The sequence below is a fragment of the Vitis vinifera genome, chromosome 17 (assembly GCF_030704535.1).
Source record: "Vitis vinifera cultivar Pinot Noir 40024 chromosome 17, ASM3070453v1".
NCBI classification, from domain to species: Eukaryota; Viridiplantae; Streptophyta; class Magnoliopsida; order Vitales; family Vitaceae; genus Vitis; species Vitis vinifera.
In genome coordinates, this window is record NC_081821.1 from 10,938,306 (window position 1) to 11,082,484 (window position 144,179).

General features: G+C 34.3%; 13 protein-coding genes across 16 annotated transcripts; 3 read left to right on the top strand and 10 right to left on the bottom strand.

Moving 5' to 3' along the window:
- Positions 1-22,863: 22,863 nt before the first annotated feature.
- LOC104882387 (homeobox-leucine zipper protein ANTHOCYANINLESS 2-like) lies at positions 22,864-23,304 on the bottom strand. Its single transcript, XM_010665535.1, has one exon. It carries the CDS (start codon positions 23,302-23,304, stop codon positions 22,864-22,866), a length of 441 nt encoding a protein of 146 aa, XP_010663837.1.
- A 2,341-nt stretch (positions 23,305-25,645) lies between these two features.
- On the top strand, positions 25,646-30,629 carry LOC100262049 (tryptophan aminotransferase-related protein 2). The gene is made up of 6 exons (XM_002281372.4): positions 25,646-26,090; positions 26,817-27,105; positions 28,254-28,557; positions 29,385-29,665; positions 29,790-30,094; positions 30,195-30,629. Exons 1-6 carry the CDS (start codon positions 26,066-26,068, stop codon positions 30,410-30,412), a joined length of 1,422 nt encoding a protein of 473 aa, XP_002281408.1. The 5' UTR covers positions 25,646-26,065; the 3' UTR covers positions 30,413-30,629.
- A 3,783-nt stretch (positions 30,630-34,412) lies between these two features.
- Positions 34,413-35,228, bottom strand: LOC100256947 (oleosin 18.2 kDa-like). The gene has a single exon (XM_002281345.4). It carries the CDS (start codon positions 35,055-35,057, stop codon positions 34,629-34,631), a length of 429 nt encoding a protein of 142 aa, XP_002281381.1. The 5' UTR covers positions 35,058-35,228; the 3' UTR covers positions 34,413-34,628.
- Positions 35,229-44,425: 9,197 nt separating this feature from the next.
- LOC100267218 (protein LATERAL ORGAN BOUNDARIES) lies at positions 44,426-46,861 on the bottom strand. Of its 2 annotated transcripts, none has more exons than XM_059734185.1 (2): positions 46,625-46,861; positions 44,426-45,454 (listed from the first exon to the last, which is right to left on the bottom strand). In XM_059734185.1, exon 2 carries the CDS (start codon positions 45,447-45,449, stop codon positions 44,916-44,918), a length of 534 nt encoding a protein of 177 aa, XP_059590168.1. In that variant the 5' UTR covers positions 45,450-45,454; positions 46,625-46,861; the 3' UTR covers positions 44,426-44,915. The 2 variants fall into 2 exon arrangements, with proteins under 2 accessions (XP_059590168.1, XP_010663111.1); XM_010664809.3 differs by having other exon boundaries at positions 44,426-45,459.
- A 5,256-nt stretch (positions 46,862-52,117) lies between these two features.
- LOC100854468 (protein POOR HOMOLOGOUS SYNAPSIS 1) lies at positions 52,118-60,819 on the bottom strand. Of its 2 annotated transcripts, XM_003634204.4 has the most exons (8): positions 60,342-60,819; positions 55,537-55,653; positions 54,520-54,585; positions 54,293-54,378; positions 53,964-54,109; positions 53,117-53,154; positions 52,837-52,864; positions 52,118-52,434 (listed from the first exon to the last, which is right to left on the bottom strand). In XM_003634204.4, exons 1-8 carry the CDS (start codon positions 60,606-60,608, stop codon positions 52,376-52,378), a joined length of 807 nt encoding a protein of 268 aa, XP_003634252.1. In that variant the 5' UTR covers positions 60,609-60,819; the 3' UTR covers positions 52,118-52,375. The 2 variants fall into 2 exon arrangements, with proteins under 2 accessions (XP_003634252.1, XP_019081879.1); XM_019226334.2 differs by lacking the exon at positions 52,837-52,864 and having other exon boundaries at positions 60,342-60,689.
- Positions 60,820-66,698: 5,879 nt separating this feature from the next.
- On the top strand, positions 66,699-69,120 carry LOC100248480 (probable disease resistance protein At1g58602). Its single transcript, XM_002278099.4, has one exon. It carries the CDS (start codon positions 66,942-66,944, stop codon positions 68,901-68,903), a length of 1,962 nt encoding a protein of 653 aa, XP_002278135.1. The 5' UTR covers positions 66,699-66,941; the 3' UTR covers positions 68,904-69,120.
- On the bottom strand, positions 68,706-71,550 carry LOC100253585 (putative pentatricopeptide repeat-containing protein At1g64310). The gene is made up of 2 exons (XM_002278080.4): positions 69,578-71,550; positions 68,706-68,793 (listed from the first exon to the last, which is right to left on the bottom strand). Exon 1 carries the CDS (start codon positions 71,362-71,364, stop codon positions 69,682-69,684), a length of 1,683 nt encoding a protein of 560 aa, XP_002278116.1. The 5' UTR covers positions 71,365-71,550; the 3' UTR covers positions 68,706-68,793; positions 69,578-69,681.
- Positions 71,551-72,857: 1,307 nt separating this feature from the next.
- On the bottom strand, positions 72,858-73,790 carry LOC100852763 (uncharacterized). Its single transcript, XM_003634196.4, has 2 exons — positions 73,415-73,790; positions 72,858-73,287 (listed from the first exon to the last, which is right to left on the bottom strand). Exons 1-2 carry the CDS (start codon positions 73,557-73,559, stop codon positions 73,073-73,075), a joined length of 360 nt encoding a protein of 119 aa, XP_003634244.1. The 5' UTR covers positions 73,560-73,790; the 3' UTR covers positions 72,858-73,072.
- Positions 73,791-78,472: 4,682 nt separating this feature from the next.
- On the bottom strand, positions 78,473-80,251 carry LOC100263889 (uncharacterized). The gene has a single exon (XM_002278047.4). The coding sequence runs from the start codon at positions 79,794-79,796 to the stop codon at positions 78,792-78,794; it is 1,005 nt and encodes a 334-aa protein (XP_002278083.1). The 5' UTR covers positions 79,797-80,251; the 3' UTR covers positions 78,473-78,791.
- A 204-nt stretch (positions 80,252-80,455) lies between these two features.
- LOC100244903 (histone deacetylase 6) lies at positions 80,456-96,561 on the bottom strand. The gene is made up of 6 exons (XM_010664806.3): positions 95,874-96,561; positions 91,294-91,734; positions 90,985-91,127; positions 87,752-87,842; positions 87,485-87,624; positions 80,456-80,781 (listed from the first exon to the last, which is right to left on the bottom strand). Exons 1-6 carry the CDS (start codon positions 96,411-96,413, stop codon positions 80,742-80,744), a joined length of 1,395 nt encoding a protein of 464 aa, XP_010663108.1. The 5' UTR covers positions 96,414-96,561; the 3' UTR covers positions 80,456-80,741.
- An 18,973-nt stretch (positions 96,562-115,534) lies between these two features.
- On the top strand, positions 115,535-117,505 carry LOC100241618 (MYB-like transcription factor ODO1). Of its 2 annotated transcripts, none has more exons than XM_002278027.5 (3): positions 115,535-116,089; positions 116,171-116,300; positions 116,393-117,505. In XM_002278027.5, the coding sequence occupies exons 1-3, from the start codon at positions 115,957-115,959 to the stop codon at positions 117,231-117,233; spliced, it is 1,104 nt and encodes a 367-aa protein (XP_002278063.1). In that variant the 5' UTR covers positions 115,535-115,956; the 3' UTR covers positions 117,234-117,505. The 2 variants fall into 2 exon arrangements, with proteins under 2 accessions (XP_002278063.1, XP_010663107.1); XM_010664805.2 differs by having other exon boundaries at positions 115,983-116,089; positions 116,179-116,300.
- Positions 117,506-128,292: 10,787 nt separating this feature from the next.
- On the bottom strand, positions 128,293-131,345 carry LOC100262114 (ARM REPEAT PROTEIN INTERACTING WITH ABF2). Its single transcript, XM_010664803.3, has one exon. The coding sequence runs from the start codon at positions 130,434-130,436 to the stop codon at positions 128,583-128,585; it is 1,854 nt and encodes a 617-aa protein (XP_010663105.1). The 5' UTR covers positions 130,437-131,345; the 3' UTR covers positions 128,293-128,582.
- A 314-nt stretch (positions 131,346-131,659) lies between these two features.
- On the bottom strand, positions 131,660-141,487 carry LOC100267280 (amine oxidase [copper-containing] zeta, peroxisomal). The gene is made up of 12 exons (XM_002277925.4): positions 140,820-141,487; positions 139,694-139,803; positions 139,279-139,584; positions 138,049-138,161; positions 137,612-137,942; positions 137,300-137,515; positions 136,948-137,184; positions 136,317-136,502; positions 134,631-134,771; positions 133,011-133,279; positions 132,602-132,683; positions 131,660-132,025 (listed from the first exon to the last, which is right to left on the bottom strand). Exons 1-12 carry the CDS (start codon positions 141,067-141,069, stop codon positions 131,891-131,893), a joined length of 2,376 nt encoding a protein of 791 aa, XP_002277961.1. The 5' UTR covers positions 141,070-141,487; the 3' UTR covers positions 131,660-131,890.
- Between the last annotated feature and the right edge of the window lie 2,692 nt (positions 141,488-144,179).

The window sequence follows — 144,179 nt, forward strand, 5'->3', positions numbered from 1 at the left end:
GTTTTCTCTAGTCCTATACAACGGACATGTGTCCTAATGGTGCCAAAACTAAAATTTTAATAAGTTTTCATCAAACGAGTTAGAAAGTGTTAGCCCAAGGGTTCTCCTAATCAAAATTTAATGATAACAAACCATGGTTAAGTTACTAATTAGTTTGAATTGTAAAGAATCTCATGTATTAATTTGGAAATTCATCAAATGACCTAATGGATACAAGATCAAGACTTTTGGAAGACCTTTAATCATAGGAAACAAATGTAAGATGAATGCATGGATGCACTTAGGTTTTACATATTATTTTATGCATATTTGGAAAACTCGGTTTATTATTTAAAGTTACAATTTCATTAAAACCCGAGTTTTATCAAATATACCTTAGGCAAAATGTTTCAAAATTGGCATATTAAATTACCTAAAGACCTTGCCTAAGTGTTATAAAAGAAAAGAACATAAAGAATACGTTTTCGGGGCTAAAATGTTGAACCTGTTGAGGCACTAGGCCAATCGGCTCAACCGGCCAGGGTACTGGTCGACCGGTTCCCTTTGCCTGGTCGAGGAGTGCAAAAACACTCTCTTTTTTCCAATAGCCTTTCCTTCCCGATCGAGGTATCCTCCTTCTCGATCAACCTCTGGTTGAGGTCCAATCAAAATTTGGTCGAAGCAACGGTAACTTGCCAAAGCATTAAATGCTTCAACGACTAGTGAACCGATCGACCCCCAACTCGACCAGTTGAGGCTGCTTTTTGATTTTCTTGGCTCCCGAGGTTAGAAACCTATAAATAGAGAGCTCCACTTCATTTATGATATAGAGAACACCTGCATTTATTTGTCTACCCACTTGTTCTTGCCTTCAAAGCTCTCATTTCTTTCTTGGTGCATTAAATCTTCACTTGCATATCATTTAGCGCACTTTTGTGATTCATCCTAGCCTTTGATTTGTATTTGAGCTATCATTGAACTAGATTGAGATAAGTTCATTCTTATTAATTGAGTGTTAAAACCTTTAAGTGAGTGAATATTGAAGAGATTGTGTAAGAGCCCATTAGAGCCGGAATCCAAGTGTAAAAGAGATTAGAAGCTTGGTTGAAGCTTCAAGCTAGTGGAACCCTCACTCGGTTAGAAGATCGAGGAGAGTGGGCATAAGCAAGGAAGTGTCGAACCATTATAAAATATGAGTTTGATTTCTCTAACTCTATCTTTATTTACTTGTTTCTATTGTGCTTAAATTTGTTGTGTTTAAAAAGATTTTTTTAAAAACCCAATTCACCCCTCCTCTTGGGTGTTTTTCTCATTTAAGGTTAGCCTTTATTTTCTTATAAAGAAATTCTCTTCTAGCTCGTTTAAGGCTCATATGAATCCAATTAAGAGAATTGAGAGGCATTGTGGACCCCACAACTATCTAGTGACGAACCCCTTGTCTATCTAGGTGTTAACTAATGCAAAGAGGGCATTTGAGCAAATGAGTAACACCTAAATTCATTGCATAAGCAATAAATGTTCTAAGTTGTTATACAAAAAATAAACCCCAGCAATAAATGATCACAAATGACCGACTTTAAGATGAGAAATAGTTACCCACACGACTAATTATTAACAATTAAAACATTAAAAGAGCATATAAAACATTGCCAATTTCAATTGTATAAAAAACCACTAGACATTGGAATCAGGTATAAAAAGAGTTCTTTAAGAAGTTATTATTCGTCTTTTTCAAAAACTAACTTAGGTTTCGAAGGGACGTGCTTGAAAAAACCATCTAGACACATCTTGTTACAATAACATTCATTGTTCACTTGGAGAAAGTTAGCTGGAGAAAAACATTGTTGGTCGTGTACCAACACATTATATTCCATATTTTTATTTTGTTATTTTTAAATTCTTTATATAATAACATAATGTATAAATATTTTACAAAGTATTATGAAAAAATTCCTACATTCAAATATAGTAAAATAAAAAAATAGAAAATTTACTTGGTGTTAGGAGATAGTTTCATATTGTTACAAAATGTACACGAGTCATATGTTAATTGGTTTTCTTTTGTTATTATTAGAAAAATTGTTAAAGAAATTTTTTAGATAGGTTTACCATATGCATTACTCAGTAACAACAAACTTAAAACATAGGAAAAAAAATAAAAACATAAAAGTTTTTTCTTTCTTTATTTACTTTCTTTACTATCTTTTTCTTTGGTTACTTTCTTCACATAGTATCAAAACTTTCATCCATGGCTGATTCCCTCATGTCTACTTCTTCATTCTCATCCTAATTTGTTTATATTTCCTTTAATCTTTCAATTTTTGTGAAACTTTATCAGAATAACTTTTTGATTTGGTGTCAAGAAGTTGAAGCTACAATAAAGGGTTATAAGTTCTCGAAGTTTATCAATGGAACTGATACTACTCCTTCAAAATTTGTTTCTTCCATGGATGAGGTGAGTAGTAAAATCAATTAAGATTTCTTTGACTTGGAATAACGTGACCAATTATTAGTTTCTTAGTTTCTCTTGTCGAAGATTAAAGGGCTTTTAACAAGAATGGTCTTTTCAGGTTTAGGAAAAATTGGAGGTTTTCTTTGTTGCTCAAACTCGTTCTAAGATTGATTAATTCAAGACACAACTCAAGAGCTCTCAGAAAGGTTCATCATCCATGAATGATTAACTCTTATGAATCAAAAGCATTGTTGATAGCTTGTTATCAGTTGGCTATTCTGTCTCTACTTCAGACCATATTGAGCAATTTTTGAGGGTTTGCCCTCAGAATATGACTCTTTGATTACTTCTATTATCACATGCACAAACTCATATATTGTTGATGAGATAGAGTTTGTTCTTTTGGCTTAGAAAAGACGCATTGAGAAGGTTACAAAAGCTTTAGATTCTAATTTGAGTGCTAACTTAGAAAATGTTTGTTAATTCTTCTAGAAATGGATTTTATACTTTTATTCAAGGCAATTTTTGTGGCTTCACTAATTTTCTTGATAGATGAGGTTTTGGTAGTCGTGGATTTAATAATTTTGGACAAACTTAGAATTGTAACAAAGGTTGTGGAGGCTTCAATAGTGACAAGAATTATTGGACTTTCAATAAACCCTAATGTCAATTGTGTAGTCGTATTAGTCATTTGGTGCCAACATTGTTATTATAGATTCGATCTATCATTTCAAGACCTATCTTCAATTTTAGAATGGATTTCCTTTTGCTTAAAGTTTATCGTGAGTGGTTGTCATGGCTACTACTACTCCTAAGTTTGCCTATGACTTTAGCTAGTACTTAGATTCTGGAGCTACAAATCATGTCACACTAGACATTCATAATCTGATGAATAATACTGAATTTGTTAGGAAAGATAAGATCATGATGGGTAATGGAACAGGTTTGAACATTAAACATATTGGAAAATCATTTTTTCAGTCTTAATTTACTTCAAAATTGTTCTCTTTAACTCATTTCTTCACATTCATTTTATTACCAAAAATTTGCTTAGTGTTTCTAAATTTGCCGAAGATAATGCTGTGTATTTTGAGTTCTTTTCTAACGTTTGTTATATCAAATATCATACTTCCAAGGAAATTCTCATGGCAAAGAGAGTTAAGAATGAACTTCATGTATTTGATGACTTTGCACTTCTACTTTTATCAAAGCCATTGTTAGTTTCATCTTCTACAGTCTTTTATGAATCCTCCACCTCTTCATTTCAGAATCATGTTTCTAGTTTCTTTTAATGTAATCTTGAATCTTGTACTACAACTAAGGATTCTCATGTTTGTTTGAAGACTTTGGATCTATGGTATCAAAAACTTAGACATTTGTCCCTTAAAATTGTAAAGTTTGTTTTGTCTACTTGCAATATTTTTGTTCCTAATAAAATACAATTTTCCTTTTACTCTGTTTCTTGTTATGACAAAATTCACAAACTTCACTTTTCTTCTTATGGCACCATGTACACTCAACCCCTACAATTTCACTCTAATATAGGGGGTTCCTCTTCGATTCAGTCCTTTAGTGGTTATCATTACTATATTCTCTTTGTTAATGCTTACTAAAGATTTTCTTAGATTTATTTGCTTAAAGATAAATCATATGCATTTCAAGGCTTTCTTAATTTCAAAACTCAAGTTGAATTACAACTTAGTCTTCAAATCAAGGCCATACAAACATATTGGGGTGGAGAGTATCAAACTTTCATAAATTTTTTAACTTCAAATGGCATTATTCATATATATTCTTATCCTTATACTCATGAGCAAAATGGCTTTGTTGAAACGAGACATAGAACCATTATAGAACATGGTCTCACCTTGTTAGTATCTACTTCAATGCCAATGAAATATTGGGATGAAACATTTAGAGTTTCTATTTACTTCAATAATATATTACCAACTTCTGTTTTTCATCATAAAACTCCTCTAGAAGTTTTATTCAAAACTTTATCATATTACTTTTTCTTAAAAATATTTGGTTGCTTTTGTTTTCCTTAGATTCGTTCATATAACAAAAACAAACTTCAATTTCGGCCTACTGAATGCACTTTTCCAGGTTATAGCATCAATCATAAAGGATACAAATGTCTTAATTATAATGACAAAATTATTATTTCTCGAGAAGTCATTTTTAATGAGTCTTCATTTTTTTTTGCTCATAAAATTCAATCATCCTCATTTTGTTTTATTTTGCCTTCTCCTTATGTTCCTTTTGTTGCTTTGCCAATAATTCATTCATTTGGTAATTTTACTCATCCAAAAATTGTCTAATTTGTTACTAATGTTCATTGTGTTTCAGCACCTACTACCTCTCCTCTTGCTACTAATACTTATGATAGTGTTGTTAGTCATAGATCTCTTTCATAGGAGCAAATACAAAAAGATTTAGCTTTTATTCCGGTGCAACCTTGTGATAATACTTATCCTATGGTTACTCGATCTAAAGTTGGAATTTTTAAACCAAAGGTTTTTGCTGCCACCTATGAACCTACTTGTGTTGAGGAAACTTTACATATCACTAGAAACAAGCAATGATTGATGAATTTATGGCTCTTTTGAAGAACAATATATGGTCCATAGTCTCATTACCACATGGAAGAAAACTCATTGAATGTAAATGGGTATTTAGAGTGAAAGAAAACCATGATGACTCTATTCAAAAGTAAAAAAGTCAAGTTAATGGCAAAGGGTTTTATTAAGTTTGTGGTTTTGATTTCACTAAAACTTTCAATCTAGTTGTTAAATCTAAAACTATTCGAGTTATGCTTACTATAACTTTGTCTAGAGGTTGGTTAATTCATTAGCTATATGTTAATAATGCATTTTTGAATGGAGTATTGCATAGGGAAGTTTTTATGGAACAACCTCTTGGATTTATTCAGCCCAACTAGTCTCATATTGTTTCCAAATTACATAAAGCTCTATATGGCTTAAAACAAGCACCACACGCCTGGTTTGAAAAGTTAAGTGCAACCTTATATTCATTTGGATTTGTTTTTGCAAAGTCAGATCAATATTTGTTCATTCGTGTGACAAAAAGTCATTCTACTTATATTCTTGTGTATGTAGAAGACATTCTTATCACTGGTAGTATTAAAAAATCTATTATGCATCTTATTACTTGTTTAAATAAAGAGTTTGGCTTAAAAGATCTTAGAGAAATCAATTATTTTTTAAGGATTGAAGTAAAACATACTACAAAAGGCATTTATCTCCCTTAAGAAAAATACATAACTGATCTATTATGCAAAGCCAAAATGTGAGGTGCCGATCCTATTTCTACTCATATGACTAATGGACAGAAACTTCCAGGCTATGGAAGTGAATCAATTCAGGATGTGAAGTTGTAAAGATCAATTGTAGGAGCTTTGCAATATGTAATAGTTACTAGGCTTGAAATTGTCTATAGTGTTAATAAAGTTTGCCAATATATGCAAGCTCCATTAGAATCTCATTTGAAAATAGTCAAAAGAATTCTCAGATACTTGAAAGGAACTCTTCATCATGGATTACATCTAAGAAAGTCTTATAATCTTGATCTTATAGCAATATGTGATGTTAATTAGGCTTTTGATCCTAATGATCTAAGATCAACTTTTGGATTTTGTGTATATTTTGGTTCAAACTTAGTCACTTAGCAATCAAAGAAACAACATATTGTATCTAGATCAAGTACAAAAGTAGAGTATAGAAGCTTAGCAAGTTTGGTTACAGAAATTAGTTGGTTATAATCTCTTATCTCAAAAATTAAAATCACTTTGCCTACACCACTAGTTACTTGGTGTGATAATCTTAGCACTATTATGTTGACCACTAATCCAATATTACATGCTAGGACAAAACACAACAAATTGGATTTATATTTTGTTAGGGAATATGTTCTACAAAAAAAGGTTTTAGTCCAACATTTGCCTTCCATTGATCAAGTAACAGATGTCTTGACAAAGGCGCAAGCACTTAGTTTGTAAATCTAAGAAACAAACTCAAAGTATAATATCTTTCCACTTTGAGTTTGAGGGGAACTATTAAGAGATAGTTTCATATTATTACAAGATGTACATGTGTCACATGCTCATTGGTTTTCTTATGTTATTGTTAGAGAATTTGTTAGATAGGTTTACCATATATATTACTTTGTAACACCAAAATTAAAATAGAGAAAAAAGAAAAATAAAAACAAAAAAGCTTTCTCTCTCTCTATCTTTACTTTCTTTATTATCTTTATCTCCGATTACTTTCTTCACACTTGGAAGTGGCAAGCAAATATGGGTGAAAAATTAGGATACCTTAACTTATGTTTGGTTCTTAAAATATTTAAGGGAAAATATAAAAGAAAAAATTGAAAAAAAAAGCAAAATAATAATAATAATAATAATAATTTTGCATCCTCATTCAATCTTATTTTATTTATTTTTTAAATAATTTGAAATTTATTAATTTTTTGTTTAGTTTATTTATATTTATTTTTATTGTATTTGAATGAATATGAATAGACATCATTTTCCTTCATATTTGTTTGAATACAATTTTTTTTTAAATGATAAACTTCTATATAAAAATATAGCATTATATACAAAATGTATAAATTCATTTTATAGTTTTAAAAATAATTTCAAAAAATAAAATAAAATAAAATTTAAGATAGTAAATATTTTTTTTATACTTCCATTTTTTACCAATTCTAAAATTATTACCTTTTAGATATAAGTTTGTTAGGGGTTTTATTTCTTATATAAAAATTATTATTATATTTTAATTTTAAAAATAAAAATTAATAACCAAACATGCACTTATATATATATATATATATATATATGTATTCCTTACTTTTCTCGAAACCCAAACATAATATGAAGGGGAAACTATGAAATTATTTTGTGGACTCGCATTTTTTCATGTGCATTCTTACTTGATGGTGAGACTCACTTTTTAGTTGGTTAAAAATTGATTTTTGAAGAAGTTGAAGTTGCCATTTAGTGGACCTATATTTTTTACATGCCTTTCCATTCAATGGCCAAACTTTTTTTTATTTAGTGAAAACTGATTTTTGAAAATGTTGAAGTTACCAATTATTTTAGATTATTTTTAAAAAAGAAAACAAAATAAGAAGAAAAAAAATCTAGTATGACTTCTTATTTTGAAAAATGGTAAGTTTGCAAACCAAAATAGATATAGAGATCAAGTTATCTATTGGGAAGGTATGATGATAAGGTAGAACACCTTTCTAAGCTCATCTATTTATGGTTTCTATTAAACAAATGAAAATAATTATGGCAATTAATTAATCAATTATGAATATTAAGAAAGTACGACATAATTAAATATACAATATGACACGAGGTGAAAAAATAAATTACAAGAGTAGAAGAATATAAGGTAGATGTGCAAAATGATTTATTAAAAAATGATGTTTATTATTTCAAATGTCACAATATAATTTTGAAAGAGTTTATTTACATTAAAAAAAAATTCCAATTTATGACCTCAATTTGATTACTCACAAAGCTTTCATTTATTCATCAAAATATTCAAATTTATTTTCAAAGATTGCTCTTGGTTTTATTAAAAGAATTTATTAAGTAGGAAAGAAATGTTTGAATTTGATTTGATTTACAAGAAAATGGTTTTTATTTATTTTATTGTCTTTTGCTAAAATAAATTTTTACAATTTTATTTGCAAAAATATTTTAATTACTAACAAAAAAAAAAATGTTTACAAATTATTTTTAGAAGATTTTTTACAAATTTATTTATAAAAGAATATCCCAACCGGATTTTTATTTAATTCTTACTATTTTTATTGAAATAAAAACTTTTACAATTTTATCCAATGAGTATCAACTAAGTTTCTATTTAAATAGGTTTTACCAAGAAAAGAGGTTTTCACTAGTTTATTTATAAAAGGAAAACTACAATTCAAATTTTATTTGAAGGAGTTTTCTTCAACTTTTAATTATAAGAATTATTTACAAATTAAATCATATTATTAAATTAAAAAAAAAAGAGATTTTTTTAATTCCATTAAAAAGATATTTTACAAAAATAAATTTAACTTTTTTTTTTTTTAAAAAAAGGTTTATCAATTTTTAAAATGGAGCTCTACAATTTAAACCCTAAAAGTTGTTAAAAATTTGTAAAAATGGATTATAAATTTATTACTTTTAAGGAAAAGGATTTCAAAATTATTTAAATAAAATATTAAAAAAAGTCTCCTTATTTTGTCTAATTCGTTCCCAATTGGTGTACCTTGATTTTGGTCCTCAGACGGGAGTAATCAACAAAATTTATAACCTATATCACCATGTACTAGGATAGCCTCAACTAGCATAGCATAGTGACTCTAGGATCATTCACTGGGAAGGGTTTTCAACTTACAACTGATATTAATTCAAAGTTGAATTGGTGCTTTTTCCTTTCAAGGTTAGCTTTAAAAGAAAACATAAACTTTGGTTTAAAAAGGATTGGTTTTAAGCTAACAAAAAATAAAGTGATTGATTTTTAATTACAAGGAAAAGTGTTTCTTGGAGTTTTTGGATCACTAGGGTTAGGCTCCTAATACAAAAATAGAGTTCCGGTCACTTGAATCTTTTCCTCGAATTGGAGATTTAACATATAGTTATTTCTCGAATCGGTGTGATACAGATACTTCCCTTTTATGGATTCAAACACTAATTCTCTCTCACTAATTCATCTTGCAATGACTTGTGCCTCTCACTTAGCATTTTGCCATTCAAGGTGATCCTTAACCTTGGATTTTCATTCAAAAGCTCTCAAGAGATAACTAATGGATGTCTCCTTAGAGTCCAAAAGCTTACCAAGTGTTGGCTATTCTAGAAAATCCTACCTTTGAACCACCTCTCAAAGGCTCGCAAGAGATAAACTAGTGTATCTCAATAGACGGAGATCACTTGCCTTACCAAGTGTTAGCCTAGAGAAAAAAAGCCTAGCCACTCATTCTCTAAGGAAACATCCTCAGAGCTTGTTTGGCTAGTAAGAAAAATATAATCAAAATGAGTAGGTAAGGCAGAACAAAGCTCTGTGTATTACTTCCTTCAAAACTATACAAAAATTTGGTCTCCTGGAACAAGCTCCCCGAGATGTCTGTGTAAAGAAAATACAAAACTATATATATAAGGTTATTCACCCTTTGTTCTTACTTATTAACTAAGGAATCCTATGATTGGTGGATTACAAGGAGAAAATGAGGATTTAAACAACAAATATCAGAAGAAAAAATCTAAAAGAGTCGGTCGCAAATATTTGGAAGCACTCAGGTGGATTTCGCAAGTTGAAAGTCTTCATTTCGCACAAAAAGGCTGATTTCGCAGCTAGCACTTTGTGATTTCGCAGCTAGCACTTTGTGATTTCGCAGCTACGAAATTGGCTTTCAGCTTGGTGCGATTGGCTTCCAATGGCTATAACTTCTTCATTTCAGCTCCGATTTGCCCACCGTTTAAAGCATTAGACTCCTGACTTCCCAAGCTTTGAAATGACATATAGTATGTATAAAATAGACTCCAGAAAGTGCTCGAAATGTGTCCAAGAGTTGCTATCCTCCTGAATTTCTTCATGTTAGATTTCTCTCTTTGTTTCTCCTCCTTGCATTCATGATTTGCTTTGGGCAAAGGACTATATAGATCCAAAGCTTGGATTATTCTTGTAAATGAGCTTCCATTTGCTTTGCCATGGATTCTATAGAACTCTCCTCAATCTTGGATTGCTTTGGTGATCAAAAAGCTATCGAAAACACCAAAACTTAACATAATTTGATTAGAAATGATTGCAAGGGTCCTTAACATGACAATTGAGTTAAAAGGTAATAACTACTACTCAAAGATGTTTAAAAGAGTTAATTACAAGCTATAAAAAACACTTTTTGAGTAGTAATCATTGTCAACAAAGAGTTCTTCAATTTTAATTATTATTATTTTTTTAAAAAAACTTCCCAATTTTTTTTTTTTTGAAAAAAAAAATTCTCAATTATATTACTATTATTAAAAGATTTTAAATTTTTATTAATAAGATGATTTCATTGCTTCAAAAGAGGTTTTTAAATTTGAAATTTTGCAAAAGGTTGTATAGTTTATTTTTTTTCTTAAAGAAGATTTTATCCTTTTATCTAAAAAGATTTTATAGTTTTATTTTTAAAAGTGTTTTTACAATTTTTGTTTTAGAAATCATTTTTAACATTTTTTTATATTAAAAATGCGTTTTTATTACTTGAAATTTATTAATAGAAAATCTAATAGATATTCAACATTAATATATTAATAGAAAATCTAATGCAAATTAGCAATAAATAAAGCAGCTTAAAACAAAATATGAGAATAGAAAATACATTGACATTACAACAAATAGGCAAGTGAATTGGTAACTTAAAGATACGAACACATGAGCAAAATATTCACATTGAATAGAAAACTTAAGCAGAAATATATGAACGAATTATTTATGGAACTAACAAAAGAAGAATGGAGAAAGAAAATACAATTGTTAGAATATACTGTTGAAAACTCCATTATCAACCCAAAAACAGAAATCTCATGTTAAATCATATAAAGAAAACATGTCAATTATTTTAAAGGATGTAGACAAACCTGAATCCATTGGCCATCTTGAAGAAACATAGTTCTTCTAAAGCAATAGAGGAAGAAACCACCTTATGTTTTCTCTCTTGTGATGGGAGGCAAGAGAGGAAACGTTCTGTATTTTCAAAATAAAATTGAATAGACACCAAACTTTTTGATTCCTTATTTATTAACTTCCTCTATGCCTTAGGGACCATACCCATTGGGTTGTTGGGCCACATGTGTCTTAGGCCCATCATGTAAGACACATGTGACTTGGGCTCTACACACAAGGTGGCCCATACTTAATAATAAATATAAATTGAATATATATATATATATATATGAATAGCTTAATCATAAACAATTATTAATATATGTGAGTCCAGAATTATTCTAACAATCTCCCACTTGGACCACATATATTATCGAACAATGTTCATGATAATACTTTATTGAGCTCATTTTTGCTATCCTATCCAAATATCCTTAAACAATTCGGTCTACTAATTATGCTAACACAGGATTAAAGCGGCCTTTGTTAATCATAACTATAACTAGACCCATCAATGATCACAACATTAACAAAATTAGCAACATGGATCAAGTATGGATGTGTAGCATGAAAATTACATCAAATGTGATCTTTAATATGTCTATTTCCAATTGGTCCTACTTAGTGACTAAAAATAGTCAAATTCCACTTTCAACACTTAATGCTAAACTGCTTCTGAAAGTCATCATTTCAATTTAGAGTATTCAAACACAATAGTATTTAAAACTAAAGTCTATATAGATAACATAAGCATAACAATACATCAAGAAAACAAACACAAAACCCAAATACGAACTCCCACTATACTGGCACATCATTAATATGTATAACACCCATATGTGTGACATGCTCATGATATACTTTGGGTGGCAAATCCTTAGTGAGAGGATCCGCAATCATGTAGTTTGTACTTATGTGTTCAATTGATACTTGAAGACTCTGAACTTTTTTTTTCACAACCAAGAACTTGATGTCAATGTGTTTGGACTTTGACGAACTTCGGTTGTTCTTAGAATACAATTCTACAGTCTTATTATCACAATTGATTCTTAGTGGTTTCTCAATCCTATACAAATTTCGCAACTTAGTGATAAAATTCCGCAGCCATATCCCATGGTTTGATGCTTCGTAGCAAGCCATGAATTCTGTTTCCATAGTGGAAGAAGCAATAAGTGTTTGTGTAACACTTTTCCATGAAATTGCTCCTCTAGCCAACATGAAAATGTAGCTTGAAGTGGATTTCCTGCTATTAAGACATCCCGTGAAATCGGAGTTCGAATATCTCACGATCTCTAAATGACTGGAGCCTCAATATGTGAGCATATAATATTTAGTTCTTTGTAAATACTGCATAACCCATTTTGTTTTTTTCCAGTGATCCATACTTGGGTTACTCAAATATCTGCCCAACGTTCCAACAATGTACGCAATATCCGGACGTGTACAAACTTGTGCATACATGAGACTTCCTATTGCCAAGGCATAAGAAAACCTCTCCATATCCTTTCTCTCAAGTTCATTTCTCAGACATTGGTGCAAACTAAATTTTTCTCTTTTTGCCATAGGTGTGGCTCCTGGTGCATAATTGCTCATGCCAAACCTACTTAGCACTTTATCGATGTAGGAATTTTGTGATAACCCAAGTATACCTCTTGAACGATCCCTATAGATCTGTATACCTAGCACAAAAGATGCATTACCAAGATCCTTCATGTCGGATTTACTGGATAGAAATCGCTTGGTTTCATGCAAAAGTTCCACATCAATGCTTGCAAGTAGAATATCATTTACATATAGCACCAAGATAATGAATTTGCTCCCACTGAACTTGAGATATATGCATTGATCAACGGTGTTCTCCTTAAAACCAAATGAAGTAATCACTTGATCAAACTTTCGGTACCATTATCGGGATGCTTGCTTTAAACCATATATGGACCTTTTTAATTTGTATACAAGTTGCTTTGAATCATTAGACTCAAAGTTCTCCGGTTGCACCATGTATATTGTCTCATCAATGTTACCATTAAGAAACGCAGTTTTAACGTCTATTTGATGTAGCTCTAAATCATAATGAGGCACAAGTGCCATGATGATACTAAAAGAGTCATTTGACGAAACCGGTGAAAAAGTCTCCTTATAATCAATGTCTTCCTTTTGAATGAAACCTTTTGCGACTAGGTATGCCTTATACCTTGCAATGTTGCTTTTTGAATCCCGTTGGGTCTTAAAAATCCATTTGCAACCAATCGATTTTACATCTTCAGACAACTCTACTAGGTCCCAAACACCACTGTCATTGATTTCATCTCATCCTTCATGGCTTCTATCCATTTTTTAGAATCAAAATTTTGTTTGACTTGACTAACTGAAATTGAATTATCTTCCAAACCCATGTCAAACCATGTTCCTGGAGATATACAACATAATCATCTGAAATTGTACTTCTCCTTTCTCTATTGGATCTCCTCAGTGGCACTTGTACTTGAGGTTCTTGAGGTTGTTGAGTTACCTCTTCATGAACTTGAACTGGTTCCACAACTTGAGTAGGAGGAATTTCAGGTGTCTCTACAATCTCTGTTGGTTGTACATTCTGGGTAGTGTCATCAAACATAATATGACCATGTCCAGTGCAATAATAGGAATACAAACAGATTCCTCTTCAAAGACTACCTTTCTTAATGGCTCTCTCCCACTTAACTCAACATTCTCAATGAACTTAGCATTGCTCATTTCAAAGAAAGACCTAATTGAGGGATCATAAAACTTGAAACCATTCGACCTTTCAAAATACCCTACAAAGTAGCAACTCACAGTTTTGGAGTCTAATTTCTTCTCATTTGGCTTGTAAGGCCTAACCTTAGCTGGACAACCTTTAACATGCAAATGCCTAATACTAGGTTTCTTGCTAGTTCATAACTCATATGGGGTTTTGGCTACTGCTTTGCTTGAAACTCTGTTCAAAATGTAAACTGCAGTTTTGACAACTTAGCCCCAAAGTGATTCTGGTAAGGTGGAATGACTGATCATACTTCTTACCATATCCTTAAGAGTACGATTTCGCCTCTCTGTTACACCATTTTGGCTTGGAGTCCCCGACATGGTGTACTGAGAGACGATACCACACTCCATCAAATATTTAGCGAATGGCCTTGGACGTTGTTCACTAGATCCATCATATCTACCATAATATTCACCTCCATGGTCAGATCTAACGACCTTTATTTTCTTGCTTAGTTGGTTCTCAAATTCGGCTTTAAAATTCTTGAACCCATCCAATGACTAAAACTTCTCATGAATCAAATAAAGATAGCCATAACGTGAGTAATCGTCAATGAAAGTGATAAAATATTATTGTTCATTCCAAGAAGGGGTAGAAAATGGACCACAAATGTCCGTATGTATCAATTCCAAGACGTCACCGCACCTATTAGCATCCTTTTTTACTCATATTTGTTTGTTTACCCTTAATACACTCTATACAGACTTGAAAGTCTGACAAATCAAGTGGATCAAGAATTCTTTTTGACACAAGCTTTTGAATACATTGATTTGAAATATGACCTAAACGCTTGTGGCATAACATTGATGAATTCTCATTTGTTAACTTTCACTTAATGCCAAAATTACTTGAATGCAAGGTTTCATTACCATTAGAGGCCTTTATGTTCAATTTATATAACTTATCTATTAGACTACCGGTACCAATAACACTTGAATTTAGATAAAGACTAACCATTCCATTTCTAAATGAACAAAAATATCCATATTTGTCCAAACATGAAACATAAATTAAATTTCGTCTAAACGACGGTACCACAAAAGTCTCTTCTAAATCCAAAGTACAACCAGAATCTAACTGTAATCTAAAAAGATCAATAGCCTTCACTGCAACCTTATTGCCATTTCCCACATAGACGTATCTTTCACCATCAGTTGGCATTCGACTCCTTAAGCAACCCTGTATCATGACACTTATGTGAGTAGTTGCACCTGTATCTATCCACCAAGTGTCAATAGGCACTATAGTTAAATTAATTTCTGAATAAACAAAGTTGAGAAGTGTACCTTTCTTTTCACGCCAAGTGGCATATTTGGTACATGTCTTCTTCATATGACCAACCTTCTTGCAAAAGAAACAAGTCATCTTCTTATCTTGTTTCTTCTGCACCTTTTGCTTAGATGTCCCAGAATATGCAGTTTCTTTTTCCTTATTGTCCATATTTCCTTTCTTGTTGGTACCATGTCCCTGAGATGTGGAAGCCAAGTGAGCACTTTCTATCTTTTCTTATTTCAATCTCTCCTCCTCTTGTACACACTGAGCAATAAGCTCATTCAGAGTCCTTTTTTCCTTTTGTGTGTTATAACTGATCTTGAATGGACTAAATTGTGTAGGTACAGAGATCAAGACCAAGTGCACGAGTATGTCTTCTGATAACTCTAACTTTAGTGCCTTGAGTCTAGTCACAAGATTGAACATTTCCATTATGTATTCCCTTATATTCTCTTTCCCTTTGTATAGCATGGAAACAACCTTACTAAGAATAGTACTTGTCTCGACCTTTTCGTTTGTAGCAAATCGGTTTTCTATCTAGTCCAAGAATGTCTTGGCTCGGGACTCCTCAGGTATTGCACTTTTTATAGCTTCTGGAATTGAGTAATTCATTATTATTAGACTCATGCGATTGGATCACTCTCATTTTTCCATAGCAGCCCTTTGCTCAGCAGTCCTGGCACCAGTAAGGTTTGCAGGGCGACCCTCTCTTAATGCATAGTCCAAATCCATGCACCCGAGCACAATTATAACGTGTTCCTTCCATTTCTTAAAGTTTGTGCCATTAAGCACAGGAATGTTATTAACATTAGTAGATATAGAAGATACTGAACAATAACAATAAAGCTCACAATTAATCACAAAATATCATACATATGTGAATAAATAAAAATTTAACATATATATATATATATATATATATATGCATGTAGGCCCATCACAAGATACCTCGTACAAACATTAATATTTAGTATTTGGACAAAAATATCAACTTGTAATTGGTACTCTTTTACAAAATTAATTCATAAATATTGGCAATAAAACCGAAGCAAGATGCCTTTCTTTGGACTGACATATAGCATGCAAGGTAAACTTTAAATGTCACATATTTATGACTACTTTATTTATTATTATATTAAAATAATCTTCCTTTGGGCCGATTATTTTACACAATAATAACATGTTTACATATTTCAAAATAAATAAAATTACATAATATAAGTTACTTTGGCAAAAAATATACATAACTCATTTATTTTTAAATGTTAAACACAAACGTAGCAAGAAAAATGTAAATCCATGTATTTAATATGGTACATAAAATGGAATACAGAAATCTGCTCTCTGGTTGGTTTGGGTATCAACCCATAAGGATATTTATTAGTGTAGTATATATATGTTATTCACTGTCATTTTTTTTTTAAATAGAATTAATATATTATTAAAATGGGCCCCTATTAACCAAATGGATCCCGCTTACAGCATAGCCTCTCACGACCCAAAGGCCATATCGAATTGACGCCAAAATGACGCCAAAACGGCCTTCTCCAATTGCCAAATGACACCAAAAGGCGCCAAAACGACTTTCTTCGATCACCAAACAACGCCAAAACGGCGCCGCAATGAACGCCAAGAATCAGAATCATCTTCTCTGATCGCCAAACGACGCTAAAACGACACCACAAGCAAGGAACGTCATGCCAAAAGCGACATCGCAGGGAAGGAACACCACAGATCAGAATGATCTTCTCCAATCGGCGACACATCTGGCAAATTTCGCATTCCGACTGACGGAAAACTCCTTTCCACACGGCAAAGGCGACAAAGGGAAGAACATGTGTGTGTCTCTCTCTCCCTCTATAATTCACGCAGAGGCATTTATGATCCGCTATAAGTTCCCTCTCTGTCTCATTCACATAGGGAGTAGGCTTGATCTGTGAATTCATTATGGGGTTTGGAAGTTTTGGTTTGGTTTTTGATATATTACATTATACATTCTTGTTATCTCTGTTTGTTATCATTGAATTTCATCCCTTTCATGGTTGTTTGAATCAATTTCATATGGAAATTTATGGGTCTTGTCATTCCTTTGATTTATGGATTTATTGGATTCTGATGCAAATCATCCTTTTGTTTTCCTAGTTGCCAAACAACGTGGCTTGAATAGTTAATTATTTATTTGTTTTTGTGTTTTTGGGGAAAGTGGGAAACTTTATTAACGAGAGGATATGACAACAAAGCTCTAATACCAGTTATTGAAAACTCCATTATCAACCCAAAAACAGAAATCTCATGTTAAATCATATAAAAAAAAAACATGCCAATTATTTTAAAGGATGTAGACAAACCTGAATCCATTGGCAATCTTGAAGAAATATGGTTATTCTAAAGCAATAGAGGAAGAAACCACCTTATGTTTTCTCTCTTGTAATAGGAGACAGGAGAGGAAACGTTCTGTATTTTCAAAAGAAAATTGAATGAACACCAAACTTTTTGATTCCTTATTTATTAACTTTTTCTATGCCTTAGGGACCACACCCATTGGGCCACATGTGTCTTAGGCCCATCATGTAAGACACATGCGACTTGGGCTCTACACACAAGGTGGCCCATACTTAATAATAAATATAAATTGAATATATTTATGAATAGCTTAATCATAAACAATTATTAATATACGTGAGTCCAGAATTATTCTAACATATACATCTAATAAATATTCAACAACTATTAGAATGTACACCTAATGAATATATAACAACTATAAAAAAATGCATCTAAATAATATGAGAATAGAAAATACATGACAAATACAACAAATAGGCAAGTGAATAGGTAACTTAAAGATACAAACACGTGAGCATATCATTCACACTAAATAAAAAAATTAAGCAGAAATATATGAACAAATTATTTATGAAACTAACAAAAGAAGAACACCTAATAAATATTCAACAACAACAATTAGAATATACACCTAATGAGTATACAACAACTATAAAAAAAAATGCATCTAATAAAATATACAACAACAACTATAATAAATACACAACAATAGCCATAAGAAAATACATCTAATAATATACAACAACCTGAAACTATGAACAACCTAAAGAACAAAAATAAAAATAAATAAAGAGGAAATAGATGGAAAATGTGGCCAAATATGATAGATGCTTACATAGCTTATCCATAAAGCTCCAGTAAGTCCTAAATGATACAAAGTAGTGCACTCTCTCACCCACAAAAAAATAATACCAACATTAGAAAAAATGCAAGAAACCCTAAAAGAATAAAGAGAAAAATCACAATGAAAAATGAGTTGTCCTCCCTCCTACGCCTACCCTAGGGATACATGCCCTTTATATCACCTTCCCGAACCTTCTATTCTTCCATGAAATTTGGCCCTCCATGTGTCATGTATCCATGCTTATTTCAATAACTAGAAAATAAGCTTATTCACAAAAAAAAAGTGAGATAGGCCTCCATGAGTATCTAGAATCAAACCCAACTAATATAATCCAATAAGAAAACCTCTAATCTAAAAGTCAATCATATTCAAATGCCTAAATTAATCCAATAACCAAACCTAAATCAAGGCCCACAAACACTCTACTATAGAGATTAAGATTAAAATGAATAAAGTAAAATAAAAAAAATAACCTTACTTGATGAAATCAAAATAAAGGGACATCCATGACAAGTGGTCGTGTGACTGGCAGTGAGTAAGAGAGGGAAGATGAAGAAAAGCGAGTAACAGTGATGATTGGTCACAATGGCGTGAGGGAGGTAAGACTAGTTGCGTCGTGGGGATGATGCATGGTGCGTGAAATACTAGCCTAGTGGTGCATTGAAGATGGGGAACAAGAGATGGAAGGACAAGATCTAGAAGGAAAAAAATTTATGGGTTTCCATGGAGGGATAAAGGAGCTATGGGCAAGGGTGAAGGATGATAGAGGAGATCCATAGAAAAGGAAAAAAAAAAAACCAAAAGATGGGCGTTAGTGGGAAGGAAATGTGATTTGCAGCCCATGCATATTTTGAAGAAAAATATTACATTCTTAAAAAAAAATATGTACATTTATTCAAGGAGAACCAAAACCCTAATAATCCTTATTATGAGATATTCCTTTGGGAACCCTCGGAAAGTGATTTGAGTTGTTCTCTTACCTTGGAATGGACTTTGGAACCTCATGTATATCCTTAAAAAAAAGTACATTCTTTATAAAAATACATAAATTTTTTCATAGAGGAATCGAGACCCTTATAACCCTTATTATGACCCATATATTCATTTAGGGACTTTTGGGAAGTAATTTGAAGTATTCCTCCACCCCAAATGAACTTTGGAAACCCACGTACATCATTTAGAAAAATAAGTACATTCTTCATAAAAATATGTACATTTTTCTAAAGGAAATTGGTTTGAGGTCTTTCGGGAAATAATTTGAAGCATTCTAAAAATCTTTGTTGAGGTAAGAGAATGTCTCAAATCACTTCCCAAGGGTTCTCAAAGGAATATATAGGCCATACTAAGGGTGATTGAGATTGTGGTTCATTTTTAAAAAAATGTTCATATTTTTATGAAGAATGCACTTATTTTTCTTAAAGATGTATGTAGGGTTTGAAATTTGATTTTAGGGTGGGATAAGGTCACAAAATCACTTTTTGAAGTTCCTAATGACCATTGAGGATATAGTAAAGGTGATTAGGGTCTCAGTTCACCCAAAAATAATGTACATATTTTTGTGAAAAATGTAGGTGTCTTTGCTAAGGATATAAGTAGGGCTTGAAATTTTTATTTTTGGGTTGGGTAAGCTTTCAAATCACTTCCCGAGGTCTCCTAAATGATCATTTAGGACATAATAAGGGTGATTTTGGGGGAAGGGGAAAGGGGGGAGGGGGAGAAGGGTTGTCCTGGTTCACCTTGTAAATGATGTGTATATATATATATATATATTAAGAATGTATGTATTTTTCTTTGAGATATATGTGAGGTTTGAAATTGGATTTTGAGGTAGGGTAAGGTTTCAAATCACTCCTCTAGCCCCCCTCCCCTAAATTACTATTTAGGACATTATAAGGATGATTGAGTTTTCGGTTTACCCCAAAAAACATGTATGTATTTTTGTGAAGTGTATATGGGGTTCCAAATTTGATTTTGGAATTAGGGAAAGGTTACAAATTACTCTTTGAGGTCCCCTAAATGACTATTTAGGACATAAAAAGTGTGATTGGGGTCTTGGTTCACTTTTTAAAGATGTTCGTTTTTTTTTTTTTTTTTTTATGAAGAATGTATGTATTTTTCTTAAGAATGTGTGTTTTTCATAAGGATGTACATGTGGTTTCAAATTTTATTTCAAGGTGGGGGAATGTCTTAAATCGTTTCTAGAGGCCCCCCAAATTACTATTTAAGACATAATAAGTGTGATTGGGTCTTGGTTTACCCTAAAAAAATGTACGTATTTTTCTTAAGGTTATACTTGAGGTTCAAAATTTGATTTTGTGGTAAGTAAGGTTACAAATCACTTCTCGAGGTCCCCAAATGACTATTTAAGACATAATAAGGGTGAATGGGGTCAATTTGCACTAAACAAATGTATGCATTTTTGTGAAGAATGTACTTATTTTAATAAAGAATGTATATGTTTTTTTAATGATATAATTAGGGTTCAAAATTGGATTTAGTGAGAGGATCATTTAAAATTTAATATTTTTAATATATTTTATTTCATGAAGGAGTATAATGAACTTTGTTAATATATTATTTCTAAATTTATATTGAGATCATCAATTATATTAAATAAAAATATATTCTACAACATAAAAACATTTCATACCCATATATTGAACATAAAAAATTTAGAAGTTATATCTAACATGTATTTTAATCATCTCTATGAGATTACGACAAGTATGTATTGACTTATAAAATTTAAAATAATAATAATAGAAAGAAATTTTACAACAAGAAATATGGTTTACATATCATATTAAAAACGAAGGAAAATAAAATATTATTTTTAATCATAAAAAAAATAACAAAAGCACTTGTTTTTTAATAAAAAAAATAATTATTATCTTTTTAGTCTTGAGTGTTTATATACCTTTTTATTCTCAAGAATTATAATTTGAATATTTAAAAAAACTAAGGATTCGTTTGATTATGTTTTTTGAAACTTGTTTTTAAAAACTGTTTTTAAGTTAAATAATAAAAAATAGTTTTTAAAAACAAGTTTAAGAAAACATAACAAAACAGGTTCATGTTTTCTTTTTGTTTTTAAAAACCGCTTATTTTCTAAAAATTATTCTCTATGTCACTGTGTTTTTAAAAATTGTTTCTTGATAATAATGGTAAAACAATATTACAATTTTTTAAAAATAGTTCTCTGTTTTTGAAAAAAAAGTCTTTTAAATCACATGACCAAATAGACTCTAAGAAACTTTAATTTTTTGTATATTGTGTTTTAGATTATATTTTATTTGTTTTCAATGATTATCTAATTGTGGACCCTATATTTCTGCTCATGCGCTTTCACTCGATGGCGAGACTCGTTTTTTATTTTATTTGGTGAAAAATATGATTTTTTTAGAAAAGACTTGGAGTCGCCACTTATTTTTGTTTTATTTTTAAAGGGTAAACAAAATAAGAAAGAAAACCCTAAATGTGACTCCTTATTTGGAAAAGACAATCTATGAGAAACCAAATACAGGTTCGAGGGTTAGGTTACTTATCAGGAAGGTACAGTAAAGACCATAACATCCCTCTGAGTCCCTAAAAACAGGTCTCTACTAAATAAGGTGAGGCAGATGTGGAAATTGATGAGGAAGTCAATGGAAACCGGTGAAAAAATCAAATAACAAACATGAAAATTGGAAATTAAATTTGGAAATCGGAATTTTGAAAAATTGTTTAAGGATAGAATTTTTTTAAAAAAAATAAATAAATAAATAAATAGAATATAATAATAATAATAACGAAAATAATAATTAAATAAATGAACGTGGATATTGGAATTTTTGAAATTATAAATTAAATTTGGAAGTTGGAATTTTGAAGAATTATTTAAAAATGGAAGTTTAAAATAAATGAATAAATAACTAAACAAATAAAATAATAATAATGAAAATAATAACAAAAATAATAATGATTAAATAAATAAATATGAAAATTGGAATTTTGGAAATTGGAATTGAATTAGGAAATTGGAATTTTGAAGAATTATTTAAAAATAGAATTTTTTTTAAAAGAATTGAATTTGAGAATTGGAATTTCGAAAAATTATTTTAGAATGGAATTTTAGCGATCATTTAAAAATTGGAATAAAAATGAAATTATTTCAAGAAACCGGGATTTTAAGAATCATTTAAAGAATGGATTTACAGAAATCAAATTTTGACACGTGTCTTTGCCGCTTATGGAAATTCCCATGCTACCGTTTACTTGTCATCCATCATTTATTTAAACCTTTTCATGTCATTAGTGAACTGCCACTTCTAGAAAAGGGAAAAATGAGGCCCCACTTCTCCTTCTCCCATTGATTCTCTTATTTAGTTATGTTGCCAAACATTGCCACACCACCACGGTGGTTGCATATTAGGTTCCTCACAGCATCCTTAATTGCAACATTCTCAACCCGAAGCTTGTCATTTTCTTTTCCAAGCATTACATTCTCGTGGCGCTCCAACTAGTTCTTCATTTGGGTTCACCGATTCTGAAACCAGAAGTTCACTTGTCTTGGCTCCAAGCTGAGCTTCCTACTGAGGTCCAACCTTTGTTTATCGTTAGGGTGAGGCCATTTCTTGAAGCAAGTTTCAAGCTCATTAATTTGCTCTTGAGTATGTCGATGGTACTTCAGTTTCTTGGCCGGCCTCTCAAGTACCAAGGTTTCTTGCTTATCCTCCAATCCACCATCTAAGTTCCCACTTCCAAACATGCTCTCATACCCATTTTCATTGGTCCTCCCCATAACACTTGGATCGAAATTTTCTTCCACTAGAATCCTTCCTTCCACCGGAACCCTTTCTTCTAAATGAAATCTTTCCTCCACATGAACCCTTTTGACTGGAACTAGTTGCTCCACTAGAACCTTTTCCTCCACTAAAACTCTTCCATCCACTGGAACCCTTTCATGTTGATCCTCCATGTTACTCCGTTGTTCAAACAGGACCCTTGTCCATAAATTTTTTAGAGAGAGGGAGATGAAGCGTGTGAGCTAAACACGGGCTTGAGAGGTGCCTGAGAGATGGTGGTGGCCGTGGTCATGGTGGCAACATGGTGTAAAGGAAATGGGATCGGTGTGCATGAGGTGCGATAAATGGAGCATGGTGATAGGTATGATGGTATACGAGGGCGGGAATAGAAAGGTAGGAACATTTGCATGGGTTTAAGTGGCCATGCATGGCCAAGCAAAGGTGGGGGAAATGGGTTTGATGAGTATTGGAGAATAGGTATATGCATGGGGGGGGGGGGGGGGGGGGAGGCATGAAAAATGGGTATGGAGATGCCATGCACGAGCAGGGCTTCATGTACGTGGGGAATAATTGGAATGAGATGAAGGTGGGTTAGATGGGTGGTGGGGGTGATAGGTGTTTTAATGGGTATGGAAAATGGGTACATGCATGGGAATGGATGGTGCAGGAGAATAGGAGCATGGGGTTAGCGAAATGGGTAGTATAGACTAGTGGGAAGTGGGTTTAATGGGCATGAGTGAAAATGTAGAGAGAAAAGTGAGTATGAAGATGGGTATATAGGGGATGGAAGGGTGCGGTGAAATAGATGATGAAGGATAGTGAGAGAAGTGGACTTTATGGGTATTGAGAGATGGAAAGAGGTCTCAGTGGAGGATTTACAAAGGTTTTCACTGATTGTGTCTCAACAGCTCCGTAACTCAGTCCAAACTTAAACAATGGCTCCAGGTTCAGAGCATGATTTTCTATTTTCCCCGAATTTGTTTCTACACAAACATCCATGATAAGAACTTCACCAACCTCGTTGGCTTCGACTATTGTAGGAAGCCTAATTTGCATCCTTGTCAACCCATCCGCATCAACTTGTTTTCTACTCAAACCCCACTTGTAGAAATGCCACAAATAATCCAAAGAACCAGACTCATCAACCCAATCCAAACCACACCACATGACCCATTTCGTTAAGAATAGAAGAAAATGTAAAAAGAACATTTACAAAAACAAAGTATAAGGAAAGAAAATCAACGAGTGAAGCCCTATTTCATTGTTCCATCCACGGGCTTGCAAATGGGTTGAGAAACCATAGGATCATACCAAATCAAGGGTGTGAATTCTGAGATATTTCATAGTGAAGCTAAAAACAAAGTCAAGTTACTTTTCAGCAAAAGCCAAGAAGAAAAGAGAGATAAAACAATGACAAAAAATCCATAGTTATTCCAAAGATCAATGAATGCAAAACATATGGCCTGACATTCATACCCAAAACAAGCAATAATGTCCAGAAACAAAATGGAGAAGATAATGAATAGAGACAATGGTGAATACAAGGTCCTTACCTGAAAAGCCGCTTCTCAAAGGAAAGCTCGCCTGACTCCGAGCTTTGTTTTCTGCTTCCTCCAGGAAATCCTCTATCCCCAAGTTATCCACCCTCAAACTAGTTTCTTCTCACGCTCCTCAAATTTTCCTTCGAACCCCCCTTCAACCTCTCTTGCTTCTTTTTCTAGCTTTTTGCCCCTCTCCTGTTTCTGTTTTCTCTCGCAAGCCACTACCCGCTCCACTGTTCTTTGTTCAGGGAGGATGTCATCACCGTCAACCACCACCATGGTGAGCCATGCTCTTTGCCACATGTCCATGCAGTTGGTTCTCGGCAGAAAGGGGTCCCCCACTCCTTTAAGGTGTGGCCAGCTCTTCCCGGGTGTGAGAGAAAAAACCTTCCAATGCTATAAAAGCAATAAATAAAACTAATAGCATTTGGTTTTTAAAAGGGGTCTACACTACTATATATTAGCATTTTGTGTTTAACATGCTAAGTAAAATTAGTGAAACCAATAACTATGAAAAGTTAAAACATTAAAAAATTGAAATTAAAAAGGATTCAAAAAGAAAATTGTGATGGCTTTGATATATTTAAAAGAATATATCAAAACCAATCTAGAAATAAAAAATTAAAAAAATGGTTAAATGCTAAAGATTTTTTTTTATTTTAATTTTTTTAATTAAAAATATGGTTTTTTTTTTTTTTAAAGTGTTTTATAGCATCAAAAGGGGTGAAATTATAGAACTCTTGTTATGTCGGAAGAGCGGAAGCTGTGAAGGATATGAAGGGTGAAAGTCGGAGATGTTAGAAGCTTCATATTTTTTCTTGATATAAAATCCGACATCTCATCTTTTTACTCCCGGATGGAATCAAAACTCCATTCATGTTATAAAAGAGACACATCTGTGTAATAAGATTTAAAGGTAAATACAAAAATTACAAAACATGAATGGAAGTGAAGGGGAAGGGGAAGGGAAAGGGGAAGGAAAAGAAAAGAAAAGAAAAGAAAAGAAAAGAAAAAGAAAGCGAACTGCAAGTCTGGAAGTGAGTACCCCCGCTTTTGCAAGTCTGCAAGTGAATACACCCGCTTTTCTCGTACTTTCATATATATGTATATATATATATATATATATATGGATGGGCAAAGTAGAGTGATTAAAATATACAAGAACGAAAAATAGTTAAACATTGAATCTAAGCTGAGTGCGGGGGTGGTTTTCGAGATCCAGCGTCGTGAAACTGCGAATTCCCAGGAGAATCGAGAGCTGATTTCTTGATTGTAGAAGAAATCTGCTGTCGGAAGTGTTTTCAAGGGAGCTATGAATGTAATACACCCATTTATAGTGCCTTCAACGTCTGTCTCTGTCTCGAAAATTAGAATTTGATTTTGTGAGCCAGCAATGAAGCATATTGAAGGATATTTGAGTACGTCTTCTCTGCTTCTCTTCTCTCTGTTTTCTCGTCACTTTTTGGTTTTTTATTTGAAAACTTTCCTTTTTGATTATTCTTGTTTGGTCACTGCACGCCGGTTTTTCAGACGATTTGATATTGAAGCTTAAAAACCCATGTTCAAAATCTTCAACAAAACGAGCTGAAATTTTTTACTGATTTAGGGGTTTTTCACTGCATCCAAAATCCATCAATCGTCTCTTGCTGTGTTTGGTTCCCAACAAATTTGAGGGAAAATCCGATGGAAAGATAACAGAGAGGAAAAGTTTCTAATAATACTTGATTTTCTTTTGAATTTTTCGTAGTCACCAAACATGAGATTTTCTTAGTCTTTGTTTGGTGCTTTCCTAAACCAATCCTGGAATAAGCATCGCTCTAAGATCTCCGCAGAGCATCTTGTCTTTTTTCTTCCCTCTGTTCTCTTCTCTTTGCTCTGCTTTTTTCTTTTTTTCTTTTTGGTCACCGGCTCCTTCTCACCTCAACCTTGCCTCACAGCCCATTGCTCCACCAGCTGACCTCACTGGATTTTTGTACATGAATTTCTGCTCTACCCATTTGCCACTCCACCTGCGTCTTCATCTTCAGGGATTCCTCTAGGATTTCCCAGTTCATTCATCAGTGCATTGCATTCTGTTAATGAGTTCCATAGTTTCAGAGTTGAGCTCGGCATTAAGACTCCGTTCTTCTCTTTGTTTTCAATAGGGGTCTCTCTGTTTCTCTCAGAGATGGGTAAGCTTTCCGGCGTCTTCTCCTTGAGGCATTTCCTGGTGCTCTCACTCGCCTTGAATGTGGCCTTGATTTCTAGAGTCGTATATGAGGGTGAGAATTGGAGGGAAGAACAGATCAGAGCGTTAATGGCGGATGCCTCAGAAAAATCAGCGCATGTTAGCATGAGCAGCCCCCCTCCGCCGTCACCATCAACGCCATCGTCTATGGCCGTCACCAGCACAGAGATTAAAGATGACGGCGAAAGAGTGATCAATCTCGACCAGTAAGTGTGGCTCCGTTTTCATTTTCCTTCATGTAATAATATCATTAACACCCCTCAGCTCTCAAATATATCACTCACCCCCTTAAGATTCCTATTGTATTTATCTTTTTCCCCTTGAGGGGGGTCATTGATATTTCAAGGAACATGGTTTGGGAGTTAGCCGATATTTAATTTATTGAAAACGGCGCTGCTCACTGTGATCCTGCTAGCGTGCGCCAGGGTTCTGGGCTGCAGACTCGCAGAGATATGTTGGCAGGGTAGGCTAGACAAGGACAACTCTTGGGTAGGCTGAGATTTCCCATGGTGCATATTAGAGAGAGAGTTCTGTCTTCGTACTTGACGCCTCTTTTGTCATGTCTCTGTTCCCAAGTTGAGGGGTGGGGGGGCGGTTGTGGTGGTGGTGGTGGGTGGTGGGTGGTGGTGGACTCTAAAATGCACCATGGGTGGTGCTCCTTAACCGGTACATCATCATGGTGTGTGCACAGGGCAGTGTGGGCCTCGAAAATTAGTAAAAAATAAAAAGACAGTGTATAAGAAATTTGAATTCCAAGGAGGGCCTCCCCAAGGTGCATGTCAGCGGAGGCCACATCAGGGCTAGATGATGCATCTTTGTGGGGCTTTGTCCTTTGGGAAGATCTAAAGACTAAAGTGTAAGAAATCGCAGGGCAATGGATCTTATCATTTTACAGGGTCCATTTCTTTATTTTTCCTTTTGGTCTCCATTTTGTGGGTCTATTTGGAAGAAGTATCCCAATTATGAGCCCATCTCGAGGACTCCTCCCTATTCATCGTCAGCAGCACAATTACTTCTCACCAATCTGATGCTCACAAGGCACCCGCCCAATCATTGATCTCCTCATCAGAGAGGATCCGCCCAATACCGCCCTCCATGCCTAATTAAGAGTCTCGGTGTTGTGACAGTTTTGACTCGGATTTGCATACTAATGAGAGAGGTTGAGATTTGGTGCTCTTCAATTGGGGGCCATCATTTGGTTTTTGACAAAGCCCCCAGTCCATGAAATCTAGTTGAAAATTAATTCTATGACTAGGCGTATATGATATTTTAATACCTTAAAATGGGTGTAGTGTATTCATGATTAGCGACAGTCTACGCAGCATTTTTATTTTATATGGAATTTGATGCACAGTGGGGATCCGACAATGTATGAGAGGTTTTGGCAACAAATGGGGGACATAACAACCATTGTGATCTCTGGGTGGCAGTCCATGAGTTATTTTTCAGATGTGAAGAACCTATGCTGGTTTTTGGAGCCTGAGTTTGCCAAGCAGATCATTAGATTACACAAAATTGTGGGAAATGCAGTCACTGACAACTATTACATCGTGGTCGGAACAGGTTCCACACAGCTCTTTCAGGCTGCATTATATGCTCTCTCTCCACCCAATGCATCTGAGCCCATGAGCGTGGTATCTGCAGCCCCATTTTACTCGGTAAGTCTTCTGCCAAATGTTTGCTCATGTTTATTGATTTGGTAATGCCACTCTGATCTTGTCTCTATATTCTTAGAAATTGACTTAATGACACCAACACGACACTGCAGATTCTTCTCATGTTTCTGCATGTGCTTGATCACTTGACATAAAAGCATGCTTGTTAACTGATGCTACTTGTTTTGGAACCTCCAGCATTAGGACGTAAGTTATATAAAATATTACCCATCTGGAAGAGATCACAGTCCGGGTAGTCGGTATATAGGTTAAACATGTCTCTGTCAGTGCCTTTATTTGCAGTCACTAAGTAGTTCAATGCCACTCTGTTTGTCCTATTATTTTTTGCCCCTTGCCCCCCTCTTTACATTGTTAATACAAGAAAGGAAACACCTTCTTGTACTTGGGATTCCAAAGTCAACAACTCTCGGATTAGAAAATGTATTTTTTTGGTAAGTGCCTTATTTATAATATAGTTACATTGCACTGGGAGGCAACATGATAAATTTCTGTTCAATGAGCTTGGTGATGTGCACGACCTATTCTCTTGCTTGAAAGTTGGAAGCATTTTTGGTTTTGTGGGTGAAAATTATGAGTTGGGAGCTGGTGCTTGAAAACAATTTACCTGATGATCATTCTGTATGAATTATTGCACATATTGTGTTTCTGGCTTACGTTTCCTTTATCCTCATTCAGTGCAATCCCGGTCACAATGTTGATCAAGCTTTTATTGTTCGTGGTCATCACACTATTTATACCACAAATGATCGTGCATGTTTGTACTATTTATACTACGTGCATTTACCGTTTAATCTGCTGATTTCTTACAGTCCTACCCATCTGTGACGGATTTTCTCAAGTCAGGGCTCTATAAATGGGCTGGTGATGCCAACAATTTCAACAAAGATGGTCCATACATTGAGCTTGTTACTTCCCCTAATAATCCTGATGGATCAATAAGGCAACCTGTTGTCAACCGAAGTGGGGAGAATTTGGTTCATGATTTTGCTTACTACTGGCCACAGTACACTCCAATTTCTTCTCCTGCAGACCATGATCTCATGTTGTTCACTGTCTCAAAAGCCACTGGCCATGCTGGGATGCGCCTTGGGTAAGCAGTTCTTACTAACATTACCAAAACAAACATGGAAATCTTTCTTCTTGTATTTAGATGTATTACAACATGTAGATCGACTCTCTAAACATTCCCATCCATGATCAATTATGCCTTGCAGTTGGGCTCTTGTGAAGGATAAAGAGGTTGCAAAGAAGATGACTAGCTTCATAGAGCTGAACACGATTGGTGTATCAAAAGACTCGCAGCAGCGAGCTGCCAAAATTCTGCAAGTTATTTCTGATAGCTATGAACCTGTTGGCAACCCAAAACAAAGTGGACCTTTCTTTCACTTTAGCCATAGCATGATGGAAGAGAGGTGGAAAGCGCTGAGGTCAGCAGTAAAACAGAGTGGGCTCTTCAGTCTCCCTGAGTTTCCTTCCAGCTTCTGCAACTTCTTGGGTCAAGCTTTTGGATCACAGCCTGGTAATTGCACTTGGTTTGTTGAGACACATGAGTCAATTTCATATTATGGTTTTGTTTGGTAGACTAGGAAGTTATCCTTACCCTTCCCTTTCTTTTGCAGCTTTTGCATGGCTAAAGTGTGAAGGAGGCATTGAGGACTGCGGAAATTTCCTCAAGAGGCATAAGATTTTGACCCGGAACGGGAAGCATTTTGGGGCTAGCCCAGAGTATGTTCGGGTGAGCATGCTGGACAGGGATGAGTCCTTTAATCTCTTTACCAAGAGATTGTCCAGTCTCCATCTCAGCCAGTCCAAAGATCATGAGAAAGAAAGTCCCTGACCACAACACCTGTAAGAGTAGAGATATTGGGGGTTCAGCCGTTCATGCACATGAGAGGAAAAAGGAGAAAGGAGAGAAAAAAAAAAAAAAAAAACACAGAGAAAAGAAAAGGAACATATTTCTGTTGTTCTATTTGTAATGATCTCTCTATCTTATTTATGTGGTTTTGAGAGGTCACTTGTTATTGAATCAATAAATGATGCCAAATTTCCCTTCATTGAACTATATATGCTTTTACATGACCAAACAATATCCTACCTAAACCTATAGGGTGAAAAAAAAAAATTATTTTGTTCCATGGGCAGCCTCATGCACCAATTTTTCATCATCTTTTGCCTTCATTTATATGCCATTAGTGTTGTCACTATTATTTGAAGCTCTCTTAGACGAAATTCTGGTGTTAAATAGGATTGTTGAGATACAAAAGATGGGTGTTAGAGCAAAATTCTAACTGAAATTTAAATCATCTGAAATCTAGAGGATCTATTTGGAATATTGTTATGTGACTTCTAAGAAAAGTGTCAAAGGACTATTAAGATTGGACAAAAGCTTATAGGACTGTTAGGAATGAATACAAACTATCTGAACATCTTTAAAATCATTTGACATCTAGGGGGATTATTCTTAGAAACTCCTTATGTATTTTTGGGATCACAAAATTGTTGAGATTAGAAGAAGATCCATGTTAGATTTTTTTTTCTAACTCTTAGCTTATTCACAAAACTCTTTACTTGAGTTTCGCCACTTAAAACTTTACAAAGTTTTAAGTTCAAAGTGAAGTTCAATCAATTATCTCAAGCTAAGTTACCTCAAACTAAATTTTGATACTTTAGTTTAAGTTAATGATCATATTAAGCCTGAAATTGTAGCAATGATAATTATTAGAAATTTTAGTATTTTTTATATAAAGAAAACTGGGTTGATCTGACTCTTAGCTCAACCACAAAACTTTTTACTTGAGTTTCAGACACTTAAAATGAAGCTTTAAGTTCAAAGTTAAATTCAATCAATTATCTTAATTTTAGTTATCTCAAGCTAAATTTTAATACTTAAGTTCAAGTTAATGATGATATTAAGCCTGAGATTGTAATAATGCTAATTGTTGGAAATCTCAGTATTTTCTATATACAGAAAACTGAGTTGATATGACTTTTAACTCAACTACTAAGCTCTTTTCAAGCACTTAAACGAAACTTTAAGTTCAAAGATAAGTTAATCAATTATCTCAATCTTAGTTATCTCAAGCTAAATTTTAATACTATAGTTCAAGTTAATGTTCATATTAATCCTCAAAGCGTAATAATTATAATTGTTGGAAATCTTAGTATTTTCTATATAAAGAAAATTGAGTTAGTCTGACTCTTAGCTTAACCACAAAACTCTTTACTTGAGTTTCGAGCACTTAAAATCAAGTTTTAAGTTCAAAGTTAAGTTCAATCCATTATCTCAATCTTAGTCATCTCAAGCTAAATTTTAATACTTTAGTTCAAGTTAATGATCATATTAAGCCTCAAAGTGTAATAATGATAATTGTTGGAAATCTTAGTATTTTCTATATAAAGAAATTGAGTTGGTCTGACTCTTAGCTCAACCACAAAGTTCTTTACTTGAGTTTCGGGCACTTAAAATTAAGTTTTAAGTTCAAAGTTAAGTTCAATCAATTATTTCAATCTTAGTTATCTGAAACTAAATTTTGATACTTAAGTTCAAGTTAATGACCATATTAAGCTTGAGATTATAATAATGAAAATTGTTGGAAATCTTAGTATTTTCTATATAAAGAAAACTGAGTTGGTCTAACTCCAAGCTCAACCACAAAGCTCTTTGCTTGAGCTTCAAGCACTTAAAATGAAGGTTTAAGTTCAATCATTTATCTCAATGTAAATTTCCTCAAGCTAAATTTTGATACTTAGTTCAAGTTAATCATCATATTAAGCTTGAGATTGTAATAATAATAATACTTGAAAATCTTAGTTTTTTTATATAAAGAAAATTGAGTTGATATAACTCTTAACCACAAAACTTTTTACTTGAGTTTCGGGCACTTAAATGGAAGCTTCACCAAGTCCCTATTTAATATGCATGAATTTAATCCATACATCCTTAACCTCATATGATCATTAGTAAGTTCATCCAGACAAATAACTGTTTCATTTTGTTTGGAGACATGAACTTGGATTCATGTGTCCCAAAATCGAAATTCATTTGAAAGTCAATGGAAATAAAAAATGAGACCAAAGACGATAAAATCAAATAGAGAATTTCTTAGCCACATATCATGTATTGTCAAAAGGTCTCAATCAAGCGAAAAAAAATAAATGCAAACAAAAGAAAAATAGCCCTAATCTCAATTCTAATAGGCATCAAACAACATGAGATCAATCAATCATTTATTATTTTTTCATCAATATGTCAACAACAACCAAACTGGCCTTCATTATCCACTGTAAACAAAGAGAATTCTTATATCTAAGTACGATGGAAGAAAAAGAAATAGATGAAGAGATGATCATAATCAAGATATGCAAGAAAATAAAAGGATCATACATCTCGAGCTTATCCCTTTCTTTTTTTTCCTAAACTGAGTCTCGTTTTCTTGATCTTCAAGACTTCAACTTTTCTTCTCAAGATGCCTCCTTTCTCTTCAAGATCAATTGGTGGCAGCCCTAAGTCCCTCTCTCAATGGCATAGATCTCCAAGAGAAGCCTTTCCAATGCTCTCAATGATGTCTACTTCTCTTTAGGCTAATCCTCCACTTCGATGATGTCTACTTCTCTTTAGGCTAATCCTCCACTTTGAACTTTGTCACAAAATTTATTCTTTGATAAGGATTGATTTAGAAAAATTTATTCTTTGATAATGATTGATTTAAAAAAAGTTGTTAACTGATGAAATGTAGCCCTTTCTCTTAGATTTCCATAACTTCAAAAATCAACTTATTTGGATATGCCTGAAGCCTATTTAGCGACAAAGCTCTCCTGCTCTTTCTCATTCTCCAAAATATCCACCTTTCCTTTTGTCTTCCATGTGTAGCTGTGTCTTACCCTTAAAATCCTTAAAAGGCATCTTCAAAAGAATTGTACTTCATTCAAAAAATCACCCAATGTTGTGTACTAGAAAATCCTTTCTAAAGATGAATCAACTCTCCCTCACAAATCTCCATATGGTGTGAATAACTTCCTTATAAAAATAAAAAATAAAAACCCTTATGTCGTGGACCCTCAATCTCCTATGTTTTCTATCCAAGAAAAGTCTTCCCTTCCCTTAGTGATCTCAATCTCCAATGTCTCCTATAAAAAACTAAAAAAAAATCTTCCCTAGAACTCTTTTAATGTCATGATGAAAAAATCTTTGGTTTCCTTATCCTAATCTTAATGGCCGTGCATTCCTTAGAATCCTATTCAACTTCAAAAATTCAAAGCCACACATATCTCAAAGGATCCTTTCAATCTCTCCATCCCCAAAACCGTGCATATCAAAGAGTCTTACTTAAATTCAACCTCCCATAAACCAACCTTTCCCTATCCATTTCTTTGTACAAATCAATAAGAGAATCCACCTTATCATGTATAAATATCTAAACCTTGGTAAAAATAAAATAACAATAATAATTAGACTGAAAGAAGGAAAAATGTTGGATGGAAATGACAAAGTCAAACATCTCATTGTGTATCATTTAGGAACTCCATAAAAATAATGGTCCCACTGGAATTGAAGCTCGGTTCATAGCATAATTAGCCTAGGAATTGTTCTGGGCTAGGCCCAACCATGGCCCAAAAGAACTAACTGGGCTAGATTTTGGGCCTCCAACCCAAATCAACCAATGCATGTCTCCGTTATGCAGTGCATGACACCTGTGTAAATGGGTATACCTCAATGCATGCGAACACATGGATCAAACCCTAAACGACAAAAAGGAGGGGGGAAAAGGGCTCCAAAAAAAAAAACACAAAAACAAAAGAGAAGGGAAAAAGAGTGAATAAACTCTGGCACCATCACAAGACCAAGTAGATGAACATCTATTACAAAAACACATACAGACGTCAAAGAAACACTTTGAAAAGTTGAAATACTTACCCTGCTTCCATTTACAAACACCATATCTTTATTACAAGGGCAGTTGGAGATAATAGATATTAACCCACAATACAGCTAGCCATACCACAACCCTAGACAGAGACCTAAAGACGAAAGACTAGGCTTCAAGCCTGATTATTCATGTCCTTGTAGTTTCTTGTGCCTTGCCTTGGATTCCATGCCCAACTTCCTTCGCCTTCATGCCCAACTGGCCCGCACCCTCCTGCACTCTCCACCTTGCATGCTCCATTTGCTCCGTTACGCGGCCTTTCCGGAGGTAGTTGACGATCCAAGAGAGTGAAGACAGTGCGGTGATTCCGAAGGCGCCGGAGGTGAGGAATCCAGTGATAGCCAGTGCGAGAACCAGAGCTGCGGGGACCAGGATTGGGCTGAAGATCACGAAAAGTGGGGTGGCGACGGTGAGGCCGATGAGGGTTCCGGCGAGAGTGAGGCCGGAGAGGACCAAGAGGATGCCACCGACGGGGAAGAGGGTGATCACAGCCAGAACTTGTGAAGTTGAAGGCCCCTTTTCCGGCATGAAGCCTGGGCGCTGCTGGTGCTCGGCCATGGAGGTTGGGTTTGACTACTGCAAAGACTGATCAGACCGCAGTGTTGTGAGCGTGAGAGAGAGAGAGTGTGAGTGATGAAGAGGTGGTGGAGGAGGTGGGGTTTTAAAGGGAAGGAGGAGGGGACATGTGGAATTGAGAGACACCTGTTTGATAGATGGGGCATAGAGGGTTGCATGAGAAACAAGTCTTTTTGGTTTTGGATGCCATGGACTTTGTTGGCTTGCGGACGTTGCGGTGGGGATTGCTAAGAGGTGTCCAAGTCAGACAACAGAATGGTAAAAAATGTGTAAGAGCTGCAGGCTCGTACTTGCCCTTGGGACACCCACTTTATGAACAGTCATATATTATATTTGCCTGTTCACTTGTGATATTTTCTACAAGTTTGTGTTTGAGCTCACAGTTCTTCACCAGCTTCCATTGGAAATTAATTACTGCAGAATGCTTTAAATGCCATTTATGACTTCTTCGTCATGCTTCTATACATCTAGTTTTCTAATAAATCTAATTGAAGAGGCTGTGCAGTTGATGGTGTAGCACCCTTTGTAATTTCAGTAATTTGAAAGCATTTTTAAGGGCTATGTAATTATAACAAATGATACTGGCAATTTTCAGTAAATTGATCAACATAGTAATGGTCAAACTTGATTTTATTATGGGCTGAAAATTAATCAAGGTTAAGGAATCACATCAGCCTAGCTTCTTCGATCTATATATGAACTGATTGAACTGAGCAACTAGTGTGAGAAAGATGCGCTAAATTTTTTATTTTTGTTTTTAAAAAGGGTTATGAAAAATAGTATTTTTAAAAGAAATTTCGTGTTTGAAAAAAAAAAATGTGTTTAAAAACTAAATTCTAAAAAATAATGTTTTATTTAATTTACTTGATATTATAAATATATAAATAATTTTTAAATTCATATATACTTCATTTAAATTAAAAAAAAAATATTCAATTTTAAAACTTATTTACACCCGTTATAATTTTTGTTAACTTTTAAGAAATAAATATCAACATGTAGTAATAACATAGATAAATATAACTATTGACATATAAGAAAGAAAAATTACACAATTCATATCATTTGTGATCCATGAAAAAGCTCATTAACAAAGATTAATCTATGATCCAGAATCTAACATAGACAGCATAAAACCTAGTATTTTCCTTCCTCTTCCATACCCAAAGCCCATCACACCATTTTTCCTCCATTTTCCCTCAATCCAAACATCCTTTCATTCTTCATATCCATTTTAATCAAATATATATATATATATATATATATATATATATATATATATATATATATATATTTCTTCTTTCTCCTCTCTCGTTCCAGTCATTTTTTTCCTTCTTCTTTCTCCTCTCCCATTCCAATCCACAATAACCATTGATGCCCCTACCATCATCAGTCAACCCACAATTGTGTATGATCCTGCCACAACAGTGTCATCATTGCTGCCATCTCCAGAAAACCCATAAAACCACTCCTTTCCATCCCACTGCCATACGCTGTCACTCACGGCATCTCCGCCCGTGGCCTTGCCTTTCAAGGCACCACTCTGTCACCAACGGCTTTCACACCCACAATCATTCACTAACACTGAGATCACCACGATCTTGGTCACTGCCTTTGGTAGCCAACATGACTGCCATCTTCATCCTCCATCTCATTATAATTTGTGCTATTGGAGACGCTCTCATTGTGCTAGGGGAGAAACCAATGTCAGAACACACAAAAAAATAGGGAGAAGAAAATACGAAGAGTAGTTGTTCTGAACAATTTGAAAAGAGCAAGAAACACAAAAAACAAAAGTCACCCCCGTTTCTGAAATATATTTTCAATGGTTTTTTTGTTAATGACAGAAAACAGTTCATGAAAACAATATCCAAACAAGCCCTTAATTTTTCAGATATATGTAAGCAAGGTTTCAACAGGTTGATTCGGTTGAACTTGTGTTAAAAAAATATCAATTTAAAAATATTATGTTTTACATGAATTAAAGGAGTGGATCATTCATAGAAATTAGAACCCATATACTATTATATTATATATTATTTTATTCGAATATAAAAGATCATAAAAATGATAAGAAAGAAGTCTTACCTTTTTTTTATCTTTCAATTATAATAAATTAATGAGATTATTATTAAGAACTCTAACTTTTCTTTTTCCTTTTAACTATATTAAATTAATGAGATATAAATTTGTATTTAACTACTAAAGTATTTTTTATAGTTGAAGGCATGAGTTTATAAATAGTTATTTATGTTAATTTAATAACTAATATTGATTTATTTTTAATTTAACTTTTAAAAACCCATGGTAATCCGAATACTACTCACAAGCTTGGGAAAGGGTAGGAATTCTTAATCCGACCTCGAGTTGAGTTTACTTGAGTTGAACATATTAATAGACGGGTTTAGTGTAGATCTTCTAACTCGCCTAACACATCTAAGTTGTAGCTCCATTTCAAGCTTCTTCTATTTCCTTTCCCATTTCTCCATTTCATTAACCTCAGGTAGTTTATAATTACTTGATATTTTTTGTTGATTTTCTTTTAATAATTAATTAAGTGATAGTTTATCAATAATCAAGACTTCCTCCCTCCTTAGCTGACACATCCTCTTCCAGTATGCAAATGTACAAAGAGTTTTCGAAGTATCAAGAACCGTGGATTAGGTTGTGACCTTCGCTGCAAATTGATGTGTTGCCCAATATTTGGCCCAAGTCAAAATGTTTCAGTGTGCAAGTTGGGCTAAGTTCCAGAGAGGAAATGAGTTGCTTTGGGACATCACATATGTTCACTTTTAGTTCAGAATGTGATATGCTGGCCCTATTTCTGAACCAAATGTCCATTCGCCCATATAGCCTGAAGTGGGAATGGCCCAAAAACTCTTCAGTCATCCCATATGTTTAATACTTTTTACTTCAAAATGTCCAATAAGATACATACATACTTCACACTTGACTGACTCAAATCTCCAAATCTAAGAGCTTTGTTAATAAGAGCTCAACTATAATTTGCCCCAAATTTTCCAAGTGATGAAAAATATGCCTACAATGTAGAATCAAGCTAGTTAACACTAAGTAGATCAGGGTCAAGTTTGATTCATATACCTCTAAGTTCCCTTAGAAATAATATGCTTAAGTATTAAGGAAGAATGAAGATATTTCTTGGAGAAAGAGTATGAGAGAGAGAGAATATTCTGATCTTATGATAACATTGCAGTGCTAGGTATTCAGTCAACTTCACTAGTGATGGCCTGAGTCGAATCTGAAACGGCGGATTCCAAAGGGGGTGCCTTTTGCACTTATGATTTGAGCATGTATTCCTCTCCCTTTAAAGGTTAAAGGCAATGGCACTGCCCTTAGAATAATATCTAGAACAACAAAATATTCTTATATATATTCCTCATATCTACATTTTTGTGTCTTATATCATCTTCAAATGTATAAGAAATTGGTGTCAGACTCATCTCTAAGTCATTGCTTCAGGATAAAATATGCATTGACGAAAGTGCATTTCTTTATAACCCATGGTCTTGAGTTTGTTTATGATCCCATTGATGGCAACCATCATGACTAACATCATTGGTAATCTGCCAAAAGAATTGCTTTCACAATAGAATACAACAAAAAAAGATGGTAAAGGAAGAGACTGATAATGAATGTTCAATTACGAGAAAGAAAGATCTTAAGTGCACGAATCCAAGGTCGGTAGCCGCATAAATGTTCTTTAGACCCCATGCATGTGGATGAGTACTCAAAGCCTTATAACCGGTAGGGTTTCATCTCTAAATTAAAGTACTAAACCTGAAATCATCGAATATGTTTTGATTGTATGCATGTAGAAACTTGTCCAATTTGAGTGTCTTTTGATTATAATAAGCTACAAAACCCACTGATTAGATTTGATATCATGATGTATTTGAACCTCTAAATTAGTCCGTTCAATGCATATCATTCTCGAAGATGGATATTGCAATGAACTTTATATGCCTTTTGTCACGTAGAACCTTATTCAACATCTGCTTTATCTTTATGTGTTGCAATTATGAATGAGAGCACCATTGATACAAAAACTTTCTCCTATTGGGTTAATGGAGAATTTGGGGAGTGTTCATCCAAAGCTAAGATTATAGTTCTAATGGATGCAAAAGGAGCAATTTAGGTGGAAAAAAAATAATAAGCATATGCATTTTATGCCATGACTTGGGGCATTAAGAAACCAAACTATAGCATTTCATTTTTCATGTATAGCACATGAAATTCAAATTAGTTCATTATTTAAGGAAGATTGCATGTGTTAGAATAACGATATGTTCAAAAAAGTTATACAAGCATAAACTTTTTTTGACATTACTAATTAAGAGTTCGTTTGACAATGATTTTAGAAAACATTTTTAATCTTTCTAATATTTGATCATTTTTATCTTTCAAGTATTACAAATGTTAGAAACGTTTTCTAAAATCATTATTAAACGCAGTCTAAATAAAATTGAAAATAAATAGAAAAATTCTAATCATTAATTCAATTCAATGCTAGTTTCCAAACGTAGTTGACCTTAGTGGAATTAAATTAAAGTTTAAACTTGCATAGGTTTCAACCTCTATAGTTTGAATAATTTTTTCCCCATATATATAATAAATTATTTGATTAAAAAAGTCATTAAAAACCCATGAATTCAATTCAGTGCTAGTTTGCAAACATCGTTGACCTTAGTGGTATTAATTTAAAGTTTAAACTTGCATAGGTTTCAACCTCTATAGTTTGAATGCATTTTCCCCCCATATATATAATAGGTTATTTGATTAAAAAAGTCATTAAAAACCTAAATTTTGAATTTAACATTTTATCCTTTTTTTTGTCTTATTTGGATAAAAATGCCTTGATTAATTTCTTGTAAAAATAAGTAAATGCTTTAAACAGTGAAAGACATTTATATAAAAAATAAGTTACTTTTTAAATAAAAATATGGGAAGAGTTAGATTTACAAATTTAGGGACCATTTCATCCCATTTAACCGATTAATTCTATCATAATAACCTGTTTATAAAGGTTATGATTAAATAAATAAAAAAAGTAAAAGGGTAACCTTTTTTTTTTTTAGGGTGGGGGGGAGCATAATGTGGTTAAATTATGTGTGACGAATGAGTTGGTGCTTGCAGGTCAATGAAGATGATTATTTTCCACAAGATCTTTGAGGATCTGGATTTGTACTGTGCTCAATTAGTGGTTCACTGTTTTGAGTGCTTTCCTGTGTGCATTTTCCTTGGATGATGTATGGAAAAATTGGATCTTATGGAAGTCTTGACTTGTGCGAGTGGCCATAAAGTTCCAACCATGGAATCCTAAACACTAGCAATATTTCAGTGCAACAGCAAATGGGAATATATATATATATATATGCATATAATTGGAGTACTACAGGACTATCAATTACCATAGCCTTAACTGCCATACATCTATGTCCACCCATTGCAAGATTTTAGATAAGGTGGTGTTTGGTCAAATGATTTAATAATTGAGTTTAGATTAGGTATAATAACTTAATATCATAACTTAAAAATTAAAAATAATTTTCAATATTAAGTTAAAATAGTTAATTAAGAAAGTTTTTAATAAATCAACTTAATGATTTAATAACTTAATTTAATTCGATAAATAAATAAATTAAACATGTTTAATAAAATAATTTAATATTACAACTTAAAGTAAAAAATTATTTTAAGTTTTAAGTTAAAATTGTTAATTTATTTTTAATCTTTAATCTCATTTGTTCATATTCAGTCAAAGTATATTTATAAACATAACTCTACATTTACAACTTATCTTTTATAATAAATATTTTGTAATTATCATATACCTCTATAATATTTTGAATATGAATGTTTAATAACTAAATTAATCACTTAATATTAGTGAAGGTAAATATTAGTTAAAATCAATAAAGGTAAATATGTTTATTTGATGATTAAAGAAATTAAATTAACTTAATATTTAAAAAGACAAAATCACATAACAAGTTTTAAATCAATAACTTACCAATAATTCAACTTAAAGTTAACTTAAGTCATTAATTAATAAATATTAACTTTCATCAACCACCCTTTCAATCTTAATCATAATTTTTTTTTGGCCTCATTTGTCTCATTTAGTGAGTATATTTTATGACTACTATAACTCCACATTCATCACTTTTTTTTAAAAATAAATAAATATCGTGTCCAGCTATGTTATAAATGTATGAATATTTAACAAATAATTTTATTACTTAAAATTAAATATTAATTAAAATGAATGAGGATAAATACGTAAATCTTTAATATAAATTAAATTTTAAGCTAAATTTATTAAACAATCTTAAAACTTAAAATCAAAATAAAAAAATGAGTTTCAAATTAATGACTTAATTGAAAATAATTTAACTTAAAGTTAAATTAAGTTTTAAATAATAAGCATTAATTTTTATCAAATACCCTCTTATTACTCCCAAATTCACCACTTGTTGGAGGAGTATGCCTTGACACCAATATGATAAATCATGGCTATGAAGTATTTTGCAGAGACGCATTATTGGAATAGGCTTTAAAGCTTAATATTGTCATATCTATACACTTAATCTCTTTAATTTATTCGCCTATTTCTTTGTTTCAAAAAATAAATAAATAAATAAATAAATAAATTCTTGAAGGTAATCTCCGGTCTGCCAACCTAGAGCAACTTCTTTTTCAATCTTTTTCCTGAATATCATTCTTGTTGAGGGCCCATTTGAATCAAAGCAAGAACGGTTGCAGGAAGAAATTGATTTTGAAATAAATTAAACAGCCGTCAAAACAGTCTACATCCACAAGGCTGCTGGCTTGACTGTAGAAAATTATACGGGTGACAGTACCACTTAGATCTTCACCATTCATCCTCCTCGTGTGCGCATGTTGTTAGTCACCCTTGTTATCATTGCCATCTCTCAGGTCAGGGACCATTCCCAATAAATAATTAATGATCTTTTTGTTTCACAAGTGGAATTCTTCTTTCCTTTTTTTCATTCTTCTTCTTCTTTCATTTTCCTTTTTTCTGGGAGTGGTATGTACATGCTAAAGAGCGAGGCACTTCAAAATCCGGAGCTTTTTCCAGGAAGTCCATAGAAGTTAATAAAATTCAAAGTAAAAAATGATGGCAATTGGGTTGCAGGTTTGAGCAAGGACATGTATAGCCTTATCTGCCCACTCTAATTATAATTTGGCTGTATGGATCCATCTAAAATGATTTCTCTTCAAATTATTTGAAGTAAATGGCTGGTTTGAGTTATTCTTTTGAAACATAATGACTTCTCCGTAGAATTTAAAGTATTTGTGGACTGTGATTTTATATGGAAGAAACTCATGATGGCCCATGACATGATTCAAATCAAAATGCTTCAGGGGTGGAGAATTGGTGAAAAGTCCAAAATCTACGAGATGAAGTTAAGACTCTGAGTGAGACATAGAAACTGAATGGGGCTTAATAAGAGAGCAGAACGTGGTGATCATGCAGATGACAGAGAGAGGTTGTGGTGGTGGAGGTGGTGGTGGTTGTGGTAGGGGCCTTGAAGAAGAAAAACATCCAAATCCAAAAGAATACAAGTCCTGACTCCCACACTTAAATGATTGTATGTGAAAACCCCACGAGGAACCAATACCATGTCTCAGAGTTTATATAAATATATATATAGAGAGAGAGAAAGAGGACCCGCACACACACCTTGAAGTGTGGTTTGTCTCTATAACCTGCCAAAATTTCACCTGCTCTTTGCTTCTTTTCCACGTCTTTACAGAGAAGATTGATGGGTTGATGTTTTCTGAAAACAAACTGTTGCACTCTTCAGAGAAAGGAAAAGAAAAGAAGAAAAGAAGAAAAGAAGAAAAAAAGAAAGGGAAAAACCAGCAATAACTTCAGAAAGCCATACTTGCCCACACTGGGGACCTTTCTGATCCAACAGTACAAATATCAATCTCTGCAGTTATCCATCGTATAAACCTCTCCCTTAAAAAAAAAAACAATACATGTTCTGTAAAGAGAGAAGAGAGACTGTTAAGATATGGGGAGTGAATTCAGATCAGGGCACTAGATTTCGTTGATAAAAAATTCCAACATAGATAAAGGTAAGTGTTTGGCGATCTCGAGGAAGGGTGGCCGAGGAGGCGAGGAATTGGAGGACGATGGACGTGACTCTCACTGCTGTTGTAGACCCACTTCCACAGAGAGAAGAGAGGACAGTTTAACTTTTCTGAAATTTCGTGTTTCCCGTGTATATCAGAGAGAGAGGGAGAGATATAGAAAGAAAGATAGAAAGAAAGAAGGAAAGAGCGTGTGTATGTGGGTGTGTGGGTCTGACACAAATGAGGGAGGAAGCAGAAGAGGGGGTCGTGTTTGATGATGAAAGCTTTGTACACATATACAACAAGGACACTTTTGAAAGATATATACATGCGTGTGGGTATGTGATGGAACTCAATGAAGACCTGTAATCATACACTTCTTCTCTGCATCTCTTCTCTCTCTTTCCAGGAATTTTATATCACCTATGCTTATACACTGACACCAATGCATGCAACTAGTAATGAATAAAGACCATGGAATAACCAAAGCACAAATTGAAAACCCTAACACACTGAAGTTTTATATGGGATACATATACACACACCCACACCAATAGGACACACAAAACACAAGTACAGAGTTGAATGTGAATGTGAATGTGATTGTGTGTGAGAGAGAGAAGAGGTTTACTGTTCTGTCTGGGAAGTGTTGGGAAGGAAAAGCTGAAACCCTAACATGGGAGAACAACTACCCCTACATGTGGATCGGATCCAATGAGTGTAGTGTAGGGCACTGTACTCTCCTACTGTTATAGATATTTGCAAGTATGAAAATGGGAGGTGGAGCTGAGTTCCACCGAAGCAGCTGTGGGATATAATATATATGGCATAAAAAAGAAAACATTAACATTAAATTCCTTAAGAAAACAGTGTATTGAATGTGCAGAAAAAAGGCTGAGAGATGCCCGGCTCTTTTCTCTATTGTTTCGTAAGAAAAACTCGACTGATATGGGGTTTTTCTTCATTCAGTTTCTGTGTCACCTGCTTTTCCTCTCGCTGTTACAGAAAGTAGCATAACATAGGGCTGTAGCCAATGAGAATGAACATATGAATATTTGAATATAATAAAACTAAGTGCACAAACAATTAGGTGCAATTTGGAAGTCTTTTATTTTATGTGGGGGCTTGAAATTTACTGAGAAAGCAAAGTAGTGGTCCTTAAAAAACAAAGAAGAAAGAAAAGTGAGAATATAGTGTAAAGGAGGACTAAGCCCTTAGACTTGGTCTAGAGAAGCATCCCTTTAAGATTAACTAATATTTTTCTGCTTTTATTCTTAAGCATAAACAATGTCAAGAGAACAGAAACTCCACATGCACATGCTCTAGAGTTCCCACTAATTAATGACACAACACAGCTCAAGTAGCCACACTATTATCATGCTGATCATCTACAACATTATTTAGGCTCCAAATCCCACAAACTAAGGCACACACACATAGAGTACTTAATGGTAGTCTTCAGTTTAGAGGCATGCACCCTAAACCTACCAAATTGTTTTCTTAGGGGAAAAAGAGAGAGAGAGAGAGAGAGAGATAAAACACAGTGTTCTAGCTAGCTAGAAGAGTCCATGTGAGGCTAGCTAGCTAGAAACTAAATATCATACCATACCATACCATTCCCCAACCATACCATGAGACTTTCTTTCTGCAGAAATGCCCCAAAGAGATAAACCCTAGCTAGTGGGGGCTTATTCTTTGTGACAATGCCCTCATTCTTCACATACTGCCTCCCCCTCCTCCTCCTCCACTTTCATTCATATTTCCTGAAGGGTTATCATCCCATGGAAGAGAATATGGGTGGGAGTAACCAGGATTTTGAAAGTAGCTTCCTCCTCCTTCATTACCAATCCTTCTACTAGTAGACCTCACTAGTGATGGTGAAGGCAATTGCGATGACATCTCATTGCAGGCGTAACGAATCAGATCAGCATTTGCTGCATCAAGCTCCTTCTGGAGCCTCTCAACCTGTCTTTGGAGGAATGATATAGCACCAACACAGCCGTACACTGGATCCCTCACTCTTGCCTCAGCTTCATAGGCAAGAGAATTCACTGCATCCTCTCTTTGGTGAGGGAGGAGCTCATTCAGGAGCTTTGTGACATTGCTTGCACCAAAGATCTTGTGAACATTGGCAAATTTCTGCGGCTCCTCTGGTGGGAAGTACGGTGCAAAGATGCATCCAGGCATGCATTTCCTCCTCAGGAACTTGCAGGCAGCACAAGGAGAGTTGTAAGAGCTGGATGAAGCCATTTTCCCTGCACTAACACAAAACCCCAGTAAAACCAATCAACCATTTTTGTGTAAGTTTTCCTTAATTAGGATATTCAAAGGATTAACAGGGTTTTTTTTTTGGGTTTTTTTTTTCCCTTTTTTCTTCCTATAAAAATTGTTAATATATTGAAACACACAGATACTTCACGTAAATTAAATTCGGTCTCACAGGGGCAACATTATAACTATTAAATTTTTCTCCTTTTTTTTTTTTTCCTTTTCTTTTCTTTCTTATTTCCCTTTTCTTTCTTTGGATTAACTATATTGCACTTTGTTTTGCACTTACAGTACTGATTTAAAAAAAAAAAGAAGAAAAAAAGAAAAAAAAAAAGAAAGAAAGGAATAAGCAGCTTCTGTTTTAGCTAGGGTTGCCCCAGCTTGATTTTGAGTAGCTGATGAAAATCTCCAAACCCAATCTGAATTTCTCACTCTTCTCTTCGGTTTGGAGACTATTTTGTGAAAATCTAACCTTTCTCCCAACCCCTACACCCACCCCATAAAGAGAGGGGGAAACACCAACAAAAGGAAAAAGAAAAGAGAAGAAAAGATGGAAGAAAAATGCTCACTCAACCCTTTTATGATATGCATACTTTCTTGATCTGGAAACTGATTGTCACTTGTTAGTTCTCACTACCTTTTTTCCTTCTCTTCCCCATCTCTTCCCTTTTCTCTTTTTGGTTAATTCTTACACTATATGCTTACAGCTCCCCAGGGCTTTGTGCATGTTCCCTTAAATTTTGGTCTCTAATTTTTGTCTCTTCTTTTATCCATGAGCAAATACTCTCTCCACTTGGCCAGACTCTCCAAATTTCCAAGAATTCAGTTGCTTCAACTATGACTATATATATTTATATATATCTGTTGATGATGAACATGGGATCTGACAGAGGTAGTTAACACACACACACAATTTTATATTTTGATAGCTGTAGTAAGAAAACATGAACATATGGACACAGGAAAACCCTAGATCAAGACTTTAACCCAACAGCATGTAGTATGCATCTCTTTAGTCTTCAGCCCACCCGGAAAACTAAACCAAAAAAAAAAGAAAAATTAGCACTAAAAGAAAGAACAAACAGAGAAGCTACATATGTATACCTGTTTGTGATCTTGGTTTCCTAATGATCAGAGAATAAGAAGGCAGATGATACCTTTTTTTCCTTTGTGGGAGCTCTTTCAAGAGGTGTTGTTTGTTCCTTCCAAGACTGTGGCCTATTACAAAGATATGATGGCCACAGATTTATAACTGAAAGTGAGCCATCAAAGGGGAAACCGGAAACCCTAATTGGAGGAGAGAGGGAGTTCTCTGCAAATTCAGTAACAAATGGTTCTGGGAGAGAAGGAAGGCAAAGAGCATTAGTGGATGGAGAAGGAATGGAAGGCAAAGGACAAAGGTAATAAATGGGAGGTACATTAAAAAAGAATGACTATGACACTGCATCTAATAATAATATCAGGGCTGTGGGGATGTCACCAATTTCCCCTTCCCCCTTATTTCTCTTTCTCATGCATTGAGACAACTAGTGCCAATTTTTCGAAAATTAAAACAAAGGAAGTTAACCGAGTGAAAACCATTTTGTTTTAGCATCCAACTAGTGCTAGGTCATTACAAATCTAATGAAAAATGAGGGAAGAAAAAGAAGAAGATACTTGGGCATATAATGGAAAGATCAAATTGATTATTTATATATACCTTTTAGGACCTGAGGAAGACTATGCTTTTTTCCTCTCGCCCATTTTACACACTCTTACAATGTTAGTGTACATCATTTATGTTGTCAAGGTTTCCTTCATCGAAAGAATACTTCATATGCATGTATATAAATAATTGTTTGATTAGCATTCTGGAATTACCTGTGACATATAGATAGATAGATTAATCAATTTATCGTATGTAGTATTTTTCCTTCAATCATCGAATCCTCACTAACATGGGGTCACAGGCATCACAGCCCTTTCAGTCAAATCCATGGTGGGAAATGATCCTAATCATCATACTGCCTTTGACAAACAGTCGAGTTTTTCTTCTCTTTCAAAAACAAGAAAAGTACGTAGTAAATAATGACTGAGCTCTTGGTATTCTGCACCCCTCATAATAATTTCAGGGATGCAAGCATATGCATGTGAATACATCGTCATAAAAACTGAGAGACCCGGCACTGCACTGCACAGCATTTTTGTTTATTTAGGAGGATGGGTTAGACATGAATCCACTGAAAAAACAGTACTAAGAACATGGAAAATGTAGGGTTTTTTTTTTAGAAAAATAATTTAGGGATATAGCTGCTTCATTTTTAAGATTACAACTTTGAAATGCTGCACCGCCATGATCAAATCGAGACTGATCACATTAATTTAGGGTTTGGCTAGAAAACTTTCCATCCATACTGAAGTTTTAAAGTAAATTAAGACTTGGTCTTGAGACAGCAGTGAAACCCTAAGCATTCTGTATCACATGATGGGAAAAGGTTCATTTCTTGCACTTTTCTTAGCATTAACGGATCCCTAAGCTTAGCCCATATTTCCTCAAATCAGATCCAACTGTTAACATCCCTTCATGGGCATATATATATATATATATATATATATAACTTATATAATCAGGTGACAAGATTAGTAGGTACTTAATTGTGTCAAAACTCTACATACAGGCAGACAGATCTAGGAAGAGAACTTTCAAAGCTGCAATAGCAGCATAAGGTGATCATCACTTTGTTTAACAAATGATAAAGAAAGAGAAAGAGAGGGTAGACATGAGCAGCATGGTTTACAAAAAGGAGGAAAGGATTTAGTGAATATAGAATTGGTTCACATACTTAACTGACAATTCACCATGATTTTTGGCTACATGAAGTTTTTTTTTTTTTTTTTGGCTGATTAACTTCCCTCTAATTAGCATATCAGTGCATGGGCATATGGTGACATGAAGTAATCCTAACTCCTTAGGATCTGATATTACTACAATAAATTTGATTGATTCATTTATTGACATATTACCCAAAGTTGTAATAGAAGCCAAAAGAAATCAAATTTGATGCACATGATTTTAATCAAGCAATTTAAGACACATGATGGTCACCTAGGCTAAACTTCAATCATACTCTTTCATGAAAATATAATGTAATTTGTCTTTTCGTTTTCGTTTTTATTTCTCATGAGAAGAAACGTGTCAATTTCCAATTCTCATGAGAAAGCACTAATTGTCAATTCACCAGTGTAACATCCCCTTTTGAGTATGGTCTCACAGTCAATTGACCCCAACCATAAGACGCACATGATGTGTATTTTGTTGGTTAGGATGACCAAGTACGTTTAGCTGCACGTCTCCTGGAAAATGATTGATTTCATTGATTAATTTTATTGTACAACACTTGCAACAAGTCTTTCTTTTAGGTCTAACATGTGGTTGGGCTAGAGGAAGAATGTTTTTAGGATGATTTTTTTTTTTTTAAAAAAAAAAAAAAACAATTTGTAGCTAAAATGGAAAAGGATGAATGGATGATTGGTTTGGTGCATTCCATGAATGTGTTTGCTTAGCCATCACCTAGAATCGATCCATTACAGGAAAACATCAGTTTTTGGACTAATGACAGAACATAAATGTTTCCAAATTTCAAGTCATTGTCATGGCTGTCATTTCCTGAAGAATTCATTGATCAGGAAGATAGATTCGTACATAAATATATACTTGTAGGCAATTCAAATTTCATAGAAAATTAAACCAAGATTAGCATGCATGCCAATCATAACCGATATCGATATTTAAAATTAGCAAAAGCATCAATTAACTAAACTCACTCTCTAGAACAAAAGAAAAAGTGGCAGCTGGTTCCTTTCTGTGTCCTAGAAATTAAAATTCTTTCAGATTCATTGATGGTGACAATGGCTCGCAGGTATTCCATCATGGAGTTATTTTGTTCCATGATATTTAATAGTGGAGAAAACATGATGGTGACATGTCCTTGATGATGGGTTTTGGTATAAGGATGCAATAGCCCAAGGTTACCATCTGTTAGGTAGTAGAGTTTTCAATGGCTTACTGTTTAGTTTATGAGAAGTCCACTATTAATGAACCTGAAATTCTCTTTTTAAGACCAAATGATATACTTAAGTCACACCTGGGACTACTGTTCAATACTGTTGATATAAAATTTTGAAAAGAGGCCACTCATCTTGGTATCTTTTTTTAGGCCTCTTTAAACATATTGTGAAAAATAAATAAATATTTTTGGAGATGGGTGGGCAAAGCATGATTCATGGCCCCAAGTTGTTTATTCTAGATAAATTCTTAGATTACAGTAAGGGTTCCGGGGAGGAAGAAATATTTTTTAAAGACAAAAAGTAGAAACTGTTAATGGGGGTTGAGTTTTTTCCACTGGCTTCTAAGAGAGAGAGAGAGAGAGAGAGAGAGAGAGAGAGAGAGAACTGGTAGTTCTGGGGTGGCTCAGGACTCAGTACCCACTACCCAGGAAGGACTCTTAGCTTCAGTGTATAGCTATAGGTACACAATGCAACAGTTATAATTAAATAGCATAATTTGATTTTCCTGTAAGACCAGTTCGATTATAATTGCCTTACAAGTTTCAGCCATAGAAGCAAAAAGTGTCACAGAAAGGAGAAACAAGAGTGAATTAGCTGGGGCATTCCCCCTGAAAATGACTGGCTAGTACTGGAGCCATACCCATGACCATTAACCCAGGACTGGAGCTCATCTTTAGTGATACAAAACTGGAGGCTTGGGAGACATGAAGCGTGACAAACTCCGGAAAAAAAGATTACATGTTTGAAAGGGAGAGCTCATTGCTATATGTAGGAATATTTCTAATAACTCGGTAGAAAAGTATACAACCCTTTTGGGTCTAGCTATTCTTCATTACAGTTTCCAAGCTGTACTTAAAACTGATTTCCTGCCCAAGGGCTTCACACCCTGCTACAATACCCTCAAACACCCATGGATATATTTTGGTGCACCTTCATACAATACAACAGATACTGCAAATTTAGCAAATCTGCCAAAAACAAAAGACATGATAAGGCAAATTATTTTTCTAATATCGCAAATAAACCATCAACCATGCTATCAAATCAATAGTAACATTCCCATTGCTATCATTGAATTTGTTTTATTCTATTTTATGTTTAAGACCATGAAAAGCTAGCATGCCCTACCACATATTTTAGTGGGTACCTTTTATTCTTTAATGGGTACTTCTCCTTCCTTTTTTTTTCCCCTTTTTTTTTCAGAGATAAGGGAGTTGGGAGGACTGCCATTTCTGCTCTCCTGCCGGATTACAATAAACATTCCATGTGGGTCAGATTGGAAGGTTAATTAAAAACTAAGCATAGCCCTAATCATTAGAGACGCCCTTACCGGTTGATACATGATTTGTTATCATTGATCGAATAAATTATAAATCCTTCGGTTACTTTCACTTTTCCACAAGACTCTTTACATTTGACTCAAATTGTTTCAAAAGAGTATGAGAGCACATTTGGTCTCAACTTTAACGATTAAAGATCTAAATTAGTTACAAAGACGACAAATAAATAAATAACATGTTGAATGACTACATTGACCCTTAGAAAAGCCCTAAACATCATAATCATCTGATCTTTGATCATTATGGACTGTCCAAAAATGGGGTTAGCCTAAATTAGGCCAAAGAATGGCTGAGATTAGGTTGAGCCCAAGGGTGGGGTTATGAGTGTATGTTTATATGTGGCCAACCTAGCTTGGGTATGAGTTTTATGACTGAACTTCATAAAGGTCGCCTGTCTTAAGGAGATACACAGTCACAAATTTGAACCATATTGTAAAGGCAGGAGACTGAGGTTTCCCTAGGGTTAAGGTATACAGCCAAAACAAGAGGAATGATGTGTTGAAGGAAAATGGATATTGAGACCAAATAATATTTCATGTAAAGTGCTTCTGCTGGCATTTTCAAACTGAGCTATATGCTATTTCTGTAGGCCTGCCATTTTTTGACAAACTGAAAGAGGAAAGAAGCCCCTAAAGCTAGCCAAATGTTAGTCCTCAGTCCTAAGTCCCCCTAACCTATGCCCCAAGGGAGAGTTCAAAACATCACATTCATCCCTATTGCCAAGATTCTGATTTTTATTCAAAAAGAAGCCCTTTAATTTCAGCCCTATGGTTGAAACAAGGTGAGCCTTTTCAGAATCCACTTAGGAGAGAAAAGATGGCCTGCATTAGGCCTCAGATCTGAAGCATGGGCTATAAATTGTATTATAAAATTCTCCATTTTTTGTAAAAGCCCCACATTATTATAATTGGAACTTTTAGTGAATAATTGAGTGACACGAAATATTTGCCAAACTCTGCAGTTGAAGTGAGGTGTGACATTGCTCAAATCATTTTTGGAATGACATAAATGGGTTGGGCCTTGCTTTAAACTTATTAAGTAGGCTCAGCCCAAAGTTTGGTTTAGCATAAATGGAAGTAAGGCCTGTTGGTGGCCAAGTTTATGCCCTGAATTTTGGCACATGCAAGTTCAGAGATAGATGGGTTGATGATATTGTAGGCATGAGTGATGCAGAGAAGAGACCATGGAATGATTGGGGGGTGGGGGGGCCTCATGCCCTGAGTCAAGCAAAGAATTTCTAACCACACAATACACCCAAGCATAGAGACATGTAACATGGGATGCAATGAATCAGAGGTCAATTCTACAATCAAAGCATACCAGTTTCAACTGTTCAAACAGGGTAAAAGGATGAACTTTACAAACCAAAATATACCAGTACCACAGTAGTGCAGCAAGAGATTCAAATACAACAAAATTTAAACAAGGAAATGGCTTCAAAATGAATCTGACTCGAACCGCCACTTCAAGGATGGAGACAAAATGGTAGGAAGTTAGCTGTCCAAACAAAGTCACCATCAGTTATAGTGCCAAGTCTCCCCCCATTTCACTGATGACCATCTCTAGTCTAGTCAACATATCTGTTGAGAACAGGAAAAAAACAGAACATAATAATCAGCATCTCAAACAAGGAATGGGATGAGCCTGAGGGATAAGGCTTTCTAGTTCAGCTATGGCCATTCTGCTCTAGCTAGGGCTATGTATGTCTCTGTTACACTGCAGTACATCAACACATAGTCCACAATCAACTCTCATAAAAGAGAGTGAGAATCAACCCAACAAAGTCAAATTTGGAAACAAAGAAACTGTATTGAAGGGACCCAAACGTGATAGGTGTTTATGTTGTTATATGAAATGGATAGCTTTTAATCATGTCTCTCATTACCATTCAACATGGAAGGAAGGAACCTAAATGGGTATCCCAGGCATGTATCTCCTTAATGTTTACAACTGAGAACTAAATATAGAACAAATTTACTTACCATTGAAGGAAGAACCCGTCATATATCTCTGCAAGAAAAACAACAGCAAAAATAAAATGCTACATGAAAGCAAGCAATATATAGCAAATAACCTTAGTATTGGATTGTTAAGTACAGTAGGTATATGATACAGCAATGCGGTTGTACTACTTTGCCTTTATAGCTCTTGCTTGGAAATATGCAGGTTGTGAAGAGATTCTAGATAGAATTTGTAACCAGGAACAATTATTTGACAGGCAAATCCATTAACAATATCAAACTATTAGAGTTCAGAAGATACCACGTGCTGGGCATCAGGAAGAACTTCCTCTGGTGTTTCTGCAGCATCCATATCAATGAAATCAGACCAAACAAACTATTAAACAATAAATAAAAGCAGAACAGAACAAAACAAAAAGAATAATAATAATAATAATAATAATAATAAAAATGATGATGAACAAGAGAATGATATCCTTATACATTATATCCGATGGTAAAGATATCTTAAGATATTACATCCAATGAAATATGTTATGCTATACTTAATTTGGTTTGTAAAAATAATAAAAAATGGAATGGAAAACATATTGACAAACATTAAAATAAAAGTTATAACGTATTCTAACATTTATTAAAAAAAAATATGAAATCTCTCTCATGTTCAGTATTATTTGAAAGTTGTTCTATAGTTTATAATTTAGTAAGTAATTATTTATTTATTAATAATATTAATGATTAAAATATTTAAAATTTATAAATGAAAAAGTTATATTTTGTTATTTCATATGTAAAAACAATTTGTATATATTAAATAATACATATATTAGTATTATTTTATAATATAGTTTATACATATTTTTTTAGTTCTTATTTTTAACTAAAAAATTATTTTTTAATCAATATATATATAGTTTTTTTTTAAATGAGTAATATAAAAAAAAATGAAGAAAATTGGTGAGAAGAATAACATAGGATATGTACGACAAGTGATGGCACAACTTATCTTATCCCATCGTCAACCAAATATGGAATAGGATGTGTTATTTCTTTTATCCTATCTCATCTTATATCTAACCAACTAAACATGTCTTTAAATGGTGAAAAACAGGAGTGTATTATGTTAGTAGCTTTGGTAGTGAGCATACCTTTTTTAGGAGCAATGCAAACGCCAGCAAGGAGTGTTGTGAAGCTAGGAGGCAAGGTCGCACAATTGCCTTCTAAGTCATGATCCTTCGAGTATGCATATTGCATGCCCTCACAGCTCAAGGGAGGTTTATTGTCCTCAGCATCTCTGCATCAATGATGATTCTTAAGCCTCAGTATACTATGCTATCGATTCTTTCACCATCTTTGAATTTATAAAAACTTCCACTAGAAAATAATATATATATATATATATATATATATATATATATATATATATATATATATATATATATATATATATATATATATATATATATATATTTGTTACCTGTACTGAACTCCATTTGAACAGATGAATTCAAATTGAGATGACTTTCCCAATTCACTGCTATTCCTTTCAGGTTTCATGGTTGCCTGGGGAACAAAATGTATATATGTCAAGGAAGAGAAGAAAACTAGGATAAATACATGAGTTCTGAGCCTGGAAGCTATGAGTTTGTAACGCTATTAAGATTATAAATCGAATGGTACAGTTATGGGTGATTCTGGTTTCACCTTCACAGAATCCATAAATGATTGTGATTCACTTGCTGCAGAAAATCGCATTGCAAACTTTTGGATCTGAATAATCACAACAAACACACTGAGATGCAGTACAAGACATGAAGTGGATAACAGAGCATACCTCTTAAATCAAATACTAGAGGTAAGTTGATAAAGAACAGGATATGCATTGATTGTATAAACAGAACACCCATAATATTGGACCAACATGATTGAAGTTCTTATGACCATCTGCACTTTGGTTTACACTGGCAAAGATAAAAACTTGTGCTAGGCATGGCAAGAATCCAGTAATGGTTAGATGCAACATAATCACATTTTGCCCTTCTTGACAAGTAGCAAGAATGGAACAAGATGGACATAATTCTCATTGGAGAAAAGATGCTAACCAGCTACAGAGTCGTTTTCATTGTTCCCAGAGGTTTTTCTCTCCCCTTTTCAGTAGGTCATTCCCAAAGTTTAAGATAGCAGAGATCTCAACATATCTAGAATGGCATTATAAATTATCTTAAGGATATTTTAAAAAATTAGAATGTGAATATGCTTGTAATTTCACTACGGCTGATTAGTTCCAACATAACAGCAAATGAGAAAACTTATCAAAGAAAAGAGAAATATTCAAAAGAAAAAGCTAACAAGATGGTGGAATATAGAAATAATAAATCACCATCTTTTATGGAACTATACCAGACAAAAAATAATAAAATTAGAAAGAAAATATGATACATTTAGAAATCAGACCACATTGCAAAATTGCAGAATGTTTATATCTTACAAAGAGGAGAAAAATATTAAATGTCACAATGAAAGTTGACTAATGACACAGATAAAATATGACTTTTGAGGGCTCAAAATGTTTGATGATCAGTTCCAGAGGGAACAAAGTTAGAGAACATAGACTTACCTTTGTGTTTTTGAAATGAAGATTGCAATTTGTATGTATCAAAATTACAATCATCAACCAAGCTTTGCTTCAGATGGAATTCAATATACAGTTCAGAATCTTGCCTGGCCTACACAATCACTATAGCTGGCAAATATAACTCTGCTACCTCTGACAGGACATTCATTGACACATGAGACCTGTGGCCAGGAGAAATGCAGCTTGGAAATGAAGTGTTCTTCCTGCAAAATATTAAATTTTATATAACCAAGGATAATCCTGAAGCTCCAAATTCCAAAGTTCTTAATTGCTTCTCCATCACCAAAAATGGAGAAATGAAAGGAATAACTATGTACAAAAACTAAGCATGATAATCTAGAAACTGAAACATTTCTTCTTGAAGAACTGACCTACCTTTTGCACATGTATATGTGATGGAGATGACTCCCTCCAGGTGAATTCAAGAAAAGGAAGTTTTAGAAAAGAAAAAAACAAAAGTTTGAGAATTTTGAAAGTTTTAGAATTCTCCTCAAAAGAAGTTCTAAACTTTCTATGTTCTAAAATAATCTTTCTATTCTAAAGTTTTTATTTTGAATCCTTAGAATCTAAAGGTACTGTTTATTAGAAACTTTATTACAAGAAAATTTTATAAAATAAGTTTCTAATTCTAAAAAAAAAAATAAATAAATAAAAAAAGGTTTTTGATTTGTTTTAGAAGATTAACAGTTTTGGGAAAGGAATAAGAATCTTACTTATTTACTACGTATATTAGGTTCACTTTTTCATAGTTTTATTTAAATTCCAAGGTTTTTGAAAGCCTATACATAAGGTTAATTGATGTCAAACGGAATTAAGGATTAATGATTAAACATTAAGTTTTTTATTCTTTTTCATACCTTGCAATTCTCAATGGCGAAGGCTTCATTGATTTTTTATTCTAGGTGAAACCCCTAGAAGCTCTTAATAAGATCTAAGGTTTGTATCTCTTCTTCTTTATCTTTCTTTTTCTATATTTTATTTTACTTTTCCCTACTATCATAATTTTTATTCCCCATTCCTCTCCTTGAACCTTAGAAAGATTAAAGCCGAACCCACCTATTTGATTGTAGACAACTATTAGCCCTTTGCCTTGAAGTATGCGGCACCAAGGCCTCATGAGGTGGCACCTTGGCTCGATGAGTGATCTATGATCAAGGCAAGGTGAGATGGAGGCTATTAAGGGGCAGCAAGTGACACAACCCCGGCTCGGCCAAAATTCAAGGGTTGCATTTTGGCATAGCAGTATTTTTCCTTTGAAGAGGAACCTTCAAAAGGGAGACTCCAAGTGGAAGCAGAATTTTTCAAACATTCGTGAATTAATTAAAATTTATTATGTCTCCTCAAGCATGGATAACATCTCCTCCAAAAACTTCCAAAATGGCTCTTTAAGGGGGGTGAGTGACGCAAGAGAGACAAAGTGGCATGGGTGTGGCCACACCTAGGGGCTTTGATGCATGGTCTCAAACACGAGCAAGGCACATGAAGCAAGCCTAGCTAGCACTCACACATGGGTTTCATGACATATGGTGGTGTGCAACCCGTGGCTACAACGACATAGGCTGTGACATAGTCTCCCCCTCTTGACGGTAGCACAAGGGCCCAATGCCTTATACAATGAGGCAGCTTGATGAGCTACGAGCACAATGCCATAATCCATTGTAGCACCAAGATGGACTTGGACGAGGCATGATGATGCAACAGCAATGAAGCCAACTCAAACACAATGCTTAATGCTTGGCACAAGGGCATAATGCCTTGTGCACGGAGATGAGGAGTCATGAAAGCATTTTCATGACCTGTTGCTACGACAAGAAGAGGGCTTGGGTAAGGCATGGAGCCGTAGCAGCAACAAGAGGGATGCATGAACAGGTTGAATCAACATAGATGTGATGGGAACACATGAGCATGATTGGTTGGCATGCTCAAGGAACAATAAGGGCCTAGTGATGCACACAGCGGGCTGATGGGGCACATTATGAGGTGTGCAGGCCAAGAGAGGGCTTGGCATGCACACGGGCTACATAGAGAGCATGCAGCAGATCGTTTAGAGATGCAATAGCAGGATGGTGAGACATGTTGCAAGGAGTGCAGGCCAAGAAAGGGCTTGGCATGCATATGAGTTGTATAGAGATGCATGCAGCGGGCTGCCTAGAGATGTAACAATAAGTTAATCGGTTGCATAGTTGATTCAAGTGCATGAGTGGACTGACTCAAGGCACGAGAGTGGGCAGACTTGAGGTAGAATACAAAAGAGATGTCTTGGCATTAGGGCAAGCCCAAGAAAGAGGTGTTGCACCACAAACCAAGAACTTCAAAGGCTGGTTTGTGGACTAATGCAAGAAGCAGCAACATGAGGAGTTTCAAAAGGATGAGAATGGGCCAAAGACATTTGAAAGCTCGGAGTTAGATTCAAATTTTGATTCTAGTTTGGATTTGAATAAGAGTTCATATTACGATTGTGATTGTAATTTGAGTTGGACTAGGATTGCTCGTCCCTAATCGAAATATGAGTGGTTGGTGCTACAACCTACAAAAAGAGTTTGAGTAGGGCTAGGATTGCTTACTCCCAACCAAATAGGGAGTGGTTGGTACCACACCTATAAAAAGGATGACTCATTTGCCTTCTGAATCTACCTAGAGAGATCATAGAGGATACAAAGGTATATTAGAGAGGGAGAACCTTCTTAAAACATAGCATGAGAGAGTAGAAACTCACCAAAGTGATTGTGGGAGTCTTGCTAAGTAATGCCTTGTATTTTTATTTAGAGAATAAATAAAATGCAATTTGGGGATTGAGACTCATAACCTCATGCGTCTTTTGTGGGTTTTCTTGATTATAATCTCATGTGGGTTTGGATACGCTGGCTTAGAGGGCTTCTAAGTGCCGCACAAATGTAAAAAGCAGTTGGTAAAATCCATGCCCATGACAACAACCATCCTAGGGTTGTCTTACATCAATAAGACACTATTATTTGGAAATTATGAAGAACATATATGTTATTCCCTTTCTATAAACTATCACTTTTTTTTTTCTAGCATGCCCTTAAGGTCTAGCTCAAGTGGCAGGGGTTGGAGTGAGGATATGGGAGGTTCCATGTTGTTCAAATAGGAAAAGAAAAGAAAAGAAAAGAATGAAGAAATAGTGACCTACAAAAGAAACAAAGGATTTCTAATATGCCACTAGGATGCATGTTGCATCATTTATTACAAGAATACCTTGGCTTGATCATAAGGTGCTTTCTATGGTTCACCCACTTGAACAGACGAATATCTATATATCTATATATATATATATGCAAAGACAGACATAAGTAGCTTAGATCCTACTCCAGACTGAGGAATTGTCATATTTGACAAATGCTCATGTTCATGTCTGTAATTCAAGTATAACCAGCAAAAATGACATCATGTCATCTACAAAATTCAACTGTCTGCTGCTGAAGCATTTCATGTTGTGAGAGAATATATTTGGAGACAAACAGCTTTAGAAAACAACAAATGAATTTTCTATAATAAGTTATGGAGTGTCTAAAAATGGGTCTGAAAAGAAATGGCTTCCAAAGTTTTCACAGTTCTAAAGAATCAGAGAGATTATTTTCATACCTTCAACAAGCAGTCATGCATAAAACCTTCCACAACTCAAAAAAGAAAAAACAAAAGAAAAAAAAAAAAAAACAAAAACAAAAGCAAAAACAAAAACGAAAAGAAAAGAAAGAAAAGCCCTGTGCCTTCCACACTCAGATGTTTGAGCAACAGTCATGAGATCAATAAAATCACACAACCCTTCAACAAGGTATAGAGTTAGCAGAATGGCTTGGTGGTATGTCCACATACCATCCACCAAGAAACATACCTTATTAAGGAGAACAGCTATTTAACATTGAAATTCAGAAAAATAAGTCATATATTCAATTTTCCAACACAATCTTTATGGAAAAAAAAAATGGATCCAAAAGGGATCAAGATGGACCTAGGACCAAATAGAAGAACTTAAAATCATAAATATTTAGAAGTAGCAAAAATTTCACAAAAATAAAAGCAAATAAATAAGAACACGCTTAGAATTCTAGTTCTTTATATGATGGGCAACACCATTAGTGCTCCACTTTCTGATAAAAAATGTATTCATCCTCCAATGTACCTATTGAGAGCAGTTCCCTTCAAGCCAACTCCCAAGTCCAACTAAGGTAACTCATCATGTTCCCTTCATTCTTAAATTCATAAAGTCATCATCAATCTACTGTTTTCAATAGTTTTCCCCAACAATTTAAACTTTTTGTAGGAATCTAAAAGCAGAGCACAAGCACCCTGCCCCTAATGCCCGCATTTCTAAAGTAATTTTCTCACTTTTTAATAACTACGAGAGAGAGAGAGAGAGAGAGAGAGAGAGAGAGAGAGATCTTTAATTTTGGTTCTCATAAACAGGAAAAACTGTTGACACCTAAATGAGTAAACAGAAACTTTCAAAGGGAACAAACACACTAAAAATCTAAAATAATAAGAAATAAATTTTAAAAGGGAATTACACAGAACATTAAAATGAACCAATTAGGATTCGCAAGTCATGAAACCACATGTAAAACTCTTTCATTATACTACATATTTCATAATGTAAAAAATGCCAACATATTACAGATTCCAAATAACAATGAAACTATCAACAAACATACAGAACTATTAAACTACCCATTAACCCAAATGCGCCCGATTTCATAAACGAAGAACAAAATGGTGGTCGGAGATAAGCTTCCGTTTAATTTAATAACATATATCCATGAACAACACAAAAAGGTTAACAAGAACAACGCAAAACATAAACCCCATTCACATAAATCCATTTCAATGAACAAGAAGAACCAAACCCATAAACCCTCAAATTAGAACAACTCACATGGATCTTTTCTTGAAGCGAAATGACGAGGACCAGTTCAGCACTGAAATGGTGGGAGAGAAGATGAAGAGAAGCGGTGGGGGAAGAAACCCAGGTGCCATGGGTGCGAATCCTCTTGGTTGTGGGAAGAGGCCTGAGAATAGGAGAAGTGGAGGAGATACAAGGGTAGTTGAAGAAGCGAGAGTATTGTATCTCCCAGTAGTATCTGATGGGAATGGTGGGGAAAGAGGTGCATTCTAGGGTTTCTGGCCAAATGGTTCCCGCCATCTTTTTCACTCTCCTTGCGTTCGGCCTTCTGCCTTCTGGTTTCTGTTTTTTTGGGTTCCGAGCTTCTCGGTTAGTGGGTGTTCATTTGGGGTTTTGAAGGATACTATTGTCAAACATTGATAGCACAGGGGTGTTTTGGTCATGTAAAATCCAGGTGATTCTCAACACACTACCCATTTTTATTTCTCAACCATCTTCATTTTCTCTCCTTCAAACCCAAATTCCTCATCTTTCAAACCCACTCATCAAAATCTATCGTTTCGGAGTTAGAGCAAGGATAGTAATTGGACGGGTTTTTGTGGTATCCTAAGATAAACAAGTTCAAGATGAGTTTAAGAAAATTTTAAAATCTCCCAACCGTTTCAAGACAGGTTCAGGTTTAACTATGTCTTGTCTTACCCTAATTATATATAATTATAAATAAAAACATATTTTAAAAAAAAAAATTAAACAGGTCCATGCAAGATGGACGAGACAATATTTTCTAGTCTAGTACCGAACCATCTCAAAGCTACCTTGTTATCATCCATATTTAGGAGCCAAAATGATATCTAGGCCATAAACCCAATTATCAAAATTCATCATTCCAAAACTAAACTTTCAAAGCGTTAGAGCCAAAATAGCATCTAGGGCTAAAAATTTATTATATGTAGTCATTTCGAACTTGTTATTAAAATAGCCCTATGTAAGAAGCTGAGAAATGTTCTTATTCTTTTTTAATTATGTTGAAATCGCATTTTAAAAATACGATTTCAAAAAAAGAAAATAATTGGATTTAGAAATTGTGGCTTCGGCTCAAATTATAAAATTGTATTAAAAGCTGCATTTATAGCTTTAATTTTAGAAATGATTTAGAAGTCGCATTTATAAACCACAGCTTCAATCCAAATTCCAAAGTCATATTTAGAAAATGCAATTTTAGTTCAAATGTAGAAATTATATTTAGAAGTTGCTATTTTAGTTCCAAATTAGTAGCAAACACTTAAAAATGGTTGCTTCAATTCAAATTTAGAAATCACATTTCGATTCCACGGCTTCAATTCTCATTTTGCATATTTTATAATTTTCTTTATTTTAATTTAAAATTTATGAATGATTGTAAAACAATAAAAAAAATATACGATAAAAATTTATGAATAATTGTAAAAAAAATAAAAAATATTCAATCACAATCTAATTGTTACAGGTTTGAATTTTTTTAGTTTTTACAGATTATTCATATAATTTTATATTGTTTAAATTATTTATTGACTCTATTTTGTTAAGATTATTAATTTAATAATGAAATAAAATAGCAACTTTTAGTATTTTTGAGTTATATTTTCATTCAACTACTATTATACTAAAGTTTTAATATATTGACTTCTTATTATTTTAGAACATATATTTTTCATTCCATATATGTTCTTTCATAATTCAATTCTAAAGTTAACTTAACATTCCACTGAAGAGAGTCCGCTGCACTCCAATATCTTATGACATTACATCGAAATGTGAAGATTGGGTTTGTGACCTACTAATCGATTGTATGCCAACTCTGCATGAACTGGTGTTCCTAATTTAATAAGGTGAATGTTGTCGACCTCTCAAGATTACCTCTATAATTCTTGAATCTCATATCTACCTATTATGTGACAATCTAACATACTCTAACTCATAAAAAGTATATGTCAAATCTACTAAAAGAATTACTCTAACTATAATTTACAGTATCACAAATCTTTAGGATCATCCAAGGGAATATACTGTGGCAATCCCATGAGAGATCATGGTGTCTATCTTGATAACATCTATTGTCACTTACCTTAATCAACAGTAACCGAATCTTTAGTGGGAATATATGACCACCACAGAGTCTTACCCATAAGTCAAAATCATTGAAAACTTCAATAGTAGCTCAGTGAATCATGACTACTCGAAGTTAATGTCATGATTCATTATAGATCTTGTCCAATGTGTAACCATGCATATTAGTACACTCACCTTGGGAAAACCATCTCAATGACGAAAACAAGTTATTCCTCCAATTAGGAAGTAGTGCACTACAATCTCTATTGGACTGACCAATTCTATGAACCAAATGTATATAACTTATCATTTTATAAGGAACACATGACTTATATATTCGATATAACTCCTAATGCATCCAAGTCATATACAATGCAAGTAAAATAGGCGCCAACACTCATATAATAAATAGTACAATCAAGGATATAAATAAGAACAAGAAATCATAATAAATAAATTTATTAATGAAATATTATTTTGTTAAATCATGTCATGTTTTGTAGGGTTCAATCTTAATAAACTCCTATTAACCCTCAAAGCATGTTGGGTATACATTTGACACTTATGTTATCCCTATGTTTATTAAAGACTCTATAAGATAAAGTCTTAGTGAAGGGATTCATTAGGTTCTCCACAAAAGGTATTTTCTCCACAATGACATCACCCCTCTAAACTATCTCACATATCAAGTAGTACCCTTTTAGTGGTTTCTTGGTTCTTTAAACTATGTCATCATCCCACTGTTATCAAAAAACAAGATCACGGGTTGTAATGTCAAGGGAACTAGCCTAAGTCCCATAAGGAACTTTTTAAGCCAAACAATTCCCTTTACTACCTCAAAAACAATAACATATTCAACTTCCATAGTAGAGTCAACAATACAAGACTACTCACACTCTTCCAACTAACAACCTCACTACATAGAGTGAATACAAACCTAGAGGTGGTCTTGTGAGACTCCCTATCAAAATAAAAGCTAAATCCATGTACGGAAGGGATACTAACTCATCAACATGATACACCATCATTTAATCTTTTGTTTTCCTATGATACTTAAGTATATGCTTAATTGTCATCCAATACTCTAGTCTTAGATTGAACTAGTACATACTCATCATCCCTATAGTAAAGAAAATATCTAGTCTAGTATATAACATCACATACAAAAGCCTACCCACTACAAAGGCATAGGGTACTCTACCTTCATGCAATCTCTTTCCTCAAATGTCTTAGGACATTGATCCTGAGAAAGAAGTACTCCATGCCTGAAAAGTAGAAAACCCTTCTTGGATTTCTACATCACATACTTGACCAAAAATTTAGGTGGCTTGAGATAACATAATTTTCTTATTCTTACAGTTCACAATGACCTTGATCCCAAGAACATATTACACTTCTCCTAGATCTTTTATCTGGGATTAAGTAAATAACCATATCTTGATTTATAAGAGTAGCCCTACATCATTCCCAATTAGTAGAATGTCATCAACATACAAGATAAGAAAACGCCATCATGTTTCCTTGAATCTTCTTATAAACACAAGGTTCATCCTCATTTTGATCAAAATCAAGAGTCTTGATTGCCTTATCAAAACATTTGTTCTATAAGAGAGATACTTTCTTTAATCCATAAATGAATTTATGTAACTTGCATACTAGATGTTCTTGACCCTTTGCTATGAAACCGTTTCGTTACATCATATAGATGTTCTCATCAAGATAGTCATTAAAGAACATTGTCTTGACATCCATTTTTGATATCTCATAATGGAGATGTGCTATAATGGATAGGAGTACTCTAATGAATTTGAGCATGACTACTAGTGAAAAGGTTTTCTCATAGTTGAAACCAAATTTCTAACTATCATCTTTAGCTATAAGTCTAGCCTTATTATCTCAACGTTTCCACCTACTCATCTCTTCATCTTGTAGACCTACTTACACCCTATAAGTTTTATCCCTTTAGGTACCTCTACAAGATCCCAAATTTTGTTAGAATACATAAGTTTTAACTTTACCTCTGTAGCTCCTTACCATGTACGAGTATCAATGTCAATCATAACTAGCATCATAATATATGGGATCAGTTTTCTATTTCTTTAGAATTCCCTTAAAAGGCTTTCCAAAACACGTGAACCTACCTAGTCGTATAACAACCCTCCCACTACAATAAGGCTCTCATGTACCATAATTGTCAAGAAAAGTAGGTGTAGAAACCCCTAGATCCATAGTTTTTGTGTTGTGTAAATGTCTTTTAGTATTCTCAAATCTATATTATGTTTTACCTTCTTACTTATCATATAGTCTTTCTTCTAGAAATCTGACATTTGTGCTAAAAAAAAATACCTTTAGGCCAATTTGACTATAAAAGTAAGGACTTTTGGTTCCTTTTGGGTATCCTACGAACTAACACACCTCTTATAATACCTAACAATAATTAAGAAAATAATAATAATAATAATAATCTTAGTACTTTAAACATGTTTTATTAGAGTTTAAAACTAGTTTAATGTTAATCAGATTTAATTATGAATTAAAATATTATTAAGGTTAATTACGATTAATTAGTAACTTAAGCTTGTGTATTAGCTCCATGGGGTTTAATTTTAATTAAAAGGACTTGAAAACCCGATTGGTAGGTGTAAAAGCACAAAAAGCTACAAATAAAGGACTCAAATGCAATTTGGAAAATATTGGTTACCCGTAGCCTTAAAGCTTGCCACTACATGCTTGCTTTTAAACCATATTTAAAAAGGTTGTTAGACTTCATTTGCAACCCCAATCTGTGTAGGAAATTGTTCAATTTAAAGAGAGGTTAGAGAGAAAAAAAAAAAAAAAAAAAGTAAAGGAGATAAGGGGAGATATGAGACAAAGGTTTTTTTTTTGGTATATTTGAATTCCAAACAATTTCTTGAAGCAAATAAATGTAGAATTTACTTGGAAACTGAATTTAATCATGCTTTAATTAGAGATTAAATTTAATTATAGTACAATTTTTTTAAGTTGGTAGAAACCGCATAGATTCCTTGGTTGACAAGTATTCTTTTAGTGACATAATGGTATATAGACCACAAGTAAATAAAATGGAAATCTATTCATATTAGCTCCACTCAAATATTCCAAAGTCAAGGTCAACAAATAATTGTCTATTTGTCAAAAAGTTGTTATCTTATTTAGTTTTATTAACATTTGGCTCTGTCATCAATTGGTTGCCACCAAACTATAGAAGGATTTAAGCAAGGAATTTTCCTAGAGGAAGTACAAGAGAATTCAATAATATTGCCCTATAATTATTCCATCATTCTAAGTGACATCACTTAGGAAAGATATCAAGCATTACTATGTTTATTCTTTTTCATATGGTAACACCGTTATCAAATATATTATTAATTCAATCTCATATATTTTTTATTCGATTAATTTTAGGTACATAAATCGACATTTTGACCGTATAGTGTATCAAAAGAAAATGATCCTAATGAAGGATGCTCCTCTTGTCCTCCTAAAAAAAATGTTTTAGCTAATAATATAATGATATTTTATAACTTGAAGGATAAGTTGTGTCGTGTCATGTTAATTGATCATGCCAACACCAAGTTATTTATGAGACTATTGGCTCAAGGACACCAATTGATATAGAAACTATTATTAATTAAATTTGAGTAATTCAAAAAAAAAATTCTTTGCAAATTTAAATAATTTCCCATGTTTATATGGAAGTTGTCTTTTAAAGTGACAACTTCAATAAAAATTGTGGGACATCGTAAAAGAGCGTTTATTAAAAATTGACTTTTAAACAAAAAGTTATATTTTTAAGAAGTTTCTTTGACAAACACCTTTTGTATATACTATATTGTTTGTTGAACAAACAACCTCTATACATAATAAATTCTCTTAAAAGTAACACTTCTAATGAAAAAAGTTATTGATTTTTAGCAAATATTATATCATATTAAATATGATATCTCACATCAGATAGGGGAAAAAGTTACTGAACGTATATATGTATGAACTTCTTTTAACCTTGTAAACCCATTTTAAAACTGTGAGGACCCCTTTGAGTTTAGAGTAGGCAATATCTACACGATTGAATGCGAATCGTTACAAATAATATCAGAACCAATCGTCAACCCCGATATAAGGATTTGTTTAGCCCCGTGAAGTAGACGTTATGTCTATATGGGGAGGTGTTTATAATATCCCACGTCAAACGGGAAGAAAGTTACTAGAACTATATATACGTATGAATTCCTCATATGTAAAGACTCAATCTACTTCTTTGTAAATTCCTTTGGGATTTCCATTGTGTGTAAAGACTCCCAATCAACTTCTTTGGAAAGTCCTTTGGGATTTCCGTTCTTAAATTTACAAGGAAGCTTACTACTTTGTATTCTTTCAATATAAAAAAAGGATCTGTCCTCTTGCCCTTGTACACTAGCAGAATTTTCTGCAGCGGTTATATGGAGCAGTTCTCCAACACCACCTTGACTATGGTGATCCTCTCTTTTCTTTGGAAAAACCAGACCTCTGAATGAATTGAAGGAAATGGCTGAGGGTTTTGTGAACTTCTTCATACAGAGATTGGATTCTCTATTAGTTCAGGAGGCAGAAAGCTTCTCTGGTTTTGAAGATGAAGTGCTGCGGATCATGGGCATACTCAGAGAGATTGGATCATTCTCTGCAGAATCAGGCAGTGCAGAAGAAATTGATGCTGTTCATAGTTGGGTGCATGAACTAAAAGGTATAATCAATGAATTGGATGATTCTGTTGACGAGTTCATAATTCAGATGGATGCTCACAACGGGTCTGATCAGAAGGTGTGGATTGATAGCTTCAGAAGTGAGTTGCAGAAGGCAGGTTCTCGTCTAGCTGAAACTGTCCATAGAATGAGAGAACTCAACAATTCAATTAAAGGGGAGAAGGGAAAAGACGAAAACTTTCATGGGATGGATGAAGGTGAGACATCTGCTTCTTCTGCACTCAAATTACAGTACACAAATTTGCCATATCACCTTCAAATTTGTTTAACCTATTGCTGTATCTTCCCTGAGAATTACTGGATTAATAAAGGGAGACTGATTCGGCTATTCATAGCCGAAGGTCTGATACAAGGAAAAGCAGGAGAGGTTATAGAGGATATAGCTCAGGAGAATATAAATGAACTGATCAACCTGGGAATGCTTCAAGTAGTAGATCATCCAGGCAATGGAATCAAGTTAGTGGTACCCTCTCATTACAGAGAAGTCTGTCTTCACAAAATAAAGGAAGAAAAGCTCATTACTGCATGTCCCAGTTCAGATTCCAGTTTCCCCCTAACTGTTCGCTGTGTTTCAATCCATTCTGACATGAAACAAGTTGAAACTGTCTTGAATAATGTCCGAACTAGATCTTTGTTCCTGTTTGGTAAAAAAGGCTCTTCTGAAGAAAATTGGGATTGGCTAAATCGTTACGGGTCAAAATTTTTGCGGGTGCTGGATCTGGAAGATTCCAAGATCAAGCACTTGCCAGATGAAGTGGGAGACTTGATGCACCTGAGGTATCTGGGTCTGAAAAAGACACATATAAATGAGCTTCCTGAGAGACTCGGCAATCTGCGAGCCCTGCAAACTTTGGACATCAGATGGTGTGGAAATCTAACAGAAGTGCCAAAAGGGGTCCTAAATCTTCTGCGATTAAGACACCTCAAAATGTTCAAGAGCATAGGCATTGGTGGAATGGATGTACCAAAAGGGATAGGAAGAATTAAAAGCCTCCTAACCCTTACTGGCATATATGCTGGTGATGGAATAGCCAGAGAGTTAGGCAGCTTGATTCAGCTTAGAAGACTGGGAGTGATGGATGTCGCTGAAGATGATGTAAGTGAGCTATTTGTCTCAGTTATGAAGATGCAGGAACTGTTATGCTTGTCTCTCCAAGCAAAACGCACTTTTCACCAAGGAACACTTATACTATTGGAAACCTTCGTCCCACCACCACTTCTTAGGAAACTTCAGCTAGAAGGGGTCCTTGAAAGGATTCCCAACTGGCTTGGCCTGATGGAAAGACTTACCTACCTGAGGTTAGGTTACTCTCATCTGTCTGAGAACCCAACTTCTGTACTTCAGCTCCTACCCAATTTGAAAATTTTGACCTTATGGCAAGCTTTTGAAGCAAAGCATATAGGGAAAGAGTTTTGCAGGGCTGGTGGGTTCCCCAAGCTTGAGGATCTCACTATTGCTTCTCATGTTCTAGAGGAATGGACAGAACTTGAAGAGGGAGCAATACCAAGCTTGAAGTTCCTCCGTTTGCGTAACTGTTTGCGACTGAGGACGCTCCCTGAAGGGTTGCAGTTCATCACTACATTGAAGCAGTTAAGTTTGCTACCTTTGCTTGATGATCATGAAGAGAGGTTGAGACCTGATGGAGGAGAAGAGAATTACAAGATCAAACACATTCCACAGGTAAAATTTATCACTATGTCTGCAGTGAATCAGATCGCTATGCGTTCAAGAGGTAGTGAAGAATGAAGAATAAGAGAACAAACAAGCACATGCTGCTGGTTAAGACATTTTATTAATTCTATTCTAGGTCCTATGTTCTTTATCATCCCATACTATTTTCTCCTTTCTGTTGTTTGTGATTTTATGTGAGGTTGTTTACCTTCATGTTGTTTGCAATTGTTTTCTCCTTTCTGCTGGTTAAGACATTTTATTAATTCTATTCTAGGTCCTATGTTCTTTATCATCCCATACTGTTTTCTCCTTTCTGTTGTTCGAAATTGTTATATGAGAAACCTACAATGGGCTCAGCATATATCAAATCTGTGCTGCTTAATAATCAGTGATCGAAGCAGCATAGAGGTCAGATGCGTCATAAATGGGTTTCTTTGCATATATATAACACTGAGGAAGCCAATTTAGACATCTTTGTGCTTTATGAACAATTAAGACCATATCGGTACAAAACTGTTTGATATCTAGCTCAATCATAAATATGAGCAGCCAACTAGAATAATGCTCTTCACATTAAAATCAATGGCTGAAGGTATGAATGCATTTATTATTTCTACAAAATCAATGTCTTTAGGATTACAATGTTCTTTTGCTGCAGACTCAAAATATTGTAATTATTGTGGCCTCCTCTGTATATCACTATTGAAGTGATGCATACTGATACTGATAAAAAGGGTTTCCAGACTCACCTCTCCAAAAAGCTTCCAGTTGCAGATACAGTGAGTCTGACTATTAACATCATTGTAGCCCCATGCAAAGGTCTGATTAAGTATTCATTTTGGCAGTTCAATGATTAGATACGACCAACTCCAATCCAGCTAAGCCCCGGCATTTTCTTTATTCCCGCTTCTTGAATATCATCTCTCAACTTCTTCACATCATCCCATCTATCATCACCAGCATATATATTGGAAAGCATTACTCTGTATGCACTTTTCTCTGGTTTATTTTCAAAGAGCTGCTGAGCCACAATTTCTGCCAGCTCAGGATTTCCATGAAAATTGCAGCATGACAACAGTGCTCCCCAAATGCCAGAATCTACTGGTTGCTGCAATGACAGGATAAGATCGTAAGCCTCTTGCAACTCTCCAGCCATTCCAAGAAGCTTTACCATGTGAACATAATGATCAGTTCTAGCTTGGATGTGAAACTCTTCTGTCATTCTACTGAAAATTTCCCTTCCATTTTTAACAAGGCCAGCATGACAGCAAGTACAGAGCAGAGCAGAGAATGTGGATTCATCAGGTTTAAATCCTTTCTCTAATACCTCTTCAAACATTTTGAAGGCCTGTGGGGCAAGTCCATGTATTCCAAGACCTAAAATCATCGAATTGTAGGACACTGTATTTCGGTTAGGCATGGAGTCAAATACCCTAACTCCCAAGTTTACAAAACCACACTTAGAGTACATGTCAATGAGAGCAGAGGAAATCATGACTTCAGACTCAAGCCCATGTCGGAGAACATATCCATGAATCTCACTACCAGGCCCTAAAATTGCTGATTGACCAGAAGCTGCCAGTACACTAGCAATCAATATGGGATCCACCCTTTTACCTTCCATATTCATTTTCCTGAAGAAGAGCAGTGCTTTCTCATAGTCTCCACTCTTGGACAATCCAGTTATCAAAGCCGACCATGTAACTAAATCAGGTTGAGATAAAATGGTAAAAACTCCATATGCTGAATTTAAGCAATGACATCTTGAGTACATGCTCACAAGTGCACTGCCCACATGATCATTACAATCAAAACTACTTTTCAAACAAAAACCATGAATTCCTTTTCCTATTCCAAGCAAGCTTGGATCTGCTAAGCCTGAGATCAATCCTACCATAGTGTAACTATCTGGCTGCTCCCCCATGCTTCGCATTGCACTAAACAGTTGCAGCCCTTTATCCCAGAATCCACAATAACCATAACCAGCAGCCATTGCATTCCACAAAACTAAATCCGGCTCTGCCATTCCATAGAATACCCTACTTGCTTCATCAACCATGCATAGTTTTGAATAGGCAGTCACCAGTGCACTACCACAAACTGAGTCAAATCCTAACCCGGAAACCACAACTCCTCCATGTACCACTCTCAATCCATCTGGATCAAAATTTTCAGCACACGCCCGCAAAACACATGCAAAGGTGAAGCTATCAGGTTTGATTTCTGTTCTAAGCATCTTTGCAAACAGCAACAATGCATCATCAAATTGATGCTCTCCTGCATAAGCTCTGATAACAGAATTCCAAAGGTAGACGCTTCTATAAGAAGTTCCATCGAACAGGTTACGGGCAGAGCACAGATCACTGTTAATAGCATAGAATCTGAGGATTCTAGTAGCATAAAATGGGTCATCTGAGAGGTGGTTCCTGATTATGAAGGCATGTAATTTTTTGGTTCTGGGTAAGGTTTGATGAATCTTTGAGAGTTCAAAGAGAAGCTTAGAGAATTGCGGGAGCCTCAATATTTGAAGTTTCATTTATGTTTTTAGATTGAATATTCATCTAAACATAAATATAATTAAATTTCATTTATGAAATCTTGAGATATTAGGGTTGAAGCCCCCCGTTCTTCAATCAGTTGAGTGCGATTCAAGATTTTCATTAAATAACATGCTAAAAATCAACATATTTCAAAAATAAAAAATAAAAAAATAAAAAAATAAAATTCCAACAACACTAACTAAAATCTAGAGATTTAGGGCGTATTTGGTTCTGTTTTTAAAAATTGTTTTGGAAACAGTTTTTTAAAACAGTTTTTTGTGTTTTTTAAAATATATATATATATATATATATATATATATATATATATATATATATATATATATATATATATATATTTAGGAACTGAATTCTGAAAAATAATTTTTGTTCTCAAAAAAAAAAAAAAACATGTTTGGTTGAGTTAATAAAAAAGTTTTTTAGAATAAGTAAAACAAAAAATATATTTGAAATTTTTTTTTAATTAATAAAGTGTTTTCTTCCATTAAATTTTCATATGCACAATTCATTTAAATTAAAAAAAAATTATTCCATTTTGAAATTTTTACATCCGTTATAATCTTCTTAAACAAATGATGACTTTGTCACATAAATATATTAATTTCAATCATTTAAGGATGAAAAAAGGGTTTACGGGTGAAAAAAACAATGAAAACATCTTTTAATTATTCTCAAAAAGTGGTTTTTGATAACAAAGAAAACACAAAAAACCAAAAACACACCCCCTTCCCCAAACAAGTTTTTTATGTTTTTTGTTTTCAAAAACAAAAAACAGTTCTTGAAAATATAAACCAAATAGACCCTTAACTTGTGACAATTTTTTTTTCAACTACATCTTCAACATTATTGAAGTTCATATGAAAGTGCAACAAACCATAATGAAGAACAAAGAGAAAAATGGAAGATAAGAAAAATATTAGAGAAGAAATATATATGAGAGAACTTCATTCTCAATCCTGACATAGCATATAATATAACAATTTAGGGAAAAAATTATTTTTAAATTTTGATCTAATTATGATACAAATATATATATATATATATATATTTAAAAAAACATCACTAATCAAGTGATATTACGATGTATATCTATAAATCTTATTATTAATGTTCTAATTTTATTCATTTGTACCTTTATATTTTGATCTCATTTGTTTCGTACCCCGATTCAATAACCTAAATTTCATTATACATATTCAACTGTCTGATTTTGAAGTTTTGTAGATATTATTACCTTAATGTTTTTCTTTAAATTATTGTAGAAATAAATCAAACTCCAAATTAATTATCAAAAAAATTTTAACCACATGATCAAAAACCAACACCGAAAATGATGGTTTTAAGGTAATTTAAAAAATACTTTAAAACAAGAATAGTGTTGTTGATTTTAAGATAACTTTAAAATTACTCTAAAACCAACATTAACAACTGTTTTTCACACTTGGTGATTATAAAACAAATTCTATCCACGTGACCGAGAAGCAATATTTTTGCAATCCAACTGTGGAATCTTTCATATCGACAGAGTGTCCAACTGTTATGGATCCAATCTTTCATGGAACACGCAGAAGCATATAAAGAAATAAGTCTAGACTAACAACAATTATTGAGACCCCAGTAATGAAGTAGCCAGCTAAAACATGTACTACTCCAGACCAAAAGTTAAATCCATAAAACAGGGGAATGCTATGGTATCTGTGGAGGAGGCACCTTAGTGCGATTTGATTTTGAGCGATTAACTGTTGGCGCTGGTGGCTGAGATGGAGTGCCTGATCTTAGGCTTCGCAAGGGCACTACTTTCTTGTTGTAAATGCTGATCTGGCCTTCACATCCAGAGTTACCTTTTCTGCCAGCAACTATCTTCCTCGTGCCACCAACCCACCATGGACTTGTATCACAGCCTTTCATGGCATAAAAACAGTATACCAAATGAAAGTTAACAAAAAAGCTAGCATGATCTAATTAATTTTGTAACAGCATAGGTCAAAGAGGATCAGATCATTTCAGGGAGTGTGGCTTAATTAATACCTGCAGCATGAGGGTGTGATGCATATCTTGCCGGAAAACCACTCACTAGAAGAAATACTGCTGCTATTGCTGCAGCCAACTTTGCCCAAAAAGCACTCATTTTGCGAAGAAGGGGAACCTTCTTCTGAAGAAGCCCGCAAGACATATTTAAAGATTATCTTCTACCAATGGCTTTCGGCTTATTGGGAGGCACTGTGGAATTTTGAGTAGGTCAAAGGCACTGAGAAGGTGGGAATGAGCCTTCCCTTTAATGGGTTTGCTCCCCTCAGATTGAATTAGACTCATCGTGCATCAACAGAAAATAAGCTTTTAAAAAATAAAAGGAAAATCATGTGGAGATGATGGATTCCAGTTAGGATCCAAATATACCAGAAGGTCCAGAAGTCAATATGATGGTAGGGTATTCACTTTGTTGGGTTTGTCTCATGCCATCTTTAGTCTTTCTTAAGGACTTAAACTACCTGGAAAGGTAATTATTGAAAATTGGAAGTGGTAGAACAGGTGACTTTTTTCTGGATATAACTTTCCTTTGTTGATATGGGTACTGTTAACTGCGCTTTTTCCTCCTTAATGCCATTGCTTTTTTCTTTTTTTATGCCTCTAAATAAACGACCAACATGAATCCATTTATATCATTTAGCATGCATAGATGCCAAAAATCAACATGATTGTAGGGTTTTCACCACACCACTCCTCCAACATAGTTTTGTACCATTCACACTAATGGTATCTATGCATCAACTTAATAACTTAAAGTGATTTAGTAGCTTAATTTAAATTATTAAATAAATTAAGTATGTTTTGTAAAATAACTTAATGATATGACTTAAAGTAAAAAACAACTTTAAATAATAAGTAAAAATAATTAACTTATTCTTAAGTTCATATCTTTAATTTACTTTTTTGTCATCATTTACCTTAATTACCTTTACGATTTCTTTTGTTATTTCATAACCTTCATTATTACTCAATTTTTTTTTCTTACTTATAATTTATGAAGATTAATATATCAATTTGATGATTTAGAATAAATTTTAAGTTAATTTTATCAAATAATCTTAATACTTAAAGTAAAAATTAAATAATAAGTTTTAAGTTAACAACTTAAGTATAATTTAACTTAAAATCAATTTAAATCATTAAATAATAAGTATTAAATTTTATTAAATATTCCCTTAAACCTAATAAAAAAATTAATTTTACATATTATCATTGGAAAGTATCTCAAATTCTAAGTTTCTGTATTTTTATTTTTATAAAAAAAATATTTTGTAAGGAAAATTATTATAAATATTATAGATAAAAATAAAAATAAAAATTGGTTGTCCAAGGCCTCTACACCAGGTTGAAGGTCAGCATGAGAAGATGATGAACTTTAACTGAAAATTAATTTCAACAATGAATTTGTTTCAAATTCAAGTGGGTGAACTTTTTGGTATGTCTAAGGCCTCAATATGGTACACGTAAGGATCCACTGAAAGATACCTAATGCCTCAAAACCACATCCTACACAGGGTGAAGGCATGATGAGACCACCAAGGCAAGAAAATAACAGATCATCCCAAACAACTGACTGCATTTTCCAATTTTCAGCAACTGGATTTTGGCATCCTTCCATTCAGATGCCTCTGGTTCGCATTTTATAACCTACTGACACACAGGTTGCCTGTTACCCATATTCAAAACAACCTTATTACCAAAAACCTTTTGCATTGCCTTCAATGATTCCTCCATTATCACCTTCCCATCTCTCCTTGAATCCTCTGCTCCAACATTAATCATAATCCTCCCACCCTTCCTCAGCCTCTTCTTCAAGTTCCCCCAAGTCCTTGGATCCTGAAGCTCCAGACTACCCCATCCTTAACGCTAGCATTCAATGCATTGCTAGTGTAATGGCAACAGACAAGAGGAAGGAGCTTCAGATGAGAAGATTGATGTTGCCAGGGAGAGAGTTTTACATAGGCAGAAAAAAGGAAATGACTCGTTCCCACAGGTCCAAATTTGTTTTTGAGCCTTCTGGCCTCCACTGATGACTTTCTTTATCATTTCAGTGTCCAAAAGCACTTGAGATTCTCACTCTGTAATTTCTCAACAGAAAAGGTGATAAAAACAGAATAAGGGATATCAGTTGCTTAACAATTTCTGACCGTCTAATCTAATGCCTCATAGAAGGTACATGAGATTGTCTTCCACAGGAAAATCTATTCCTTCAGAATGATGAGGCTCTCAGCTGCAAGGAGGTTATGATATCAATGGCTTTCTCATCTGTATCAATATGGTGGATGCTCATATGTTGTTTTCTCTTCTTTGATTTTGTTACTAGCAGCCCTGCCTTACAAGTCACATGTTACCTCCAATCCAATGAAACAAACAATTCAAAAAGACACCAAACAATCTATTATGATATATCTAATATTAATAATAGTTAGAATATTCATCAAAGTTTAATCAACATTTTTGTCACCCTCATTCTATGAAAAAAAATCAGTAACAGTTACCATGAGGTGATGGATGGATAAGAACACATTTTTGCAATTCAAAAAAAAAAAAAAAATCAATGGTGGTGCTATCCCAAATTTTAGGAATAATTTCCAATGTATCAACAAAATTCCTGTATCATTCTCTCTCTCCCTCTCAGAGTGTATGTGAGCTTTGGTCCTATGCCAGGCTCCTGAACAAACAACTTAGCTGCTTGAGAATGTATACACAAAAACCTATATCTCTCCCAAGGAGGCAGCAAGATAACATTGGACTAGAAGGCCAGAAGAAGTTGTGTATTTGCATTCAACCTGCTTGTATAACACAACTACGAAATAGAAGCTTGATCATTGGAGACTAGTTAATTTGTATAGTGGCACAATTACAATACTCATGAGGAACCAGGGCATATTTGAAACATACAAATGGGCGGATGGTTACCATTTACTACCTTGGCCAACAGAAGGATTATTTCTTATGGCCACAAGGTTCAAACACAATGAAATCAAAGTATGCCAGAAACAGAATAGCAGGTAATGGTCTCAATATGACTAAAATCTAAAGGTGAACCCAAATAAAGATTATTCTTTAACTCTCCTTGTTTCGGTTATATTAACCAATGGCTATAGTTTCAATATGATCAAGATCGAATACAGCATATTTTTCTTTATCGTTTTTCAATTCATTGGAAGAAAGAGGGAAAACTATCATCATGAACCTAAGAACCATGAATATATATATCCCATCAGGAAGTGTGGCTTAATTTCAATCTACCAGGCTCAATTGAATTAATAGAGATCATCATGAGAATAGAACAGTACCTGCAGCACAAGGGTATTGTGATGTGTAAGTTGCTAGAAAACTACTCACTAGAAGAAATACTGTCACTACTTCTGCAACCAACTTAGCCAAAAAACTACTCATATTGTGAAGAAGGTACACATTAGAAACCAGAAAGAAAGATTTAAATATTTATATTCTATGCATTGCATTTTGTCTATGAAAACTTATACTTCCATGGCTTTAGATTTAGTGGGAGACACTGAGGCCACTTAACCTTACACTTCTGACTATTAAATCTGCAACCATCATTACCATCAAAACTTTAGTGGGCATTAGCCAGCAAAATGATTTTCATCAGTGGTGAGGTGGTTAGGTGTTAGGGTAAATCCAACTGAGGTTGGCTCGAGCAAAACTTGACTTTTGAGTAAAATCTCTCAACACTCGAATATTTTGATATATGCACTAGTCAATTTTAAATCCTAGGTAAACCATTCCTACAAGTTGCAGATTGGCAGATCTACTGGAAAACTAGCTTAACAAAAGGGTCCTTGTTGCTAATGAGGAGGTGTGGAAACTTTAGTAAGTTAAGGCCAATGCAAAGATGGGAATGAGACTTTGCCTTACATGGTTTATTAACATATGCTACATCAACAGGAAATAAGATTTACAAAATCAACAAAAAAATAAAATAAAATAAAATAGAATCTTCAAGATGATGGATACCATTTAGTATCCAAAACGACCAAGAGTCAACATGATTATAGCTTTTTTGCTTTGGTTGTGGTGCTGTCTGGTGTGTATCAGCTTCTTCCCATTTGATTAAAGATCCTTTCATCTTTTTAAAACTACCTGAAAAGAGCATAATCATAGAGTCTTTGAAGAGTTAGAACAGTTGACTTTAGCTATAAACTTTTATTTCTAAAAACTTTGTACAAGTGGGCAAATGTATGTATAGCGAATGTGTTGATTTTGTAAATAATATGGGAGTTGGCTAGTCAGTGTGGTATTGTCCAAACTAGGAATTGGGTTTGTATAGCCTTTTCCTCTTTGTGTGACCTCTATACAATGTGCGTATGTGGAATCAGGTTGCCCTAACTGGTTAGTGAGGATTGTCCTAACTAGGAATTGGGTTTGTATTGTCCTGAGTACTTCCATTTATTAGGCGCTTGTATATACAGCCACTTTATGTTGCATATATATATATGAGAGAGAGAGAGAGAGAAGGAAGAAGAAGATTAGTCCAAAAGATGGATTCCGTTTAGTATGCATATGCACCAAAAATCAGTACGATATTAGGATTTTGACCAAACAATTCCTATTTTGAACATTTATGGTACCATCAAATGGTAGGTCCAAGACATTCTGTTACTGGCACAATCTTTCGCAACTAAAGGACATTCTTCACTTCTGCAAGATGATGATGAGAAACCAAACCAGCTCTTTTTATGAATCACCTCAACAGTGACATCACATAGCAAACTGGTTTGATGATTTCCAAGCAGATTTGGCCATAAGAAATATTGTATTTTGAATTTAGCCACAGTTTCCAAGGAGATCATTGCACTCAAGGGACTCTACACCAGCTTCAAACTCAGCCATAAGAAGATATTGACCTCTAAATGCAAATTAATTTCAACAGTGAATTAGATTCAAATTGAAGTTAGTATCCCTTTTTGGCATGTCTTAAGGCTTCAACATGTAACATCTAAGGCTCCACTAGAAGATCTACGTAAAGTTTACATCTAAGGCCTTAAAACCATGACCTTAAACACAATATGAAGGCAAGAAAACAACCGATGATCCCAAACAACTGATTGCGTTGATCTAGCAACAAATAGTTTGCCAACAATACTAAACTTCTCTTATTGACGCCATTTACAATCCATGTGACTCCGTTACGACTTAGATGCCCTAATGAACCAATCGAGAACAAAGAGACAAAAGAGAGGATGATTTTAGGTGGGAGAAAAGTTCAAACCTCATAAATAAGCTTTGCACAATCCAGGGAAAAAAAAAAACATTGCTTCTAACAGGAATAAACACAAATATATGAACTGCATCAGTAGACTGCTCCTGAATGCTTCTTTTCAGAGAGTGGTTAATGGAAACGGTCACACTAGGAACTGACGGGTGTCCACATATCCACATAGTACCTTAAAGATCGGGGAAGAGCTTTCTTCCATTCATCAAGATCGGGCAATTCGCCGGTGAGAGCAATGGAGCTATCCTCCTTCCTGTTCCCGAGATTCAAAACAAAAACCTGATCACCAAAGACCTTATGCATTGCCTTCAATGATTCCTCCATTACCACCTTCCCATCTCTCCTTGAATCCTCTGCCTCAACACAACTCCCTCCAACATTAACCATAATCCTCCCACCCTTCCTCAACCTCTTCCTCAACTTCTCCCAAGTCCCTGGATCCTGAAGCTCCGGTATCAAACTACCCTTACAAAACAAATCAACCAAAATCCCCGAAAACCCATTTCTAACGCTTGCATTCAACGCATTACCAATGTAGATGAAAAGCCTATGTGGGTGCTCTTTTTCAAGCTTCGAAAGGCCAAAATACTCTCTACCCACTTCAATCACAGACGGGTCAAGCTCCCACCCATGAACCACTACTTGTGGATAGGTTTCTAGGATCAAACGAGCTGCAGAGCCTGCCCCAAAACCAAGAATTCCCAATGGCCCAGGAGGCAGAATGGCCGGTAATGTCGCCAAGACATCGAAGTAAGTATCAGTGAACGATTTCAATAGGAAAGATATGCTGTGAATGTTTCCGGGACCATCCAGGAGGAGGAGTCTAGAGCCGGCAAATGGGTGGTCGGCCTTTCTAGAAACGTCTAGAACCCTGATGTAGTTGTGTCTGGACTTGAATTTCACAAGGATTTTAACGAGGTCGACTGGGATGCCATCGTCCTGGGTCCTGGTTTGGTGGGTGGAGAGGTGGGTGTGTTGGGCTTTGGCTGTTATTGGGTGGAAGCGACTTGGAGATGGGGTTTTGGGATAGAGTTTGAGGTTTAGAGGAGCCCTGGGGAGAAAATGGAGGGAAACTTGAACTGGGGGCAAGGTAAACGGTCGAATTTGATGGGAAGCCAACCCGAGAGGAGTTGATCTCATGGCAGCAAACAAAAGGAAGAGAGCTGAGGAGAGACGCTGGCAGCGTGGCAGGCAGAGAGTTTTTACTTGACCGAATGAAAGGAAACGACGTCGTTCCCCATGTCCAAATTTGCATCGAGCCTCTTTTAGCCTTAACTGATGAATTTCTTGTTTAAAATTTCACAATTTTCCGGGAAAGCAACTGGGTCAGTTAAGATGCAACCATATCATCAGGGTGATTCAATTCTGATGGGTCTTTGACTCTTACAATCAAGTCAGTTATTTACTAAATAAATTCCTGCAAATGCCAATGAACAAGAGAAAAGGACCCAGAAACAGGGCAGAATAAGCATCCATATGAACCTGGTCCAATTTTCAAATAAAGGAGCGATCCATGCAAATTAATACACAACTGAAAAAGGATTCATCGCCTGTTCTATATTTTCATGCTTGCAGCCTGAAATACAACTTAGAAAATGCAACCATCAGTAGAAGTTTGATGATATTACATTTGTGTAGCTCTTTTCAAATGCTTAAATCAGTTCATCACTAGCTTTATTTGGCATAAAGCTCTATGCAATGAACACAAGAAAGAAAGCTATTTCTATCCTCATCATTCATCTTCTGCCAAGTTCAGTGATTAACAACTTAACAAGAAGGAAAGAAAGAAAAGGCAAACATTGAACCTGGGTTGACATCCAGGTGAAATTTTGTCACAAAATGCAATTATTGACTTTTTTTTTTAAATCTGTTTGTATGATAGCTGTGATTTTGATTCTCACTCACTGTAATTTCTCAACACAAAAGTGGCTAAATATAATAAGGGACATCAGTTGCTTAACAGTCAGTCTCTGACTACCTAATCTAAAGCCTCATACACAGAGTACACGAGATTGCCTTCTCATCTGCTGCAAGGAAGATCTGATACCAACAGCTTTCTCATCTGTGTCAAGATGGAGGCTAATATTATGTTGTTTTCTCTTCTTTGATTTTTCCAGTGACACCCCTGTATTACAATTCAGAAAGCCACCAATCAGAAATGGAACAACGAGTTACCTCCAATGAAATGGAACAAACAATTCAGAAAGCCACCAATCAATCCATGAAGATATATGTTTAATGTTAATAGTTAGAATATTCACTGAAGTTTAATTAACATTTTTGTCACCTTCATTCTCTTAAAAATTCAGTAATGGTTATAATGCGGTAGTGGATAGATAAATAACACATTTTTTTTTTTTGATAGGATAGATAAATAACACACTTTTGTAATTCAAAAAATTGATGGCGGTGGCAAGAAAAGTACCTTTACCAGATTTTCACAAAAAAAAAAAGGTCATCTAAATACATCTGGCTTTTGATAATTCATGACTTCTAAATATCCCAAATTCTTGCCTTTTCCAGATTTTCACCAGCAAAAAAAATTACACACATATATATATATAGTCTACCCATCTCCTGCTTTCAGTTATTCACGAACTACTCCTACCTATCCCAAAATTTTAGGAACAATTTCCAATCAAAAAAATTCATAATCATTCTCTTTGTATATGTGAGCTTTGCCCCTAGGCCAGGCTCCTCAACTAGCACTATAGCTGCTGGAGGATGTGAACACAACCTAGATGTCTCACTAAGGATCTTTTAGATCTAGGAAATGAAGTTCAAATTTCATGACCCAAAAAATATCATGCTCCTACTACCTCAAATCTTATATTTCATAGAGAAAGCCAACTAAAACTATAACATATATGACCAAAGGTAACCGAGATATAAATGGAAACTAGAGAGGGTTTTTATAAGATTCCTTTTTCTCATTCTTAAATATAATATTTAAATCTAAAATACTTAACTAAAGAATACATCATGGCATGTAGTCAATGGCTCCAAATTTAGTCAGGTCTTTAAACAGCAGACTGACATATGCTTACTTAGTGGTAGGGTCAAAAACCATGAATGAACTCTCAACATACAATTTGGGTAAGCTGGATAAAAAGATAGCAGTTAAATCCCTACTTAACATGATTGCACAAGGACTTGGCTGACAGAACTAGATGGTTCCTAACAAAGAAATGCCATGGAGAAGCCAATACAATAATTTCCTGATCATGTACAGGAGAGTATTTATTACCTCATGACTTTTTAGATCTTTATTATTAAGAAACTTGATGTATTGGATTAGGTTGGCAATTTGGTTCCATTATTACACCGAATTTGATGCATCATATGTTCTGAGTGTCTTATCGGTTATTATAGGCGACTTCAAGCTGCTCGAAAGTCAAGTTAATTCAAGGTACATATGCATTGGATGTATTAGGGTATGAGAAATGGCTATGGTATGTAAAGAAGTTAGAAATTCAGAGAAAATACCAAAAAAAAATGAAGAAAAATTGAAAAATTATAGGCAAACATTCAAATGTTCTTTATGGAGTGTTCAAATGTCATCCTAATGAACATTCAAGCATCATCCTAATGGATATTCAAATATCATCCTAATGGATGTTTAAACATCATCTAGGGAACATTCAAATGTCCTCTATGGGGCATTCAAACATTGGTTCATTCATGTTGTTTTTAAAACTTGCTTTTCATATTTTCGAGGATTTTTGGTATATTTAATTTCGGAAAACCTACTCTGAATATATTTCAAAGGTTTTGCTATAAAAACCTAACATTCTAAGGCCAAAAACCTATACACATAAATAACCGTTACTTTGCCCTATACTATCCTCAGGAGTAATTGCGTCTAGATCAAGTAAAATTGTGTACATTCCTTTCAAATTTAGTGAATTTGTATGGGGTCCTTTAACCCATAGTTTTTTATATCTACAAAGTTTATAGGAGACTCTGCAGTTAATTTTTCCACAAATGTCTATTGTCCCTTATGTGTTGATTGTTTTCTTATTACCCTAGATTGATTAAAATTGTCAATATTGAAAATTTTGGGTATATAATTAAAACTTTGGATACATAAAGCTTGAACTACCTATTGACCACCCTCTCAGTAGTCTCATAATCAAGAACATAAGTGGTATTAGAGAGAGTAAAATTTAATGTCAAAATTTTTTTCACTTCCTACTTTTGTTCTTGATTATATGGAGTTTGAGGGGGGGGGACCAATTTACATTTGTCCTTTGAAAAAGTTTATCTTGATTGGCAAAATTTGAGAAAAGAAAATAAATGGTTGAACAAGAAACTAAAAAAATAAAAATTTAAAATTTAAAAAACTGTGTTAATCTTTGACTCTAAAATTTAAAATCTCTCTCTTCTTGATAGAATTTCTGTTTTAAAAAATAAGTTCATGAGACCCAAAATCATTCAAACTATATTGTATTTTCAGCCTTTGTGGAGGAAACAGATTCTAACTCATAAAAGATAAAAACTGTAGTGATGACAAAGAAAGGGAATTTGAAGATCTACAAGATACCTATGATGTTGCCCGATATCATTAAAGTTATGAAATCAAATGTGAGAATACAAAACCTAAAAAGATTATAAGTAAAAATAATTCTCATATTGAATCACTTGAATCTGATAAAGTTGAATTAAATTCCTATGAATCTTAGAATAGAAAATTGGCTTATAAGATCAAGGAATTAAATTTTGAATATCAAAATGTATTTGACAAGATTAAGTTTCTTGAATCTAAACATCATGGTGTGCTTGAAATGAATAAATTTGTGTCTTCTGAATTGGAACAATTGAAAAGGCACTTATAAGAAAGAAGAGACAAAAGCCAAATACTAAATTGTTATATAATTTGATAACTTAAGGTAAGTGTTTTAGTGACAAGAGAGACCTAGGATATGTTGATGAGTTCACAACTCCTAGTAGTGGAATTAAGACTAAATAGGTCATTTCTATTGTCCAAACATCTAATAGGGTCATGTGAACATGTTCATTTCATCATAAAAATGTCACACTAGTGATAGATGTCATAATAGAAAGTTGGAAGAATTTTATAGGCAAATTAGCAAGCTTGCCATTCAATCTAGAGCATTAAGAGATAAAATCTTGTATGATAGGAAAAGAAACAATACTTAATGGGTTTCTAAATCTTCCACTCAAGTTAAGCCTAAGGTGAATCTTCATTTTTTTTATAGGCAATAAGAAAGAATATATGTAAAAATATGTTAAAAGTACATGCAATGAAGACATTTTTCACCCAAAAACAAGCAAGCAGACGAAAGTGGAAAGGAACCAAAAACAAACCTCCTCACCGCCTCCCCTTGCTTTGAACTAATCCAATCTACAAAGTCTATCATGGTCATGGGATAGTCATCTACATACAACCTAACCCATTCTAAAGAAATATTCATAAAAGAGAGTTTAATGGCTTATTCTGTTTGTTCTAAATCTTCAAACGCTATTTTGTTTCCTTTCATCCACAATGTCCATAACAGACACACAGGAGCAGCCCTCCAAGCTTTTTACCACTTCTTGCCCATGAAGGAACTATGTCAACTTAACAGAATTCCTATTCTATTGAATACATTACCCAAACCAGACCAAACAGAGAGAAAATCAACTGCCACATGATACTTGCTATAAGGCAGTAGAGGAAAAAATGATTAGTCAATTCTTCTTCCTTTAAACACATAAGACTTGTTCGACATACTCTATCACTTGCTTTTGAGTTGATCGATCATCAAAGTTCTTCCCCAGATGCTTCCAAAGCCCAAAAAAAGAAAAAAGTAAAAAAGCCTCACTCAACTTCACTGGAACCCAAGGATTCCAAACACAATCTGTGAGGAAAGGCTCATTTCTTCCCTGCACTAATGAAAGGTAAAAGGATTTGATGGAGAACTTCCCACAATTAGATTCCTTCCACTCCAAACTATCATCCTCCTCTCTCCTAATTGAGCAAGCTTGAAGTTCTTGGAAAAAGTCCATCACACCTTCAAGCTCTCAATCGTGAAACTGCCTAGAAAATCGAGAGTTCCACCAACCACTTCCCCATACTACTCCCACACATCCACAACCCATGTATCTTTGTTTATGGCTAAATAGAACAAAGACAGAAAAGATTCTTCCAAAGATGAATCACCACTCCATCTATCTTTTCAAAATTTGACCTTTCTTCTATTGTCAATGGAGAGGCGAACTCTATGCTATTGGCGAAATCCCACTCTTTTTTTATCACCTTCCACATGCTCACCTCATAACCATTTCTCACTTCCCTTAAACACCATCCCCCTTCTTCTTCCCCAAATTCAAGAGTAATAACTCACTTCCAAAGACATTCTCTCTCAATCGTGAATTTCCAACACCACTTGCCAAAAAGAGCCTTGTTTAGAACAAAGAGATTTCTAATACCAAGGCCTCTACTCTTTTTGGCTAAGCAAACTAAAGGCCACGTAACAAGATGGGGTTTTTACTGCAAGCTCTACTTCACCCTAGAGGAAGTCACTTTGGATCTGCTCCAACCTTCAACTCACTTTTTTGGGAATAACCAACAAAGAAATGAAATAAATTGGGAGACTGGAAAGTACGCTTCTAATCAAAGTGAGTATACCTCCTTTGGAGGGATATTGTCTTTTCCATGAAGCGAGCCTCTTTTGAAATCTCTCATCTACCTTCTTGATGATTTAAACCAAGCTCCCAGCAACAAGCCTAAATATGTAGAAGGTAGACGCCCTACCATGCAACTCCAAAAAGTAGCTAACATCTCCATATTACCTGCAACCCCAACTGAAATGAGCTCACTCTTCTCCAAATTAATTTTCAAACCGGATGAATCTTCCTGTTTTGCATTTTTTTACTTCAACTTCCAAGTCTTTAGAAAAGTCTTGTGCGTCCATGTTACAACTTTTTTAATTTGTCATTTTTTATTTTTTTTCTTTTGCCCCACATTAATTTTCACAGGTTCGTTGGTTCAATATGCACAAATGATATATTATTTATGAGAATATCGCAGTCAGGCAAATTGATCCTTAAGACAATTTTTGTTGAGGATTCGGTGAGATTTTATTTGAGAGATGAGGAGCCTCATTATAATCTATGTTTTGTCACAAAATAGCCAAAAGGAAATATTGTTAACGTATTAGACTAGGTTGACAATTTTGTTTCATCACTACACATAATCTGACACACCATATATTTCAAGGGTCTCATTGGTTATAGACAACTTCAAGCTACTCAAGAGTCAAATTAATTCAAGGTATATATGTATTTATATCAGGCTACGAGAAATGGTGACAGTATGTAAAGAAGTTAGAAATTTGGAGACTATCAAAAATGGAAGGAATTTTGAAACATTATAGGTAGACATTCAAACGTTTGATAAAGAGCCTCCAACATCCATAAGGCGTTCAAACGTCATCCTAACAAACATTCAAACATTCAAGAAGAAGCTCAAACATCCTCCAAAAGACAATCAAATGTCCCCTATGAGGCGTTCAAATGCAAATTCATTCTTGTTGTTTTTAAAACCCCGGTTTCATATTTTCGAAGTTTTTTTGATAAATTAAATTTTGGAAAACCTACATTTTTTTAATCAAAATATATACCTAAGATTGAATACATACTTCTAGGATCTTGCCATAAAAACCTATTTTATAAATATATATATATATATATATATCTGTGTGTGTGTGTGTGTGTGTGTGTGAATAGCCATTACTCTATCCCAACACTCCATCTCTCAGAGCTTTCAAGAGCAATCTTGGAAAAAATTTCAGCAATCATGGAAGGTGCAAAGATCAACTAGCCTCTCAACACAAGGTTGAGATAATCCAGTAAAAACACAAGGTGTTGCATCACAGACATAAAGGACTAGTTTTGACCGGTATAAGACCCTTGGGAGTAGGTGCATATGGGTTAGGCAAAATTGTGTAAATTCCTTTCAAATTTAGTGGATTTGATTACAGTCCTTTGACCCATGGTTTTCTATACTGGGGAATAGAGTTTTGGGAGACTCTGTAGGTGGTTTTTCTATGTATATCTAGTGTCCTTATGTGTTGATTGTTTTCCTATTATCCTTGATTGATTAAAAATGTTGATCTTGATAATTCTGGATATCCAATTAAAAATTAGGATACCTAAAGTTTGAGCTACCTAATTACCATCTTCTAGGTAGTTTTATAATCAAGAAAACAGAATCACAAAACTCATTAGTGCACCCTTTAATATCATCTTTCTTAGGCTGGAAATCAATCTGCTACCCTCAGAGAAAGGGGATGGATAACAAGGATGATGAGTGGATTCCTCAATCAGATGGCATCCTGATACTCAATTTTATTGGGTGCTCCTGGAGTAACCTAGGTCAGATTGGTTGCACCATGGCCATTTTAGAGGTTATAGTGGGGATCAAAGCTTCCTCAAAGTCTATTGATTTTAGACTAGCATTTACTGAAAGTCATGAAAGAGGCCAAATCACTATGCCTCTGACCTTGCGGTTAAGGGGGCTTATTGATCATTCTTTCTTGAATGACCCTTGGTTGCACTCTTATTTGGAACAGCTAGATCAAAAAATCAGGAAGCCTATATGCTAGCCAAGAGAGGAGCCACAGCTTTCATTTGCTTCACTAGGGATCATTGACCCCCTTGAGTCAATTTCATAATGACCTTCATGGGGCTTTGAGCAGGTGTTTTAACTTAATTGATTCCTCTATTTTTTCTCTCCTCCTTGCAACTATATTAGTTAGAAGAACCACATAAGATGGCAATCCACACATATGATGTCATAAATGAATGAAAACACAATGCCTTACCTCATCTCAACATTTGAAGTAGGATGATGATTGGTGTTTGAGAATTGAGCTCGAGGCTTCTCATCTTCATCGGGATCAGACTCACAGTCCTCTCCATTCCAAATGCGAGGTTTAGGTCTTTTATCCATATCCTCTTCCTCCTATATCCAACCAATCCTCAATGAGATCACACAGCAGACTAATTCAAGAAAGAGAGAGAGAGAGAGAGAGAGAGAGAGAGTATCAGGAAAATAATTCAAGCCTTTTGGTTGACTGGTGACCACCAACCTCCTCTGGAACTTTTGTAATAGGTGGTGTTGTTTGAAATGGTACACTGGGTGCATGTGGTAACCTAGAAAGTTGCTCCAGTAGCATGTTCCTGAAAATTTTATATCAGCCAGAAATATCCATCAAACAAAAAGCAAATATAATCCATACAAGTTTACACTAATAATGGAAAGTTCGATACAAAAACCAAACAATAAAGCAAGGGACAGAGACTAAGCCATGGAACCAAAATGAAATATAATCTCTCTCCAGCGTTCAAGCACTCTAGAAATTTTTTTCCTCTGCTTAAGTTCCAAACACATGCTCGAAGGTCTATATTGGCAATAATTGCAGCAACAAGAAAAAGACCATTGAGTGTACAGGCCAAGAACAGCATGGATACCAATGATATGCATCAAAATGAAAATGAAACACAAGTAGATAAGACAGCAACATGGTGAACTGGGAAGCTGAGAGCTGTGAAGCAAATTTAAGATTTTCACACAACGGAGCTTCAAATGTAGAAGGTGAAGATAAAATTTCTAGAGTACAAATTAAGAACAAGAATGACTGCTGAATGAGGACATTAAAGCTTACACGGAGAGGACTCCAAATGTTGGAAGGAAACCAAGGTTGTGCACATGAGAATCCAGGATACCCAAACTTGAAGAGATGCCAAAGATTCAACAGAAGACATGCCAACTAAGATTATGGTTGTCCAATTCAAAGCATACAATACATTTTCTTTCATACAAACACTAGGGTATATATAATTACATAACAAATGCAACTCATAGCACTCCTATCTTAACATAGGTTTTCCCTGAGTGCCCCTTGTGCACCAAATGTTTGATCTACATATTCCATTTATAGGAAGCAAAAAAAATAAATATTTTCTACAACCCTGGATCACTGGAGTGTCCAAGTCTGACACATACATGGTCCCTCTTTATAAGTGTCGATGCTAAATTTAGAAATCAAAACTGAAGTTTCTTATTTTGTAACTGTGAAATATAAATTTTTAATAGCTAGTGTTTTGTTTGGCACATAGCAAAGGCCCAACTACATTAACTCCCAAAAAGATTCCTTGGTACAAACCGACATCCACCCTAGTATAGAAGATGAATTTGCCAAGTCATAGAATGTCTATAATGGCCTCCTTGGAATAACTTGGATTGATACACAGAATGTCTTGTAAGAAATGATCTGAGCACTTCAAGTAGCAAATTCCCTCAATGGAAAGTAGGAAAACCAACACCGAGTTTAAATCAATGAACCAGAAAACATCAAATGATGGAATTTCAATCCTGAACAACAAAAGCTGAACTTGGGTATTGCCAGGCACATGAAATTACTCACCCATCTATTCACTCCAAGTTCATATATAATGATGCAAGTCAAAAATAGAACTGCATTAATGAAACTACTAGATGGAGACATGTGATATGCATGTGATGCTAACATTTAGAATGATAAAGAGAAGGAAGCTGAACAAGAAATGTAGGTGTTATAAAATAAATTAGAAATATATCACATAAGGTGCAATAATTGAAGTTGAATGAGAAATGTATTGTGAAATGATAAGAATTTGAGAAAGGAAGCAAGGGTTGCTGGTTACTGGACGCTATTTCTTTGGCCCACCTGTGCACTGTATAATATTTTAAAAATTAAATAAAATATAGTAAATATAATAGACAAATCCACAAAACATAGAAGAGAGAGAATCTCGTCATTCCCTCAATAAATAGCATAATGTCAATTCAACTATATCATAAGAAAGAGAAATAGACCCTTTTGTTTTGTTTTTTGTTTTTTTTTTATAGGAAACAACAAAGAAATATATTGATAGAAATAAGAAGTACAAAAGAAGGATGAGGAATCCTCCCACCAAAAAAAAACTAAACAACAAGAATACAAAAACAAGAAGTTAAAATGTAAAAACAACGAATCAATCTCTCTTTCCTGTTGGAGCTACACACTGCTAGCCAATCTAGTTGTAACACATTAAGGGGAATGTCCTTAGAAACCATGGAACAAAAAGCCCAAAGAGAAGCAAGGAAGTGAATGGAATCTCATAGATTCTCTAAATTCCTAGCTTTATCCTCAAATATCCTAGCATTTCTTTCCCGCCACACAAACCAAATTAAAGCAATGCACGCAGTTTGCCACAAAACTATCCCTCTCTTGGATATTCCAAAACCTTTATAATTGATGAACATCATGTCGGAAATGCTTCTCAAGGGAACCCAATCCATCTTGGCTAACTGAAATAATCTGTGTCACAACCCCATCATCCAAGAACAATGTAGGAAAAGATGATTTGCTGATTCTCTATGCTTCATACACAACTAACAAATGTCAGGACTAAGAGCTTTGTAGGGTCTTCTCATTTGTAGCAAATCACTAGTATTTACCTTTTTGTGTGCCACTAACCAAACAAAGGACTTGACTTTAAAAGAGACTTGAGAATTCCATACAAACTTAGTAGGGAAAACTGGAGATAAATCGGAAAAGTGAGACAAGGCTAGAAAAAAAGACCTGACTATAAATAACCCTGAAGAAGATAAAGACCAGGATCTCACATCTGAAACCGATGGGGATAAATGCAAACAATAAAGTGAACACATGAGGATTTCTAAATCTTTTATCTTAGAATCAGAAAGGTTACGACGGAAATTAAAGTTCCAAGAGAAGGGGCCCTTTTGTTTATCACAGATGAGAAGCTAAAGGTCATCAAAAAATTTACAAAAACAGCGAATTCATTTTTCCAAGAAGCAACATAACCAATCAAATAGAAGATACAAAGCCAAATTGTTATCATAAAGTTTTTCCTCAGCAAAACAGACCAGTGATTACCAAGTTGAAATGTGATCTTTATTTGGAATTCCATGATTGAGAATAGCAGATTGTCTTCACCTGTTAGAAAGCTCTATTTGGTAAAAAGATTTACTGACGTGTAAGGATAGGATCCAATGAGGGCAAGAGGCAAATAGATAGCTACAGTTCAAATATTACTTTGAGTTGAGACGTTACATAATGTCGTTGAAGGCAAATATCTGACAAGGATGGTCTGAAACCAGAAGATAAATTTTCCATATAACACTATTGTAAGAATTTTTCAGATGAAATTTACAAATTTAGGTTCAGAACAATAATACCACCATTCAAGAATTTATTTAAAATTATTCCAAAGTACAATCACTATCATTAATGGAGTTAGCACACAAAGTAGCAATGTCAGCACTAGAAATCACCTTATTTTCTCCAAATCTTTTGGCGAGTTTTGGTTCTCCATGTTGCATGGTTCAATATGTAGAGTATAATCTGGTCCAAAATACTCATAATATTCATTATAAGGCAATTTATTATCAGGTTCCACCCCAACTGCTACTGCCGTCTGCAAAAAACGTAACAGGTTTTAACTGAATGAAATTCAACACAAATATGTGATGCTATGTCAGGATTCAGAAGGAAAAGTGATTTAGACATATAAGCATGCATTCCCACACACATGACACCTGAGAGAAGGAGAGGGTGGGGGAGAGGGAGAGAGAGAGAGAGACCTCATAGCACCAGCAACGGGCAACATTCCGGATTGTATACCCTCCTCCTCCCAAGACCATAAGAGGAACATTGAAAGATCTAAGAAAACGAAGGCAATCTGCATGACCATTCACAGACAAATTGAAGCATCCCAACCTATCACCAGACAAAGAATCAGCTCCACATTGGAGAACAACTGCATCTGGCTGATAAACCGCCATGACTTTTTGAATAATGGGCCGAAATAGACCACGAAAACTCTCATCATCCATTCCATCATTTAAAGGAACATTCAGGGCATAGTACTTCCCAGGCCCCACCCCTATGTCTCTAATGTGCCCGGTCCCTGGAAAGAAATCCCCAAATTTGTGGAAAGACACAGTCATGACTCTGTCAGTGGTGAAAAATGCCTCCTCAACACCATCTCCATGGTGGATGTCAATATCTACATATAATACACGCTGCCAATGCAATTGAGCAGATCAGATAACCAAAGAATCTAGGATAACCAAAAAATTTCAGGATGGCAATATTAAAAAATAAAATAAAATCTAGAAACTGAAAATCAGAATAACAGGAGAATGAAAAGATGTACAAGAGTGTATTTTATGCTTCTGCAGTTAGAAATATTTACACCAAACTGAAGCAGAAATATAAGAGAATGAGATTGCACAACAAAATTAGCATTTTGCCCAAAAATCCAAAGTTTTCTGCACACTACAATTCAATAGGGATATATCCTTTGATACCCAGACTCTTTAACTTCACATAGGGCACCCGTGTCCACATCATACAAGATAGATGTGTGGCTATGGGATCCTTATAAACTACCCCTGTTTTGCTTCAGATATGGCTGGTTTAATTTTTATTTTATTTTTTTTCCAACTTCCTTACTTCCACAAAACAACAAAAAAGAACCCAACAAGTTGTGAGCTAGAATATTTCCATGATGGAAGAACTTTAAACAAGGGAACAAAAGAAAATAATACATCTAAATAACTATTAAAAACAGATCATTACAATAAAAAGTTTAGCTTGATTAATTTCATGATAAGTACCATAGTTGTTAAAAACTTACGATACATGATATGATACATTTTTTATGAAAATTAATATATATCACAATTTGTTTTTTATTTTTTAAGCATATCTAATGACTCGTATATGATACACCATACAATACATGATACAACGATACATACTCCCTCAACTATTTTTCATAATTTTTAAGAAAAATCAAATTCAAAAAAAAAATTATTAAAAGAACTATTATATTAATTATTTAAAATATATAGAAAGGTTAGGAATTGATCATAAAATAAAGAGAAACATAAAATAATCTTGCATGAAAAGTTACATTCTTGTCATCAAAGTATTGGAAGTTAAAGTAAATTTATTCTCACAATGAATATTGGAAAAGTTCTATTTGAATGTTGACAATGGTGATTGGTGAATAAAAGCTTTTACGTAATTCGGTTTTTTTTTTTTCTTTTTTGGTGGGGAAGGAATGATGACAAACATGAAAAGTTAAAATTTTGAAGATAATACATAAAGACCTATATATCAACAACACATATAAGTATATATGTCAAATTAGAAATTGAAACTAAAAATCACATCTAAAAATTGAAAAAGTTCATTTTTGTGGATTTTGTGATGAAACTCATATTGTGCTAAACTTAACTTTTCAAGACCAACCACTTCCTAATTTCTAATATATGCATGCAGTCCCATGGATCTCTTAAGGATGATGTTCAAGTTGGCTCCTCATCCTTGATAGATTTCATTGAGTGGTTGAGCACTGAATACTAGATTGGGATTGTAATTATTGATTGTTTCTTTTTTCTCAGATGTATACTTCTCATGCACTATGTGTTCCTCTTTTTGATTGGCGCTTTTAATATATATCATTTTCTTATTAAAAAAAATTTAAGACTCTAGTATTCAATATTTTCATATGTTATAATATAATTTAACTATTTAAATCCTACTATCTTTCATGAAATTAGTTTTATTTTACTCTATATTTCATTCTTCCAATATGTAAGTACATGTATTTATATTTTTTTCTATTTATTTTTCGATACATAAAAAAAATAAAAAAAATAAAAAGCGCAACACGTAATACTAAAAAAATAGAAAAACGACACACAATACATTTTAGGAGTTAACAACTATGATAACTACCAATATCAATAACAATGACAATGAAGAAAACTCCAATGAGGAAAATGCATGTCGAAAAACTGTACAACCACCAGTATCAAACATAAGCATATTAACATTATAATATAATATCCCATCAATTTACCTCATAATTTAAAACCAGAAGCAAAATAACAAGGACATGAACACGTAGAAAAAATAAACTGTTTAATATGAACAATTTATAAATCTTCATTCTTTGATCTATATGATCCAACAGGTTCAAATAGGTTCCAATAAGGCAGCATCATCTGACAATGTTAAAATCACGTTAATCAATACATAAGATGGAGTAAAACCCTCAGATCATAAGAACTATCCTATAAACTACAAATAACACTCTTTTTATATATAGCTAGTGGATATCCAAAAGTCTCAATGGTAATCCAATTCAATACACATCATCTTGTAAATATTCATAATGTTTACTAAAGTTATGTTTGGCTCCTCGAAAATACTAAGGAAAAGAAAAAAAATGTTTAAAAAAATTATTTTCTCATGTTTGGTTTTATTATGTAAAATACAAAAGAAAATCAAATATGATTAACATTAGTTAAAAACCCATGCATTCTTATCAAAGTTTTTGGGAACCAAGCATAGCCTAAAAGAATTACAACATATAAGAATCAATTTTAAATCATGTTGTCTAATCTCTACTGGGAAGTTGTGGACATACTTAGAAAATCATATTCCCCATTGAATGGTCATAACCAATTACATGAAAAAATGCTAAGAAAAATTATTTTGTCATATTTGGTTTTATTATGGAAAATACAAAAGAAAATCCAATATGATTAAATTTCGTTAAAAACCTATGTATTTTTAAATTATTTCATTTTTATATAGATATGCATTTTTAAATTATTTCATTTTTATATAGAAGAGTTAGAATAAGTTATATAAGTTTGAAGTAGCATATAAAAATAATTTATTGACTTCAAATATACTTTTTATTTTCCTCGATTTTTTTCTATCCTTTTACTTTTCTCTTCTATTTTCTTTCCCTAACACTTTTCTTCAAACTTTTTGGGAACCAAACATAGCCTAAAAGACTTACAACATGTAAGAATCAATTTTAAATCATGTTGTCTAATCTCTACTAGTAGGTTGCAGACATACTTAGAGCACGTTTGGTATTGATTCTAGAAAGTGTTTTTAGTTTTTCTAATACTTGAAAATTTTTAATTTGTAAGTATTTGAAGGTTAGAAACACTTCTTAAAATCACTACCAAATGCACTCTTATAAAATCATATTTCCCATTGAGAGTCTATTTAACAGTACTTTTAGATATAACTTTTAGCATAAAAAGTGTTTTTAAAGGGGGAAAAAAAAGTGTTTGACAAAATTTAAAAAACACCATTAAAAAGTTGAAAAATCACTTGTAGTTCTTCCTAGAGAAACACTTAAGAGTGCATTGGCAGTATTTATACTTGAAGTGTTTTTAGTGAAAGTGTTTTGTGGAAGTATTTTTAAGAGAATCGTCTATAAAATGTTTCTTCAGAAAACATTATAAGTAATTTTCTAACACTATAAGTGATCTTTTAGATTTTTAAAAGTATTTCTTAAATTTTGCCAAATACCTTTTTTTTTTTTTCAAAAACACTTTTTAGACTAAAAGCGCTTCCTAGTGATAAAATCATTTATAGTGTTTTCTGGAGAAACACTTGATAAGTAATTCTCATAAAAACACTTTGAGTAGAAAAACTGTCAAACACACCCTTAATAGGTGATTCTCCCAAAAACACTTTTAGAAAAAATAACTCACTACAAGCACTTTGAATAGAAACCCACCCAAAGGCAGTCTACAAAACAAACCATATCATGTAACATGACATCAATAACCATACTTCCAATATGCATTTAAGAACAAAATCAATTTGATAAAGAGAATTTCATTCAATTCACATGACCCGCATTCTTTGACTAACACAAAAACTACTGTTCAGAATAAACTAAGCTCATAAGTCAAACACAAATAACCAATAGGAGGACAATAAAATGTTAAAATATAAGAGAATGGACCCTTAAATCCTATATATCTTTAATTATGACCAAAGACATATAAAAATACCGCTTAATCTGAGCCAAATTCCATTTTCTGAAACTAAAACTACATGACAATATAAGTCAAGATTTTCCTCTTATTTGAATCCCCTCCATTTTCTCAACAACCAAACAGACCATAAATCTAAAACAGATTTAAAATTAAAAAAAAAAAAAAAAAGGCAAAAGAAAATTACGGGTGTAACATAAATCTAAAAAGGATAAAAGAACAAAAATAAAAACGAATGATGATTTCCAAACTCCAGCTTCTTCTCAATTCTTGCTTTTCCCAACACTCAAACACAAGATAAATCTAAACTTTAAGATCCAACAAATAAATAAATGCATTACCCTGTGGACCTTGAGCAGCTCGAGAATACCCAGAACGATGTCGTTGACATAACAAAAGCCGGAAGCTTCGGACTTCTTGGCGTGATGCAACCCACCCGCCCAATTCAGAGCAATATCAGCGTCACGGCGGTTGAGCTTGACGGCCGCGCCGATGGAGCCGCCGGCGGAGGCCTGGCAGAAGCCGAATAGGCCGTCGAAAACGGGGCAGTCCTCGCCGACATTGAAGCGCTTCAAGTATCTAGAGTGAGCGTGGTCATGGAGCGAATCGGGTGTGACTGAGGCCAGGAAGTCCACATAGTCGTCCGAGTGAAACCGTCGGATATCATCTGGACCAGCAGGAAAAGGGCGGTTGATCTCCATCCGGCGATGAAGCGCATAATGAACAACCAAGTTATGCGCCATCCTGATGCGGTGAGGTTTCATCGGGTGCCCTTGGCCGTAGTAGTAGTCGCCGATGGTGGGCTCATAGAAGTAACACACCCGGCGCTTCTTAGCATCAGGCCCTGACGGGAGCGACGCACCCCCTATCCCGTCCTCCATTCCACCTCCTTCCCTCTGTGCAAATTTTCTCTCTCTTTCTGCCTTGTTTTCTCCCTTTCCAAACACTCTTCACAGCTTAGTGTTTGAAACAACAAAACGAGTCTCTTTCCTACTTTTCTCTCTAAACACTCCTTTGGGTCTTTATAATGGCGCGGTCTCTTTAGCCCTATTATCAACCATTTGGACCCAAATTTTGGGGTGATTTTGATTAAAGCATTTTTATTTTAGGCTCTAATTTCAAAGTGATTTTTGAAAGGAAAAAAAATCTAGATTTTTAAAAAATTTATCAAACATATTTCGATTAAAACAAAAATATTATGTTTAGTTGATCATAAGACTATTTTCAATTATTTATTCAAAAGTTCTCAGATATGATGATTATAAAATAAGATTAAGGTTATTAATAATTTAAATTTAGTTAAATTTTATAAGTTTACTTCTAAAAATTTAAAGAAAGCTCAAGTAACAATTGAAAAAGATTAATATTATAAAGACTTTGAATTCTTAAATAATTAAGTGATATAAGATTAATTGTAAGATGACATTTGATTAGTGCAATTAAATTTAGATCATTTTCATGTATTTAAAATTTTGTTTTTATCCATCCTTAAAATTAATACAATACTTTTTTCAAAAAAATGATAAATCCTTGTTTTAAATTAAAACTAAAAAGTGTACATAAATTACAGGGAGTTCCAAACCTTAAATTTGGTCATTTTTAATATTTTATAGTGAAGTTCAAGAATTGGATGAGTCAATTAGGCTCGACGAATCATGTTACATGATATAATTTGCTTTTTAGGACACATTTAAATGTGTTTTTATTCAAAATGTCTTAAATGAAATTATTATTTTTTAAATGTTTTTGAAATAATTACTTTTTAAGAATGCATTTGACAATGTTTTCACTATATAAGCGATTTTTTAATTTTTTTAAAGTGTTTTTAAAATTTTGTTAAACACTTAATTTTTTTTTAAAAGAAATAACACTTTTTAAATAAAGAAAATGAGAAAAAGATATGACTTATTAAATAATTATTCTTACAAATTGAAAATAATTTTATAATTTATAAAACAAGTTAAACAAACTTTCGGTAAAAAACAATTTTTTTTTTATTTGCTTCGAAAAAAGTATAACATAAGGGTATGATAATCTTATAAAAAATAAGTTTAAAAAACTATGGTTTGTGAATTGTTTTTTAGAATAAATTTCTATTTTTTAAAATAAAAAAATAGAGAAAACACTTTTGACAATAAAAAACTATTTTCTATTTAAAAAAAAACAAAAAAAAAATCATGTTTTTAGAAAACATATTTAAGTTATTTTTGTTACTTTCATTTATTTTATAAAAAATATTTAAAGAAATAATTATATAAATATATAGAATAATTAAAAATAAAATACTAGATAGTTTTCAAAAACATTTACTAACCATTTTTTCTTATTTTTGGTCTCCACCACTAGCCGGCCATAAAGTTCATATTGCCCCTTTCAAAGGCTATGGACATTAGGATCATGTTTTAGAATAATACTATTGAAGGGTTGACCGTTGACCTCTTGGAATAAAATATTTTGAAGAATTGAAATGAAGCCATTTCTCGGGTATTGCTTAAATGGAAATACATCACGACTCATGATAAAATTTTCAATGTTGGTCATGAAACGGCTTGTTTTATGACATTTACAAGAGTTTTGAAAACAATTCAATTCAAATATGAAAACGGTTTGTTTGGAAATTGTTTTTTAGAATGGTTTTTTATTTTTTAAAATAAAAAAAAATGGAAAAACATGTTAGACGATCAAAAAACCTTTTTATGTTTTATAATTTTAAAAATATAGAATAAAATATTTAAAAAAAAAACATCTTTTAGGTGTTTTTAGTTATTGTCAGTTATTTTTTAAAAACTATTTTAAAAAGTAGTTTATTTAAAAGAAAATGGTTTTACAGTTTATTAGAAAAAAAAATTTGCAGTTTCATTTTAAGAAAAAGGATTTTACAACTTAAAAAAAAAAAAAAAAGGAAGAAAAAAATGTTTCAATTTATTAAAGAAATATTTTAAGTTTTATTTTATTTATAGACTTGAAAAGTCGAAAAATAAAAACAAAATGTAAATGTGCAGAATATTCAAATAAATGCAAATGAAATAAATAAAATTAACATGATATGAATAAATGGAGGAGACCGCCTTATATCATTCATCCATGCTATATAACCAAGTATACTAAAAAAATTGAAACAAACAAGTAAATAATAATTTACAAAATGAATGCAAATAACAACGGCTGAGCAATTGTAGCACCGTGACTCATGGGGCCTCATGGGGCAGCCCTTTGAGCGGCCTATGATCTAGGCAAACAGAGATGGGGGTTGGTAAGGGGCAATTGTTCGGAAACTCTTGATTCCTCCATTTCGAGGCCCTAGATCATTAGTTTCATTGTAAAAACCTATTAAATCATCGTAAATCATGTCATCAAATACTATGAATTCAAGTGGGGATCATTAGGACAGGATAGAATCAACCTTCTTAGAATCCAATTCTAAAATCAAATTAACATCCCAATGTAAATTGTCACGTCCCAAGACCCACTCCAAGGGCGTGACGGTCATTTCACACTTCAAACCCAAAGGCTTACGATGTAACCTAACCCAAACAGTTATCTTGTAATTGGAAGTTACCAATTACCAAATACCTGTTCAGAATAGCGGAACAAAATCTAAAATCCTCAAAATTCAATTTCAAAACTAAAACATGCACTATCCAAAATTCATTGTCCAAATATTTGCAAACTTAAACAATTCAAGTACTAAAACAAATTTCAAAATCTCCAAAACTCAACTTTGATCTAACATAAAATTTGAAGGATCAATATCCAAATAACTTCCAAATACCAAAATATTCAAATGAACACAACTAACAGTTAAACAAAATCCAACATAAACTCCTAAGTCAAATCCTAATGATGACCATTCCTTAGCCTAACCATCACTCCTCACCCGAACTAAGAGTACTTGAAAAGTAGTCAACAAATGGGAATCAGCTCACAGCCCAATAAGGAACATTAATGAAGTTCATGGATCAAATATTTCAAATTTACTTGCAAAATAGGAGATATTGTAATCAATCATTTTCATAAAGCTGTGAGTAATTTTTTTTTTTTTTTTTGCCAATACATTCAAAATTTCTAACTGTATGCATTTATTTCTGATTCAAACAATTTCATATCAAATTCAGTCAAAACATTCCAATAATTTATTTACTTTGGTCATCAAACATCAAAGGGTGCCCAGTTAGGTGGAACTTTTCAAATGGGTGGCTAGCCTCAAATTGTTCCTTTAAGGTGAATGGAACCAAACACTACTAGTACTAGTAACCTTTAACCGAAACCCCTAGAGGCTGGGGTTTAAATCAATTACATTCTTCACCAAGAAATGTAAAGGTTAACTATTATATCCCATTGATAAGGGTCAAAAGTCAAAAGTCAACTATTATATCCTATTGACAAGGGCCAAACAAACCAAAGTAAAATATTTATTTCATTTATTCAAATTTACAACATATAATATCTCCACATTTATTTGTCAAAAACAAAATATAAAATTCTAACATACTTTTCATGCAAAACAGGTTTGATCCATGCATAAAACGGAATATAACTCAAACGTTTTCAAATACTATATATATATATAAATTATTTCAAAAAAAATTTAACAACTGCATTAATTTCCCTTACTTCAAAAAAAAATTCTCAAAAACTATGGAGAGAAAAATTTTGAAAATTTACTCTTCACCTAACAAAATATAAGATGAATAATTATTACTATTTATCTAAAATTATAGGTTTGACAATCCTAAAATTTTAGGTATTCAGATTAATATTTTTTTATTTTTTTATGAAAGGTAATTTAATTTATTCATATTTTAAAAATTAATAAATTTCTAATTCATATAAAATTGAATTTATTTATTTATTTTAAAATTTATTTCTTGAGACACAACTTAATTAAACTATAATTTATTTCAATAATTAATTTCTATGTTATTTATTAACTTACGCTCATAATTATAATATAAAAAAAATTTTACTTCCTTTTTATTTAAAACTTCTATTCTCTCATATATATATATATATATATATCTAACAACACCCTACATCCGTACACCCACCCACGTATATATATATTTTTCATTCTCCAATTCCACAGTGTACATGCGTCCTCCATTTTTATTTTTATTTTTTTAATCCTTAAGCCATTCTCCAATTCCATAGTGTGCACACGCGTCTTCCAGTTTTTTTTTCCCCCTAAAAACTTAAGAATTTCCAATTTCCAACAATAAATCAAAATCTTAAATTTTCACTATTTTGATATTTAAATGAATTTAAAAAAAAAAAAAAAACTAACCCTAATCTAGATTTGGGGTTTTTCCAAAAAAAAAATATATCTAATGTGCTTGAAATTAACTAATGAATCTAAAAAAATAATTTAGAGATTAGAATCTTACAGGTTTGTTCTTCAAACCTTGAAATCTGACCTCAACTTCAGGAAGATGAGAATTTTCTATTTATACTTAGGGTATTATTCGTAAAATTACCTTTTCACCCCTCTTCCATTTTATTAAATTAATTAATTAATTAATTTAATATCATTATTATGAATTTCCTAAATTAACCTTTTAAAAAAAACTTGGGCGTTACATAAATAGTTAATTGTACTCAAGTACCTTTGTATATTACAACAAGACACCGAGTAAGGTTGGATCTAGTGAAGGCCCAAGAAGGCATATCTTCCTCATCTCAAATTTCCAAAAAATTCTTATTTATTATTCCCCCCAAAAAAAATCTTATATATATTAGAGATTTTAAAAAATCAAAATGAACCCTTATAAATATCAATTTAATTTTGAATTTTTAAAATTTAAAAAATAACTTCAGATACCATAAAAAATTAAATAAAAATAATATTATAAATTTTAAATAAATAAAAAATTACTTTGTAGAGTTAATTTCACCCATCTCTCTTCAGGTTTGAATTGAATATACCTAACCCTCATTAATTTAAAATTTCATCAAATACCATCCCTTATCCTATTTATTTTACTTTTCACTCAAAATAAGGGAGTTATTCACTGAAATTTCAAGTTGATAATAACTAAGTATGTTTATCCAAACTGCACAGAACTTACAATATTTAATCCAAATAAGTGAAATTAACCTTTACTTTATTAAGTTAAATAAAATTAAAAAGAAAATAGAATATTTTATAAAATCTAATTTTTTTTCATGGTATATACTCTTCCATCATTTGAGAATTTTAAATTTATTCACATGAATTGGATTTATATTTAGTCTTAGTCATTAACGATAATGTAACTAATAAAATACTTTGAACTTTAGGCAATAATAAATGTCAAACTCTTAATAACTACTTATACTTGATTTAAGCTGATATATGAATTCATTAAAAGTTTAAATATCAAGATACTTAATATGTTAGAGATATTATTATATAATAGATAATTTCTAAGTAAAATATTTCATTGCTTTCAATTGATTTTATATTTATTTGAAAAAAAAAATCTCAAATTTTAGTGAAAAATTATAAACTTTATTGAAAAAGTTTTTAAAAGATTTTTTTATGAAAAGTATTGAAAATTTTCTAATCATTTTAAAATTCTTTTGATATATATTTCAAATTTATTAACAATTTATTAATAAATAAATTTGGCCCCCTTAAACTTTCTTACTTCGCCACTAACACCAAGTGCTTAGATTTGTGACTTGCTATCACTGTATACAATTTCCCCATGAACTGATCATCCTTAGTTTAATAAGGTGAAAACTGTCAACCTTTCAAGATTACCTTTAACACCATTAATATCCTTCTATTATGTGATCAACTGACATATTCTAATTCACTAAGAGCATATGTCAAATTCCATTTAAAAATTATTAAGAACCCACAAATTTCATAATCACACATTCTTACAATCACTTAAGAAACACATTGTCTCAAGGTCTATGAGATATCATGGTGTCTCTATTAAGAATGTCTATTCATACTGCTTCCATCGATAGTGACTCAATCCATTAGGAATATATGATCACTTTAAGATCTCACCTGTATGTCAAAGTCATTGCTAATTTTTGCACAAATTTAATATTTTCTCAAAGTTAAGAGACAATACTGCAGCATCATGACGAAGTCGTGACTATCTTGATAGCCTTATATCATGACTTACCATAGGTCTTGTCACATGTATGGTTGTACACACTAGTGCACTCACCCTGGGAACTTTATCATAATGGTCAAGACTAGTCATCTCTCAAATTAAGAGGTGGTGCATTACAACCTCAAATAGATTGCCTAAATTCATAAATCGAATGTAAACAAATCATCTACTTGTAAGAAACTCATAACTTGGATCTTCCATGCAACTTCTAATGCACCCAAATGATGTACAATGCAAAAGATGTTAAACTAAAATGCTCATAAAGTGTAATGAATGAAATAAGAATAGATAAAAATGAAGTCAAAATATCATTAAATTAATAATGAATTCTAAACATATTACATCATGTCATGTTTTTAAGGGCCCTATTGTAATAGCAGCATGCAACATGACCTTGACTTGGACAAAATTCAAGTGTTGAATTTTGAGATAAATGTGTTTTCCCTTTAAAGAGGAACCTTTAAAAGAAAGGATCCAAGTTGAAGTTGAATTTTTTCGGATTTAATGAATTAATAAATCCCTTATGCCTCCCCTAGCATAGTTGTGTCTCTTCCAAAAATTTCTAAAATAACTTAAAATGTTTTTAAGGAAATGAGGGGGGTAGGTGACTCAAAGGAGACAAGGTGGCATGATGGCCACACATAGGGGCTTCAATTCAAGGCCTCAAGCATGAGCAAATAAGTGGATTAAACCTTGTTAGCACCCATATATGGGCTCCATGATATGTAGTGTGGAACCTATGACTACAAAAACATAAGGTATGATGTAATCTCCCCTCTTGACAATGGCACAAGGGCATAATGCCTTATATAAGCGACAACTTAATAAGTCATGGGCAATGTCATGGTCTATCGTTACACCAAGATGAGCTTATATAAGGCATAGTGATATTGTAGTAATTAAGTCGACTCAGATGTGATGTCAAATGTTTAGCACAAGGGCATAATGCCTTATGCATGGAGATGAAGGGGTGCAATGCTATGACTTGATGTTGCATTAAAAAAGGGCTTAGATATGACATGATGCCCTTGTAGCAACATTATTGTGCAATGTGAGGACTTTAGGCATGGGCAAGGGGTGATAGCAACTCTTGCCAAGCATGTAGCCATAGGCATGTAGACCATGGTGTGTGGTGCAACCCATGGGCACAATGACATAAATGTTGGGATTAGGCCTCTAAAAATAAGACATGATGTAACAAAGTTAGACTTAACTATCTCTTTCCTATTATTTTGATGTATTGATATTGATTTGAGTATTCAACCCATGTCTCTTACATTGTACATGATTTGTGTGCATTAAGAGTTCCAAAAAAGATACAAGTCATGAATTCCTTGTAAGTAGATAAGTTGTCCATAGTCAGTTCATGGATTTGGGAAATCCAATAAATACTGTAGTGCATTACCTCATAATTGGAGGGATAACTTGTTTTGACTATTGAGATGAGTTTCTCATGGTGAGTGCACTAGTATATGTGATGCGTACTGGACATGACTTACGGTGAATCATGACGTAAGACTATCAATTGTCATAATTCACCAAGCTACTATACTGCATGGACTCTCAACCTTAAAATGATATTGAACCTGTATTAAAATCAATAAGAGACTTTAACTTATGGGTAAAACTCTAAAGTGGTCATATATTCCTATGGATTAGGTCACTGTTGATGGAGATTGATGACAATATGTATTCTCAATAGAGGCACCATTATATCATATGAGCTTGAGATAGTGTGTCCTCTTGGGTGATCCAAAGGACATGTGATCATGAAACCTATGCCCATAGTAATTCCTTTAGTGGAAATTGACATATGCTCTTTGGAACTAGAGTATGTCAGTAGATCATATAATAAGTGGAATCTATAACGCAAGGATTTGAGAGGTAATCTTAATAGGTGATAATACTATTTTGTTAGATTATGAACACTAATTCATGAGGAGTCTACATATAGTGAATAATAGGTCATGGACTTGAACTTTGTCTTGTTGTTATTTACATAGGGTATTGAAGTGCGGTTAATTCTTTTTAGTTGAATGTTGAATCAACTTTAGAATTAGATTCTGAGGGAGCTAATACTCCTATGAGTCCTAATGGTTCCCACTCTAAGTTCATATACCATGATGACATAGTTTATGAGAGTTGGATTGATTTTAGGTTCATTCCTGTGCATCAGGGCACTTTGGTAATTACGCAAGATTGCATAGATGATAATAAACAATGTCTTTATATTGTGTTAATTGATTAATTAGATGACCTTATGTGGTTAATTAATCCATTAAGACCTATTTTGGGTTAAATTAAGTTATCCATGTTTTGATGGACTCAAGTCACTTAAGCCTAATGGGCAACCCTATGAATACCCCCTTAATTGGTTAGGGTTTAATAATGACTTTAGTTAGTCGTCTTCTACTTTTGGAAAGAGAGATAGAGAGCTAAAGCTTCCTCCTTTCCATTGCCCACACTTTGGAGTGTCAAGATCATGATTTGAGTTATTGGGCAGAAAATCTTAGGTGTACGAGACCTCTAGACTATTCATACATTGATTTGGAAACATCTAAATCATAGGTATGAGTTTCAAATCTCTAGATCTTTATTCTAAAATGGTTTTGAATATATTATTTTTTGTTGTATTAAATCTAGAGATCCCTAGGAATAGATGTATGCACCCTACAAGATCCAAAACATGGGAACAAAATAATCTATGGTTCTCAACAATGAAGTGTGGGCACGAAACAAATATAAGCTAGCTAACTCAACTTGGACTCGATTTAAAGATGGGACGTATAAGGTTGGCACGTCTAAGGGCTAATAGAGGGCAACATGGGCCAAGGGCAGGCTTGGTGCCAAGGAATGATGCTAAGTGTGTGGGTCAAGAGGAGGCTTAGCATGCACACAAATTGCGTAGAAACACATGCAACGACCTTATAAGATGCATAAGGTAGTTTTATATAATCTAAGGCTGATGCTTGGTTGGCTAAGGTGTAAACCGAGTCATAAGGAGGGACACTTGGCCAAAACATGGACTAAGTTAAGAGCTAGCATGCTTCACAACATGTGGACTAAGTCATGTACACCTAACAACATGTGTGCTGAGTCATGAAGGATGGACTTAGTAAAAGCATGACTAAGTCAAAAGGACACTTAACTCTAACTGAGCACTCTCTCAACCAAATTAGCAAGTGGAGCAGAAAAATCTTGGATTTGCATTGTGGAGTCTACTGAGCTTAGACACATGGTACTAGTAGGAGTGGGGGGAACAATTTCAAAGGGTTGAAGCATCAAGTTGGAAGACTTTTGAAAATGTTTTGTTTGTTTATAGGTGGGAGTAGTTGGTGTCACTGACCTATTAAAGAGGGCTAGGGAGCCTTCTCAAAGCAATTGAACTCACCAAGCAGAAAGGTTCCCTTGTATTTTATAAAGAAACTAATATACAAGTTAGGGAGTCTCATGTGTTTTGTGGATTTTCTTTATTCTAGTTTCATGTAGCCTCTTTAAAGATTACTTAGAGGCCATCTAAGCACCCCATAGACATGAAAAAAATAAAATTATGAAGGAAAATTGTGTTGGTGACATTGAGTTATGTGATCTCTTATAATAAAAATTAAACATAATCTCCATATAAAAATATTAAACAAAATTAATTTTTATCAACAATTACATAATATATAATTTAAATAATTATGTATTTAGTTATAAGTCAATAATTACTCTATTAAATCTCAACATCAAACTAAACACAACATACTTCTAAAAGAATATTTAATAAAATATCAAATAGAAAATCACAAAAACTACCAATTTATTAAAATTTAGTTTATGATGTGTATTAAGATTTAAATAAAAACTAGTTTTATAGATTTTAAATAAAATTTAAAATAGAAACAAAAAAATATTTTATTTAGTAGTTAGATCAAGAAACTTATCAAAATTAAAATAACATTCACCAAATTTATTTCAACTAAAATGATAATAGAAAAGTATTTATGGGAACTTTGTGTAAGTAATATAAATTATTATATCATATTTGGGGTTGACAAAAGTTGTATTTCTTAAATTCTTAAAAATTATTATGAATTTAATACAACTTTCCTGGGCTTGTTAGGGAACTATTTTTCAAAAGAATTTTTTATTCTTCAAATAAAAAAACATAGAAAACATATTTGATAACTAAAAACTATTTTTTATTTTATGTTCTTAAGAGTATAAAATAAAGTATTTTTAGAGAACATCTTTTAATTGTTTTATATTATTTTTACTTGTTTTCTGAAAACTATTTTAAAAAATAATTATATAAATGTGTGTAATGATTAAAAATAAAATGCTAGATATAAAAAATTATTTTTAAAATATTAAAAATATGTTAAAAATATTTTAGCTTTTCAAAATAAACTTTTGTTTTACAAAAATTAGAAAACAATTTTTCAGAATTTTTTTCAAAAACAGTTATCAAAGAGGTCCTCGGTCTCTAAATTTATTGGGTTTCTTTCAAATTCACATTAATGGATTTTTCTTTAAATAATATTATTTAAAAAAACAGTTTAAAAAAATGTTAATACTATTATTTTTTTAAAAACAACACTACAGAACCCTTGTGCAAAAGACACTTGTGCAGAAGAACCCTCATGTCAAGTATGCAACACACGACCCTACTCACGTTGGAAACCTGGAAAGAGGCATAGGTCCACAGTGCATGAAGGTGAGTGGCCCGGCCCAATGAGGTGCATCCCAGGGTGGGCTCAGTAAGATACATAATGGGCTGGTTCAGTCTGGCCTATTAATGTAGATGCCGAATGAGCCCGGCTCATAAGGCATACTTTCCTTCCAGAGTGGAGGATGTCCAATAAAAGGGAGTTGGCCCATTCTGACACCCACAAGAGGAAACAATCACCTGGGTTCTTGTCTAACACTCAAGGGCTAACCTCTGGTTAACCATGATTCTAGCTACTAACCATGGTTAGTAACGATCAATCAAGAGCCATATAAGTAGGGGTGGCACTTCATGTGGGTGGGTGGTGTTCATGTCGTGTAAAAGTCTAGGTATTCTACTGCATAGCTCAACCCAAACCTAATATGAATAATAATCGTGTAAAAAATATAAACTCAAATACTAATTAATTATTAAACAAGTAATATATTGTGTAACTCATTTAATAATCAAGTTTTTCTATTTAATAATTAGGTTGAGTCAGGTCTCAATTAAATATGTTTATCACTCATTTAATCTATTTATTTAAAAAAAAAATTTAAAATGAGTTAAATAGTTTAAAAATATAATTAGGTTAATTAATAGATAGGTCAGTCAAATTCATGTTACATGGGTTGACCCAAAAATTACCTATTTATTAAATAAGTTATACAAATCAACATAAATTTGATCCAAATTCATTTATACTCGATTCAAACTTATGAAAAGTGTTTTGGGTTTGTGTTATGTTAGTAAATCGTATCAAACTTTACAATTCTTACAACAATTTTTGGATTCCCCACACTAATTTTTTTTTAAATTCACTCATTTTTTTTAATAAAATTGAATAAAAATTTTATTAGTTGACATCAACAATAAAATAAAATTTTAAAAATTAAAAATACAATTAAAACTCAAATACTTAAAAATTAAATACAATTAAAACGGCAAAAATTAAAAATTAAATACAATTAAATCCAAAAAATAAAAAAACCTAAAAATTTTAAAAATAAAATATTAACTCCCTTTGTATATCAAACTTTTTCTCGAATCTATATTTCATATTACTATGATTTAGCTAAGTAAAAGTTAAGATTTTATTTTTATATCTTTAATTGTATTTTAAAGTTTTAAAATTTCTTATTTTATTGATCTCAAATCAGTTGTCACGAAAAATTGTCCATTAGTGCACTAAACCTAACAAGTAAAAATTCATTTTAGGAAATAATTATCCGAATTATGATACATGTATTTTAAAATATTTTCTAACCGAATGAAGATAAAATTGATTTATAAAAGTTAAAATTCTTTTTTCTATATTTTTTCAAATTAATGAATTAAAACTCACTTATCCCTTATTTTTTCTATTTAGAAAAAATAAAATATTTTAACTTTTTATATTCAACAAAAACTTTATAATAAGTTATGAAAAATAGAAAAACAAAGAATTTAAAGTCCGGAAGTATTTTACTTTCACAAAAAACTAAAAAAAATAAACACCTTCTAAATATACTTAAATCTTTATTTTATTTCAAAGCATGAAAAGCAATTTTATATATACTTACAAACCATCCTCAATACATTTCTAATTTTAAAAATCATATTTTTGAGAATCTTCAAAACATAATTTTATTCATGTATATAAGTAAAGTCATATTTTGAAGATACGACTTTAGTGACTCTAGTATTTGAAAAATAGTTTTCAAAATATTATTTTTAAAATTAGCTGTATGAGATTAAAAAAAAAAAACCCTGAATTGTCGGCAACTCACATTCGCCATTGAAATGTGTTAAGTCAAAAATACTTAGTTAAGATGTCTTGTAGTCTCAAATTTGTAGTAACATAAATGATAACCCTAAGGAAAATTTTCCCACAAAGTCTAGGTATTAACATTAGTGCTCTACACTAGGTTTACAGTTTGTCAAATGGAATTTTGTTGGACCGTCAGTCTTTCATGGGTCATATCTTAGACTAACCTATGAATTTACAAAGCCCCCAACCTTTTTTTCCCCCTATGTTAATGCATGTCGGCATTGAATTATGGGCTTCAAATCCATGGAATTTAGGGCTACAAAGTAAGGATTTGTGGACCATATATGGATGTACAAGTAACATGTTGATTAGGGTTTGCAATGGGGTCAAATCAGAAAAGTTTGGGTATCAATTGGGAACATGAAAATTAAATTAAGCTTTATCCCTTTAGAGTTGTGATTAGACATGGAAGGGGTTTTAATTCTTAAGGCACTCTAATTGCAACTTTTGACTTTGTGGGCTAGTGGATTGGGTACATGGTGAAGTCAAGAGGGGCCATGGAATCTTGGAACTATAACATTTTTATTAAGGGGGTTGAAATTAACAAAGCTAATAACCCTAAATTGAAGTTAAGTTAATGTAATTATGTGACAAGACATATCCCCATTAAAAGCCACCTAGCATAAGAGAGAAGGTTGGTCGTACCATAGCCCATTGGGTGCATAGGTTTTGCATGCAACCCATGGGGGTCAAAAGGAGTGGGCACTCTTTTTCTAAAATATTGCATTAATTTTTTAATTTGGAATTTATGGAAAAAAAAAACCCATTTAAGCAAAGATGAAGGAAAATATTAGTAGTTAAATTTAGGCTAAATTTGATTCTCGAGAAACGTAACGAAAATAAAAAAAATAGATTAAAATTTGATAAATTATTTTTGTTTTCTACTCCAACCTTATTTTATTTATTTTAATTCACATTATAAAAATTAAATAATTTTAAAATATATAAATTATTAATTGCATTTGATTTTCTTTAAAAATTTTTATAAGAAAGTTAAACATAAGAAAATAATTTTTCTTATTATCTTTTTGTCTTAATATTTTTTGGAAATCAAGCATAACCTTGATTAAAAGTCAATTGGGAATGATGAAGTGATTATCTTTATGTATAAGGACATCTTATGATTACTCAATAGAAAATATTTAAAATTTTTATAAATCTTTTCTCTCTTTTTTTTTCTTATAATTTTAGTACATTTGTCTTTTTTGGAGAATAATTTCAAACATAATAAAATCAATCTATGGCACAAAAAAAAAACATAAACTTCGATGCATTGAATACCCATCAAAATCAACAAAAATTCAAGACAAAATAATGGACTTTTCCTTCTCTTTCCATGGAGACAAGAAAAATGTTTGGAAGGAGAGAAAGAAATGGGTATCAAGGCATTAATTTCATCATCATTTTGTGATCATCATCTCTTGAAAAGGAAGCTTTATTGTTGGAGGATTGAGACATCCCTTGAAAAGGACCATACCTTTATAGGAAAAATAAAAATAAATAAATAAAAAAACCCCCCCAAAAAGAAAAATACAGGTAGCATCCGTACCTTCCTCATCAAATTCCATGGCATCATCATATGATGATATCATGAAATTGGCTAGTCAAAAAAATGTAACCATCATCATGCTAAGTTCATGCATGCGACCACCCATAAAGTGATTTTATTTGAAGCATCATATACATGAGAAAAATTAATCTATGCTATTGAGTATTAGAGAGATTTTTTTTTTTTTTTTAATGTGAGTGTTTGAATTCAAATTCCTTAAAAAGGGTGGAATGGGTTGGAATTGATCTTGCAATAACCTTCTTTTTTTTGTTTTTTGGTCATTGGGAAGATATGATTTTGATTTTCAACGACATATTCAAGCCTTAAAAGAAAGTCGCCTTTGATATCAATTTAAGAGCACATTTTGTAATTGACCCCATACAAGAACATTAATAAGATTAAAAATATAAATCTAAAAAAATTTAATTATTAAATATATAACATATTATATAACTCATTTAATAATCTGATAAAGTTACATATGATTCATATTCCAATAAGATATGTTTGTAACTTAAATGACTTATTTATTTAAAAAATAATTTTAAATAAGTCAAATATATGTTAAATAGGTTATAGTTACAAAACAATTAAGTTGTATAATTATTAAATAAGTTAATTTGGATAAAATTTGAGTCAAACCACTTTAACCTCAAAACAAATTATTTACGAAATGAGTATGCAAGTCAAGAGTCCGTCTTTTATGAAACTCTTTTAGGTTAAAAAAATGTTTTTGAAAAAACATTAGATGTTTGATAAAATTTCAAGAGTTTTTTTTTAAATTAAAAAAAATCACTTATAACACTGAAAAATTGCTTATAATGTTTTTTGAAAAAACATTTGATGGATGATTTTCTTGAAAGTACTTTCATTAAAAACACTTCGGGTATAAGTACTTTCAAATCATCAATTTTACAATGTAAGGGGTCAAATTATCTCTTAATTATATCCAAATTAGCTTTCAATATTATCAAGCTAGGTGAGGATTAGGTTTTTCTTTGAAGTTTAACCAAATATGAATTTGTTTAATCCTCGGGATTTCAAATTTATTTATTTATTTTCATAAAAGTAACAAATAATATTAAAATACTTGACATCTATTAAGTAAAAAATAAAATAAAATAGGTTGTGTTTGGACCGTTTTCAAAATTATTCTTTAAAAATAGTTTTCAGAAAGAATTCTCTAATATTTTCTACAATAAAATTAAATTTATTTTTAAAAAACATATTTCTACTTTTTAAAATAAATTTTACATATAATACTTTATTTTCAATTATTCTTCATATATGTTATATTATTTTTTTTAAACAATTGTTAGAAAATAACTCAAATATGTTTTTAAAAAACAAATTATTTATGTTTTTAAAAACAAAAAATTATTTTCTATTTTTAAATTATCAAACATGTTTATCCGTTTTAACTTTTTTTTTTTCTCATTAACAAATTGGCATAAATTTGATAATATTTTCAAAAATAATTTTTAAATATAACATTTAATATGAGAATATATTCGTATATTCCATTGGTTTGTTATTCCTGATGTCAAAGTATTTTTTATATTTTCAATTATTTTTATAAATATTTTAAATTTATTTTTAAAATAAATTCTAAAAAATAAATGGAGTATTTTTTTGTTTGGTAAAGTAGAAAGAATTCCATGTGGTAATAGTGAAAAATGAGGAGGGCGTGTGTCAATATGAATGCGGGGAGAGTCAGGGAGACGCTGTTTGTCGGGGAGCGTCATTGCTGATGTAACTTCTGATTCGACATTTTATACGCTTCTTCCATCACCAATTCTATATTATGATTTTTCTTTTCTTTTTAAATGTAGTTTTGATTAGGATTCTAAAAAGGTATCATTGGAGTCGAATTTAAGAAAATAATTAATCCAACAAACCTTGTCGGTTTGTACTTAGATCTAAATCAAATGGACCTTTAATCATGTAAATTTGAACTACATCAATTTTGATTTGGTTCGATTTAGATCGTCTCTAAGTAAATTTAAAAATAAAAATATTATTTAATTTAGAATCGAAACTAATAAGTCTCATGGTTTTAAAAGTCTCAACACAATTATTAAAGCAATAAAAAAAAATGGATTTTTATCTTTATTTATTTAAAACGATTTTAAAATATATATACTTTTTTACATGCTAAATAAATATTTCTTGAATGGATCCTTTTCCTTAATAATATTAAATAAAATTAATTAATGATTTTAAGTTGATAAAAGTATTTTATAAATAAATATATTATAAATTTTTATTATATAATATGAATTATAAATCATTATAAAAAAATTTTCAAATCCTTAAATAATAAATAAAATCTTTTCTAATCATTTTATTAATAGTGACTTTATATTTTATATTATATAAATCCCCTCATCTTCTTATATTATTTAAAAAAACTTAAAAGTTAAAAATATATAAAAAATATTGATTTTCACGTTGCTCATGAAACATATATATACCATAAAAGAGTTAGAAATACAAAGAAAGTTAATATTTTATTATTATTTTTAAAAAATTTTAAGTTTTTTTTTTTGTTTTAATTGAATTTAATTTTTAAGTATTTTAGTTTTAATTTTAATTTTATTGTTGTTCATCATTTCTAAGGATATTTGTTTTCAAAAGAAAAAAGAAAAAAAAAATCCTAAATTAGGTCAAGAGATTAAAGGAAAAATAAGAACTAAAAGGGAAATCGGTTGTTTACAATTATTGGTGCCTCTACTCATTAAATTTTTCCCTAATTTCACGTAAAAAAAAACATTTAAAAGGTTGAATTATGAATGATTACTTAAAAAGAAAAATAAAATTGGAATCCTCTTTTTGAAAAAGATACGAAAATGAGATTTCATATAGATTTTGCACAACCCCTATCAATTCCATGCTGTCAAACATTGAGACAAATGTAGGGTAATTTCTACATACATAAAGAGGAAAAATGAAAAGTTTTCCAATCTTGTCTACTCCCGATATGATTATTTTTCCCAAATTTTCTTCCCACATTTTTCTTTTTCCCACTTGAAGTTTTCTATAGTTTTTAATTATTATTATTATTATTATTTTTTCATATCCCGCATACCGTCAAGTCCATGACACGTAAAAGATAAATATCATACTTTGGAGCCAATGATGTGACCTTCTCCCTCGTGTCCCGACAAGCCTACCTTCACGTGCGATCCCTGATCTTCATAAATAAATACCAATTATACCTTAATAAAAAATGGGGGACCGTCTCAGCCGTCTGATCGAGGTCGGACCCACCGGCCTGGAGGGTCCACACTGATGGGCGATGCAGCGGAGCATGGGATGATGGAATAAACAAAGGGAAAACCTTGACCCTGGTGATTGGATTCATTGGAAGGAGTATGGAAGTGATTGGGTGTGTCGCGCTGGCTGCGATTGCTGCATTTAAATCATCCCACGTGTAAGTGTCGGTGACGGTAATACTTATCATACACCCCCAATCATTTATACTTTCATTTAATGAAGTGGGCTCATTACAATATGCTTCTCATTTTGTACTTGACGCTCTAATAATATTCCTATCTTGTCTTTAATTTGCTTCTTTAAATTCAAATTTAATATGAAAATTTTACTTTTAATTATTTAAAAATTAAATTTCCAAAAAAAATAATAATACAATCGATAAAAACCCTAATAAAACCAGATCCATTATTAAGATGTTTAATAGCCCGTTTTATTATGGTTTTTATTAATTATTCTACAAATTAAAATTATAAAATTTATTTTTCTATATAATGATTTTTGTTTACTTGAAACATCGAGAAGTTCTTTGAAAACCTAACAAAATTGTACTAGTACTTAAAAAATTGCTTTGCCTATAGTTTGGTGGATCATTGTCTTGTCTTAGTACATGAATACATGATTCTAAGAATAAATTAATATTTTCTTAAATTAAAAACAAATAAAGAAATAAACACATGCACAATGGTGGAAAAAGGTAAGATATTGCCCTCCGACACAAGATTACTAATTGTTTTTCAAACGGGGGGTCATGGCACACAAGCTTAAGAACAATTAAAAATGACCATTTCTCCATGCCCAAAAAAAAAATAAAAAAAATAAAATAATGATTAATTATGAGTATTCAAAAAGGGCAAACACAAAAATGTTGCTTTTTGTTTGTCTCACTTTGAAGTCATCAAATTTTCTACACTCTTATCTTAAGGGTCAAAATATATGCCTGGAGGCTGGACCCTACACTTCCTTGACTCATTGGTGTCGGCTGAGTATTATAATCTCATTCAATTCTCTCTAGTATTTGTACTTGGACCTCCTTTCACATTACACTCTCCAAATGTAAATTGCAAGCAATTTTTCATTCACACCACTATTATACTAATCTACAATTAAGTTCTCTAAGATGTTAATTAAGTGTTAAGCACTTTGGTTTCCTATGTATTATTCACCCATTATTGCTTAATAATTTAGGGTTTTAGGATCATGAACTTGATTTAAGCCCACGTATGAGTATTATTGATCTATTGTTACCCGAGAGCTTAAATGATTTTGAATCATAATCACATGTATTATTTGTTAGTATAGACGTGTTTTTGTTAAAAATATATGCAAAACCATTAAAGTTGTAAAAACCGCTTGTCATGTATTAGTTTGATATATGTTATTGATATGTTGCTATCTAATAGTTTAAATCATTCTTAATATTAAATTTTATTGTCAAACATTATAAAAAATATTCTTAATTTTGAAAATTCAAGGGATGAGATAAGGGGAAGTGGAAGTATTGGATACAGAGAGAGAGATATTATACATACAACTTGGGGTGTTATTCATAAGTACAGGTTTATGGAGTTGTTCTTGTTTATCATACATTTATACCTTTGATATTAGAGAGAGGGGGGAGAGATTTCTTAAAACCCAATCCAGTCCAATGCAAAAGCAGCACCAGATTTGCGTAAAACCCACTTGATTGCTTCACCTTCCCAGGCTCTTTCTCTCTCTCTCTCTCTCTCTCTCTCTCTCTCTCTCTCTCTCTCTCTCTCTATAACTTGAATTCTAAGTATGATTTACTCTCACTCCCTTTAAATCATCAAAAATTATTCCTGAATTTTCCTCTCATACATCATAATCCATATATTAGTCTTACCACCACCTCCACCTCTTTGTATCTCACAGACCATGCCAGAATCATTCCAGTCATCACACTGAAAAGAAAAAAATTTCATTGATAACATTGTCCTTAGTCCTCCTCACAGTAATCCATATTGGGAAAATGGGACGTCATTCCTGTTGTTTAAAGCAGAAGTTGAGGAAGGGTCTGTGGTCTCCAGAGGAGGATGAGAAACTGTACAATTACATAACCAGATTTGGTGTTGGGTGTTGGAGTTCAGTTCCCAAGCTGGCTGGTAATTAATTTCTCTTCTTCACCTTCCACATTTTCATCTTTCTTGGTAGTTGGTAAATTGTTTTGATGGTGATCTTTGTAGGTTTGCAGAGGTGCGGAAAGAGTTGCAGATTGAGATGGATTAACTATTTGAGACCCGACCTTAAGAGAGGAATGTTCTCTCAGCAAGAGGAGGATATCATAATAAGCCTGCATCAGGTTCTAGGCAACAGGTATGGAAAAACACCCCAGAACCCTCTCAGGATTTCCAATTTTTGGTATGAAAAATTGAAATGGGTATTCATGGATTCTTTGGGAATTGCAGGTGGGCTCAGATTGCAGCACAATTGCCAGGAAGAACAGACAATGAGATTAAGAACTTTTGGAACTCATGCTTGAAGAAGAAGCTACTGAAGCAAGGCATGGATCCCAACACCCACAAGCCACTGAATGAAACCGAAGTAGGAGATGGCAAGAATTGTACAGAGAAAGCATCTCTGCAAGTATTGCAGCCAAAAGGACTTCCTGCAGTACCATCATCTGCAGCTGAATTTGAGCAGCCATTTATGGTGAACAATTCGAGTTGCTATGATGGTGGACTAACAGAAGGGTCAAGAGTGCAGTTTATGAACAAGCCAGGCTTTGATCCTATGTCCTTCTTTGAATTCCAGGCAGGCGTTGATCCAATGGGGTATAGTTCCAATTTGTTATCTCAATATCATCAAACTATTAGACCATTTGATCAAAACCAGTTGGAGGCGAATTCCAATGTGGGTTTTGCTTCATTGCCTGGTTTAACCAATTTTGATCAGGGAAACTTGACGGAGACGGATTTTTCTGATAATTCAGCTTCAAGAATGGGTTCATTTTTCTTCAATGAAGCCAAGGAAAGTTCAAGTAACAGTTCAAATATAACTAGTCACCCTGCTGGATTCCAGATTAACAATATGGGGGAAAATGTGGCTTTCTCATGGGATGCAGAGAATAAGTTGGAAGCTTTGTTTCAATATCAGATTAGCGGTATCAAATCCGAAGAATTGAAGCCAAGTTCATGGTATGGGGATCAGGTTCATAGTCAAAATTCAGAAGATTTCAGTAACTATCCATTGACGTCGCTATCAGAAGATCTAAACGGAGCAAGCTTTGATGTCTTCCAGCAGATGTGAAGTGTAAATTCAATTTTTTTTTTTACATCTCCTCCTCCCCCCTCTCTGTCTAAACAAATACACACAGATGTTGATAGTACAGGGAATTCCTACTGAAAGGTTTGAGATGAGGATTTTTCTTTTCTTTTCTTTTTAAACCAGGTAACTGAATAAATTTAGCTGGGGTTTCTGAGTTTTCAAGTTCTGTATTTTCCCAATCTGTATTTGTTTTCAGGAGAGTTGAAATAATGTTCCCACAGTTGTATGAATGAAACTGAATTTTGTGGTCCTAATCTTCCGTGGTGTTTAAACAAATTTAACATCATTGTATACACTATACAGTTACAGCACCATTTTCATTGCTGTCATTTTCCAGACTTTTCCTACATCCAAACCCGAAAATTCTACCCACTCCTGCCATTTCTATAGGAATTTGATTTGGCTCCAGACCCATTTGAGGTGGGTCTTCAAACTTTCTTTTGCAGATTCTTCTAATGTATTTAATGCAAGTGTAATCAAATTGGTGGGTGGGGTTCAGATTGTGATATCTTGGGACTGCTGGCAGAATTTTAATAAGCAATCTCCTAGCATCTATCCAGCTGTGGACTCATCAGGTGTCAATTCCAGGAAAAGGCTGACCTTGGCTCTCCTATCCATTATTGGAGAGAGGGAGGGAGGGAGGGAGCTGTGACCAGGAATGGCCTCAATGCTGTCCTCATCCTTTCCGCTGTTCAGTAGACTACAGTTTGAGTTTCAAGTTTTGATCTCTATTGGGGTTTACAGACATGGTTACTATCTATACAGTTTTAGTTAGAAGTTTTTATCTTCATTTCCATGTTTTTTACTTCTTTTGGAGTGTGGGGTTACAGACATGGTTACTATCTACTTGCCCTTTCCATTACTATCTAATGGTAGGTGATTAGAGGATGAAACGGATGCATGTACTTCAGCTACAAAGTCTCTGTTCCTCTGGGCTTGGAATACCAAGGTTATGATTGGCAATTTGTCAAACAACTATAGGATCTAACCACACATTGTGGAAGAGTCTTTAAACGCTCCCTCTCCCATGATGTAGTACAGGGCCTTTACTCCAATGTTCCCAGAATTGATCTGAGACAGAGACTATTTAAGGGCATTATCAACTCAATTTAGCCCACCTGACACATCGTTACTGACCAGATTTCATTATCATACAGTTGTAGCCAACACCCTAACATGCTTGCCCCCAATTTAGAACAGAACTTAACTAGGACAGGAGGTGTCAATTCTGGAGGTTTGCATATCAAATGTAGATCCAAACCAGATATGGTTCCACCCAGGAATTATCAAGCTTGAGATTAGTCAGCAAATGGAACATGAAACTTGCCTTGGATAGGGTATTTTCGTTTTTCAAAGAGTTAATGAAAGGGGGTTATCTTTCAAATTCATCAAAGGGTGAAGAATGACTACAAGATAGAATGCAATGGCACTTCAAGGGCCTCAAAGGGTTCTAGAAAAACATGGGAGCTTGCTTCTAAGAGAGTTAGATGGGTCATGGGAAATAAAATGTGGTCAACTTTTGGAAGGGAAATGGAATCACCTCACAACTAGATTATTTCCAAAGTTACAGACAAGAATCTAAAAAGTGGAACTTAAAATGGCTGATGCTCCACCAAATTTGTAGTTTGGCTTAATTAGTAATAATGAGTGTATAAGCAAAAGATGGAAGAATCTTGAATCACACAGAAAATTTAAGTCCTTCCTTAAGTTAAAAGTTTCTTATAGCTTCTCATCAAAGATAAGCTATCAATGAGACAACTCTTCAAAACCGTTTTAACGTCCCTATTGATTGCCCCCTTTCATAATTTAAACCAAGAAATCATAATCAGGTATAGTCTGTCTCATAAAAGCATTTGTATAACGGTTATGAAGAGCTTACACACCATCGGACTTCTAGTTTATATCTCGAGTCCAAGTTGAAATGATGAAATCCAAATTATCCTAGTGTATTCCACTTTCGATCCCTTATAATTGAAAAATCAACAAAACAATACAAATATTCCTAACTAGAATTTTGTCCCTAGGTTTGACCCAAGATGGTGCCAAGCAGAGCAACAAGATGACACGCCTTCTGAACACGAAAACTTGGTTCGATGGATTAGCAAGATAATGGAACCAGCGCATTTATAGGATGCATCCCTAGGACTTTCAACAAATCTTATATGAAGTTGCATGTAACCCGGCAAATCAACAGGGCAAAGCACTGCAATGCTTCCGATTAGCCCAGGAAAAATAAAGTTCCAGATGATTATATCAAGATACTTGCAGCAGAAGGTGAAACAACATAAAAGATGTTCATATTGAAGTATTTAGTCTGTGAATGTAGGAAACAAGATGGAGCCTCCTATAAATTATGTAGTTTCAGCTGTAAGAGGTCAATTGGAAGTCCAAGCCCTTGAGGCCTAGTTCAAGTGGTAAGGGGATGGGGAGGGCTTGTGGGATGTTCCAGGTTCAAATCCCAGTGAGGACAAAAATTTACATATAAAAAAAATTGTAAGACCACAAATGAAAAGCTAATGGAGTAGCATCCAGAATAGCAAACCTCTAATGGCTTCTGTGCCTTCCATGAAATCTGGAGACCCTCCAAAGCTGTGCCTCGCCAAATGTTCTCATTGAACTACAGTCTTTTCAGTGGTACTCGGAAGAAGAGGAGAATCACTTATTAAATTGATCAAAAACAAATGCAGATAATGAATTTGTTCATCGTAGATATTGAGACAAAATCCAACACGCATGCAAGGGGGAGAGAAAAACTTGCTTCCTGCAGTGAGATTCAAGCCTAGTTAGAGGCTCCAATAATTTTTGCTTGCATCAGTAACATTTTGCCCAGACAAGAATATGTCCCTAGGCTAGAAGGACTGGAGTCCGAGAATGAGATTCAACACTACTTTAGAGGCTAAACTCAAATTTGTTTGCATCACTTATACCGTGCCTAGAACTATCATATGCCTGTTGACTAGTGGGATTATACTCTGGGATTGAGATTCGTGGCTAGTTAAAGGCTAAACATGTCTGCTTGCATCTCTTAACATTGTGCCCCAAACTAATTCTTGTGTCTCCTTGAGAAAAACACATGGGAGAGAGAGAGAGAGAGAGAGAGAGAACGAGAGAGAGAGAGGGGGCGTGAAGGCGCGTGCGACGGCGATGATAATGAGATCGGCGAGGCGAGCTGACGGCGAAGCTTCACGGTGGAATCCAAGATCTTCGAGCTCGCACTGGATGGGAGGAAAGGCAGAAGTCAGATTCGAATCGTGGAAAAGAAGCGGGGGGTCTCGACATGGATTCGTCTAGGGCTGGAGAGCTTAGGGCTTTTCAAGAAAGGGCTACTCCACTGTATAAGAGATGAAAACGAAGGGAGATGGGAAACGGAGTGGAGAGATAGAGGTAAGCGTTTTACCTTGGTGCGGGGATCCAATAGAGCGGGTGGTTTTCTAAGGCTGGGGGCTGCGGATCAGGAACGGAAAACATTCTACATCTTCTTACCGAGAGGTCGGAGAGATAAGAGAGGATGGTTGGCTATGGCGGAAATGATCCGTCAAATGGAAGAGCTGGTGGGCCGGTGGTAAACCTTCTACGGAAAAATCCTATGCGGAGGCAGTTTTAGGCTCAAATCGCAAAGTCACAAGTGTTATCAAGCTGAAGGTTTCGAGGGAAGAGATGGATGGGAATTTACAGAAACTGCAACAATGCCTTGTCGCGAGTTGGAAGCCGAGCACTAAGGAAGATGAAGATTTGGAAAGGCTGGGGAATCTTTGGGCGTATTCCTGGGGTTTAAAAGGCAGACTAGGGTTGGCTACATTGGAACGAGGCAGGGCTCTGTTGGAGTTTGAGGATAAAAGAGAGGCTTACCGTGTGGCTTCATCGGGGAGCAGAGAATTGGGAGGAGTGTCTTTAGGGTTGGATTTTTGGAAGCCACAGACGGGCTGTTGGGCAGAGGAGGAGAGGGCACAGGATGCTTGGGTTAGAATTTTTGGCTTGCCAGTCTCGTTATGGAGCCCGGCGATTCTGAAGAAAATAGGAGAGGAATGTGGGGGGTTTGTTGAAATTGATGAGAGGACAAGGTTAATGGAGGAGATCCAATGGGCTAGAATACGGGTTAAAATAATAGGCGAAACTAGACCGAGCATGCTGGAAATTGAGGTAGAGGAGGAGTTTTACTCTCTGGTGCTGTGGTGGGAGATTAGGCCGGTGGTGAGACGCCTCCTCTCCGCGGTGGAGATCAGAAGGAGAACCGAGGATAGGGGTGACGCGTTGTCACGCGCGGAGAAGCGCGTGGGAAGTGTTTTGTTAGACACGGGAATCGAGGGTCAGTTTCTGCCAGTTGATGGGAGGCTGTTGCAGGAAAATGGGTCGGGCTTAGAGTCCAGGAGCCAGACCCATGGATCGAGGTCTCGGGAGTGGGTCTGCGTGGATGGATTCTTGAATGGGCCGCCTTCACATGGATCATCTTTGGGCCTGACAGAACAGGAGAAGGGGGGTGGGCTGGCTAAGAGAGTTGGTTCTTTGGGCCGAAAATTAAAGGATAAGTTAAAGATGGCTGTTGTGCCAGAGGCAGGCCCATCGTCTACTTGTTGGGCTTCTGGAATGGGCTGCCTCTCCTCTGCTGTGATGGACGGAATGGAAAGGGAGGGCCCTAAGGATGTCCAGGAGAAGGCTGGTTTATTGGGCTGCTCACTTTCCAGAAAAAGACCCTTTCCAGAGGACGTTTTGACGTGCTGGGTGCCAGAGGAGAGCAGGAGGGAACAGAGGGTTGATGGTCTCTCCACGACTGACTGTGCGCTCCAAGAAGAAGCTAAGAGGTACGCCCTGCATTCCTATACTAAAGGAAATCAGGCTATGGGGACGTCTCTTCTTCTCTCTTCTAATTTTGATCAGGCTCCGGAGGGGGAGTCTTTCGATCGTTCAGGGGAATTAGAGGAGGAATTAGGGGGGGACAAATCAACTTGGCTAACAGTCTATGAGGGGAGTGTTGGTGCCTCAGGGATTCAAGCCTCGGAAAATGTGAAAGGGGAATTATGGGAGGAGTGTAGCTTGGCGAAATTTAGCCAAGTCCTGGGATTTTCTACGGAGGAGATAGAAAAGGAGATAGTGAACTTCCTGACTAAAATTAGGAAGAGAAGGGAAAAGATTCACAGTAAAGAATTATTGGAGAAGACCAAGTTTGAAAGGGAACTGAAGAGGCTGGAATGTTCTGTCAATTATGAGGGGGGGAATAAGCAGAAAGCTCTCTCACAGGGCAAAGGGAACCAATTGATAGTTGTCCAATGAAGCTGAAGATTATAAGTTGGAATGTGAGGGGAGCTAATGATAGCTCTAAGAGGAAAATTATTAAGAACTATATAAGGAGCCAGAGGGTGGATCTAATGTGTATTCAGGAGACCAAGATTCAGGAGATGTCGGAGGGTATAGTGAGAAGCCTGGGCACTGGGAGATTTTTAGATTGGAGAGCTCTAAATGCGGAAGGGGCTGCGGGTGGCATTCTGATATGTTGGGATAAGAGGGTTTTGGATATCTTGGAGTGGGAGGAGGGTCATTTTACTTTGTCTTGTAGATTCAAGATTATGGAAAATGGGGCTACTTGGGTTTTCACGGGAGTGTATGGGCCCTTTACTAAAATGGAAAGGGAGGATATGTGGGAGGAATTGGGGGCGTTAAGAGGGCTTTGGGACGATCCCTGGTGTCTTGGTGGGGACTTCAACATTACCCTGTCCCAACAAGAAAGGAGTAGTCATAGAAGAATCACCTCAGCCATGAGGAGATTTGCAGAGACTGTGGACGAGTTAGAGTTGGTGGATATGCCTCTTCAGGGGGGAGAATTCACCTGGAATGGGGGGCTCAACAATCAGGTATGGGCGAGACTAGACAGATTTTTAGTTTCCTCTACCTGGCTAGAGATGTTTAATGGTGCCACTCAGATCAGATTGTCTAGGCCAATCTCAGATCACTTCCCAATCGTCTTAGAGGGGGGCGGAATTAGAAGAGGTCCAACACCGTTTAGATTCGAAAATATGTGGCTGAAGGTTGAGAGGTTTCAAGATGTTGTGAGAGCATGGTGGCAGGGGATTGATGTCAGGGGCAGCGCTAGCTACAGATTGGCTACTAAAATGAAGGAAATTAAGAAAAGGTTGAAAGTGTGGAATAAAGAGGTTTTTGGGAGGTTGGAAACCAATAAAGCCACAGCCCTAGAACAAGTTGTCTTTTGGGATCGGGTGGAAAGTGAAAGAATTTTGACTGTGGAGGAGGCTGAGTTAAAAAAGGCAGCAAAGGAATCCTTTAAGAAATGGGTCCTGTTGGAGGAAGCCCATTGGAGACAGCATTCTAGAGAGATTTGGCTAAGGGAGGGAGATAGAAATACGGGGTTTTTTCATAGAATGGCGAGTGCGCATCGAAGAAACAACGCTATGGGCAGTATTAAGGTTAATGGGGAGTGGCTGGTAGAGGAACAGGAGGTGAAAGAAGGCATTGTGAACTCGTTTCAGCAGTTGCTTACTGAAGACATGGCTTGGCAGGCAGATATTGGTAATATTCAGGTGGGGTGTATCAGCCAGCAAGATGCAGAGTGTATAGAAGTCCCATTTGTAGAAAATGAGATTCACTCGGCGTTGATGGAGATGAATGGGGACAAAGCCCCTGGCCCGGATGGTTTTTCTGTTGCATTTTGGCAAAACGCATGGGCCTTTGCCAAAGAGGAGATCATGGAGATGTTTAAGGAATTTCACGAGCATAGTACCTTTGTTAGGAGCCTCAATAATACTTTTCTGGTGTTGATTCCTAAGAAAAGTGGGGCGGAGGATTTGGGAGACTTTAGACCCATCAGTCTGTTGGGGGGCCTATATAAACTTTTGGCTAAAGTCTTAGCTAACAGGCTCAAAAGGGTGATTGGTAAGGTGGTTTCTAGTGCGCAAAATGCCTTTGTAATGGGGAGACAAATTCTGGACGCGTCTCTAATTGCTAATGAGGTGATAGATTCGTGGCAGAAAAGAAAAGAAAAGGGCCTTATCTGCAAATTGGACATAGAAAAAGCCTATGATAGCATTAATTGGAACTTTTTAATGAAGGTCCTCCAAAAAATGGGCTTTGGGAACAAGTGGGTGGGATGGATGTGGAGCTGTGTATCTTCTGCTAAATTCTCTGTTCTTGTTAATGGAGTGCCAGCTGGGTTTTTCCCTAGCTCTAGAGGGCTTCGTCAAGGAGATCCTCTATCCCCTTACCTTTTTGTTATGGGAATGGAGATTTTGGACGTCCTCATCAGGAGAGCAGTGGAGGGGGGGTATCTTTCAGGATGCAACATTCGGGATGGTAGTAGTACCTCATTGCATATTTCCCACTTGTTTTTTGCTGATGACACGATTGTGTTTTGTGAGGCAAACAAAGATCAAGTCTCTCATCTTAGCTGGATTCTCTTTTGGTTTGAAGCAGCCTCGGGTCTTCGTATGAATCTAGCCAAAAGCGAAATAATCCCAGTTGGAGAAGTGGAGGAGATTCAGGAGTTGGCTGCTGAGTTAGGGTGTAGGGTGGGGTCCTTGCCCTCCCATTATTTGGGTCTCCCTCTAGGGGTACCAAATAGGGCTTCTTCTATGTGGGATGGAGTGGAAGAGAGGATCAGGAGGAGACTTGCGCTTTGGAAAAGACAGTACATCTCCAAAGGGGGGCGGATCACTCTCATAAAAAGTGCCCTGGCCAGTATGCCAATCTACCAAATGTCTATCTTCCGTATGCCTAAGTCCGTTGCTAGAAGAGTGGAGAAAATCCAAAGAGATTTCCTTTGGGGGGGTGGAAATTTGGGAGGTAAAATTCATCTAGTAAAATGGGATGTGGTCTGTACAGAAAAACGCAATGGAGGGCTAGGATTAAGGAGAATAGCCACTCTGAATAGAGCCTTGTTGGGCAAGTGGATTTGGAGGTTTGCTTGTGAAAGGGATAACCTTTGGAAACAAGTGATCTCTACCAAATACGGGCAAGAGGATTATGGGTGGAGGGCTAAGAAGGTTAGTGGGGCGGCTGGAGTTGGGGTCTGGAAGGAGATTATGAAAGAATCTGATTGGTGCTGGGAAAATTTGTCTTTTCTGGTTGGGAAGGGCTCCAAAATCAAATTTTGGAAAGACAGATGGTGCACTGATACTCCTTTGTCCCAATGTTTCAACCATCTCTTTGTCCTTGCCGTGCATAGAGATGCCTCGATTGAGGAGATGTGGGACCATCATTCGGGTCAAGGAGATTAGAATCTGATTTTTGAGAGGGATTTCAATGATTGGGAGCTGGATATGGTTGGTGATTTGCTCCGTACTTTGAGGGGCCATAGGCCTTCCCTGGAGGATGACTCAATCAAATGGAGGCAAGGAAGGAAGGGTTCTTTCAGGGTCAAAGAAGCCTACAGTTTGTTGGATAAATCTAATGCCTCCTTGTTTCCCGCAAGGGGAATATGGGTGGATAGGGTTCCAACGAAAGTCAGTTTTTTTGCTTGGGAGGCTACTTGGGGGAAGGTGCTCACTCTGGATAAGCTTCAGATAAGAGGGGTGCAACTTCCAAACTGTTGTTTTTTGTGTGGTTGTGCAGAAGAGAATGTAAATCATATTCTTTTACATTGTATAGTGGCTAGAGCCCTTTGGGATATTATTTTTGGGTTGTTAGATATTAAGTGGGTTTTCCCAGAAACGGTTAAGGAGGCTTTAACCTCCTGGAGGGGCTCTTTTGTTGGGAAGAAAAGGAAACAGATATGGAAATCCATTCCGTTGTGTATTTTTTGGACGGTTTGGAAGGAGAGAAATAGGTTAGCCTTTAGGGGGGGTGTGGTGAATGTTCAGAGGTTAAAGAATTCTTTTGTTTGTAATTTATGGAATTGGGCCAAAGTGTATTTAGGTGAGGAGGCTTTCTCCCTTATAGGCTTTTTGGAGTGGATAGCTTCCACTTGAGGGGAGGTAGTTCTTTCTGGTCCTTTTCTTTTTTGAGGCTGTATCCATCTTGTATACTCCCTGTATGCTTTGTGGCGTCTAGCCTTTTTTAATGCAATCTTGTTTACTTATCAAAAAAAAAAAAAACATTGTGCCCCAAACTAGCATATGCCCGTTGGCCAATAGGGTTATTTTTATTTATTTATTTATTTTGATAAGTAAGAACAGATAATATATACATAAAAAAGGAAACGTCAAAACAACATCCCAAAGTATACACCAGCTGCCTAGAGGCTCGCCCAAGTGGGAGAGGGAGAGAAACAAAAAACATCACCTCCTCTCACTTAGAACCTAGCCAACCAATAAAGCTAAAAAGAGAAACAGGTCCACATCTACAGACACCCTAAACTAAGACCACAAATTACAAATAAAAGAATTTTTCATCATTTGGACCAAAAACTCTGCATTATCAAACACAAGCATGTTCCTTTCCTTCCACAACGTCCAAAAGATACATAATGGGACTGCTTTCCCAGACTTTTTGTTGGCTTTACCCAAAAAGGACCCATGCCATCCAAAGAGTGTCTCCTTAACCGAAGAGAAGAGAATCCAAGACACTCCAAAGAGAGAAAAAAGCAGCGAAATAGGATTATAAATTGAATCTGATCCCAGAACTCAGTGAGTTGTCTATATTCTAACATTCAAAAATTACAATAATCATCAAATTGAATATACACCATTCCAGAATACATTGGCTAGTTCAATATGCCAATTCAATCGGATGAGAATTCAATCAGAAAACTGATTCTTTCTTCCTCTCTGTCTCTCACTCAGTCACTCACTATGACAATTCCTGCATAATGATGATATGACAATGAAGTACATGTACTTCTGCCACTCCTGCTTTCAGAAAATTTCATTCTTTCCTACTCTGATGCTCTCACTCAATGCTCCAGTGATTTTCACAATGAGGATACAAAGAACTCAATTCCCTGTATACAGGAAAAAAGAGTCAAAATTACATAACACAGTAGAAGCACATTCCACTTAATTCATCGCTTCTGCTTCAATGTGAAACATCCTCTTCAATCTCCTCCTCATGGTTATGAGTACAAGACAATGAAAAGTTGGCATATCTTGCCCATTGATTTCACTGTGCCTTAAATTCTACACCTAGTTACTACATTTCATATGCTCTATTATCCAACTCATACTAAAAACCTTCAGATTATAATGTATTTCTTTATGGTCAAAAGACTCATACATTGCATAGACCATACCAGTGTTCTGTTGACAAAATCACCGTTATCAACAAACAACACATGTCATTAGAATTGGGACATAAACATCCAAGTTGCCTATACCCATTGCAAAAATAACGAGGCAGTATCTGCTTTGGTATAAAAGCCCATTGTGATAAGAGACTTACTGGTCTCTCCTTGGATGCTCTGCCCTACATACGCTTAGAGTCACCGGTCTCCCCTCAAATGCTCCACCTTGTGTATGCTTGATCAATCAAACATTTAGTTGATAGTGCTTTACATTCTAGAATCACCACCATTACCTCTCTAGGGCTGTATAGATAAATGGTTAATCTAACATATTTTAAGCTCCTAATCAATTATGCTATCTATTACAAGTACATGTCCACGAATAAAAATAAAAACCGTAAAAGAAAAAAGGCAAAATTTGCTTCACAACTTTGTCACCCATATCTATGTGGCTCAATAATCCAGATACATTTTCCAGATTACAAAGTTATTCAGATAATAGAAAAAGTTATAGACCAAAACTGATATAATTTATCTAATCAAGTGGGCAGTATTTCTCCTAGTGCCATCCTCATATAAAGCAAAAACTGATAACAAATCCATCAGCTATTTTTTATATAACTCCAGTATAACAAAAATATTAGATTCAAACCATTTACATAACTTAAAGATGAGATAATAGGACTTCATATAATTTGGTCAAGCTGGTTGAGAAGTACTTACTGCCTTGTTCTCAATAAGTTTCCAGCTACAACACAACCTTGGTTATTTGCAACCTCTTCTTCAGCTGTAAAAGAAAAATATCTGTTGAAAAAGAAAACAAAAAAGCGAAGTACAAGGGAACAGATATGCACATTGTGGATGCAGAAAGCAAAGGACTGGCAAGAACTCAGAACTTTCTTCAACATTACAATTGGGATAACCCATTGCATTATGTGCAACCAATAGTACATTTCAAAACATACATAAAAGATGGTCTATCAACAGAATTGCTTGGATGGTCTATTGATATTGTGAACAACCTTTTTTTTTTTTTTTTTTTTGGATCAGTAAATGGATATTGTGAACAACCATAGCTCATATAATTGACCCATGGTTTTCTACTGTCCACAATCCACCTATCTGTTCCGTGGATTTACAATCCTGAACATGCTCATCTCAACTCACTTCTATGGAGGATATGGTCTGTGGGTATGAACTCCAGCTTGATAAAGATTAAGGTTATGTATAGCTCTGGCAAACAACTCTTTATAATCTTGAGGCACTCCAGAACGAATTGCCAAGTCAAGAACACTCAAGGCCTGAGCTTGTTCAAGCGCTTTGCTGTTGCCAACATGCAATGCAAGATAAGATAGTAATATAAGTCCATAAATGTTAGCCCGTTCACTGGTCCTCAACAATCTCAAAAGGGGGGGAACCCCATCAAACTCGATAATTGCCTTTGCATGCTCAACACGATTGAAATTTTCTGGATGAACAAATTTGCCCAGGGCGATAGTAGCTTCTATAGCTACCTCATTATCACTATTGCTAAGCTGTGCCACCAAGGGGCCAATTATTCGGGTTTCCCTTGCAGGAAAAGTTCGTGCCAAGGACCCAATTGATTTTATAGCAGGAATTTTCATTGTTGAGCTGCTCTCTTCTTGAATCACTCTTAAAAGTTGATCCAGGACTGCTTTGGCAGCAGGAGAACTAGTCTTGAAAGCCGCCCGTCGAAGGTCAGCATCTTGCTCTGCCACCATAGCTATCTCCATTACAGCCATCAAGCAATTATACTGCAACTCCCCTTTCTCCTTCTCAATGATCTTTGCCAAACAAATCAACCCCTTAGTCTCAGTGATCTTCCTACTATTTAACACACTATCTTTGGACAGTTTCCACAGAGCCTCTGCACAACTAACCTTGAGCTTCAATTTCAACTCAGGCGTCTCAACCTCCCTGTCCTTTCTATTATGCCCACCCCTACTACTACCTTCTGAAGAGGAATGAACAGACAAAGACGAATGCCCACCAGAAGAAGTGAATGAAGATACAGAATTCAAGCTAGGGTTGTAACTGTTATGGCCCGCAGACTTTCCCGCTAACTCCTTATTAAATTGAACAAGAGATGAAATACTAGGCTTACTCGGTTTGAGCTTAGGATCATCCAGAACCAAAACCGTATCCACAGACAGCAGCGACACCAATGGCCTTGTCACGTTCTCTCTCGCGAAGGCCTCACGCACAGCAGAGTCCATTTCCGCCATTCTCGCCACCAAATTAGCCACACTAACCTGAACCCTCATCACCGATTCCCCAAGAACCTGAACAATAATTGGAACTCCGGCCGCGTCCGCTATCGATCGTACTCTTTCTTCCTCGTTGCCGATGTGGAAAAGAGCATTAGCTGCGGCAATTTGGGCGTCGGCGGAAGCGCCTTCTTTCAGGAGCTTGAGCAACGGCATGATCCCACCTTCGTCCACCACAATCTTCTTGGTGCGGTCGTTCTTGTGAGCCAAAAGAACTAGGGCGTTTGCGGCTTCAACGCGGTCCCGAAGTTGACCCATTTGAATGGTAGCTATATAGGACCAGACCCAGGCGAGAGTGGGGTCGTTGTTGGCTATGGGAGGGAGAGTGAGGTTGATGTCATCCGGGTCGACGATGGTCACAAGCCACTTCAAGTCGCCGATCGAAGACTCCAGAAGCGCCAATACCTTCCGGAAATCAGCAGCGGTGGTTATCGAGAACACCTGGCGGAGAACGCCGCTGTGCTTGCACTTCCGCACCAGCGTCAGCGCTCTGTCCAGGTTCTTCGTCACGTCGGCGGCGATACGGCGCACTGGCCGCTCGTACAGCCACTGCGTGGAGGTGGCGAGGCGCGCCGCAGACCGCAGCATCTTGGACAGCCTCTCCACTTGACGCGCAATCTCGGAGCACTCCGCTTTGGACGACTCCGCCTCCTCCGCCGATTTGATGACTCGGTCGGCGAGTTGAATCGTAACAGTCAGTTCATCTTGAATCGTCTTCTCTTCGACTTCACCCATAATTGCTGCAACTTTCCCAACACCCAAATAGCCCAGAAATCACTCACAATGAACTTTCTTTTCCTAATTGGCTCAAATTCCCAAAACCCAAACAGCAGCCCAGAAACCAGTTACAGTGAAACTTTTTAACGGCAATGCCCACTTGAAGGCTCTTAGTGATGGATCACTGGGACCGCTTTTTGCAGGTGAGGACTACTTTTCTTGGATAAAAAAAAAAGAAAAAGATAGAAAAGAAAAAAAAGAAAAAGGACAAAAGAAAGTGTTGTGGACATAATTTAGATTACCAGAAATGCGGGGGCAATGGAGGAAGTCTGACGGCCTATCAAAGAAGGAACGGTGGAGATGGGTGATTGGGAGGGAAGGAATGGGGCCAGGCGGGGAAGCGTGTGTGGATTGCGGAGTAGGAAAAGACTAAAAGTCAAGGGTGCCGAAGCCGAACCATGCGTGAGGTTTGGGAAGTGATCCAGAAAGGAGAGTGCTGTTGAGGGATAAATGGATGCTTTTAGTATTGGGTTTCCTTTTCCTTTTCCTTTTGCTTTTGCTTTCCAAAGATGTATATTGTAATATCATTATGTGAAGCAGAAAAGGCTTGTTGCAGTGTAGGCACTGGCCCACCGGCTACTGCAAGCACCATGACTGGTGGAAAGTTTGCTGTGGAAGATATTTCACTTCTTCACATCCGCTGCTTTCTAAATCTAACCCTTTAAACTTGAAAAGGAATTGTTTTTTAACATTATTTTATTTTAGTTTTAATTATATTTAATTTTTATATAAAAATTAGTTTTAACTCATTTTAATTGTTATCTTTCTTTTTATTTTATATATATATAAATGCATAAATGCTTAATTAATCTTTATTTTTAATATTTTTGAAGAAGCTTTTAACAATAATATTGACACTAGAAAAAAAAAAATAATAAGGGAAAGGCGAAAACGACAAAATGAAAGTTGATCCTTATAACCGAAGGAATTACCTTTTGCCATCCTTTTACCCAAACACCATGGCGTTTCCACTTTCCACCTCAACACGATTGTCCCATTATGGATGCAGTGCACAAATTTTTAGGTGTCAAATTTAGGGTTTTGATTTATATTTTCTGTTTTCGTATCCTTCACTGTTATAGATCAAAGTTAATGATGAGATGAAGCCCTGTCGAATCCCTGAAACCCAAATGCAGTGTCCTACTACCATGCAACATGTGTCAGGAAACAAACTAACATCATTAGGATCAAACCAGCATTATCTGACGATTCACTACTTGAAATGGGTGCTAAAATGTTATTTTTGATCAACTAAACCCACAATCCATGAAGTTGGGATGACCAGACCACCAAATCCAGGTACTCGGCTTATTGGGAAAACATGAAACTAAGAAAAGGGTACGAGAGGGAAAGCTCCATTCAAGATTCTTGCATGCTAACAAACAATAAAGAAGAACCAAAGTGTGGGGCACTCAGATCTTTGAGAGCAATCCGGTCTGAATTGGCTTCGCTACCCCATTGTCCTTCACATCATTGTCCTTCCCATCCAATTCACAAGCGTTCGGGGGGACGTCCACCGCAGGTGAGCAGTTGAAGAACCCATGTGGCTGCACCCACAACCATCAAAAACACTGGGTCAATACATTATTTCAAGCACGGAAGCATATTCTACCAGACAAACTGAGCCTCTGGAGTCACTACATGCAAAATATGTAAGTCACAAAATGAGACAAACAAGTTATGCAATATCTATCTTGAATTCCAGGATCTGTCCATCCATATTAGGATTGGATGGTATATACTCAGCAACTTAAAATCTGCAGGGTCACAATGATGGATTTACGAATATAAAGCATAGAGGAGTAGAATCATCTGGTCTATCAGCAATATAATTTAAAACAAAATGAGGTAGTATCGCTTTAAAATAATTCATGATCTTAAATCGTATTACTAAATATTTTAATCAGTCGCAGGTGCTCGTAAAACTCATATCCAAGGTCATCAATCAAGCACGGGTTGAATTTAGTGTATTACACTCTCAAGATAAAAAGAAGGGACCATCAGAACTCATCATAATTCCGTTGAAGGGAAAGAAAACATATTCAACCACATGCAACCCAACAGCATGAGAGTCTTAAGTACTGTTCTGGCAAAGATTGCAAATAAATTAACTACGCTAATACCTGAAGCATAAAACCGATGCGTTCCACTGGCATAACAGGCCAGTCTTCCAAGCGAGGCACATGTACAAGTCCAAAAACATACCTGAAATTCAACACAATAGCCATTAATGGAAAAGTAATCCAGTTAAGCTCTCAGTAAATGGTAAATTGCACTAAGGCAAATCAAGAATGGGCAAGAGAATCTTAAATCTTGGAGAACCTAACTTTTAAATAATAACTTGAAATTTGCTAATGACAAATATCTTAAATGCAGAAGGATATGAAACTTCAATTGAATTGTGAACAAATTCAAGAAAGCAAAAGATATTAGTCAAGTAGAAAATGTCACTTTTTTAGGAAGAAATAAAATTTCTGGGTATGAGAAATCCAGCATCATGATAGATTGAATATGATGATAGTTTTAACCAACCAGAGAACTATATCAGTTTCCTCCAGAGGACGATTCTGCTTAACCCATGTAGCCAATCCCTCACCAACACGTGGATTCTGATTAGGAAACTCCCCACCAGGAAACATCTCATCTCGCGCATATGGGGTAACCCAAAGATTATGCTTCAAGAAAGCAGCTCTTCTCAAAAACTTGGCCTCAGAACCAGCTAATGGCAAGCAGTTTGAACCAGGTACTAACTTGTAGCCTGTTAGCTGTCCAGTCCTGTTGACAGTTCTTGTGTTCCTAACCTGGAATATGAAATGGTATCCAGAGTCAGTAAAACAGTCCAAAAGATGACTTAATATGAGCCTAATTAAGACCCAGTTTAGCACAATTTTAATGCTCATTCTAACTGTTAATAGTGTTTTAAAGCTTATTTTTCTGTACATTACACTTTAAAGGAGTTTTTTTCTCCCTTCGATTTGATCAGAAACAAACAATTCATTTGATACAAAATGAATATAACAGTATAAGAAGATGAGCTGTCCTTTCAGAAGGAAAATAACTTCCAATCAAATGTAGGCAAAGAAAGAAAAACACAAGAAATCTAAAGAATATACTAAAGGTGCAGGTGCTAAAAGATCCTGCAGAGGACATTAAGAATAGAGCCCCCTACTTAGCTGAAGAAGTCGTTCAAAATTTAATTCTTTTTCATATTAAATACTAACATCTTTACATGTGCTTTTTTTTTGGGAGAAGTACTTCACAAGAAGCAATGGTAATGCCAGAGGGTCTGTTTGGCAGTGATTATAGGAAGCGTTTTTAACCCTTCTAACATTTAAAAGATAAAATTTTTCAAGCATTAAAAATGCTAGAAATGTTTTCTGTAATCACTACCAAACGCACTCTTAATACCTTGAACTATTAACTTTAGATACAAATCAGGTATGTTTAAGAACATATTTCATTTCTTTTTTACCGATACAGGAAAAAATAAAGATAAGCTTCAACTGATAGTTCAAATAAAATCTTAATAATCCTAGTTTAAAATTAATTTTTTTGCTTATTAGACTGTTATCAATTGTTACTCTAGCACTTCTTTTGTTTGAATTTTGTGCTCTCCGTGTGTGCTCATATGGGGTAATTGAAAAAATGTCAATGTATAATAACAGTCTAATGAACTAAACTGCATTTGGGACATTGTTTTGGAAAAGCACCTCTCCAATATGATATGCAAAGATCCATCAAGGATCCAAGTTGAGCAAAACTAAGGTCAGTCCAAGCTCAAACTAAACCACAAACCCCTATAATCAAACTTAGCTCAAGCCAAACTGAGTGTGAAAACCCTCCAATCCAAGCTTAGCACCTGATGCATATAAAGAAACAGGTTGCAGTTGGACAGATTTCTTACTACACTAGCACACAAAGGGTTGACTTAGCCCATTAATGCAATAGAAAAGGGGAGAGGAAAGGAAATGAGATCCATCTTAAAAGTTATACAGCCATGCAGGAATGCCTTACAATCCAATGGGAGGCAGACAGTGGAGCACAATCACACATTGCAAGCATTTACAAGCCCACTCACAAAACATGTGATACAAACAAAACAAAATATAGATCCATTTTATAAATTATAGAAGCAGGGCAAGGATGACTTACAATCCAATGGCGGGCAGACAATGGATCACAATCACGCATAGCTTGCATTTCAGATCTGAGCAGTTTTTCTTCAGCATAAAATGCATTATTGTGCACATTATCCTTCCCAGGGTTTTCAACTTTCATGTTCACTTCAACAACCTAGAAAAACGAATACATTACTCAAGATTTCATCAAGGTGTAGAAAGTTGTATTCATGATCCATGTAATGCAGCAAAGCTGACACCCCTTATAAACATAGAACCATCCACTGCATAAATAGATGGACCACTAAATTTTATTAGTATAGACTTTTTATGTTGCGTAGGTCTGCTTTTACCATATGGCCCAAAGTTTAACATGGCTGTCGTTGCATCTAGTATTTCCAGGTAATTTTAAGACAAATGCTAGACAAATGCTGATAAAAGTGTATGCTAATAATAATCACTTGTTTTCATCAGACTAGAGTTGGCAGGGGTTTGTCACCATCAATAGAAATTTACAATACTTGGGGACATGTTCACTAGAAAGCCACTTAGAGATTTATATAGCTAAGGAGTTTCTATCAAAAGTCGAGGAGATCATCAATGATTCATTCTACCGGTCTTTAATCAATTCCCCAATGTCTTTCAGATATGATTGATTAGAAGATTGCTGCATTAGATTATATAGAAACCTTTTTAGAATAAGATAGCAGTTAACAATATATACACATTTTTTTTTTGATAGGCAAACAGATGATATATTAAGCAGCAAGTAGCAAAAAGAGAGCCCATGTTATATACACAAGGTGTCAGATATGCTCACTCATAGTTGGTCCTGTCTCCTTCCTACACTGGCAAGGAGCTAACAAAACCTGAAGATGTTCATTAGCATGTCAGAAGTTGGATCTCTAAAGGTAGGGTAGTCAAGTCTTGCTCTTTTGGAAGAGTTTTCTTCATGTATCCTATGGTTTATATGGAGGGAGTGTGTAGGAATCCATATGGTAATCATTCAGATGTTCTAGTGCTGCATTGTCTCTAGTTTTCTCAGTTCTTTACATCTCAAACTTCTGTATATGTGAAAAAGATCATTCGGCCCAAACTTGAAGCTTTCTTGGAACTATTTTCAGTACAATTGTGTGTCTTTTCTGAAACCCATAAATTTTCAACTCAATAGAACTCCATGGTAGACTTTGTTGATTGGTTGATCTCTAAGCAAGGGGAAGGAGTTGTTTTTTGTTTTTCTCCTTTTTTTGTTTGCCCTTTGGTGTCTTTATATAGGCCATGTATATTTTAGTGCACTATTTACTAGGCACTATTAATATATTTTCTTTTTGCCTATAATTTAATATCTTTAAGCCCAAACCAAAAAATAACTGTCACCTTGCACTTAAAAATGAATTTAAGTACCCATGCTATATATATCTTGGACTTTGACCCCACATGAGTATAAGAGCCCTAAAATTTGTGTGTGAAATAATCAACATCAGTAAGGTCATAAAACTCCATCAAATTCATCTGACGTGTTGACTAGCCAGAACATTCTGTAAACTTTGTTTTGCTCCAAAATATTGCATTAAAGAAACTGTCATGCCTACACCACCTTATGTCTTGAATGCTCAAAATTTGCTTTAGTTGAAACTTAGTTCCCAAACCTATGGTAAAGAATAATTGCAGAATAATGAGAAGACAAAATTTTAAAATAAGAGATCATAGCACAAAACACCTGGTTAAATGCTTCTCCAGGTTTACAATCAACAGCCATGTCCATACGAGCAATAAAGAAGTGTTGATGAACTGGTGCATATAGCCCTGGAGCAATGGTTGTGCCATATTTTCGAGATTCTCCTGGTTGCAGCGCTCCTAAGCTGAGAATACCTGTAAGTTTAACTTCCGCCTCAATTCTCCCATCCTGTAACAAGAAGGAATTACGTACTGTCTCAAGTCCTCAGAAGCATACATAATTCAACCAAGAAAGTTGCAGCAACAAAACTGACAAGAGTAGCGTAAACAGCCCATAGAATGGGAGCAACAAGGAGACTAATCATTCAAAAGAAAACCAGGATTACACTAGAATGAAGAACATAGAAAAATTATACAGTTTGATGATGAGCATATGTACCAGAAATACTCTACAAGCAATTCCTAATCTTACAAATTAAGTATTCAAAAACATGTTGTAGATAGACACAAATTTCTACAGTTTAAAAAGTTAAAACTGATAAGAGGTACATAATTAAGTTCAATCTAAAAATTAACTGGCTAGAGCACTAAATCTGGGTTATCAAGCAAGAAAAGCAACAAAGAACACCAAATTTTCTGGGCAATTAATACAAACAATGTAAATTTCCACTTGCCTGATAAAAGTGCCAGAAGAATCCATACTCATAATTAGCCACAGTACATATGAAAGAAGCTGTTAGCCTCCTAGACCTACGAACTTCTGCTAAGCCTGTCCTCCAGTCTTGATGCTTCCAAAGGATACCATGATCCTCTTCATGCAAACAAACACAATTTTCAATCGTTTCAACACCTCCAGTGAAGTTTGTAAAGTGGGCATCAAAGTATTTGATAAACCCTAGACAATCACATCCCTGTGGTCATAATTTCATTTTAAAGCAGAAGATCTTTTAGATTCAAACAATAGTAAAGTTCCACAAGGTAAAATAAAATTTAAGGACAATTACATGAAGAAATAGTTTTATAGACCTTTTTAAGAGAGTTTGCATTTTTTCCCAGGCCATCTTCACCAGCATCAAATGCATTCTTCCTGTAATGGGGTTCGTTCGGGTCTCCATAAGGTACAACCATCTCCACAAAACTCAACCTATGAGCTACAGGTCTTCGACCCCGACTACCATCAACATATGCAACAGAATGGATAACCAAACCCTCTCTGGGAGTGAAACCAATACGGAAATTCCACTGCCAACCAAAAAGATAAAACATTGATAGTGTTTAGTATGCATCTCTGACTTTAATTACATTTATTAACAAGCCAGCTCAAGAAACCAAAAGTACCTTCTGCCATTCTACATAGTGCCCATGTACACGAAAGCTTGGACCTTCTGGCTGAACAATCTGTAGCGGCTTCACATCACTTCGATCAACACCTCCTCTTGTCTCACCAGGAGTATAGTTCCTCAACGGATCAGCTGGAGGCAATGGAACAAGTTTACGGTCTTCAAACTCAATTACAACCATATTTTGCATATCAACAACTACATAGATGCCTTCAACTGGGCGTGCGTAACCATTTTCCATAGGGCAATCACTCTCTGTTCTACAGAATATGAGTGGTTTGGCAAGTCTACGGCTAGGAGCATCAGCTTCACCATGGTAACCAACACACCTAGTAAATGTATGTGGGGCCAACTTATGATTAAAACATTGCCTAAATTTGAAATTCATCTACAATAAGTATCTGTAGAAAGAATTGGAACGTAGATTTAACCAACCAGGCATCAACCATCACAAGGTCCATATCCTCCACACCCCTCTTCTTCATTGCCTCTCGAAACAGAGGACAGTCTTTGACAACAGCTTCACATTCAGCATATTCCACAGCATCCTACAATTGGAAGACAGTAAATTTGAACAATGACAACTCATGAAAATATAAGTGATACATCAAAGTAACAGTGTAAAAAAATACCAGCTGCCTAAGATGGGAAAGATATCTGTAACACAGCCATTTGGGTTGGGAAAACATAACCCATATATAAATGGTTTGGTTCTGGATTTAAGAATGGGACATGCATCACATTTGAAGAAGAAAAAAGGCAATCATAAAGCTCTTATTTCCTAGGTACAGTGGGAATTTGTGATAAAGAAATCTCAAATCCTTTTCAATTGGAACTGTTAATGGAATTGATATTTAGTAACTTTGACCCTCTATTTGTAGCAAAGCTCTAGGCAACCGTCAATATGTGGATATAGTACATAAAATAAATTGCCATTTTTAACTAAAATTAGTAATGGTTTCATAATATTTGAGAGGAAAAGGTTGAAGGATACACTATAGGGTTCTGATAACCATTCAAAAATGGATAGGGTATAATATGGATACACATATCAGCTCACATATATACATAAAATTGACTAAAGAAGAATGGAAAACTTTCTTGGTGCTAGAAGAACTCTACATAAAAATAAATAAATAAATAAATAAATAAATGTCAAAAAAAACCAAGACGTGCTATCCAAGTTCTTATGAGCAAAGGTATTATTATTATTATGAGGACCTGTTGAATCAGAATATGCACAGAGGTGCACACACCTAGCAATCAGTGGCATTGTTTCCTCTCATGTCTTGATCCTTGAGAATGACACAAAAGTTACATGGCTGAGGCTATAAAGAAATTGATTCCTTAATCAGAATGATAAATTCATGTTTTTTTGACAGGCAAAGATAAGGTAAAAAATGTTAACATTCATGTAAAAATCAATCAAAAAGTTCTTCCAAGAACCACCATTTCAACAGAAATATAATGCCATCTAAAAAAGTAAAGTTTTTGCATTTTTTTTTGGATAGATGATACTTTGGTAGATAGCTCAGTCAATCAATCATTTCAGATCTTATTCATAAATTCAGACTCACTTCCCAAGCATTTAACCATATAGAAAACACAAAAAGAAAATGAAGCACTTGGGAACCAAGAAGACAAATGCCAAATCAAAGAGTATACCATTGGAGGCTGAATATCAGGGACAACTTGTGTTGTAATGGCTTTTCCCCTATGATGACCACCTCGAGTTGCTGCATGTACTTCTGAGAGCTCCACAATCCAAATGCTCGTCTCATTTGATTTTTTATTGTAGACAATAAGTCTAGCCTTCCTAGGAGGGAGCTTGCTAGGAATTACAGGTCCACCTTTGGTCCTGGGAAGCAATGATGGTTGGAAAGGGGGGAAGAAATATGCATCTGCTAATGCAACAACATGTTTATCAGGTTCATACAGAACCACTTCAACAAATCGCATGCCATCTCTGACCTGAAATGGAAAAAGGATTAGATCACTACCGCATAAGCAAGTGCATTCGCATACGGTTACAGAAGTGTCAAACAAACATAATTTCCAATCAACAAATCTAATTACAGACCTCAGGAGTGGCTCCAGCAGCTCTGACAGTTGCCACAGCCACTGAGATTTCAGTTGCAGATAATGGGTCCAACGGATGGCAGGTTTGAGCCCTTGTCATGATCTGGATCCCTGCAAAAAGCATAGCAACAAAACCAATTCATCAACAATGCAAAAGAGCACAAACTATTCAATATCTGCAACAGTGCAGAAAGGGAAAGGCCAGTCAACCTTCAATCTGAAAGTTTCTGGAAGAAACACAAGAAATGTTTTGATCCTCACTAAACAATAGAATTTATTCATATTAATCAGCCAAACATCCAGAAACAACAGGTAAGAAAAAAATTAATCAAAATGAACTCGGGATCAAAAGGAGGAGAAAAGCTCAGGATATCATCAAAATGAACCAAAAAAAAAAAGAAAAGAAAAATCCTTCCGCTAGGCAATATTATATATTTCTTTGCTTGCCAACAAATAATAATAATAATAATTAAAAAAAAAAAGTTCAAAATGGACCAACGCCACAAAGCAGAGAAACGAGAAAAAAAAATCATTTATATCAATGAAATCCAACGTAATATCATGATTATAATTTTGCTCTGATACTTCAGAGATATGCCGATCATACATTGTATAAGCAAAGCATATATTTAACTACATTTCCATGATCAATAAAGCATCAAAAATCAAACAGACAAAATCAAATTTAGATGATTAACTAAAAATTCATGAAAGCTTTGTCAATTCTGCGTCATCCTTCTAGTAATTTTTCTCCTTCCGGTGTTTTTCTGGAATTCCACATCAATACCTCACGTGTACATCATCTATAAAATCTATCGAAATAATTAAAATATATTTAGTTGATCGAGAAACAGCATCTGCATTTCAAGAGGCGATTAACGATGAAAAATCTCACAAACAGAATTAAAACCAAAAAAAAAATTGGCTCCATTTTGTTGCTGGCAAAATGCAAGGAAAAAAGTAGACATGAAAAGTAGGGAAAAAAAAAAAACAAAAATCCTCAGTTGAGTTCCTTCCAGTGCTTCCCTAGCGATGCTGATCAAATCATCTCCACGATCCACATACAAAACGAAAACCATGAAGAGAAATAAAAGAAGAGCTAGAAAAGATAGAAAAGCGGAAAACACCTTTGACGGAGGCATTTGCAGAAGCTCCAGCAATCGGTTCAACCGGCCGAATCAACGACGCAAGGGCAGCCTTCTTCCCGTCCCCGACCACACCAACGCCGCTCCAATCCTGCTCCACATCGGCAACAGCGGCGGCGGCGGCAGCAGCGACTGATGGCGCCGCAGCGGCAGCCGCCACGGCCTCCCGTCGAATGGAACGGGAATCATCTCCAATGCAGCAAGACGTCGCTTTTTTCGAAGCTGTGGCCATTGCAATGGGTTCGCAAACACTCCAAATCCACCGTAGTACCAATAGCTCTCACTACAACCCACTGACATACAGCAAATCTCTCTTCACACACACACGCACCACCACCTCCACCACGAGTCTCACTCACACCTTTCCTCTCCACAAATCCACCCTCCCTAGGGTTGCTTCATCCAACACAGAATTGAGAATCCTCCCCCCTTCAATCCACTAGTATTTATAGAACCTAAAAGGCATGGGTTAAGACTCCCCCTCCCCCTGTGCGTAAGTCCGACAGCACCGTACCACGTGCACTGCTACAACTTGGGGGCGTTTTTTCAATAAAATAAAATAAATTTCGATTTTCCTTTTTTTTTCTTTTTTCTTTTTTTCCTCTTTTTTTTTTTCCTGGTTTTAACTTTGCATGAAGGATAAGCCCCAGAAGCAGCTTATAAGAGGGACCAATGAGATAAGTAAGGAGGTGATAGGAGCATCTACTTGTGCCTCATGGACCCATACACTATTAAGGTCCCCAAAAGTACTTTTCCATCTTACCATGATAAGTACTAATTTCTTTCATCTTTCTTTTTTATAAGGACTTGGCTTTTTGTATATCTCATCAGACACCCCCCACCCTCCACCCTCTTTCTTTCCTTTAATTTTTTTTTTTCATACATCTTTTTATTATTACTTTTTTTTTTTAATTAAAGAGATAAGATGCGTACATGTCTTAGATCCGTCTCTATTACTTATTTTATAAATGAGATTAGACTAATAATAAAAGAAGAAGGGAAGGAAGGTTAGGTGGGATATCTTTCGATACCAAATTTATACCCGTTGATTATATGTAAATAAGTTGATATAAAATAATAAAATCGGAATTTCATATTTAGCATTACTATAAATATTGAAGTAATATTATTGGTATTTTTTCTAAGTCAAGTTTTATGTTTAAATATTTTACCTAAAAGGAAACAACTTTTAGTTTGTATTTCCATTTTTTTTTAATCACACAAATTCAAACTAAAAAAATAAATAAATGTGGGGAAGAATAGGAAAAGGACAGCATCATGGCTGAAAAAGAAGGATAGACATGGACATTGTTGGAGTGAAGCACATTTGGACAACCCCATCCGCATAAGAAGTGGAAGCCCATCTGGCAACATTTGTCCATGTATGCATTCCTTCAAGACCCCTAAAAAGATCCTATTTTTGATTCATTACAACCATATAAATCTTAATTTCTATTTTAAATATAGATATTGACGCCAAACCTCAACTAAATCTAGTAATTGTTGATTAAATCTACCTAATCTAGCTAATCTTAATTAGAAATATTAAAATTTTTGTAATTTGAAATCTTTAGGTTATATTTGGTTCCAAAAATAAAAGAAAATAGAGAAAAATATAAAATAAAAGAAAAAGTGAAGAAAAAAAGTTAATATATCGTTTCAAAACGTTTTGTGAAACTCATTTCACTTTTTTTTTCCATCTATTATATAAAAGATTAAGGCTTTATTTGATTCTCGAAAAATACAAAGAAAAGAAAAAAAAAAGAAAGGAAATAAAAAATAAAAGAAAATAAAAAAATAGATTTAAAATTAATAAATGATTTCATACCTTATTTCACTTTTTTTTTTCTTGTATATAAAGATTAAAGTTATGTTTGATTCCTAGAAAGTACTAAGGAAAAAAATATGATAAAAAAAATAGTTTTCTTATGTTTGGTTCTACAATGAAAAATACGAAAATATATATATAATTAAAATTAATTAAAAATTTATGCAAATTGAAATTATTTAATCTTAATATAATGGAAGAAAAATAAATTAAACAAGTTTAAAGAAATATATAAAAATAATTTATTATTTTTAATCTATTTTTATTTTCACTTTTCTTTCCTTTACATTTTCTCTCAAGTTTTCTGTAACCAAATATAAATTAAGTCATTCAAAAATATATAAATTTATAACTAATTTTAATTATATTTGATTTTTTTTTTATTAAAACCAAATATGAGAAAATAATTTTCCTTAACATTTTTTTTTACTTTCCTTATTACTTTCCCCATAACCAAATATAGCATAAATAATTTTAAAGTACATAAAATTTTAATTATATTTTATTTTCTTTCATATTTTTTTATAATAAAACCAAAAAAATGAGAAAATTATTTTCCTTACATTTTTTTCATTTCTTTATTACGTTTCGGAACCCAACATAGTCTTAATTTCTTAATTTGAAATTTGGAATAATTTGTTTTTACTTAAATTATATTACATGTGTTAAATACTTTTGTAACTTAGTTATAAAATATTACTATTTGTTTATTTGGTTGAATTTGAAATTCTTAATTAGGAATATGAGAATTTTCAAAATTTGAAAATATTTGATTTATTGTTTTAAATTATTTGGAAATAATATGTTGGGTTTTTAAAATGACATGACATGTCATATTCATGAGTATGACACATAACAAATTGAGGTCATCTATAAATAGAAGGTATTTTTTATTGGTACGCATATTTAAAAGTGTGTCGTTTTGTGACTATTTTGACATAAATTTAGAAGTCAAAGGGAAAAAAACTTCTTCATTAAACATAATTTCCCCTTTACGAGTGTGCTATTTATATATATATATATATATATATATATATATATATATATGTGTGTGTAAAGTTTTTATTTTATTCTTATTCATTGATATTATTTATAATGACTTGCCTCCAACTATATAGATATTATCTATTTTGAACTCAAAGGCAGCCTCGAGACTTTAAAACATGTGTACATGGTTAAGAAGAATTCATATTTATATGGAACCAAAAACTCTTTCTCATATCCGATGTAAGATATCACAAATCCCCCACATACAAACACGATGTTCTCGTTATGTCTCATGGGATTACGAGACCAAACAAACCCTCATACTAGGATCGAAGATCGACTTTGATATAGTTTGTAATACCCAACTATGTAGATATTGTGCATTTTGGGTTAAGAAAATATTATTGTGCTTTTACATTGTTTTATTATATACTTGCATATATTTATCTTTTATATTCACATAGTTTAAATTTGCAAAAAGAGACCATTAACCTATTCACCATAAATAAAACGAATTTAAAGTAACA

What these genes read in the sequence shown, in the direction of transcription:
- LOC104882387 (XM_010665535.1), bottom strand. Translation starts at nt 23,304, where the DNA reads ATGGAGGATCAACATGAAAGGGTTCCAGTGGATGGAAGAGTTTTAGTG.
- LOC100262049 (XM_002281372.4), top strand. Translation starts at nt 26,066, where the DNA reads ATGAAGCATATTGAAGGATATTTGA. An exon ending in GCATATTGAAGGATATTTGA is followed by an intron (nt 26,091 to 26,816) that starts GTACGTCTTCTC and finishes TGTTTTCAATAG; the next exon opens with GGGTCTCTCTGTTTCTCTCA. An exon ending in AGAGTGATCAATCTCGACCA is followed by an intron (nt 27,106 to 28,253) that starts GTAAGTGTGGCT and finishes TTTGATGCACAG; the next exon opens with TGGGGATCCGACAATGTATG.
- LOC100256947 (XM_002281345.4), bottom strand. Translation starts at nt 35,057, where the DNA reads ATGGCCGAGCACCAGCAGCGCCCAGGCTTCATGCCGGAAAAGGGGCCT.
- LOC100267218 (XM_059734185.1), bottom strand. Translation starts at nt 45,449, where the DNA reads ATGGCTTCATCCAGCTCTTACAACTCTCCTTGTGCTGCCTGCAAGTTC.
- LOC100854468 (XM_003634204.4), bottom strand. Translation starts at nt 60,608, where the DNA reads ATGGCGGGAACCATTTGGCCAGAAACCCTAGAATGCACCTCTTTCCCC. An exon ending in CGCTTCAAGAAAAGATCCAT is followed by an intron (nt 55,654 to 60,341) that starts GTGAGTTGTTCT and finishes AATATTTTGCAG; the next exon opens with GAAGAACACTTCATTTCCAA. An exon ending in TCAAATGGAGTTCAGTACAG is followed by an intron (nt 54,110 to 54,292) that starts GTAACAAATATA and finishes TCATTGATGCAG; the next exon opens with AGATGCTGAGGACAATAAAC.
- LOC100248480 (XM_002278099.4), top strand. Translation starts at nt 66,942, where the DNA reads ATGGCTGAGGGTTTTGTGAACTTCTTCATACAGAGATTGGATTCTCTA.
- LOC100253585 (XM_002278080.4), bottom strand. Translation starts at nt 71,364, where the DNA reads ATGAAACTTCAAATATTGAGGCTCCCGCAATTCTCTAAGCTTCTCTTT.
- LOC100852763 (XM_003634196.4), bottom strand. Translation starts at nt 73,559, where the DNA reads ATGTCTTGCGGGCTTCTTCAGAAGAAGGTTCCCCTTCTTCGCAAAATG. An exon ending in ATCACACCCTCATGCTGCAG is followed by an intron (nt 73,288 to 73,414) that starts GTATTAATTAAG and finishes ATGCCATGAAAG; the next exon opens with GCTGTGATACAAGTCCATGG.
- LOC100263889 (XM_002278047.4), bottom strand. Translation starts at nt 79,796, where the DNA reads ATGAGATCAACTCCTCTCGGGTTGGCTTCCCATCAAATTCGACCGTTT.
- LOC100244903 (XM_010664806.3), bottom strand. Translation starts at nt 96,413, where the DNA reads ATGGAGGACGGGATAGGGGGTGCGTCGCTCCCGTCAGGGCCTGATGCT. An exon ending in AGCTGCTCAAGGTCCACAGG is followed by an intron (nt 91,735 to 95,873) that starts GTAATGCATTTA and finishes TTGCATTGGCAG; the next exon opens with CGTGTATTATATGTAGATAT. An exon ending in ACTTCAAATGTTGAGATGAG is followed by an intron (nt 80,782 to 87,484) that starts GTAAGGCATTGT and finishes ATTGTAATACAG; the next exon opens with GGGTGTCACTGGAAAAATCA.
- LOC100241618 (XM_002278027.5), top strand. Translation starts at nt 115,957, where the DNA reads ATGGGACGTCATTCCTGTTGTTTAAAGCAGAAGTTGAGGAAGGGTCTG. An exon ending in TTCAGTTCCCAAGCTGGCTG is followed by an intron (nt 116,090 to 116,170) that starts GTAATTAATTTC and finishes TGATCTTTGTAG; the next exon opens with GTTTGCAGAGGTGCGGAAAG. An exon ending in CATCAGGTTCTAGGCAACAG is followed by an intron (nt 116,301 to 116,392) that starts GTATGGAAAAAC and finishes TGGGAATTGCAG; the next exon opens with GTGGGCTCAGATTGCAGCAC.
- LOC100262114 (XM_010664803.3), bottom strand. Translation starts at nt 130,436, where the DNA reads ATGGGTGAAGTCGAAGAGAAGACGATTCAAGATGAACTGACTGTTACG.
- LOC100267280 (XM_002277925.4), bottom strand. Translation starts at nt 141,069, where the DNA reads ATGGCCACAGCTTCGAAAAAAGCGACGTCTTGCTGCATTGGAGATGAT. An exon ending in CTGATATTCAGCCTCCAATG is followed by an intron (nt 138,162 to 139,278) that starts GTATACTCTTTG and finishes TTCCAATTGTAG; the next exon opens with GATGCTGTGGAATATGCTGA. An exon ending in CTTGTGATGGTTGATGCCTG is followed by an intron (nt 137,943 to 138,048) that starts GTTGGTTAAATC and finishes TACATTTACTAG; the next exon opens with GTGTGTTGGTTACCATGGTG.